Raw genomic sequence first — 144,179 nt, 5'->3', positions numbered from 1 at the left:
TTTGCAAAGTAACTGGACCATTGTGAATCATTACAGAATAAAATTCAAGTTTTACTCACCTATGTAACTTCACTATTCCTTCAGGATTTTGCGATGCTTTCTGTTCTATTGAATCCATTTTGTACCTTGAAAGAAAACAAAACAGCACACTGAAATTTGTCAGATATAAAGTTACATATATAAAGAAGCAAAAACAATCAAGTTGCTGCATATTATTTTTATAATCTATAAGGGTCTGAGGCAGAAGCCCACTGAAGTCACTGGGAACCTAATACTTAACTCCACTATTAAGTTAATATGGGAAAAATGATGAGAAAAAAATCTTTGAGCTATGCATCAAAGAAGCTTTTTTAATAATTGTACTCAATATTCATAAGATTAGAAACCATTTTAAACCCTTACCTTTCATATTTCAAGGCCTTTTTGACATGTCTCACAAAAAGTACACCTCTGCCTCGATATAACACGAATAAGCAGTGCTCCGGGGGAGGAGGGGGAGGGGGGGGTGCTGCGCATTCCAGTGGATCAAATTAAGTTTGATATAATGCAGTTTCACCAATAACGTGGTAAGATTTTTTTGGCTCCTGAGGACAGCGTTATATCGAGGTAGAAGTGTATGTATGTCATGAATGAGTCAATCCACCTCAAAGCAGTTACATTCATTTTATTTTGTGGAAAGAACATTTCAATAAAAATAAGCCTTTCTAGATACAAAGATGTTAATGCCAGAAGGGACCATCTGGTTTGACCTCCTGTGCAACAAAGGCCACAGAATTACACCCAGTTACCTTGTAATAAGCCCATTAACTTGCATTTAGTTAAAGCATAATTTCCAAAAAGGCATCTAGCCTTGATTTGAAGACATCAAGAAAGAATCCACCACTTCCTTCAGTAGTTTGCTCCAATGATTAAACACTTTCACTGTAAAAATGGTTGCCTAGTTTCTAATTTGAATTTGTCCAGCTTTAACTTCCAGCCACCGGCTGTTATGCCTTTCTTCACTTGATTAAAAAGTTTGTTAGTATCCACTATTTTGCCCCAGAACTAAGGGGAGGGGAAAGAAAGGTACAGAGAGGTAAAGCAACTTGCCTGAGATCACAAAGTAGATCACGGCCAAGCCAGGGATAAATCCCAGGCCCTGGTCAGCACCCCATTTATAGGACACCTCGGTTTTGGTTTTTTATTTTATTTTTAAACAGGAATTGATCAACGTTTATCACAACAGAAACAGGTGAAGATCAGTGGAAAAAACTAGTAACATTTTTTCTGGGTAAGTATCAGCATTTATTTTGGTGGACAGCAGGACAGGGAAAAAAGTATTCAGTAGATTAATGCTTTGATTAATGAAATTCAATGTGGTTTGCTACAGAACTAAAACAGAACTCAAAACACAAGGCCACCTCTGAATATAAGAAAACAATATATCTCTAATCCCCAAATAAAACTTTTCATTTGAATAAACAGCTTACTATTAAGTATCAGAGGGGTAGCCGTGTTAGTCTGGATCTGTAAAAAGCAACAATGAGTTCTGTGGCACCTTAAAGACTAACAGATGTATTGGAGCATAAGCTTGACACAGTGGGTATTCACCCACGAAAGCTCATGCTCCAATACATCTGTTAGTCTTTAAGGTGCCACAGGACTCATTGTTGCTTTTTACTGTTGTAGACTTAGAACTATTAGCCTATAAATATTTACATTTAATAATTTAGCCACACCATTTGAGAGCATACCCTCAACTTCATCCTTTTCTCCTTTTTAAAAAAAAAACAAAACTTTAATATATCCTTGTGTTCTGAAATGTATTCTGACCCATATATTTTTGTTTTCCTCCCATTTTCATGTGTCAGATCTTTAAACAGCATCTGCTAACAGCTTGAAATGTGTACGTGGTAGGTGTGAGATTTATCAGTACGTTCAGATGCACACGCACTTTGGTGCATGTGTGCACGCCTGTTTGTTTATTGTGTGCATCTTCTAGCCTAATACATAGCCTTACTTCAACAGGCAGCTTTGCATATACACACAGACTAATGTATTATCGTAATACATATATCTCATGCAATGTATTGTATTTTCCTAATAAAACAAGTTATTTTTATATATTTGAATGATACAAAAGTAGGGTGATAGTCGGGTGGCGTGCCAAGCTTAGCCAGTTACCTGTTAACCAAGGCTGATAGTAAAATATAATGGTATTTAGAAGATAACTTCCTAGATTCACTTGTTAAATTTGAATATCTCAATATAGAGATTGACTGTATAGAACAAAACTTAAACGAATAAGCATGTGAAGAATTTAACCACTACTAGTATGGTGAAAGAACTTCAAGATTTCACTAGTTTGATACTGAATACAAAATCTCATAACAGTTTCAATTTCTTAAACACCTCTCAGTTATACACTGTAGTGCCACCTAGTGTATGCATTTAACAGGAAAACTTAAGTGTATATTAGTTTAGCTCTACTGAAGTCAGTGGAGCTACACTAATTTACACTGAGGATCTAGCCCTTCATATTTCAATTGTCACATTTTTAAAGGTTTTTATTTCCTTTAGCAATTCAATTCAGTCTTTACTATTTTTGTTTAAATCGGAAATAAACACTGACCTGTTATGCTGAAACATTTCTAATGCCACTTTGGCTTCAACATGCAATGTTTCAAACGGCAGATCTTTGTGAATTAGATTGTATGCTTCTTTTGTAAGAGAACGGAAGTTGTCCTTAAAACAAAAAAGTAGACTGTTACCACTGTTCTTCAGCTGCTCTTTAATACACATTGTATGTATAAAACATATTGTAACAAGTAGTCAAAATGGTAAACAACAAGCTTTTAAGGATACTCCTAGTATATCTATAAATTCCTACAAAGATATCTATCAGCAATAGACTTGCTAATGATTACTGTTGGTAGGACATTACCAGTTACTCTAACTAGGAGTGGCCCCTGCCACTGAAATCAATGGGTGTGTTTTCACTGACTTCAATCGATATTGCATCAGGCCCAAAGAAAATGGGAATTCCTTATTACCCATGCACTCCCATTTCCAAATTTTTTGAGAGACTTCTAATTCATTGAAAGAGCTTCAACTAGCTCCTCCAAACATACTGTATGCATAGACATGATCCCGCCACTGCTGAACACTAATCTGGCTAATACCTGGCTAGTTTTCCAGTGATCAATCAAAATCCAACCTGGAAGTGCCCTCTTTGTTAACAAATTAAAAAAAAAAAGTGGACATTATTGATACATCAATAAATACAACACTGATTGCCACTCCAAAAAAAAAAATCAAACTTCAGTACTCAGAAGATATTAGCAACAATCAAAATGTTTACTGGATTGAGAAACTGAAGATGACTCACAACTACCTTAGAAAGTTTTTCAAAGTGGGCAAGTTAAACTACAGTTTGCACTAAAGTGAAATTCCATATTTTGTTAACATTGCCCCTTTAGCCATACATCTTTTTTTCCTCTCTTCTGGTGAACACGCATTATAAGAAGAAACACCTGCCCAGTGAAATATATTTGTTTTCACTTAACCTCACAGGAAGTCATGAGGCTTGATTAAAGGTCTAAACAGCTTTGGGCCCTCTGCTTAGACATGCCATGTAAGTGCAAACTATTAAGAAAATTACAATTTAATATTTAATACACTCATAATATTTCTAAGTAAGCATATATCACCTTCTCCATACTGGGAGAAAAAACTGTGCTAGCTATAGCTATCTTTAATTTAATGGGGCTCCACATGGGGGCAGAGGTTTGCCTGGGATAATCAGGTAATAGGGGTCTCTAAACTGTTGCCACTGTAAAGCAAGACTGTTCCCATTTTAAAAAAAAGAAAGGTCACCCAAACAAAGGAGGAGTAAATGATAATAATTACTTTTCAGAAGACAAATTGTACTTACTTCTGTTGGTTTCCATCCATCAAGCCTACTGTCCAAAACAATATCATAACAGAAAGCTCCAGAGATCACTGCAGAGCCAGAGAAAATGCTGTTATTTGTAACAAAGTATACATTTTATTTCATGGCCTCAACAGTTTTACAAAAGCATTATTAGTGTGAATAAATAAGGGCCAAAACAAGGCTGTTTCTGTTATAGAAATATAGCAAGGATCACAAGCTGAAATCTGCGGATTACAATCACAGCTGGACAGTGTGGGTTTTATAAAGTCAAATGACAGATTGTTTGTCTCTTAAATATTCACGCCAAAAATATGTTCAGGGTATTTACAATTTTTATAGGAGTATGGTAGTCTGTACCCACTCATCAAAAAAGAGTTTTTTTCTGGATAAGTATGATTGACCCTTCTCCTCTCTGGAATATTTCTGCACTTTTCATTTGTACAGAGGATTGTATTTTGCTCAGAGGTGCCAGACAGACAGACAGACTATAAGACTTAAGTCATTTATTTATCCAAAGAGGAGGTAACACAGGCAGCAGCAACATAATTTCAAATTCTGACAACATACTGAGGTAGGAGGAGACAGCATGGTCTCCATGCACATTCATTCAGTCCTTGGCCTCTCTGCCTAAAAGCCATTTGGAGTCATGGTATGGTATGTCAAACCTGATGGTCAGCCTACCAGCTTCACACATATCAAACACCTAGGGCTTGTCTACATGAAGACTTCGTGCATAACAAGCCAAGGTGCAACTGTACTGGGCACTAATCTGCCACACACAAAGTCACTGTGCGGACCCTGCTATGGCACTCTAAAATTTCCAGAGTGCACTTTGACATACTACCAGATAGCCAGCCAATTTCAGGCTTCGCTTAAGTAGCCCAAGGATGAAATGCTCTCTTCATATTTATTGTTAAAAAATATATTCAGACTGCTGGGAAAACCTTTTGCTTCTGTCAATTTAAAATCCTAAAAAAATTCAGACTACAGCAGCAGTGGGCAGCCTCTGGCACGCGGCTCGCCAGGGTAAGCACCCTGGCAGGCTGGGTCTAATTGTTTACCTACTGCGTCGGCAGGTTCGGCGGACTGCGGCTCCCACTGGCCAATGGGGGCAGCAGGAGGCAGCGTGGGCGAGGGATGTGCTGGCTGCGGCTTCCCGCCGCCCCCATTGGCCTGGGACAGCAAACCACGGCTAGTGGGAGCCACGATTGGTCAAGTCTGCCGACACAGCAGGTAAAACAAACCGGCCCGACCTGCCAGGGTGCTTACCCTGGCGAGCCGCATGCCAGAGGTTGCCAACCCCTCGACTAGAAATTAGCAGAAATTGTCAAGGATCTTTGCTATTATGCTTAACTATTGCAACAATCCCCCAGTATAACTTGCTAGTTTTCTAGTAAGCCCTCTGGCCATTTACATGAGTAAACAATATTAAAACAAATTTCAAAACAAACATCACTGCATCATATCCGACACTTTAGCTTGCCATACAAGGTATAATTTAAGATCCTGTTCCTCATCTTAAAAGCCCTAAATGGGCTTGGACCCAGTTACGTCAGAGACCACCTCTATTTCTGCACTGTGACAAAGCAGCTGTGATCAGCAAAGACACTTCAACTGAAAAAGGCAAGACTACACCTCATACTGGTCTGGGTCACTGTATCCTTAATGGAGGGTCCAAGATTGTAAAATTGGCTGCATCAGTCTTGCCACCTTCAGGACATGGTGCAAGACCACTTCTTCATGCAGGCATTCTGGGTGGGATTTCAAGTGTTCAGATGAGCAATTCTGAAATCCCAATTATTACAAACACATTAGTGAAGTCACTCCAACATCACTTGATGTCTGACCATTGAAATGATGATGGAGAGGGGAACAGAGAAGGTACAACTGTGTACTCTCTGAGTACATATTCCTTGGACATAAAATGAATGTCTAAAGCACCCAAACATTACAGTGACACATTTTAGAAATGGAAGAATAATAAATCCCTCATCAGTAGGAAAGAGAGCCCCTAAATGTGCTGTAAAACTAATTCTGAGACATGCACCTGAACTGGGTCTATGCAAGCTTAATCAACAATAAAACATTTATATTACCTGGCACTTCTGGAGCTCGGATCAGGGTGACTGCGTATTCATCTTTGAAAGCCTGCTTTAACACACATGCCATGATCATTGCACAGGAACGCCAATAGGCCTGTAATAAAGAGCATTTCAAATAAATTTACTATACTGAAGTTGCCAATTCATGCCAAACTAGTTCAGCTATTGATTCAAATAGTGAGTCTTCCTTTAAAACTGAATTCCTCATAAATTTGCTAGTTTCCATTGTGCATTAGTATTTTAATACAATGGGCATATTTTATCAATTATTTATACAGTGCTACAAACATAAGATTTACAAAACTGAACACCAGGTGCACCCTTCCGGGAGAAGCTTTGAATCAACAGTCCACCCATGTAGATTTAACTGCAGGAGCAGGTTCTAAGAGACAGACCAACTGATCAGGTAGAGAAAGGTGCAGGAAAATTACAGGTGAGAAAACAAGGTATAAAAGATTTCCAGAAAAAAGGTATTTCAAGGGAGGGATCTGAAAGAGGATGAAGAGAGTATCTTGCAGATTGCTGAAGTTGCAGGAGGCAGCATGAAAGAGAATGAAGAGAGCATGAGAAGGAGATAAAGGAAGAGGCAAGGAGGGAGGGATGCAAGCAGTATATCAAGTGAGAGAAGAATTAACAGCAAATGAAAAGAGAGGTGTAGCAAGGTGAGATTATAGAGGACGTTAAAGGTGAGGACAGGAAGTACTAGATACTGCGTATTTATATCTTCAGGCCTAGTGTAAATTCTAAAGTTTACAATATTTCAAGAAAGGGGTCAAACTGGAACAGTACATAGTGATTTTGCCCCAATGACTGCATTTTGTGGTCCAGAATCTAAATTTTCATTGAGAAATAATTAAGATACTAACCCCTTATGGATGTGAAGATAAACTTCAAAATGTGAACCAGATGTAAACTAATGTAACGTCTACTAATCAAGTGTCAACTTGAGTCTTTGGACAACCTGAAACAATAGCTCTGATGCCTGAACTGACAGTTTAATCATCAACATTATTACGTATATTATTCATGCCAACAGAATTCAAGGAAGCAGATGGACGTGGAACTTGAGTTGTGGGGTGGAGTTTAGGAGACTACCACTTATTTCTTCCAATGCAACCCTGTTTTAAAGCAGAGGGAACACTAACCCAGCTTATGCACTCTTCTGTCAAAATGATTTTTTACTGACGTTAAACATCACTGACTACAAATGTAAAGTATTTTTAGTGTGCAATATAAGTAATATTCCTCACATCATCTTTGAAAGGTATGTAGTAAGTACCATTTGACCCTTTTACATATGGGTTAACAGAAAGACAGAGTTTAAGTGACTTGGAAAAGATCACACAGTCAGGAACAGAATTTGGCAGTTCTGACTCTCAATCCTACAATATTCTTCTGTATCCATGTGTGGTCTCATGTTCTACACTTAGATTATAAGCAATTTGGGGCAGACTCTTTTTATTCTGTGTTTGTACAGTGGAGTTCTGATCAACAACTGGGATCCTAAGCGCTACTACAATAATACGTAACAAAAAACATTCCTACATTACAAACTAGGATTTTAGAACTGATGGATCAAATTTATAAATAAATATATTTGGTAAAAACAATAGATACTTACATGTGAGGTCCCTTCCAACCCTGACATTCTATGATTCTATGTAGTGACAAATCAACTCTTTACCATATCGGAGCCAGTATTAAGGGACTAAAGACATACTACAAATACAGCTACTTCTACTCCTCCTTCTCCCTGTCTGAAACTGGTTGTAGACCCTTTGTTCATTATATAGAGGAAAAATCTTTAGTGTAGAGTTATTAGCAGACTAAAAATTACAATGTTTAGGCTATACATTTTTAGTTGTTACAGAAATTTAGACTAAAAACTTATTTTATGCATCCTACTATACTTTCAGTAAAGCTTCTCAACAGGGTTATTACCAGCTACTGCAGTGTCTACCTTGTTCATATGGAGCTTGAAGGAAAAGGTTTCTTATATCTTAATGATTTTCCTGCATTAATACAACTCTTGATTTCTCTAAAGTGCACGCTAAGATTTTGCTTTCATATATATGTGCAAAAATTGGTGGAGATAGTAGACTGTCCAAACAGCAATAGAGATGAAGCCAACAAGAAATGTGTGATTTTAACAACTTGCATTTTCTCATGTAACCAAAAGAGCTAGAATTTCATTCAAACTACTACCTAAGGCCCTAACCTACTCACTGAAGTCAATAGAAAAAACTTCCATGGGAGTTGAATCAGGCCATAAGAGAGGAAAAATTGCATAAAGAAATAAGACGCTGATTTACCTTGTTCACTTCCTCTGGATTTTCGTCTTTGAAGGTAAGAAACTGAATTTCACATGATTTGGTCAAAGGCCGATACATGTCCCAAAGCTCTCCATCCACAAGTGCCAATACTGATTTCTTACAATGCCATTCACTTAAGTCTAAAAAAGAAGCAAAAGAATTCAAGGCAGTTATCAACATCCCTCTAAGATAGCTACATTTGCAATTCTACACTTATTATACCAAAATGGAAGTATCATTGCTTGAAAAACCTGTGTGTGGGAATGCTATCAGAATCCACAGAAATTAACTTTTTTTTTTTAAATCCCACTATCTGTATTTTATACATGCCAAACTGAAATACTATGTTTGTATTATTACCTGGACCACTATGTTTGTCTTTGTAATGACCATGATAGTAGTATGTGCCAGTTCGGATGGTAAATACATTTATCAGCAAAGTGATTTTGATAGACAATGGAACAAACAGTTTGAGATTCCATTTACTTACGCATGGCACAATTGTATGGAGTAGACAAAGCTTTGTTCATAACAAATAAAGTGCCAGGATGAGATTTGCCAACATATTTTACTTCAATCTTCTCAATTCGCGGATACAAAGACAACTGTCTCTTTTTCTCCTTAGTGAAGAGTTCATTGCGCATCTGAACAATCTCAGGTGTTGACAGTCGAGAAGCAGGAGCTGTTGAAATAAACCCTGGAAAAAGAAGTGATCTAACTAAGCAACATAGAGCTTCTCAAGATATTTCACAAACATATAAATAGACTAATTAGCATCTTCAATGAGCAGAAAAAAAGAACCACTAACTCAACCTTTAATTATAATATAACTGTATCCATATTGCAATGGCACTAACTTCCAGTTCACACTTAACATTTGTAATAATCACTCCTTATGAAAAAACCTGATCCTAAATATTCAAAAGTTAAACAACATGTTCTTTAAATAGAAAGGCTCAGCACAAACCGAAAATCTTACTTGTAATCTTTCAGACTCTGCATTTGACTTTATTACAAGCCATGATTGCATCTGTGTCCCTCTACTTTCTCCTCATGAATAAATAAGAGGAATTGTGGGATAATTCTCTCTCATAAGAACTTGCATTCTGATCCTGTATGGAAAATCTTTGCTGCATCATGTCCTGTACACTGTCCCCAACTGCAGAAGAATAACCTGATGCTTTAAAAGAACCCAAAAATCCAGGCATAATTAGTTTAACTATGCAATGGTGCCTAAGAGGAAACACTCCTTTCTGACTCCTACAACAATAGCCTTACATCCTGAAGTCTGAGATTTGATTACCCATACCTTAGCATGAATAACTACAAAAATTATTGTCCATATTTATCCAGAGCCATTTTAACTCAATGATTATAAATGATAAGCACCTCAGATCAAATACATTAGCTAAGTCCAAATAGAATAAGTTATAAAAAATTTACCAACTGACATCTCAGCCTTTACCATAATAATTTTCTTGCCTATTTAAAAAAGTTTATTTATCCCACATAAAATGAGAGGTTTGCAAAATTCAGTTATTTTAAAATGTAAATTTTATTATTTATACAAGTGAGTCTGCAGACCATGAGCACGTGCACGCATACACATACACCCTCCATGTGGTTTCCAAAATGTTTCACATTCTGTAGCCCACAGGAAAAGATCCATGGATCACTGGTGATGCACAACCAAACAAAACATTTTGGAAATTAGGTGTGTGGAGGGGGAGAGAATATTACAAAGAAACCTGCACAATACAAGAGCTGCTTCCAAAGTCATAAATTGTGCCTAGACAGATAAACCACTGACTTATAACTGAGGCCTGGTCCACACTAGGAATTTACCTTGGTATACCTACATCTCTCGGGGGTGTGAAAAAGCCACACCTGTGAAAAATGTAATTACACTGACCTAACCCCCAGTGTAGACTGTGCTAGGTCAGCACAAGAATTCTTTGGTCAAACCTGCTACTGCTTCTTGGGGGTGGATTAACTACAGCAACGAGAGCCAGGTGGGGAGCCAGGCTCCCGGCAGGAAGATTTGTGCCTCGTGTGTGGTCAGCTGCTCCATTCCCGGTGGCAAGTGGGGAGCCAAGAAGCCCAGTGCAGCTGCTCCAATCCCAGCAGGGAGCAGAGAAGCCCGGCTGGAGAGCCAGGATCTGGCTTTCTGGTCAATTTCACAGCTCCAGCATAGGTAGTGTCTATGGTCACTACATTACAGACCTATATCGCTTTAACTACACCACTCACGGATGTGAAAAATCTATATGCCTGAGCAATGTAGTCATACCAACCTAACACACACACACTTAGAGAGCACTAGGTTAGTGGGAGAGGTGAGCTAAAACCGCTCAGGGAGGTGGATTAACTATGCCAGGGAAGAGCTCTCTCCTGTTGGTGTAGAGCAAGGGCGGGCAAACTTTTTGGACTGAGAGCCGCATCAGATTTTGGAAATTGTATGGAGGACCAGTTAGAGGAGGCTACGCCTCCCCAAACAGCCAGATGTGGCCCAGCCCCAGATCCCCCGCAACCTGCTTCTTGCCCTGGCGCCCCGCCCAGGACCCCTGCCCCATCCACCACCCCCTGCTCCCTGTCCACCCCAGGAACTCCCACCCCTGACTGCCCCCGCTGCCACCCCATCCAACCCCAGGACCCCTGCCCCATCCACCACCCCTGCTCCTTGTCCACCCCAGGAACCCCACTCCTGACTGCCCCCCCACCACCGCCACCCCATCCAACCCCAGGACCCCTGCCCCATCCACCACCCCTGCTCCCTGTCCACCCCAGGAACCCCACCCCTGACTGCCCCCGCCGCCGCCGCCCCATCCAACCCCTCCTCTCATTCCTGATGGCCCGGGGACCCCTGCCCCATCCAACCACCCCTTCTGCCTGACCTCCCCGACCCCTATCCACACTCCTGCCCCCTGACCCCCGCACTCCCCTGCTCTCTATCCAGCCCCACACACACACACCCCGAGCCAGACACGCCACCGTGCAGCAGAGCACCGGGTCCAGCCGCGGCTCTGCAGCTGCGCTGGCGGCGGGGCGAGCTGAGGCCGCGGGGGAGGGGGAACAGCGGGCAGGGGCCGGGGGTCACCTCCCGGGCCAGGAGCTCAGGGTCCCGTGGGCCGCAGTTTGCCCGCCTCTGGGGCAGAGCATCTTCATTAAAGCGCTGCACCGGTGTAGCTGCAGATGTGCCCGGTGCTGAGGCGCTGCGGAGCCGCGTGCAGACAAAGCCTGGCTCTGCGCTGAGCTCGGCAGAGAGAGGGAAGCGGGTGTTCGCACCGACCACGCTGCTGGATGCAAACGGCGCCCCCCCACGGGCCGGGCCCTGCCCCGTCCCCGCCCCCAGTGCAGGGTCGGGGTCACTCACGGGCGTGGCGGCTCCGCAGGTGGCGGGTGGCCCAGCGCGCGGCCATGGCCCAGCGGCTGCTGCTCCCGGCGGCCTCCCCAAGCGCGCGCGCGCACCCGGCGCAGGGTCCCCCGGAAACACGGGCCGCGGCGCAGGGATCCGTCTGCCTCACCCGCTAGGGGCGGGGCCCGAATGAGTCTTCGGGAATCGTACACCGCCACCGCCGCGTGCGACCCTGAGCCGTATCCTTCCGCGGGGAGCGGGCCTCGTGCCAGTGCTTCTAGATCCTGGGAAATGTCCCCAAACCTGGGGATTTGTGAGTAAAATGTTTCAACTTGGGAAACTGGGAATTTTCATTCAAAACATTTTACTCACAAATTCCCAGATTTGGGGAAATCCCCCAGGATCTAGAAGCACTGTAAAAAAAACTTCATCTGGGGATGTTTCACCAGATTTGGGAATTTTTTAGCGCTGGGTTGGGAAAAGTTGGCATCACACAATATAGAAGCACTGGTCCCGTCTGCACGTTCGGGGCCAGAGTGACGCTCATGGTGTAAGGGGGCCCCCACATGAAATCCCATTTCATAAGCAGGTTGCTGCATTCTGCACTAGCTGCAATTTTTAAGTGGTTTTAAGCTGTGCCATTGCGTAGATGCATTGCAGTGTCCCGTTTCAAGTTGGATAAAATATAACTACGCAGCCATCAGGGATCCCCTCTCTACTATATCCCGGCTTTAAAGTACATAGACTGAGGAGATCTTGGAATTAAAAATGTTCCACCACAAACTGCCCAATAATTTTCCTCCCACAAAAGAAGATTTGAGTCTCGCTCAGGTCGATACCCAGACCCTGTCAACATAAAAAGATGATTTTGTGGACAAAGTAAACTTCCTAAATTCCTTAGAACAAGTTTGTTACAATTTTCTTGTGTGGACTCATGGCAGTGATTCAGCCAGATCACAACAGGAAAAATTGTTATACCTAAATTCACAATTTAAAAATGAATTTAGAAAACACTGACGGAGTTGCAATGAATCTGCATTCAGTTAAAGAGTTTTCCACCTTCAGAAGAAATATGAACCAGGATGTTAACATATAGGATTGGGAACCAGGACTTCTGGGGTGTATACTTGGCTCTATCACTGATTAAGGCCTGGGCTACACTACAGCATTAGATTAACAGCTTACTTCAACCTAATTACGTCAGTGTCCACACTACAGCCTTGTCCGGTCAATGTAAGTGCCCTATTACACTGACATAATTCCACTTCCACTAGAGCCATAGCGCTTATGTTGGTGTAGTTAGGGTGAGCCAGTGTTTGTGTAGACACTGCCTTACTTGTATCTGCTGTTGGCTGTCTTGTCAATTTCAGGGCTCCATGCTCCGTACCAGGTTTACATGGAGCTGGGCCCATGCTCAGAATGGGCCCCAGCCTGCTCTGCTTGCACTGTGCCCTGAGACCCCACCAGGCTGCTGGCTCCCCATTTCCCCCCACCCACAACTTGCTCCTCTTGGCCTGTCTGTCCTCTGGCCCCACCTGCCTTCTTCTCTCTGCCTCCTGGCTGGACCCCAGTGCACCTCCGGCTCCAGGCAGTCTCTGCTTCCCACCACCTGTGGGGCCCCACCTGTATTCCTGGAGCTGAGTCCCCTGGGACTGGTGCAGAAGTCTGGCCAATCTCAGACTGTGTGAAGGGGGCTTGGCTGGGCCCCTCCAGGCAAGTGGGTCCTGAGGGAGCCTGGCTGGGGCAGACCCTGGCCTGGCTTGTTGTGCCATTTCCGAGGGGCCGGAGCAATTCCCCACCCTGGGGCCAGCCCTGGCTGCTCTGGTGGCTCAGCCCAGCAGACACAGTCATCTCCCAGTGAGTGCGGCCAGGAGGCAGGGCATGGGGGAGTGGGTCTCTGAAGGGCCTAGGGTGGGAAGGGGTGCCGGGCTGTGAGGGGGCAAGGAAGATCTCTGTATGTTGGGGCACTAGGGAGTGGGGGATCTGTGTGGGGTGCTGGGCAGTTGTGGTAGGGCTGTGGGCAGGGGGGCACAGAGTAGGGGTGGTGTTGAGCCGGGTGCTGTGTATTTGTGGCAGGGCACTGGGCATAGCAGGTCCGGGGGGGCTCTAGCCTTAGGGAATTGTGGGGGTGTTCCGGTGTTGGGCGGGGAGGGCCATGTGGCATGTCATGGGCACACCCCCGAGGGGAAGGGGCCTGCTGGCAGCACAGGGCCAGGCGGGTCATTTTGCGTCTGGCAACTGTTGGTTTGTAAATAGTGCCCTCACACTGGGCTGGGCAGAGTGAGGCTGCCCCTGCCATGCCATGCCCCTGGCCAGCCTCTCGCTCCAGGGACCGACTCCCCCACACCATGCTCCATTGCCCCCATGACGGCCCACAAATATGTTTGGCAACAGGCCCACAAAAGATTAATCCAGCCCTGTCCATGCTGGAGCTGTGAAATTGACAAGAAAGCCAGCAGCTAAAGCTTGGCTGCCCCTGGTTTCCTGCTCCCAGTTTGGCTGAACCCACCTGGCTCCCCGCTCCCTGCTCAGGGAGCTGAGAAGCCTGGACTGCTGCCCCCTCCCCGATCCTGGGTCTTAGCTTCCCAGGAGGAGCACAGCAGCCAATCAGACTTTGGGTGTGTATTTCCTCACCAGGAGCCCGGCTGTCCCCCCAGGCTCTCCACTGCATGCTCTCTGCCAGGAACGGGCAGCTGCACTGGGCTTCTCACCTCCTCCTTCCCCTCTGACAACAGGACAGTCAACCAGACAACAGATGTGAATCTCCCTGCCTGGAGCTGGGGTTGCGGGGAGCTCCATGCTCAGAGTCCAGTCAGCTGCCCCATATTCCCAGCAGGAAGGGGGCAGCTGAGAAGCCCAGTGCGGCTGCACCATTCCCAGCCTGGAGCAAGAAGCTGAGGGAGGGTCCAGACAGGCTACCAGTGGGGATCTGTGCCTGAAGGCACCCACATACACTGCCCCTCTTAAGTCGGTGGAAGCACTTCTGGTGAGGATGTGCAGGGCCAGCCTTAGGGCAAAGGGTGCCCTGGGCAAACTTGTATTTTTGGTATTTCTGGCCCCCATGGATGTGGCGCCCCACCCCCATTGCCCTGACCCCAAAGTACTCCCCACCCTCTGTTCGTCCCTAATCCCTGCACTTTGCCCCCTTGTCCCCAACCCCTATCCCTCCCTCCTGCAGCCCAAACCCATGACCCTCCAGCACCTCTAAGCCTTACACTGTGCCCCCTTTACCCCCAACCCCAGCACCCCACTCCTGTGCCCCTAAACCCTGCACCCACCCTGCTGCACCCACATCTGGAAACTGACCTGAATGCACAGAGCAGCTGGCATTGCTGTTTGCTCCCCCTACTCCGCCCCCCGAACACTGCTCCACCCCACCCCTCTAGGTGACTGGGGGCTGGGGGAAACGATGTTAGGGTTCCCTGCATCCAGGTCCACTTTCCTCACCTGGCCTGCATAAGGGGCAGGCAGGAGAGCAGCAGCTCCTGATGCAGCACAGCACTGCACAGCCCAGGTGGGGAAAGTGACCTGGACGCAGGAAGCCATGGCATTCCTCGCTCTCCTCCTTACAGACTCTTAGGGGGACATGGAGGAATGTTGGGGGGGCGACAGCATCTATTCATCACCACTCTCTCCCCCCATCATGTTCCTCTGCCAGGAGGAAGCAGGGACCCGCCCAGGAGCAGTGTCTGACTCAACACCAGCAGTGCGCACCTCTGTGCTTCCACACAGCAGCCCCTTGATCATGGCGCCGCTGAGCAGTCGCCTGGGTGGCCCACCCCTAAGGTTGTCCTGGCAACACCAACAGATGAAGGGCAGTGTGGACATGAACAACCGCAGTAATTACTGCAGTGGCTGTAAGTTGACCTAACATAGGTCAACATACATTTATAGTGTAGACATGCTCTTACTATGTTTACTTGGGCCCTGATACCAGGGCTTTGGAGCGGAGCCTGCAGCTGGAGCGCGGAGCAGCTCCAGAGCAGTGCAGGTTTTTGCCTGGAGCTGGAGCGGAGCCGGAGCACAGCTCCAAAGCCCTGCCTGATACAGCAAAGCACTTAAGTATGTGAGCAATCCCACTGACTTAAATGGGACTATTTATACTTAAAGTTAAGCACATGCTTAAGGGTGCTCTGCTACACTGGGGCTTTGGGCAAGTCCTTTATCCTTCCTATGCCTCAATTTCTCTATTTGTAAAACTGAGTTGTTAATACCGTTATGAGCTGTGTGAACACTTGTTATGGATTGAGTTAAAACCTTGTTCAAACATATGTGTGAACATGCCTGTGACAGGTTAGGTCGCACCCCACCCCCAATCCAGGATGCCACCTGATGTGCTGGGGTCCCACTCAGCCCCCTGGCCCTGCCAGACTGGGTTTCCCTTGCACTGGGTTGCTATGCTAGGCTCTCAAGCTCCTTTCCAGCGCACACCCTGGTAAGACCACACCCAGCTGCAGACACAGACTGTGTGAGAGGATTCACCCAGCACTCATGTGCACATCACTATGGAGAGGTAAACCCCAGATAATACTGTCTTGCGCTGCACAGAAAGATCTGTACTGTGCAAGCTCATAACAATTTGCCCTCTCCCTCAATGTGGAGAGAGATATGCACAACTTCTTGCGCTCCCCCCCCCTTGTTAGAAATTGCACAAACTGGGTTTAATAATAAACAAAAACAAGTTTAACAACTATAAAAGGCAGATTTTAAGTGATTATAAGGGATAGCAAACAGAATAAGGCAGATGATTAAGCAAATAAAACAAAATACGCAAACTAAGCTTAAGATCTTAAAGAGACTGGTTTCAAGAAGTAATTTCTCACCCTAAATGCTGTTTCAGGCAAGTGCAGACTTTCTGTAGCTTAGAGTTCCAGTTATTTCTCTTTACAGACTAGATTCCTCTGTCTCAGTCTTGACTCAGCCCTTGCCTTTCCCTCAGCTTAGTTCCTTTGGGCTTGTCTACATTGATAAGTTTTGTCAATGAAACTAATGTCAACAAGAAAAAATCGACAGAAGCAAGGGCAAGTCTACATTTGCTCCCTCATTCAACAGATTGTGTCCACATTTGGGGCACCATTGTCAACAGCGCCTGGCGACACCATCAGTACCTACGTGTTGTGGGAAGGCGGAAACAGAGCACAGCGCATCCTCGGATATTCAAAATGTCCCGTCATGCACCGCTTTGCGTCCCAACTCTCCAATGGTTTCTGGCTTCTTTTCTTGCCATTCTAGCTTTCCTTTCACACCGTTTTTCCAACTGTCAGTCTTTGAAGTGCGCACCAGCATCTGCAGTGAAAGAGGATGGATCCCGCACGTCTCTCCTCTGCGCTGTTAACTGTCATGAGGACATTGCACATGGCAGTAGAGTTATTCGCGAAGTTACCGACAGAGGATGAATCGCAGGCACCCAAGTGTGATATGAACAGCAGCAACGTATCAGTGCTTTTGGCATTCACAGAGCAGCTGCATATGGTAGACCATCACTTTTGGGTTAGGGAAACAAGCACTGATTGGTGGGATCGCAGTGTCATGCAAGTGTGGGATGACAACCAGTGGGTACAGAACTTTAGGATGCATAAAGCAACCTTCATGGAGCTACATGCTTAGCTGGACCCCGACCTGCGGTGTAAGGACACCAGAATGAGAGCTGCCCTTTCGGTAGAGAAGCGTGTTGCAATCGCTGTGTGGAAGCTGGCAAATCCAGCTGGCGAATTTGTGGGCAGTTGCAAATCAATTTGGAGTGGAGAAGTCTACTGTTGGGGCTTTATTACTCCAAGTGTGCAGGGCAATAAATCGCAGACTGCTGCAGAGGACCGTGACTCTGGGAAATGAGCATGAAATAGTGGATGGCTTTGCAGAGATGGGTTTCCCTAATTGTGGCAGGGTGATTGACAGCACACACATTCCAATTTTAGCGCCAGACCACCTTGTCTCAGAATACATCAATAGGAAGGGATACTTCTCCATGGTGTTGCAGGCGCTTGTGGATCACCGGGGGTGTTTCATGGACATCAATGCAGGCTGGTCTGGAAAGGTGCATGACACACACATCTTCAGGAACAGTGTCTGTTCAAAAAGCTGCAGGCAGGGACTTTCTTTCCAGACCACAAGATCACAATAGGGGTGTGGAAATGCTCATAGTAATCCTGGGAGACCTGGCTTACCCCTTAGAGCCCTGGATCATGAAACCTTACACAGGGCACCTGGACAGTAGCAAGGAGCATTTTAACAACAGCCTGAGCAGGTGCCGCATGGTAGTTGAATGTGCTTTTGGTCGTTTGAAAGCTCGCTGAAGGTGTCTCAATGGCAAGCTAGACCTTACTGAGGATAATATTCCCATGGTCATAGCCATGTGCTGTACTTTGTATAATCTGTGCGAATCTAAGAGTGAAATGTTTGCTCGGGTATGGAACACTGAGGCAGAGCGATTGGCTGCACAGTTTGAACAGCCAGCTGCTAGGGCTGTCAGAGGAGCCCGGAGAGCTGCTATTAACATCAGAGAGGCTTTGAGGAACCACTTTGACAGTGAGGGGCACCTAATAAATGTCTGCTTTGGAGTTGCTTCCCTGGTGCATCTATGTACAATTTGGGGGCCCAAGATCCATGCAACAAAATGCTTTAGAAGCCTGTTCCTGAGAGTGAATTGATTGCTATACACTTTTATAGAACACAGAATAAAAACATTGTACCATTAAATGCCTGAGCCTTTATTTATTGTTAAAAAGGGTAAAACCTCACAACTGTGTGTAGCTCCAGCTATCATTGTCCAAGCTGTGAGAGGGGGTGGAGTGATGGGGAAACTCAGGAATGCTGTGAAGTGAAAAGGAATGTGTGGGCATAGAGTGGGGTGGGGTTGGCAAAGAATTGTATATGTGCATGTGCTGCAGTGGAGGTCGACCACGGATCTGCTCAGTTTGCAGCTCTATCAAAGACTTGAGCATCTCTGTCTGATCCCCCATAACTTTTATCATCCGCTCTATCACTTGCCTAGCAAATGCTGCATTGGCTTCCCAGCACTCTTTGTGTTCCCTGGTCTGTCTCTCATCGCGCTGCAGCACCTCCATGAACATGTCTTCTTTGCTATGTCTTGGCTTCTTCCTTATCTGCCGAAGCCGGTCAGCAGTGGTGCGTTGTGTTTTCCTCAAGGTCTCGGCTGCTGTGGGCAATGCACAGAAGAGGGATTGTTACATTCCAGCAAACGATTGAAACATTTCAGTAACAAGGGCCTTTTGCAACTAGTAACAATCACTTTCTCACTGACTCTAGACAGGCACACAGCTCCGTGAGCACCCCAATCATGGTGAGTGTCAGGAGTGGGGGAAAGGCGGTTGTATATACAGACCAAATGGTCCTGGCTTGCAGGATAGCTTTGCAGGGAACTCATTCTAAAATTATCACACACTTTTTCAGAGGCAGCCAACTTGCTTCCTGACATCTCACTGCTGCAGGTGAGGAAGGAAACCAGCACACAACTACTGCATGCTTGCGGCTTTCACCCCAGTCTATATGCAGCTCAACTATGTGCCGCTTTGGTCCCAGCTCCAGTGATTGTTAAATGGCATGGTACAGTTTCCTACAGTGGGGGAACTAACAAGGCTACAATCCCTTGGAATCTGCGGCAGAGGATAGCAAGTACCTCTTGGAAACTTTCCAGAGCCTCTCTCTGGAGGATTCCCTGCAGGTCTTGATGTCCATCGACACCCTGCTTGGCCATGCAGATTAACTACACAGGGCAATGTCCAACTCACATAAAACACTACCTGCCTCCCACTTTTCTCTCATCTGCTTCCTGCTACCCGTAGAGCACTTCTGGAGTGGAGTAAAGTTCCTGGCTGCCTGCCTCACTGGGCGACCCCACTGGGAGCTCCACATCCTCTTCTACCTCCACTTCTTCATCCAGAATTTCAGCTTCCGGGTTACCTCTTCCTTCTGCTGCCTCCAAAGTATCCACGGGGCTATCGGCGATGGAGGTGGGGTCACCACCGAGGATAGCATTCAGCTCCTTATAGAAGTGGCAGGTCTTAGGTGTACCACCAGAGTGATGGTTTGCCTCCCATGCCTTATGGTACGCCTGCCTCGGTTCCTTTATCCTACCTCTGCACTGCTGCGTGTCCTGATCATAGCCCTTTTCGCACAAGCCTTGAGAAATTTGCCCATATGTGTCCCGATTCCTACGGGTCAATCGCAGATGCAACTGAACAGACTCCTCTCCCCATATACAGATCAGATCCAACAGCTCAGCAGTGATCCAAGCGGGAGCGCGTTTGGTGCAATAGCCAGCCATGCTTACCTGGGAAGCTCACATGGGAAGCCAGCAAGCAGGAAATGAGATTTAAAATTCCCGGGGCTGCAAGGGGGAGGGGAGGGTTGGCTGCAGGGCCACAAAGTTCAAACTGCTGACCAGAGCAGCAGCATGGGAATTGTGGGAGGCCAATAAAACTTTCTGGAGGCCAATAAAATTGGGAAAAAAAGGTGTGGTGTCTACACTGGCTGTTTGTCGACAATAAAGGGAGAGGAAAAAACAAAAGTCTCTCACAGGAGTGGAAGTTTTTTGTTGCGAAAACTGGGCATTTTTTTTGACAAAAGTCCCATTGCAATGTGTACGCTATTGCTGTTTTGTTGCCAAAAGGCAGTTTTTGGCAACAAAATTGCCAGTGTAGACAATCTGTAAGTCTCTTCAGGTACTTTCAGCAGTCTTTCTTCTTGGGTAGGCAATGGAGGATAGCCTTCTTTGCCTTACTCCCCAGCCTTAAATAAGATTTACATAAGGCGGGAATCTTTTGTTTCCCAGTCTTGACCTCACCCTCCTTTTAATGGAAAATTACTAGAAGTCCAAGATAGTGTTTAGTACCAGGTGACAGGACCACCTGACCTAGCAGTGTCACAACCACATCCCAGGAGGCCTCTCAGGAAGGAGAGAGATTAATATCTTCAAAGTCTTATTGTTTCTTCCTAATGGCTCATCAAAGCTGATGCCCAGTTGTCTGGTGGGTGTCTCCCAAATACAAACACAGTTGTAATTGTTACATAGTCAATATTCCTAACTTTAGATACAGAAATGATACCTGCATACAAACTGGCTAATCACATTCAGTAAATCATAACCTTTGCAATGATACCTTACAAGACCCATCTTGCATAAAAACACTTAGGAGGCTTCACCTAAAATAAAGCCTAGTAGAGTCTGCCCAGAAACTAACACCATGTGGGCAGAGGGTTCCCTTGGGTATTGTTACCAGATGCAGGGGTGTGAGGGAAAAGAGAATATTCAGAAACTAAGAACAGACCAGATGAGAGAGAGAGGGGGAGGTGCAGAGGCAAAAATCAAGAAAGCTAAACAGTAGCAGCCTGTGAGCACTAAAGAGCTCTGTGTTGCTTGAAAGCTTTTTTAGCAACAGAAGTTGGTCCGATAAAACACATTACCTCATCCACCTTGTCTCCCTAATGTAGTAGGCTCTTTACACACTTATTTCTTTTATATTTGTAATGCACTTTGTGATCCTTAGATGAAAGGCTCACAAGAAAGTGAAAAGAGGTTATTATTAATTATTTATATTATTAGTTGTTGCTATTCTAACTGCATTAGATGTGGAGTTAATCTTTCTACTCAATGATTTGAGTTCATATCCAGTCGATGACCCACCCAAAAGTACAGACCTTTTATTATGTGTTAATTTCAATTTGAAAGTTAAAAGTTCACATTTGGGGATATATAGACTTTTTATATGGAACACACCGTTCAGTCTGGTAAGGAGAAGGCAAGCTCAGAAAAGGTTTAGAGAAGAATAGACAGAAATCTCTGAGAAGTCCACTTCTCTCCAATGCTCCAGAAATCCGGAATGACAAGTCTTATTAAATGTAGCACTTTTGCTTTTATTCATTAAAATTTCTCTCTTTTTAAATCTTGTCTTGATACATATATCTTCCTTTACACAGGTATGCAAAACTTTTTATTCAATTTATATCTCAGTTCTGGAACATTTGAGGATCAGATCCTAGCTCCTTCTTCCTCCTGCTTATGCCGCTCTGTCAGCACAAAGAAGATGAAAAGCCACCTAAGGATTAGTAGCATTGAGGACATATTGGAGTTCAAGCTCCAAGGGGACATGGTTGTGCCACTGCTGAACTTTGACAATCCCCAGCTGGTAGAATGACCTTTTGTGGAGACATTACCAGCCAGTACAACCTACAAGAGCCCTGAAGCTGCTGTAAATTTCACATAGGCTAAACTAGCACTTCAACAGCCCCTGGACTGGAGGAGGAATCAAGATGGCATAACGGTTGGCTGCAGCTGCAGATTCAACCCTTTAAATTTATTTTGATCCATGATACCACAACAGGCTCACAGTCAGCAGACTGTCTCCTTTAACATTCTCTACCACAGTTTATTTTCTTAAGGTTAGCATCAGAGAATAAAAATCTGGGTTCATTAGATCTCTGTGAATTGAGCCAAGGATCAGCTGGGGGGTATTTTTAGTTGTACAAATCTGGCATGTCAGCAGTATGCAGGGGACTTACTGGGTCACTTTAATCAACCTGTTGATCTAGGCCAAAACCCAAAGGACTTCTGATTGAAAAGCACTCTGAGAAGGATTTGGCTGCATTCCAATGGCTTTTTGTTAAATGAGAATCACAGCATATTAGGAGCTATGTGGTAGAGAAAGAAGATAGACACATAAGAACAGAAAGAAGGAAAAAGAGCCAAAAAATATTACAAGGATGAAGTCTCCAAATGCCCACTTGAAGTTCAGGAAGAATGTGATTTTCTTTTGTAGTGTGCATAAAGTGGGATATTGTCATTGGCATCCCCTTTACCTAAAACACTACTAGCCCCAACAAGGCTCTTACACCATAGGTGCTTTACCCCATCATGTAGAAGTGATAAACCATGACTACTATATCCTGATGGCTCCAAGCTCACCAATTAATGAACATATTCTCAAGACCAGTGGTTTTCAAACTTTTGTATTGGTGATCCCTTTCACCCAGCAAGCCTCTAAGTGCGACCCCCCCTTATAAATTAAAAAAACTTTTTTTTACATTTAACACTATTATAAATGCTGACAGCAAAGTGGGGTTTTGGGGTGGAGGCTGACAACTCACAACCCCCCCATGTAATAACCTCACGACCCCAGAGGGGTCACAACCCCTAGTTTGAGAACCCCATCTAGCAGCAAAGCATTTTAAGCATTGCCATGAGAATATTCCCAACATTAAGTGGAACCCCTTGCCCCATCTTCATTATCATGTTAACTTATTGTCCAGACATTTATCTAGTTGCATTGAGGAGCATCTAGAGTTCTATAGCTTTAGGGTGTGATGGGATGTGCACCCCACACAGGCTCTGAAGGTATTAATGTGTGAGGCCAGTTATGATATCTGTCTGCATCTGGAGGGAGAGCCAGGCTTAACTGAATGTGATGACCAGCTGGGTAGGAGCAGGCTGGTTAGTATAAAGGCAGGAAGTTGAGAGCAGAAAGAGGCTGCAGGGAGAGATTCTGCCATTACTTTTTAGGAGCAGAAAGGTGTGGAGGAGATAACCAAAGAGGGTGACTAAGACCTGGGATTATAGTTCAGTGGTTTGAGCATTGGCTTGCTAAACCTAGGGGGGTGAGTTCAATCCTTCAGGGAGCCACTTAGGGATCTGTAGCAAAATCAGTAGAGGGTCCTGCTAGTGAAGGAAGGGGGCTGGACTCAATGGCCTTTTGGGGTCCCTTCCAGCTCTATGAGAGAGGTATATCTCCACAAAATTGTCCAGAAAAAGCAAGCCAACACAAAGGAAAGAAAAAAGGGATTCTGATCTCTCACATTTGTAAATCAGTAGTAATTCTACTGAAGTCAGTGGAGCTACACTGGTATAAAACTTGTGTAAATTATATCAGAACTAAGCTCTAGATATGAGTTTATGTTTCTGGCAATTAGTATTGGAAGCCTACTACATTTGAGAGACAAAAATAGGTACTCTTCTCCCCATTGCCAGATGACTATACCATTATCCCAGTGACTAACTCCTTAATTCCCTTCTCCAGTCACTGTTTCTGAATCCTCCAAATTGCCACTTTGTCCCTTTATGGGGCTTAATCCCCATCACATTCAAGCCTAGTGAATATAGCCAATTAGTCATGCTCCATACCTAGCTAATTGGCTCCCAGCTAGAGGGGCAGAGCTGAGACATAATAAATAGACTGAAGGATGACAATTGCATGGAGGATGAGGAGACTTTCTTATCTTAAGGTATGTCTACACTGCACATTCCTTTTGGCTGTATGTAGGGTATATATACTACATGCCTTCCTTAGCATGGATATAAATAGCAGTGTAGATGGGGAGGCATTGCTTAGAGGGGTAAAGACACAGCTCAACCCTGTGGGTATGTAACCAGGGATATACCCTACACTGCTCTCTATGGGTATGTCTACACTACCCGCCGGATTGGCAGGTAGTGATCGATCTATCGGGGATCGATTTATCGCATCTATCGTAGATGCGATAAATCGATTCCCGATTGCTCTGCCGTCGACTCCTGTACTCCACCGCAGCGAGAGACGGGGGCGGAGTTGACAGGGGAGCAGCAGCAGTCGACCCCATGCCATGAGGATGTGAGGTAAGTCGACCTAAGATATGTCGACTTCAGCTACACTCTTCTCATAGCTGAAGTTGCGTATCTTAGGTTGATCCCTCCTCCTCCCCCAGTGTGGACTAGGCCTATGTGCCCAAGTAGTGCCTCCCCTGTCTATCCTGCTATTTTTTAGCAGTATAGTGTCCCATAGCTACCTCCCTGCTTCTGGAGCCTGCCCCTGCCATAGTGAAAGATTGGGCATTGGGGACAGCTCTGGTGGGAGGGAGGCAGTGGGGAAAGGCTCTGGCAAGAGACAGGCAGGGGGGAAAGGCTCCAGCAGCTCCCCACCGCTACACACAGCATGGATAGCTTGCTTTTCACTGCAGTGTGCAGCTACACATACCCTACATGCTTGCTGCAAGCGGTGTGCAAGCTTTCTGAAATTCACTGTAAAATTTTCATCTCAAATTTCATTCCATTACATCCCTTTATGCCACCCTAAATAATTCCTTTCCATCCTGGGTGGGTTAATCCTTAGAATACTTGTAAATGATCATCATGGCCTAATCCAAGCCAAATAAATCAAAATTTATTATTGTCACAGTTTAGTGCAGAAGCATCTCCTTGAACTTGTTCAAGATCTATTGTAAAAACAAAAAGAATGGAGATTTGCTGCGCAAAAGTAAAAGCTTCCAAATGTTTGATGGGATTTTATTGGTGGTGGAAGGAAGATAAGAGTAAATGCACAGAAAGTTGAGGCAGCTACTACAAGTCCTGCTGTGTCTGGATTTTTAACAGTGTGATTAAAAATGAGAAGAAAACAAATTAAAATGGACGGTTATAGCCAGTTAGGAAGTCACTGTCCTGGAAACCAAACATGCTGAAGTAAGGCATGTGAGAAAGCTCAGCCTCAAATGTCCTAGAGTTTACTGTTACAAAAATGGATAGACATTTACAAAATCAATGCAGTGATGATGGAGATGTTCAGCTACCATGAAGAAAAATAAATTAAAAGTGTTTTTCATGGATTTTTCAATGTTTGATTAATACATACATGCTTTACATCCCTCTCTAGTTCACCAGCTATTACTTACCAAGGGGAATGATAGCTTCATATGAGATTCCTAAAACTAGGAACATAAATGTTTTCCTTTCCTGATTCAATTCTCTTCACTAATGCATATATATGAAGAAGTAAGCACTTTTGGAGAAAAGTGACAATTAAATGAAATTTGAGAATAATGGACTTTACCTCCCTGGGATTTATTTTTCCCATTTGCAATCAGGGTTATGAAATTTATTCTATGATTTCTGTCAGTTTAAAAAAAATTATCACACACACAAAAATGAAATGAAGCCAGAACAGATTATGAAAAATATAATCCAAGATTTTTGACAGGACACATACTTCTATTTGGAATCCTTTCTGAATCCTTCCCATTTGCTTTTCATTTTCTCTACATACTTTCTGCCTGAAGTGCTCAACAGACTTAAAAAATATATTGAAATATAAAAAGTAACAGGTGTCACTGGGGATACAAACAAAACTGCTGTATGTTTAAATTGGATTTACAATTGTTTTAACAAATTAGTAGTGCATTTGTTTGATTCTTCTAAACATGAGTTTAGTTGGGGATTGGTCCTGCTTTGAGCAGGAGGTTGGACTAGATGACCTTCTGAGGTTCCTTCCAACCCTGATAGTCTATGATTCTATGAGAAGAGCATTTTAGGAATCACTGGTAGTTCTAATGATTGCAAGTGTGGAACTGATTCATAACTATTTGTAAAGACACTGAACATTAGTAGTGATTCAATAGTTATGTGTTTTACCTAGGAATATCTTTAAAATCTAAAAACTGCTTAGATCTCCCCCTTGTGGAGTCATTTACACTCTTTTGAAAATGCAATTTTATACACAGATTGACTTCACATGGTGCAGATCAGTGGAGGACAATCAGGCTCACTACGTGAAATTTCATAACTATTTGTCTGTTGTCTGAGTCCAATCTTGTACCACTGAGGACAATGATAGCTTTGCCAGTGACTTCAATGATCACACAAATCAATCCCTATACAATCTTTGGAGTAAGGATCCTGGCTCTTCTGAGCCCAGCATTGTGAGAGTACTACTGGAACATAAACAAATACAATAATAATAAAAAATTAATAACAATTAATAATATTTGAAACCTACCCTCGCATAGAACCGGAGATGTTTTATTTTTCTGTTCAAACTACGCTCAGTGCAAACTATTGTTCCGGGGCGTGGGGCAGCTGCGTAGGAAACTGGGATGGTTTCCGTGTTAGTGTAAAAGAAAAGTTACGTTTGCACTGTGCATGCCAAGAAGACCACGAGGAATTCATCAAAATTAACATGAATGTTCAAAGCTGCACGGAAGAAAACGGGGGCTGGCTGGAAGGTGGCTTGGTTTGGCTTAGTTATTGTAGCTGGGATTCCCGTTACAGCTGGAATGGACTCGCAGTTCATTTCAAGGTTGCCCCACCCTTCCCCACCGCCGGCTCTGCGTGGCTGTGTCTCACCTCACCTGCCTTGGCTGTATGAGGACAACACCGAGAGAAGTGGCCCCAGCCCTTTCCGCTCTTGGGACCGTCTTCCCCGAAGTGTGACGGGCAGTGCTAGGACCCGGCAGAAACCTTCACCCCCAGCCTGGGCAGCTGCGGAGACGCCTCCCCGCAACGCCCCGAGAAGCGGGAGAAGCCCCCGCCTGCAGGGCGCCGCGGGAGTCCCGCTAGCTGAGGCGCCCTGGGAGCTGCTCCAGCCGCCTCGCGGGAAGCCGCTGGGGCTGGAAGATGGCGAGCCGCTGCCTCCTGCCGCTTCTCCTCGGCACCCTGGGGGCTCTGTGCTGTAAGTGGCGCGTCTCCCCCCCCTCCGCCGCCGCCGGGCCCTGCTGGAGGGCAGGGCGCAGCCCCAGCCCCAGCCCCGCTGCTCGCGGCGCCCTTTGTTCGCCCGGCTGCTGGGCTCGCTCGTCCCGCACAGCCACGGGGAGCCAGCCACGGGGCGGGGTGTGAGCCCCTGGCTGGGCTGGGAGTCGGGACCCTGCCTCACTGCAAGGGGCAAGCAGGGACGGCCCGCTCCGCCAAGCGAGCTGCAGCCCGTGCAAAGGGATGCGGGGTTTGGAAAGGATGGAGCGGGGCTTAGCGCTTGTGGTGGCGGGATAGCTTCTGCGCTAGTCCGTAATGCTGTTGGTCGGGCCAGCTGGGGCGGGGGTGAGGAGCTGCTGACTCCTCCAGAAGGTGGCTGGGCTCCTTTCCTTCCAACCTGTTGCTTTAAGCTTCCCTTGGGAGCTCGGTGAAGACGATTTTGCAATGAGGGTGGGGGGATCCCCTTGTTGAATGGAGAGGTGCATCGCCCGAGAGGAAGGTTTAGCAGCAAATGGCATTTCACAGCCTCAAAGGATCCTAGGCATGCAGGGCTGGAAGGGACCAGGCCACAGGAAACCTCGACCATCTGTGCCAAGTGTTTTGTCCAGTCTGTTCTTAAAAAACCTCTAATGATAGGGATTCCACAACCACCTGTGGAAGCCTAGTTCAGAGTTTAACTACCTTTACTGTTTTTTAAAAAAGTTTTTCCTAATCTCTAACCTAAATCTCCCATGCTGCAGATCAAACCTGCTACTACTTGTACTACCTTTAGTGAACATGGACAACAATTGATCACTGTCCTCTTTATAAGGGCCCTTAACATATTTGAAGATTATTATCAGGCCCCTCCCAAGTCTTTTTTTCTCAAGACTAAACATACAACATTATTTTAATCTTTCCTTATACATCAGGTCTTCTAAACTTTTCATCACTTTTCTTGCTCTCAGCTGGACTTTTTCCTATTTGTCCACATTTTCACTAAAGTTTGATGCCCAGAATTGAACACAATACTCCAGCTGAGGTCTCACCACTGCTGAGTAGAGTGAGACACTTATCTCTTATATGTCTTATATGCACCTCGGAATGATATTAGCCTTCTTTGCAACTGCATCACATCCTTGACTCATTCTGTTTGTGGATCCACTATAACTCCTGGATTCTTTTCAAAACTGTTACTGCCTAGCCAGTTGTTCCCATTTTGTAGCTGTGCATTTATTTTTTTTCTTTCCAAAGTATAGTACTTTGTACTTCATTGAATTTCATTTTATGGACTTCAGACCAGTTCTCCAGTTTGTCATGGTGGTTTTTCATTCTAATTCTGTTCTCCAAAGTGCTTGCAACCCTTCCCAGTGTGGGATCATCCGCAAATTTTATAAGCATACTCTGTTATCTAAGTCATTAATGAAAATATTGAATAGTACTGAACCCCAGACAGACTTCTGTGAGACCTGACTAGATATGTCTTCCTAGTTTGACAGCGAACCATTGATAGCTACTCTTAGGGTACGTCCATACTACCCGCCCGGGTCGGCGGTAGCGATCAACTTCTCAGAGTTCGATATATCGCGTCTCATCTAGACGCGATATATCGAACTCCGAATGCGCTCCCGTCGACTCCGGAATTCCACCACTGCGAACGGCGGTGGCAGAGTCGACGGGGGAGCCGCGGACTTCGATCCCGCACCGTGAGGACGGGTAAGTACTTCGAACTAAGGTACGCAAGTTCAGCTATGCGAATAGCATAGCTGAACTCGATGCTATTCGCATAGCTGAACTTGCGTACCTTAGTTCAAACCCCCCCCCCCCCCCAGTGTAGACCAGGCCATAGAGTAGAATTTTTCATCCAGTTGTGGAGCCACCTTATAATAATTTAATTTAGATCACATTTCCCTAGTTTGCTTATGACAATGTCATGTGGGACTATGTCAAAAGCCTTACTACAATCAAACAATATCACATCTACAGCTTCCCCCTCCACTAGATAGTAATCCTGTCAAAGAAAGAAGTTAACTTGGGTGGTTGTTGTTTACCTGTATTTGTCAAGAATAAACAAAGTTCTATGAGGCAAGGACTGCCTTTTCTGTGTTTGTACATCACCTAGCACAATGTGGTCCTGGTCCTTGACTGGGGCTCCTAGGCACTACTGCAATAATAACAATTAATAATACCAAACCCTTGCCTGTAAAACCAACCTGTTTGCCTGCATGTTTAGGGTCTCATACTGCACCCATCAATGTGGTAGCTTAGCCCTGGTCTTTATTACAAAGTTAGCCTGGGAGAGAGGGGGGAGAAAGGGAGTTGTGGCGCGCTCGGGGGATGGCGGAGGTGGAGTTGAGGTGAGCTGGGGCAGGGAGTAGTTCCCTGCCTTCAACCCCCCCCCCCCCCAGAGTTACTCCCCACGCCCGCCAGCCCCAGCTCACCTCCGCCTCCTCCGAGCGCGCCGCTACTCGCTTCTCCTCCCTCCCTCCCAGCGCTTCCGCGTGGCAAGCCTGGGAGGGAGGTGGAAGGAGGGAAGTGCGGCGCGCCTGGGGGAGGAGGTGGGCTGGGGATTTGGGGGAGGGGCGGAATTGGGGAGGGGACGGTAGCAAATTTGCCACCCCTGCAAATTTGCTGGCCTAGGCGATAATACGCCACTGCATGGGTGGATCTCTGAATTCTTGTGGAGTCCTATTGACGTCAGTAGAGCTTTGGATCAGGCCTCAAGTGCACAAAACTATTATTGTTTTCTTTGAGCCCAGGAGCAAAAGCCAAAATATGTATCCACCATAGAAATAAAAACAAACAGCTTCAGTACTAATGGGGAGACTATGTACTGATTAAAAACATAGAGCATATTGAAACTATTGTATGTAAGCTGTTAAGTAGGCTTGTTTCAAAGAAAGTTGTTCATTTGCCTCAGTAAGGCAGTTTTCAAGGTGTTTTTTACAAAATAAAGAAGCGGTATTGGAGCTGAAATTTTTCTCTGTCTGCAGAACGTTTTAATTTATTATGTAAAACAAAGAAACCCCAAACTTTCCCTTGCAGTTTCAGAAACTTGCCACAGTTCTATTGACAGCATGGCTCAAAAGGTAACGCTTTTTTTTTTTTTAAAGCAAAACAGAAAAGAGATGTAAATTAGAAAAAAAAAAATTGCCCTGCCCAGAGGGTACACTGAACATAAACATGAGAAGTTGTAACACTGGAAAAGAAATCTTCAGATTAACAGTGGCTATGCAGCAAATTATGCCAAACATCTAATAAGAATGTATCATAGATAGAACATATTTTACTGAATACCCTGTATTTTTGTATCATACATTTAATTTGTTTTGATGCCTTCAACCTCTTCTCATTTTAGTGATTAGATCTGACATCTCTTTCTGAGGTTGTGTGTGGAAATAACATTTTGAACTGAAATGTGTGTGTAGCAGAATCTCACTAATTCACAACGGTGACCTAGAGTGTGAGAATCTAGCCAAGGGGTGAGCAAACGTTTTGGCCTGAGGGCCACATCTGGGTATGGAAATTGTATGGCAGGCCATAAATGCTCATGAAATTGGGGATTGGGGTGTGGGCTCTGGCTGGGGGTGCAGGCTTTGGGGTGGGGGTGCATGTTCCAGGGCGGGGCCAGAAATGAGGGGTTCAGGGTATGGGTTGGGGTATGGGGGAAGGGGTTCCGGGCAACGGGTTGGGGTGTGGGGGGGGAAGGGCTTCAGCTGGGGGTGCAGGCTCTGGGGTGGGGCTTGGGATGAGGGGTTTGGGGTGCAGGAGGGTGATCTCGGCTGGGCCTGAGGGATTCGGAGGGCAGGAGGAAGATCAGGGTTGGGGGCAGGGGGTTGGGGCACAGGAGGAGGTCAGGGGGCAGGCTTATCTCAAGCAGCTCCTAGAAGCAGTGGCATATCCCCCCTCCAGCGCCTATGTGGAGGCACATGCTGGCCAGGTGGCTCTCTGCGCTGCCCCATTCACAGGCGCCGCCCCTGCAGCTCCCATTGGCTGGGAGCTGCAGAGCCAGTGCTTGGGGTGGGGGCAGTGTGCAAAGCCCTGGGGCTGCCCCTATGTGTAGGAGCCAGAGAGGGGACATACCGCTGCTTCTGGGAGCTGCACTGAGCTACGACATGCGTGGAGTGGGGCAAGCCCCTGACCATGCTCCCTGGTGGGAGCTCGAGGACCAGATTAAAAGGCCTGACAGTTTGCCCATCCCTGATGTAACGTTTAGTAGCCTGAGTGAAGGTTCCCTTTGCATGGATTGGCCATCTCCTATATGAGAGCAGAGGAGGAGGAGGTCACTGCCTCTACAGTACCATCTTCCCGCTTCCCCTCCACCCCCACCCCCACCAGAATCTTCTTGATAGAGTGAGAGATTTGGTGCTGAGGAGAGGGTGGCCAGCCAGGGATAAGGAGGGAGGGCTGTGGTCGGCATCGGTGGGAAGTGCCTATTACTGGCTCTTCTTTTTCTTCTCTCCCTTACAGCTACCAGGCCTTGAGAAAAGGCTAGTTAATTTGGTTTGTTTGGCCTTTATGGGAGTGGGGACTTTTTGTATAAGTCCTTGTTTGATTTCTTGCCTTTCCAGTGTTTGGAGAGAGAAAGCTATTTGTGACTCTATTTGGTGATACACATTTACAGTTGTTCTTCCAGGTTAATACCCTGTCTTTTGTCTTCAGATTTCCCCCCCTTTTTGGCGGGGGGGAGGAGCAGACTCTGCTGATACAGCGGTGGGTGACAATTTACATCATGTACTCTGATGGGAACCATGTGAGCTTCCTAAGCTATGAGCTACCCATGGAGAATTTAAAAGGCCTGAAAGAATCCTTGAATGAGAATTAGCTGTGTTCATGGGGCAGATCCAGGGAATAAGTGCATTAATCTAGATGTGTAGTAGTGGTGATTTTGGAAAGATACCAATCAGGGCTTTACATTCAGCTGGTGCTGTCTGAAGCAGAGCTCTGGTAAATATTTTTAAACCCGTGGGTCTAAAGCCCTAAGCCTTGGTGTGCCTCACGGGGCTGTAGCCCAGAGCCCTGGATGGAGGTGAGAGGCTATGGGAAATACTGTATGAGAATTTAACCCTTCGTACCAATGAATCTAAAAGTGCATCAGACCTTTTATGAAGCTTCTAAAGTCCGATCAGTTTGATATTTTTTCCTTGTGCTGGTGTAAATCAGGATTAACTGTATTGAAGTGAATGGAATTTCATTGGTGAAAACTAGTGAAACTGACAGGACAATCAGGCCCCCTATGTCCCTATGAGGACTTTACAAAGGCAGTATAGTGTCTTTGGCAAATGTTACAATGCATCATTCTGACCCTCCTAATTCAATTCTGAGTACTTCAAAACACACATTCCCAGTTCTTGGAAAGCTCTAGTGCAGGGGTCTCAAACTCAGTTTATTTTAGGGCCAGTGCCAGTCCTCAAATCCTCCCAGTGAGCCAATAATGTCACTGAAAATGGTGTTCCAAAAAGAAAACGTTTATATTGTATTTTTTATTTCAGATTTCTTAGAAATAATAAAACTGTCATACAACTTTATACAATTCTTCACCTGCCAGAGAGTTTTTAGTCTTTGCCAGACACCTGGCAACGCTTCAATTTTGTCAGTTTGTCGATGTTTGGGCTCAGTGACTAAGGACTGCAGCAAGGTGTGCATCAGATAGTTTTGTCCGGTATTTTGACTTGTTTATATTCATTGGGGGAAAAAGTGATGCTGCCTCCATGGCTGACTTGGCCTGGTGACTAGTCCCTCTCCCCCAGCCAATGGAAGCTGTGGGGGGGCAGTGCCTGCAGCAAACATTGCAGGCAGCGTGGCTGCATGCCTCTCTCCTCTGCGGGCTGAAGTGGGGAGGTTCTCGGGCCACAGATGGCCTGCGGGCCAGGACTTTGAGATCCCTGCCCTAGCGCAAAGGACCATTTTCAAGAATCTTTGAATGAGCCATATATAGATTTTCTGTGCCAAAACACCTTGGAGATAAAATATGACACACAAGCATAAGAATTTATGAAAGATGATTTACACCTAGTTTCCAGTATCCATACCTCAAACAAATTGTTTCATTCGTCTAAAATTTGCCAAGAAATATCTCATAGGGTCACACATGCAAAACTTTGAATTATAAACAGCAATGGCATAGTACAGGGAACAGCAACATTTGGCGCGCTGCCCGCCAGCGTAAGCCCCCTGGTGGGGCAAGGCCAGTTTGTTTACCTGCCACTTTGGCAGGTTCAGCTGATCGCGGCTCCCACTGGCTGCGGCTCACCGCTCCAGGCCAATGGAGGCTGCGGAGGTGGCGCGGGCTGAGGGATGTGCTGGCCGCAGCTTCCCGCAGCCCCCATTGGCTTAGAGTGCCGAATCGCGGCCAGTGGGAGTAGCAATGGGCTGAACCTGTGGACGCGGCAAGTAAACAAACCGGCCCAGCCCACGAGGGGGCTTACCCTGGTGGGCTGCGTGACAAAGGTTGCCGATCCCTGGCATAGTATTTACCAGAGGTGGTTTTATCAGGTAAAATCATAGTTTTTTACCAACCTGGGAAATAAATAGTTAGTCCCAGTGTAAGGCATTCTCTATTTTTAAAATTGTTTAATGTACACCATATTACACTTAGTTGTAATTACGTGTCCGAATTGCAGTTACATAAGGCAGTAGACTTGAAGATTAATTTAGGGTTGTACAAATAAAAAGTAAAACTGTTGTGGGCATAATACTAATATGTGTAACTATAATACTGAATGTCGGAATGTCTGAATACCCTTTGGTTTGATATTTTCTCAAGGAAGTTGTACGTGTCATGACTCATGTTTTAGTTTTCGGTATTATATGAGCAAAAGTTGAAAACATCTGATAATATGAAAACAACAATACAGAAAGGTAGGCTAGAAGCATTAAGCAATCAAAAGCATGCAGAGCTGCAGACTACCTACCAGTTCTGGTCCATTTGGCCATGCAGCATTCTGTATCAGAAAACCAACTTTGATTTAGTGGATAGACTGCGCCCATTTCTCATTTTGAATTGATTCATTCTGTGCTTGCTGAACATTGATGCAATTGCACCCTGATTTCTATGAAGTCAGATAGAATATCAGCATTGGAATATCAGATTTTTTTACCATGTTACAGGAGAAGCAATTGCCTTAACAGTGAATGAAAAATTGATCTTTGGTATGGAGCTCCTTCTGCTAGAAAGGCAATTAAATATATCAGAAAGTCAGGATTTTTGCTGAGCAACCACTGCTCTTCTTGTTTCTTCTTGTTCAGCTGACAATTCCTTTCTTGCATACTTTGGATGAGGGAAGTTGACCAACATGTGTACAGGAGTAATTCCCTCATGAAATCTTTTGTACTTTTGCTTTGTGTGGTGCAAGATGTTCACTTACCAAGAGATATATATACAACATCAACTATTGATGTGTCCCTTTGGAGTATGTCAAGTGCCACAACAACCAGTTTCAATTGACTGATCAAGTTCTTTGCTTCTCAGTAAATCCTTGATTATTAATTATATTGACCACTGAATATATGGTACCTCATGATGGCTCACAATCCTGAAACAATGCGGCTGACTTTTAACATACGTTTCCAGGCATGTTGTTTGAATGTTCCCAAATCCTTGTTGATACACGATGGGTTTTACAGATTCTTAGGGTTATTTTAACCAGGCTCCAGGCTGATGGTGAATATGGAAATACTTTTGTAAATCTACATATTTCATCAAAGGACTTGGTGTAAGGTCTTGCCAAGTGAAATTAGCCAACGTGATGCACATCTATATGTAACCAAATTGTTGACATCTTGTTCCAACTCACTTCTCACACTTTGCATCTTTTTCCCATTGTCTGTCAGGTAATGCTTAACAACACAACTGTACGGGTCATTTGCTAATGCCTTGACTTCCCCTGACACTGTAACACAGTACTTTCCAGTCTTATTGCTTCCAGTGTCAACCGCTGATACATAAACCTCAGTTTTCTCTAACTGCACACAGTTCATTGGAGTAATGTGCACAGCCATCTTGTGTTAACGTAACTGCTTTTCCGTGTAATTTGTTGCATGCAACTATCCTCAAGCTATCAGTAACTGCATCTAACAGTTCATCAGCTATCTGCTTTTGATTGGGTGCTTTGTAATCTCACCTTAGGCAACTAATCAGCAGCCCTCACAGTGGATTTTCCAACTGCAAGATGACTTTCCACTGCCTAGTAGCAGCTTGGAGTTGCAAGTTTCCACAGTGCGATCACCACTCATGCCTCCACTGTCAGTGCAGCTCTCATGCTGGTGTTCCTGCGCCGGGTGGCTAGGGTGAGCTCAGCACACAGATTCAGGAATGTGGCCTTGCGCATCCAAAAGTTCTGCAGCCCCTGCTTGTTATCCCACACCTGCATTGTGATGTGATCCCCTCAGGCAGTGTTTGTTTCTCAGACCCAGAAGCAGCACTCTACTGTTTGCAGCTGCCCCACGAATGCCATCGTCAATCTTTAATTGTGTTCCACAACAATCTGACCTCGAGGAGATCGTCTTGTTCCCTTCTGCTCTTCTTGTGGCTCTGCAAATACCAGAGGTCTGTGCGTCCCATGTTTGAAAGGCACATGACAGTAAGGCAGAGCTGTACAAACTCCATGCTTCTGTCAGAGATGACAAACAAGAAGTCCCATGCAGGTTTGTGGGATTTTCAAAATAGTCATGGATAGAGATAGCAGTATGGGGTGGAGAAAGTTGCATGGTAGGAACTTAACCTCACAGTCCCAGGGTTGACTCATGTGTGACTCTTTGGCCCCATTGTGCATTGTCATAACTTACCAAAAGATAGTGTACAGGACTGTGGTAAGTTGCACATCGGGATACCTACCCATGGTGCACCATATTGGGCATAGAAACAAGCTCTCTTGGTGAGTACGCAGAGCACTGATGCAAGGAGCCAAGTATGCAAGCGCATAAGCGATATACTAAATGTGGCAGCTTCCTGCTAACGTAACTTGTGTCACCAAAAGTTCGTAGCATAGATATGCCCTCATTCTCTTTCCTGTGCAGGTATTGACATCCTACTAAGGATCTGGCGCACACATTCTGTGACCTGGCTTGGATGACGCAATGTATGAGTGTAGCAAACTCGAGACTCACCAGTGTGGCGCCTCCTGCTGGTCATCTTGGGAATTAGCTCTTTTCCAGCATACAGAGCGCCCTCTGCTGGCCGGTGTCTCGCCTGCTGCTGGCCCCATGTCCCTCCTGGACCCCAGTGCCCTTTACCTCAGGGTTCTTCCCCAGCAGTACCCCCACGCTCTGGGTTTCCCTTCCCAGGGGAACCCCCAACCCTCTAAACCAACCTGGCCTCAGTGGCTACTGCCAGTCGTCATCTACCCGCCACTCACTGGGGCAGATTGCAGTCTGTAACTGCCACTCATCATTGGCAAGGGGTTAGGACCTGCTGCCTTTACCTATTCCCAGGCTATATCTCTGCAGCTCCAGTACCTCTGTAGGCTGCCCCACTACAGTGAGAAAAATCTATGAGCAACCGAAGAAACTCTTTATTTACTGGAATAATTCTATCAGGGGTTTTTTTTCCCCCACAAAATTTTGAGAATGTTTTGAATAAACTACTGGTTTTTTTTTTTCTTCAGCAGGATGATACAAAGGGTTTCCTAGAAGCAAAGCTCACCTCTTTATGGCAGGGGAAAAAAGTTTTAAAATCATTAGTATTTTACTCTGAACTCATTCCTCCCAGAAATGTTGCAAGTTTAGCATGTAAGAATAAATGTCTTCCCTCTTTTTTCATTTTAGTTTTTGCTTTAATAATTATTCCCCAACAAGACGCATTTGTTGATTTCACACACATCCAGTAGAAAATTTATTATAACTGCTTTCGTTCACATCCTTTCAGTTTGGATGCACTGGCCAACCTGAAAGGGTAGTAGAAATTCTAGTTTGTATTTTCATTATGTATTACAGTCCTGTCACCTTAATTTCATGTCCTGAAAGGGATATCTTGCCTGGCAGGAGGAATTCTGTTGAATAAAATTGCATTCCTGTTTGCAACCACTGACCAAAGCATGTTCTTCCTTCTAGACAGGAAGAATTTTAAAGCTATAAGAGTTATAATGAGTGAATTATAATGCGCCATATTTGGGGTCGGGAAGGAATTTTCCTCCAGGGAAGATTGGCAGTGGCCCTGGAGGTTTTTCGCCTTCCTCCGAAGCATGGGGCAGGGGTCGCTTGCTAAAGGAGTGGGTGGAGCGGCTTATGTGGCCTGCATCTTGCAGGAGGTCAGACTAGATGATCATAATGGTCCCTTCTGATCTTGAATTCTATGATTCTATGAAATAGTTTTGTAAAGTGAGACTGCTGGCCAGGTTACCCTGTTCTGGGGGAAAAACCTACAAGAGAAATCTCTGTGAGGATCCCTCAGTTTTGCTGGAGGAGCATAGTTTCCTTTCTCCCCTCTGTGCCTTACAGTATAGACTGCAAGACCATGCCCCACACCTCCATCCCCCAAAACCTCCACTGAACTCCAGGGATCTGAGAGTATCCTAGTGCATTGTCTGGAAGTCAGGGCCAATGGACTGCTCAGGATAGAGGACTGCTCAAATTCTGTGCCCCCACCATGACCTGTCCTGCTCCCTAGCCCAAGGAAATCGCTGCCCTGAAAGAGGGTTCAGCAGAAAAGGTAACAACACAGCTCCTAACTATGTTATCTCAGTAAGCTATCCCCTGTACAGAAGAGGGATGATGTGCGTGTCCTACTGGTCCCAGGCCAACGTCTGCCTTCTCCCTGCTCAGATCTTTGGCCCTATAGAGGTGGCAGACCCCATTGCCTACTGTGCATAGATCTGGAGATGGTAGAGCCACACATAGAGGGAACCCTCTGCATGCAAATCTCTGGAGTACAGTTTCACCTCCAGCCCCCTTGCTTCTGAGGTATAGGCACAAGGGGACAGAATTAAGGCTGAATATTCAACCTTCACTTTTGCAGTTTCCTTACCCAAAGAGCTTGTTTGTTTTTTTCCCCCAGTTTTAATGTTGCAATAACGCATGCATTTTGTTGGTGCAAGGAATATGTATTATGTTAATTCTGGCTGTTTTCTTCCAGACTCTTCAACTTACTTATGTCAAATCTACTAAAGAATATTTTTTTTTAAATCTTTTTAAAATATACAAAAAAAACAGGAGTACTTGTGGCACCTTAAAGACTAACAAATGTATTTAAGCATGAGCTTTCGTGAGCTACAGCTAAATTTGTTAGTCTTTAAGGTGCCACAAGTACTCCTGGTTTTTTGCGGATACAGACTAACATGGCTGCTACTCTGAAACTTAAAATATACAGTATGTTTTTATATATGGCTTCCTCTGTGGATCCTACTGAGAATTAGCTTCTTGGTATGCCCCAGTTCAGTGAGGCAGGATCCTCTGCAGTGTGTGAGATATTCTAGTTCTAGAAACCATACACAATCCCCTTTCAGAACTAATTTTAAAATTGCCTTTCATTTCATAGAACTATATCTTATCTTTAGGATCAGATATATCTGCATAACTTTGTATGCTAACATGCTTCTTGTTGACAAATACCCTCTCTTCAGTGGTAATGTAGATTGAATTTTCCTTGTGAGAGATGAATTTTGAGACCAGTTCTTTAGCTCTGAGCTAGGCTGTCTATTTAGTGTGACTGACTGACTGACTGACCGGCCGAAAGATGTAGCATGATGGAATTTCAGGGCATGTTATATAAAATAAGTAAATCTCAACCCTAATCTAATAACCTTTCATCTCTCTTTCAAACCAAAATAATATCCACTAAACAATAGCCTGTCCATCCACTTCCAGCAGACTCTCTCTCTCTCTCAAATCAGTGAGCCATTTTAGAAACTCCTTTTTTTTAACATGATGGGGGGAGGTTTTATTTGGCCCGGTTCCCTAACAAACAGATAAGTCCTGTTTAACATGCTTATCTAAAGGAAAACAAAAATACATTCAGAATGGCAACTGTTCACACAGTCCATGAAGCAGTTTTTTACTGCCAGCAACTGACACATCATTTATGTCTGTTATGGGAGACCATCTGTATATGCCAAGGCTGTATGGAATGCTTAGTGAAGATCTATTCTGAAAAGTTACGATAGCAGAAATAGAATCTTCTTTAATGAGTAGATCTGCGACTCATCTAAAATCTGCTTAATGTAGTGAAAGAATTAAATTTTTTTCCCCTCCCTGACGATCTTGTGGAACAGACACAGATTTGGGAGAGATGACTTATGCATCAACAAAATTAATAACAAAGTTCCAGTGTCATGTCTTCATGATTAATTGTGTTTAATTTTGTTAACTGATCAAATTTGATATGTAAATTGGAAGACAATAAATGCATCTTTTTTTTTTCAAATTCATTTTTCAGAGGGAATCTGAACTTTTAAGGTTTACTTCCTGATTCAGAGTTCTGCCTTTTGGAATTTCATTTCCATCCTATTTACCAAGAAACTTTTAGTTCTAGCAATGTAATTCTGCAAAAGAGGCTGCTTTGTCTCCCTCCTGGTTAGCAATGCAGACCTCCTTTTGTGGTAATCTTCATCACAGAAAGCTTTGTTCAGAAATCATGGACTTTATAATCAAGCTAGTTAAAAAATTCTCTTCGTCTTACACTCTTGTACACCTGCTGGGTTTTATTTGAAACAAGAGAAGGCTAATTGACAGGTTTCAGAGTAGCAGCCGTGTTAGTCTGTATCCGCAAAAAAAACAGGAGTACTTGTGGCACCTTAAAGACTAACAAATTTATTGTAGCACGAAAGCTCATGCTATAAGAGAAGGCTAAGTCAGTTTACCCAGTTAACTTTACAATCAGTGGTCCAGTTCATTTGGTTTCAGTTTATACAATAGTTGCTTTGAGGGCAGAGAGGGACGAAATAACACTCAAGGCAATTCAAGGTAATATAGTAACCACAGTAGTTGCTGAACTATTAGTGAGGTTATATGTTAAGTAGAACTTTAAAAAAAAAAAAAAGTGTGTGGGGAGGTTCCATTTTTCCCCACTTGCATCAATTTGTTGACTAGCTCAAAGATTAAGAAACATAGATCATCCTATATTCCCCTCTCTTGTCCATTCCATTTGTTTTTCTTTACCTGTTGTCTCTCCTCATATGCTTGATCCTCACAGTTTTTACAATCTGCCTTTTTATTCCATGTTTGTACAGTGCCTACCACAATAGGCCGCCATCCCTAACTGGAGCTTCTACCTGCTCCTTTGACACAAATTATTAATAATAATAATAGCAGTAAGTCATCTGAGGCTGGCGTGTGAAAAGGAATGTGGTTTTAACAAATGAACAGCACAAAAGAAATAAACATTAGGCTCTGGACTAAAGCATGAGGTAATCCTCCAATTGCTAACTTAAGTTTAACCCTTGAACTACTAACACCCATATATCAGAGGGGTAGCCGTGTTAGTCTGGATCTGTAAAAGCAGCAAAGAATCCTGTGGCACCTTATAGACTAACAGACGTTTTGGAGCATGAGCTTTCGTGGGTGAATACCCACTTCGTCGGATGCAAGTAGTGGAAATTTCCAGGGGCAGGTATATATATGCAAGCAAGAAGCAAGCTAGAGATAACGAGGTTAGTTCAATCAGGGAGGATGAGGCCCTGTTCTAGCAGTTGAGGTGTGAAAAACAAGGGAGGAGAAACTGGTTCTGTAGTTGGCAAGCCATTCACAGTCTTTGTTTAATCCTGAGCTGATGGTGTCAAATTTGCAGATGAACTGAAGCTCAGCAGTTTCTCTTTGAAGTCTGGTCCTGCAGTTTTTTTGCTGCAGGATGGCCACCTTAAGATCTGCTATTGGTGGCCAGGGAGGTTGAAGTGTTCTCCTACAGGTTTTTGTATATTGCCACCATCAACCTCAGCCTGGACCAATCTACACGAGAGGTCCACTTCCTAGACACCACGGTGCAAATAAGTGATGGTCACATTAACACCCTATACCGAAAACCTACCGACCGCTATGCCTACCTTCATGCCTCCAGCTTCCATCCTGGGCACACCGCAAGATCCATTGTCTACAGCCAAGCACTGAGGTACAACCGCTGAGCTTCAATTCATCTGCAAATTTGACACCATCAGCTCAGGATTAAACAAAGACTGTGAATGGCTTGCCAACTACAGAACCAGTTTCTCCTCCCTTGGTTTTCACACCTCAACTGCTAGAACAGGGCCTCATCCTCCCTGATTGAACTAACCTCATTATCTCTAGCTTGCTTCTTGCTTGCATATATATACCTGCCCCTGGAAATTTCCACTACTTGCATCCGACGAAGTGGGTATTCACCCACGAAAGCTCATTCTCCAAAACGTCTGTTAGTCTATAAGGTGCCACAGGATTCTTTGCTGCTTTAACACCTATATGTGGATACTCCAGTTATACCAGAACACATACTTTTCTGAGACTTGCAATGTGGATACTGGGCCAGGGAAAAAAGATCAGACAGCTTTGGAACTGCAGGCCAGACAAAAAATTTCCTGCCATGTCAGATTTTTCACTGTCTTAACTCTTATTTATTTTAACTTCAATTTAGTGCCAGGCTAGCAGTGCTCTGTAAAATTGCCCATAACACATGATTTAAATTAAAACTACCTGAACTGTATTAGGAGCAGCAGTATGGCTAAACCCAAGCCCTCAAAAATCATGAGGTTGGCAGAAAAGCATGAGATTTTTATACAATAATAAACATACTGGGCTCTTTTTCTTTACCTTCTGACTTATAAGCATTTAGGCTTCACTTGCTTCATGTTTTCAAGCATTTCTCTACAACTATGAGAGCTAAAAACTGAAAAAGAAAGTGAGAAAGAACTGAGATTTTCATGCAATCTCTTGCTTCCAAGAGCCTAGGGCTTTAGGGTAAACACCAAATATCAGGAGTGTGCCAACAAAATTTTGAGAGTTGGCAACACGTCTGAAAGAGAACCTAAGCTCTGGGGAAGCAGAGTCAGGGGTACACAATGGCATGAGGGCAAGCTCCTGTATATAACAGAGCTGCAGTTTTCTTCCCCAGTTTATATGAAAGGAAGACTAACAAGAGTCATAGTGAGCCAAGAGAGAGTCAGAGAGTGTGAAATGTACAAAGCCCTGCTGCAGGCATTCTAATGGGCAGAAAGAGATGTTCTTTTGTAACTTATGTAATGTGATTACTTAAAGCCCTTCCTGAGTGCCTTTTAAAATATTACCACATTAAAAGGACATCATCAAGTAAGTTGAAATCCTCCTCCTCTTCCCTGGCTCCGGAAACTATGGAGCTCCTTGGCTGATCTCACAATTTGCTCCCTCCCTCCTCTTTCTGTCAAGTGCATACTTTTTCCATTGATGATAATTCACATTAAGAGCTATTAGGTCTTGCTCAATCTTATCACTCCACCTTTTCCTTGGTCGGCTGCAAGGTGGATACCATAAGGATGTCCTTCCAAGACTCACTTAGCTGGTCTATCTTCTGCCATCCTAACTTCATGTCCTGTCCACTGAAGTTGTTGGGATTTCACTACATTTACTTAATCTCCTTCAGTTCCCTATTAAATTTTCTGCACTCATCCCTCACTGTTACTGGCCCAAAACTTCATCTCAACACTTCATCTCAAAGGTATTTAGCTGTACCCAGGTCTCACATCCATATAAAGCAAAAGGCCTTGTAAGTGGTCTTGAATATCTGAAGCTTGGTCTTTCTCAGGTTTTTTTTGGAGCTGAAAATTCTCGGCAGAGAAAAGTAAACAGGTATTTCTGCTCTGTAACCATGCCATCAAATCTAGTCAAATTGAAAAGGGAAAAGAAGAGTTAAAAACAACTTTAAGTAGTATAAACCTGCTTCTCTCTCTCCTGCTGTCAGGTTTTGTGGTTTTACAGTCATTTCAGTTTAAGAATAGCATATTTTAATTTATCTTAATCCTGTTCTAATCAATTTAAACTAAACCCAAATAAACCTCTCTTAAGATGAAATAAGCATGTCCACCCAGCCATTTGCACAAATTTAACTAAATCAGTTTTAAATGCCACCTTCAGGTAAACTGCAAAACTTTGCATATTGAAAAGCCCTGACTGTTCAAGGGAAACAGTACTATACAAAGTGCTGTCAAATGTTCACAGAAGACAAGCTAGGAAAAATAATATTAGGTGGTATGTTTAAAAATAGTAAGCAAATCATTTTCAGATAGAAGTGGGCAGCTTTATTTAGTTATTTAAATTGACAGTGCCCCTTTAACTTGTACATATCTGGTTGTCAGTACCTTGTTTAAGAACCAAGTGCTGTTCACCTCCATATTCAGTACATGCTGCCTCTCTTTCCCTCCCCTTCCTCCTCCCCGCTTAGTTTCTTGCCATGTCATTGCTATGTAACATAGCTATTCAACTAAGGTCTATTACATGGGTCCCAAGCCTGCAAACACTCACTGGAGCGAAGTTCCTTGTGTGCATGAATATTTGCAGGATTGGGCCCTTTTTAGTAATATACAGTATGTTATGTGAATTAGGCTCCAATTCAACAACTACAAAGTCAGTAACTTTACACATGTGTGTAGTCCCATTGAGTTTAACAGGACTGGTCATGTGCGTAAAGTGGAGCGAATGAATAGGTAGTTGCAGCACTGGGACCATAATCATTTTGCCAGTACAGTACGATCTCATTCTCATTTTTCAGAATCCTCTTTGTTTACATGGGTAGGCCATAAAACTGAAATGAGAGGGGCTTGCACTTCATTTGTAAGTGTGAGGTGGTCACACTTAAGGTTCCATTTATAAATGATTTATAATGGTTAATAATTGATTAATAGATGTTATCATTGTTACAGACATAAGTAGTATATGTCATAGATGGTGTTTTATAGATGATTATAAGCCACTTATTGATCTGTTGGATTCTATGACAATCTATAACAATTAACAGTTTATTAAAACATCTATTAACCATTTATCATTTATAAATAGTTATTATACCTTAATATAAAATGTGACCCATGAGGTACTCCAGAGACAGCAATTTTAAGTACTTGACTTCCTTGCAGTATAAAATGTGTACTCAAGAAGAGAGGCTTAACTCATCACAAATATGAATGGTAAAAGTAATCTTATAAAATATTTTGATTATTTAAAAAGAAAGAGTTTATTCCTGCCCCCCCAACCCACCCTTCCTAGTAGTGTGCCTGGCTCCAAATTTCTCCTCGTCAGTACCAATCTCTCCCTAGCTCCTGGATTTGTCTTTCAGAATTCAAGAAAAAAAGTTCTCAGCATTTTTTTGTCTTGTTAGGTTCCCCTGCTCAAACTAATCTGCTATTTTGCTGCTGCTTTCTTAGTCTGAATGCCTGCTGGCAAGACCACACAATTCACTGGCCTGCAGTTTCACAGAACTGAATGAGTCATGAATGTCAGTCCAGTTTTTGAGGTTTTCTCCCTCTGTACGTGCAAAAGTGAAGAGTTACAGGGTAAAAAGTAAAAAAAAACAAAACAGGAGTACTTGTGGCACCTTAAAGACTAACAAATTTATTTAAGCATGAGCTTTCGTGAGCTACAGCTCACTTCTTCGGATGCATAGACTTCGGATGCATAGGGTAAAAAGTGATTCCTAAATGTTTTAAGAGCTGCAAAAGCTGTGAAGTGAAGATTGTGCTGTTAGTATTTGAACTTGACAAAAATACAAAACAAAGCATACAACCCAAACTAAAATGACTATACTCTGTTGATTCCTGTTTCCCATGATATTGTTCTATGTAGCATTCCTGTAATGTATATTGATCTGAATTACATGTTATTTCACTTATGTGTGCCTAAGGGCTCGTAACCTGTGACTGTCCACTTGATTTTAGAGAGCCTGATCATAAACCAAGTTTTCCCCACTTCCAAGGACGTTTTTAAAAACTAGGACATGTTTTAGTATTAAATAATAAATCTTTTCGTTGACTTTTTTCTGTTTATTTATGAACATGAACATGGCTGTGCTGTCTTGAAGAACATCTACCATGTTTGCCAACAGTAAACACAGTCTAGTCAGTTTCAGTGAACAAGACCAAAGAACCAAGTCTCTCAGGAGATCTCAGAAGTCCGCCTAAGGCCTGATCTACACTAAAAAGTTAGGTCGAAGGAAGCTGCTTAAGTCGACTTGTTTAATGTATGTGTGTACACTACCGGGTCCTTTACACCAACCAAAGTCAGCGTAAAATGTCGACTTCTGTAATCCACCTCTGCGAGAGGCATAGCGCTTAATTAGATTTTCAGAGTGCAGATGCAGCGTTGTGTAATTCGACTTAATTGGCCTCCAGGTGGAATCCCACAATGCTCATCCGTGACCGCTCCGGAAATCATTCTCAACTCTGCTGCACTGCACCCAGGTACACAGGAAACAGCCCCTCCCCTCCTAAAGCCACGGGAATTTTTGATTTCCCATTTCCTGTTTGATCAGCATTGGGAGCATGCCAGCTTGAGCTAAACTGATCATGGAGGCTACACACCCCAAATGCACTCCAGCCTGGTCTTCACAGGAGATGGTGGATCTCATCACTGTGTGGGGAGGAGCATCTGTGCAGGCAGAGCTCCGATACAGCAGAAGAAACACTGACATCTATGCAAAGATCGCTTGGGCGGGGCGGGAAAGAAGGGCTACACAAGGGACACACAGCAGTTCCATGTGAAAATAAAAGAACTTTGCCAAGCGTACCAGAAGGCAAGGGAGGCGAACAGTCGTTCTGGTGCTAAACCTCACAGATGCCGGTTCTACAACGAGCTGCATGCAATTCTCGGGGGTGACCCTACCAGCACCCCCACAAGCAACGTTGACACTTCACAAGTGTGTGAGTCTAGGGACAACAAGGAGGACGATATGGTGGATGAAGAAGAGAAAGAGGAGGAGGATGGGAGACAGGCGAGCGATGGATCCATTCTCCCCATGAGCCAGGAAATATTTTTAACCCTGAAGCCCTGTGAGTCGCAGGACATCACGGTGGCCGACCGTGATGCCGGGGAGGGCACCTCTGGTGAGTATACAGTTACAAAGTCCAGTTAAACTTTAGTGGGCACACACATTCGGTGGTATTGCATGTTTACTGTAAAGTAAAAGTGAGGTGCTGTGGCTCTCTGCTTACAAGAGGCCACTCCAGCTACGCAGAGGGTGGCCCCCGGAATAGACTGCTTATGTGGACTGGGACAGCCCAGAAATCCTCCATGGATATCTCTAGGAAACTTTCATGGAGGTACTCTGTAACTCTTTGCAGAAGGTTTCTGGGCAAGGCAGTCTTATTTCTTCCACCGTGGTAGGACACTTTCCTGTGCAACTCCTGAATTAATTCTGCTGGCATCATTGTGGTACACAGCAGAGCAGCATAATGACCAGGTCTATACCCAGATGCTTGCAGCATCTCCTTCCTTTCCGCCTCTGTTACCCTCAGGAGACTGGTATCACATAGGGTTGCCCAGGGGATGCGGGGGAAGTTCTCATTAAAAGTGCTCTTACAAGAAAAAAAAGGGCATGTAGACCCCCCACCCCATATTCTGGATCGCCAAACCACACAGCTGCTAATGTGCCTTTACTGTTCTTGGCTTCGGTCGGCAAGTAGTTTACAGTGGCTGATAGAGGACTGGGGCCCCACATGAAAGATTCTGCAATTTGGGAGTGAAAACATTCACCCCCACGCCCCCTGCCCCCAGCTGCCCTGTTCGTAAACAGCTTCCTGGGGAAGGGCCATTGTTCAACTATCTACCTCTGCTCCTGACATGAGTCTGCCATAAACTTCATTAAAAATGCAGTGACCCAAGGAGGACTATTCAACATGGCTGGAGCAGCAAAACGGTACAGTGAACGGTTATGGATTCTGATTGTTATGGCTTGCACCTAGTGTAATAAAGGTGGGTTTTTTATGAAAATGGCCTTGCTATGGAAACATTTTATTCATGTACAATGGCTCCTTTTATTTTTTCCCATGACTGACAGCTGGAAATGTTGATGACATGCCGAATGACACACCTGTGTGGGTGAAAAGTCCATTATCCCTTTCACTTAATTCATGGGGGGAGGGTACAAGGAACAGAAGCTGCCCATTCACAGACCTTTGATGGTCTGGAATGCGGTATTATGTTACACAGCTGAAAATGTTTCCCCCATTCCAACTTTACAACCCCTTTTGCCCTAGGTTACTTTTTTCTCTTCTCCCTCTTTTTACTTATGTTTGTTAAATAAAGTGAATGGATTCAAGAAATAAATGTTTTCTATTGAGTAGAAGCAATGGGCTTGGGTCGGGGGTTGGCTTTACAGGGACAGTTATACAAGGCAGGTGAAGGTTTGGGAAAGCACAATGCAGATAAGCAGCTCACATTACTGTGACTCATTATTGCCCTGGTGTCTGACTGCTCAAAAATGGCTGCCATGTGATCTGTCTCAACTGCCCACCCCTATGGAAAATTTCCCCCCTTTTCTTCACAGATACTATGGAGCACACTGCAGGCAGCTATAACCATGGGGATGTTCTCTTCACTAAGGTCCAACCTTGTATGTAAACTTCTTCAGCACCCTTTCAAACAACCAGAAAAAATTCAACCACCATTCTGTACTTGCTGAGCCTATAATTGAGCCATTCCTATTGCTGTTCAGATGGCCAGTGTATGGCTTCATAAGCCATGGGAGCAAGGGGTAGGCTGCATCCCCCAGGATGACTGTAGGCATCTCAACATCATCAATGTTCATTTTGTGGTCTGGAAAGTAAGTCCCGGATTGCAACTTTTTGAACAGACCCGAGTTCCTAAAGATGCGCGCGTCATGAACCTTTCCCAACCATCCTACGTTGATGTTGGTGAAATGCCCCCTGTGATCCACCAGTGCTTGCAACACCATTGAGAAGTATCCCTTTCGCTTTATGTACTCTTTGGCAAAGTGGTCTGGTGCCAAGATGGGGATATGCGTGCCAGCTATCAACCCACCACAATTAGGAAACCCCATTCAGGCAAAACCATCCACTATGTCCTGCATATTTCCCAGATTCACTACCCTTTGTAGCAGAAATTGTTTAATGGCCCTGGACATTTAGAGGACAGTAGCTTCCACAGTTGATTGACCTATTCCAAATTGATTCCCCACTGACCGGTAACTGTCTGGCTTTGCAAGCTTCCAAATAGCGATCACCACTTGCTTCTCCACTGTCAGAACAGCTCTGATTTTTGTGTTGCTGAACTGCAAGGCAGGGGAAAGCTCTGCACAAAGTTCCTGGTAGGTGGCCTTCCACATTTGAAAGTTCTGCAGCCACTGCTCGTCATCCCATACCTGCAAAATGATGCACTGCTTTGTGCACCGATGCAGGCACTGCTAGTGAGGATGCACTCCATCGAGACATGAGCATGGTGTAGCCACGCAATTAATTCGGAGGCTCAAGGTTTAATTAAAGTCAACTTAATTTTGTAGTGTAGACAAGCCAAAAATTTGGCTTTATAAAGCAACAAAGGGAATATATTAAAGTAAATAACAATAGCTCTGGATATAGCTTCTAAACAAGCTTCCAGTTCCTCTTAATTTTAGTTGGTGAAACATTTGATCTGTTCTTGAATCCTCTTCATGATTGTCAAATGTATTTGTGGTTTTGTAATGTGAACAAAATAGAAACCAATACATCTTTAATGTAGCCCAGGGATCGGCACCTTTGGCCCGCGGCCCGCCAGAATAAGTCCCCTGGCAGGCCGGGCCAGTTTGTTTACCTGCCATGTCTGCAGGTTCAGCTGATCACGGCTCTCACTGGCTGCGGTTCGCCACTCCAGGCAAATGGGGATGGCGGGAAGCAGTGGCCAGCACATCCCTCAGCTCGCGCCGCTTCCCACAGCCCCCATTGGCCTGGAGCAGTGAACTGTGGCCAGTGGGAGCTGCAATCAGCCGAACCTGCGGACGCGGCAGGTAAACAAACCGGCTCAGCCTGCCAGAGTGCTTATCCTGGCGGGCCACGTGCCAAAAGTTGCTGATCCCTGATGTAGCCTAACCTTTATTTAATACTAAAGAGCCAGATTATCTGCTGGTGAAATCTAACACAATTCCATTGAAGTAAATGGAGCAGTTTACAACAGCAGAGAATTTAATCCAAGATTTTAGTGCTAAAAAGCTAAAGTATATCATTAAACCCAATGCGCCACCTGAACCTTGGTAGGATACAGTCTTCAAGTGCATCTTTAGAGTGAAATGTTCCAAGTACTAAATTATGGAAATGTCTGCTTAAAAATTCCTGAATTCCCAAAACACTGAACAGGGCTCTAGCTGTGATGTCTATTGAAGACCTCCTGTTGTTATCTATGAAAATCTGCCATTGATTTACAATGGGAGTACTATATTAAATGAAGTAAGGGATGTCATAAAGTTAGTGGGAATTTAATGCGTAAAAGCCTGTTCGATGCTTTGAAAATTTACCCCCCAGAGTCTGCCAAGATTTCTGTTGTTGTTTTGTTTTCAGAACTTTATCACTTAAACATAAACTATTTTACTCTAGATCAAAGTTTTGTATAAAAGATGCCATCTCTGGAGCAATTTAAATATTTTTTTCCTCATACAGATTTAAAAAGTAAAATCTATGCAGTTGGTTAGTTCCGGTACTTGTAAACCTCTGCTGATTGCCAGTGCTGCTGTGATTGATTCTAAATTGACATTTAAATGGAAGGTCTCAGTATATCTGGTATATTCAGCAGCCATCGCCTAGTTAAAATTTGCTTGCACTGCACAGCTCTGTCTAGTCAGACACTTTTTTGGCATTCTAAGTCAGAACTTGCTCCTCAGTGCGAAAATCTCCTAAAATAAGCCCATACAGATCTAGTATGGGTAGGGAGGACCAAGTGGGGGAACAATTGCCATATAATAGGGGTGGTGTATTTTTTGTTTGTTAAATAGGCTGGAATAGCTTTCAAAGTGGTACAAAGCAGTACCCTAGGGCAGCAGTTCTCAAATTTCATTGCATTGTGACCTCCCTCTGACAACAAAAATTACTACACGACCCAAGGAGGGGGGACCGAAGACTGAGCCCTGCCTCCTGAGTCCCACCGCTATGTGTGCGCGTGCGTGCGTGCGAGGGGAGCCCAAAGCTGAAGCCCAAGGGCTTCTATCCTGGGCCGGGGCATGTAACCTTAGCCCTGGGCAGTGGGGCTTTGGCTTCAGACTTGCTGGGGCCCAGTGGCGAACACCAGCCTTGGCAACCCCATTAAAATGGGGTCGCGACTCTAGAAATGTCGTACACACTACAACTATTTTTTTTCTACTTAACTCTCAAATTTGGTCTGGGACTCACATCCCTATCCTGGGACAGCCCCACAGCCCAGCAGTACATTAAAGGGTAACCTATGACTGTCCACTGATTTACAGAGAAGCTGAACCTGAGCCTGTTTCAGTGACTGACTTTGAGATGCAGGCTCTGGGCTGGGGTTGGGGCGCGGAAGGGGGTGGGGGTGTGGTGGGGGGGTGAGTATGTGTCCGTGGATGGAGGCTCTCTGGGGCCTGACCCTGGTGCCTAGTGACTGCAGTCTGTGTGTGTCCTGCTGTTTCCTGGCCCCCCTTCACACAAAGTCTTCTGACAAGAAAAAAATGGGAAACAACAGTGATAAACAACAAACTACTTTTAATACTCAACTACACAGGGGATGAAACTTGGATTTAGGACTGGTGATCCAGGAAGGGGGAAGCTTCTCAAAAAAAATTTATCAGATCAGGCTGTGGATGAGAGCTCTGCTGCTGGGGGTGGAGTGTTTCCTTTTCCACGCCTCCTTCTCCTTCTTTTTGTTTGGGTGGGGGGGGGGGGGACAGGACTTTGTTGCAGATGCAGAGCAGTGCAGCAGGCTCCTCTCTCCCTGCCTGCGGTGCTGCAGAACATCTAGCGCGCGTGTGGCGCGGCTCCCATTCACAATAGTAACAGTACACTAATTGCCCTACTTAGATGCAGCAGTCGACGACGACATTACCTGGCAGGTCAGGAGAGAGAGAGAGAGAAGAGAGAGAATCCATCCAGATCAGACAGACCACGTATGCAGCCATGCTGTGGGTGGAATGATTCCGAGCGCCACGTGAGGGGATGGCCGAGCGCGCTGTGCTGTGCTTCCACAGGCACCACACCTCTCCCTTAGGAACCTCTCTCTTTGGAGAGCACCTCTCTTGAGCACCTCCGAGAGAAGTGAAAGAGAAGATCTATTCTTCTATTCAATGTGTGGACCTTTTTTTTATTATTTTTTTTATGGACATTTTTTAGTTTTTTTTTTTAGATATTTAGAGTTTTTTTTTTTTAATAAATTACAGATCCAGGACTTCACGGTCTGTCCATGCTGGGGACCTTCTATTCTAGGATTGCATGGACTCCTCTCTGGAACCAGGCCTCAGTCTGAGAACCCCTGCCCTGGGGGTATTTAACATGTCTTTTGTCCTAGAACCTGAATGCTTCCCCTAGACTCTAAAGGCCTGATCCTATAATGAGATATGCATGGGTAGATTTCTGGGCCTGCAGAGCGCCCCACTGACTTCATGTATCTCATTTCAGAATTGGGACTACAATTTTTAAATGGTCTTTAAGACGCCTGTAGCAACTACAGACTTCAGGAGTCTGTTGCATTTTAAAAATCTACAGCAGTTGAAGCAATAGCATTTGCAACTTTAGGCTTTTATTACACTTACACGCTTTCTGACAACGTAGCTGCTGCTTTGTTGCTATGGAAACCAACTTTGTGCAGAACTATTAGAATGCTGTAAAATAGGCTTTTTTTCTTCTTCTTTGTTTTGTTTTTTTGTGAGGCCCTGTCTCGTTTAAACCATTGCCCCCCATTTTCAGTGGGTTCCTATTTGTTACCATGGGAACAGGTTCCATGGCAGAGTTGTCAGAAGGCTTGTAAAATTGAGAGCTCTGTGCTACAACTTAGCAGATTACCCAAAAACTCCTTCACGTCTGCACCACATGTTAATTTTGGAAGGTTACAATATATAATTTAAACAGTTTTGTGGAGAAAAAAGCTTTCATTTTTATGCTGAAAGAAATTGCAGTTCTAATTTTTTAAACTTTTTTTTATTTTCAAATCTAATAATTATATATCATAAAATATACACATCTCCTAAAATAGTGTTCTTGAAATAACTCACATACTTAATTCAAATAATCCTGTATTGTTTGGATGGCTGAAATTGCTTGGTCTGTAGATTTGCAAGGTACCCAGGAACATATGTGATAACACTCCCTGAACTCAAGTGTGGGGCTAGGATAGCTCAGTGGTTTGAGCATTGGCCTGCTAAACCCAGCGTTGTAAATTTAATCCTTGAGGAGGCCATTTAGGGAACTGGGGTAAAAATCTGTCTGGTGATTGTGCACGCACACGTGTGTGTACAGAGGCCAATTAAGTAAGAGAAAAAAAACTTTTGAAGTGATAATCAGGATAGAGTTGGTAAGACAACTCCCACCTTTTCATGCTCTCTGTATGTGTATATCAAACTGTCTGTACTGGGCTATCTTGATTATCACTTCAAAAGTTTTTTTTTCTCTTACTTAATTGGCCTCTCAGAGTTGGTAAGACAACTCCCACCATTTCATGCTCTCTGTATGTGTATATATATCTCCTCAATATATGTTCCATTCTATGCATCCGAAGAAGTGGGCTGTAGCCCATGAAAGCTTATGCTCAAATAAATTTGTTAATCTCTAAGGTGCCGCAAGTACTTCTGTTCTTTTTGTGGATACAGACTAACATGGCTTTAACTCTGAAACCTGTTATTTGTCTTAGCGATTGGCTGAACAAGAAGTAGGACTGAGTGGACTTGTAGGCTCTGAAGTTTTACATTGTTTTGTTTTTGAGTACAGTTATGTAACAGAAAAAAATCTACATTTGAAAGTTGCAGTTTCACAACAAAGAGATTGCGCTACAGTACTTGTATGAGGTGAATTTAAAAATACTATTTTTTTATTTATCATTTTTACAGTGCAAAAATTTGTAAACAAAAATAATATACACTTTGATTTCAGTTACAACACAATACAATATATATGAAAATATAGAAAAACATCCAAAATATTTAATAAATTTCAATTGGTATTTTAATGTTTAACCAAAAAAGCCCTGCAATTAATTTTTTTGAGTTAATCGCGAGTTAATGGCGATTAATCGACAGCCCTAATTCTAAGCACTACTTTCATGTGATTCATGGCTTTATTAAGCAAATACTTGATTAGGCCAGTTGTACAAAATAAACTACTGGCCTTGTGGGGAAGGACACGTGACCTAATCCATCTTTCAAAACTTCTGTCTACAGTGGTCATTTATTTATTTACTTTTTAATATTTATTGTTATTTATTGCTGTGGTAAGTAGTCTGTCCTACTGACTTCTGAAGGCAGATCAGAATAGATGTAAACACAGAGGTACACAGCAAACCACTTTTCTGAAAACAAGTATCTTTTTTGTTTGGGGTTATTTTGGGGTATTTCAAAAGGGCTTGCTTTGCAAAATCTGGACAACGTATTTAAAACTAGTGCCCTCCACCCCTTGTTCTTGCAGATATGAGATTCTTTAAATTTCACACCAGAAAAAATACATTTTGACCAGCTCTAGTTTGAAAAATGTTAGACCACCATTTCAAACTTGAGTGGTCTGACCTTCAGAGGTTCTGTCCATCCGTGGCTCAACTGACGTTAGTGGCTCAGTGCCTCTGGAAATTAGACTTCTCAGTAGTCGCTAATTTTAGGCAATCAAGTTTGAAGTTTAAATCTATTTTGTTTAACTTGATAAATAAAAAACTGCCTTAAACTAAACGTGAAGACCGCATCAGAAGATTTTGCCAGTACTACAGTTTATACTGAACATCATGGAACACTTGTGAGGGAAAACTTTTTGGCATTATGAACTCATATTTATTTATTTTTCTGTGTTAGCCAAGGCATTAACAACTGAATTCCTTTTCTCTCTCACTTTTTAAAACATGATTTTCCCCTAGGACTAAATGCTCTCTCAGGTCCTCCACTGCAAGTCTGTAGCAACATTCAAATTCCTATTCTTCAGCTTAGTTGCTGCTCAACAAAACCACTTCTCTCTCTCTCTCCTCTCTCTTTTTTTTAAACTCATGACAAGTTGCACAGATACACTGAGCTGTCCATTCTTCTTGTCCATTCCATTGCTGTGAGCATGCAGAGTTCTGAAACTGACAAGAATCTGCTCTCTGAAATACTTGGAGAAGAAGATTATTTAATTTTATTTAGATTTAAATAATGAAAAAAGATCCTTATGCAAGGTTAGAGGCGTTCTAACAATAATAATACAGTCAGATCCCAGAAGCGTTAAAGTAATCATTTCAAACAGGAACTCAGCCAGCCCAGCTGCCAACAAAAATCTGCTTTCCACGTCTTCATCATTCTGGGAAACATATCCTCAGTCCTCTTCAAAAACAATCAGCTTTTCAGCTTCATTTATTATCTTTTTTAGTCTGAAAAACCCACTGCAAAACTCCATGTTGCAGTGACTCTCCCTCTGCGCAGAGAGAATTGGCCATGGGCTCCTGGTGGAGGGAAGATTAATGCTACATGGGGACTCTTAACTGGCAAAAAAACAAAAACAAAAAAACCTGATGAGATTTCTCCATTGAAGCATTTGGATAGTGTAGAATTATCCTATCTGTTCACTTATATAGCATCAGTCACCATGGCATCTAAATACTGTCTTGTGATCCACTTTCAGATTCTTGTCTGCTTAGAGGGATTGAGCAAGCAGGAAGAATAGAGGATTAGCCCATTGTTTGTGGCTCTGGCCCTCGGGCAAGGGGGAAAACAGTGTCTTGGATATGATAGGTTACCCAGCTGAGGAACTGGAATTTTAACGCAATTATAGCAGCTGTCTTGAAAGGCAGATGGTCTCAGCAGGCCAAAACAGAAATGCTGGCTCTTGGCAACCACAACTCCTGACTTTGTGTGTGGGGGGGGAGGGAGGAGGGAGGAAGCAAGGAAGGAAGGAAGGGGGTTCCCTCTTAACATTATAACTTTTTCTCCTAGGATGAGGATTTTCTGAAAAACACTAAACACAGAGCTTGAAAAAAATTACTGGACACCTACTAGCCAAGAGGCCAATTTAAGAAGAATAAGAAAGATTTAAGAAGGCAGTCCCACCAGCAAGGTGCATTAATCGATGTGCTAGTGAGAAGCCTTGCCCACTGTGCTAACTTCCTGCTGACAGAATTGGGAGGATGCTGAGATTTCTCCATGATGTTGACCCTGCTTCTTTTTAATTAAGTATTGGACAAATTTGAACACCTCCCCACATCTCTCTGGTTCTTCCCTTCCCTCCCGCCCAAGTCTGCTTCAGAGTAGTCTTCGCTCCTCTCTCTGTTTGATTTCTCTACCACCCTAAACTTCTGCCAGCCATTGCTTGAGGGATCCTCCCACCTATATGGTTACAATAAGTCTGCTGCTACTCCTCACATTTGTCCCAAGTATAGTGACATGGAAATTGACATATTTCTTGTCACTTTCACGGATGCCACATGATCCTTCAAAAGTTATCCCATTACAGATACTCAATTCAAAGGCATTTGTCTATGACCTCACTTGGCTTGGCCAACACCACCAGGATTTGCATACATATCCAATTCCCCTTGCTGATAAATATACAGCTCCAACAGTTTTAGTGTCTGAGTCTTGAAAGGATCAACTCTTAATTCAGTTTCAGGCTATCTTGAGGCTTCCAATTCCTTAAATTTCTAAATCTTGCAGCAGTTATTTTCAGCATCAAATCCTGAACGTTTTAATGCCTGTATGCAAATAAATGGCTGCTGAACAGTTTTTATTTCCTTTTCTCTGTTTATACTCTATGCCAGTATCAAATTTCATAGAACATAATTCACTTCATATTATTGTATAAACTTTCAAGAGTGGAAAAAATTGAAACTCATACCATTTTTGGTTAGCAAATCTAAAACTAATACCACATACCATAAAGTGAACCATGGGCTGGGTCTCATGTTCTTGACTTGAATAAACTCTCGTACCTTGCAAAAAAGTATCAGTATGCTTCCTTATTCCTATTTGTAGCTAGGAATATGTAGTTACCTTCTGTGACTTGAGTATGCTCTGTTTATGTAGTCTCACTGACTTTTGGTGACTTTTAGTCTTTCCTTTCTTTCTAATTAGTTTTCTCATATTTATTTAATTCCCTTTCCTAATGTTTGGTGCCACCATATCATGTTTATGCTAAGATCCATCCCACTGGGATATTGAACTTAATTATATTATGGTTACTAAACCACAGTTACTTCAGACTAAGTTTTAATATATCCATCACAGTATTGTCTAGGGAACAGTTCAAGTAAGATTCACAGCAAATGCTGCCCAAAATGGGATCAACACCTTATGCCTTCCCTTTTGTTAACTTTGGTGTCAATAGAATGTAGTGGTTGTCCTGTTAATTCTGTGCTTGGGAAGGTCTGAGCACAGAACTGTCTTTTGTACAGCTTAAATGTGGCAGAGCTTATCCTGATCTGTGGTGGCAAGGAGTTAAACAGTCTCAGCTGTGTGTGATGGGACATGAAACTGTCCCTGACAATTTAGCCCAGGGTACATGGAGTTTTAGCTCACTTCATACATGCCCCAGAGATGCTATTTTCCCACCCACATTTGGGGTTTATTGCAGGCAACTCTCATTCAGGACAGATGAATTCCTAAACCTACAATATACTTAAATACTTAACCTTTGTTATAAGCAACATGTGGTCTGGAACTTAGCAAAACAAATGTCACATGACTGTTTTCTTTTATATCATAACAATGTTTTGATTCTATTCCCATCTAGTTTCCTGCAATCAAATGAAAGGAAATGCAGTTTGATAATACCTAATGTGCTTTACTTTAGCATTCAAATTACCTAAGGAAATTTCCTGTTGCAGTAGAGTATTTCTAATGGCAAACGTGTGACCTTTGTAGAATTGGCTGTAAACAAGTGAAGTTCAGGTTGCTGCAATGTGAAAACTGTTTTCCATATAGATATATATAAAACATATGGTGAGAGAGATTAGTTGACAAGAGCCAGTTATCCTGCCATGTAGTATCTTTCCATTACTCTTCTTTAGATGTAGGTTAAAGGGTCCAAAATTATCAACATTTTGAATTTTGAGTAGCTGCCAACATCTTGTTCCTCAAGTGACTATTTAGGGAATTTGTTATCAGAACTTTAGAGATGTCTTTTTGTTTGGCTAATTGATCAAAATCATTAAGTGGCTTCTTGTTGTTAACCAGCCATATGTCTGTGCCATCTTTCTCCTACTTAAATTCCCATTGGACATGTACAAAAGACCTTTCAGGGAAGAAAAGGTCATATGTGCTGATCATAATGTATTGCTCGCTCACATCTTCCTGCACTTTTTAATTGTCTAACTCCCTCAGTGTATTAGGGAGAATATGCAGTTCTCCCGCAAAAGCAGTTTCCTGATAAGAGTTTGCTCTGTAAAATGTAATTGATATCATGACGTTGTCCAAAGTGTGAATCAAGGAAGGTACCATATTTTTATGTCTTCATCTGTTAAATGTAGTCTTTCTTGTTGTGGTTCTACTTACATTTCTTAGTATCTAGGTTTTTAGAATTATACTATTTATGAGAACTGGAAAGGGGGAAGAAATAGACTTTTTTTTATTCCCCCTTTGAAAAAAAACGTATTTTCAAGTCTCTAGGAAAATGCATTTAATATGGCTGTGAGTCACATGCATTTGAGTTGATGACTGTATTGGAAATAATGCTCTTTTTAGTAATATTTTATAAACACTCTACCCAATCATTTGGAACACATCTATGATTCTGAAAGATGTTTGCTAACCAACTAAAAACAAACATTAACCAGAGCCAAAGGGTTTGAATAAAACACTGTTGTTTGTTGTTTTTCCTCTCTAGAAATGTGAAGCAGGAGATTATTTCCAGGGGAAATATGTAATGTTTGTGAACAGAAATTATAATAACAGTAAGAGAAAAATAGCTGAGACTGGAAAAACACAGAGATATTTGGCGATATTCCCCCTCCCCTTTGTGTTCTTCCCCATCCCAGAAATATTAACATTAATTAAATGAGGGGGAAAGATATGATTCAGGTGGAAGTAAAACTACAAATTATATTTAAAAGTGTAAATGGGTAGCAGGGATCAACAGACATAAAAGGAAATAAGGGGAAAAATGGAATAAGCATGAAGGAAAGCTTTAAAAGGTTTGAGAGAAAACAAAGAGAGGCTCCGTACCTCTGCAGGAGAAATAGTTACCTAGAAAAAAATAATGTGCTTCTGAGAAATGAAATAATGTTGTAAGATGTTGGTGGTTGATGTTTAAAGACAATTAATGTTTCCTTGATCTTAAGAAAAATAATAATCCAAGTGCTGTTTGTTTGGGAGGGAACTGTGTTTACTACTTCAGTATTTTAATATAACCTAATTCAAGTAGAGTTTATTTAGCACAGTGATGAATCCACATCCGAGGTTTCCTTGGCCATCATCCACTATCCAAGTGCTATAAACTTGTTCACAGAGTCATACTAGAAACAAAACTTATATTTCAAGCAAAGGTGGTAATGTTTTTTTGGCCACTGTCAATGTGGTAGAAAAACATGAGTAAAGTTTTCAAAAGCACATAAGACTCATTGTCAAAAGTGACCAGCATTTAGGCGTCTATGTCAGCTAGGTATTTTTTGAAAATTTCACCCTATGTCTGCATAATGCAAACAACTGTAGTTATAATAACTCTGCCTTAAACCACAATCACATTTAAATGTTGTTTAAATAGGTTTGTTAATAGGCATGATCTGGCCAGGATGGCTATTATAAATTATGTGTACTGCAGTAAGGCCTCCAGTCAGGGATCAGGGCCCCATTATTCTAGCCACTGTACACACACGTGTGCACGCACACCCTCACTCTCAGCAGACAGCCCTTGCCCCAAACAGCATGATGAACCCAAACCATGTTGTAACCATTTAGGCCACAACCATATTTACACTATGCTTGAGTACAGTGATTAAATTAAGTTGTTTGCCATGTGTAGATGGGATTAAAGAGAAACCTGGAATGAGAAATCCATTAAGGGAGGTGGGAACTAGGGGATCTGAAATAGAATGGGTCCAAGATGCACAGATGAGGAAGTTGTGGCAAAGTATAGCTTGTTAGAAACACTTCCAGCTTCATTTGGAAATCCACTGTTGGTTAATGCAGGTGCTCCTGATAGGAAATACTACATAACAAGTGGCACATTCTGTACCAGCTGTAACTTCTGGATTGTCTCCATGTGTAAACCCAGGTAGAGCACACTAGGCATCCACCTTGATGTGTCAAAGGCAAGTGTGAGGATGGCATAAGTCCTGCACTTCTAAGGGCCCAGTCCCCTCCTCCATCTTACCTGTCACCCCTCCCCTCGTGCGCGCGCACACACACACGCTCTGCTGATCTGTTAGCAAAAGCATCACCCCCAATTCCTTGTCTATGCTTCTATCTGACATTGGTGCTAGATGGCTGCTGCATATATAGAATTCCCTAAATACCTTCCCATCATCACCCCAATTTGGGATGTTGAGCTTCAGGATGTTGAGCTTCAGCACACTTCTTGTTTCTGAGGGAGTGAGTTATTTGATGTCTTGAAGCTTCAAAAAAGTGAGATATGGAGGCTGGTGGTAACCACAGCTGAAATGGAGATCACGAGGCACCTACAGAAAAATAAACTGAAAACCCCTTTATTAGAATAACAGCCAATACAGTTAATAGGAGGCTGGGATGCTCTCTCCAGGGGAATTATACCATTCCAGGATAGAACAAGATGGTGATGTTGTCACCATTTTTGTAAGAAGTATTGTCAGCATGGGCAAGCCTGGTTTTGTGGGATTAGATTAGTAGTAATTGTACATTGAGATTTTATGTCATGTGATGGTAGGTGCTGCCACAAAAGTGATGGTTACTGTGTTTTAGGGTATGTCTATGTTACAGCTACTACAGTGGCACAGCTGCGGTGCTGCAACGCTGTACTGTAAACGCTTCTTACATCGACAGGTTTTCTCCATCAATGTAGTTAATCCACCTCTCTGAGAGGTGATAACTAGGTTGACAGAATAATCCCTCCCATGACCTAGCTGTGTTTACACCAGGGATTAGGTCAACCCAACTCTGTCACCCAGAAGGTGAAATTTTTCATAGCCCTGAGCAACAAAGCTAGGTTGATCTAATTTTCAGGTGTAGACCAGGCCTTCATGGCTGATCTATTAAAGTTGCAGAGAGAATAGAAGAGGTCCAAGAAGAAAGGGAATGTATGAGAAAATGGAGATGCTCACTGTTGAGATGTGGGGAGGGAAAAGATGAGAACCCTTTATTCAGGTAACTTTTAACACCCATGCACTAACAGGTATAATCCAGCAGTAGACGTGTGTGTTCAGGAGCAGCTGTGATTACAGCAGAGGGAATACACTTGCAGATTAATGCAAGTTCTCCACCTATGCCCTATTGAAAATAGCAGATTTTGAAGGAAAATGTACGGATGCATGTTTAAAAGCTTATTCTTGTCCTTGTTATATAATAATATCCAGCTGTTCTGTCACGCTTCTCGTCAGTAGCTCTCTGAACTGTTTATAAATGAGGTCAGTATTATTATCCCCATTTTACAGATGGGGAAACTACAGCACAGAATGTTAAAGTAACTTCCTCAAGGTCACCCAGTTGGCTGATAGCTAAGCCAGGAATAGAGCCCAGGTCTCCCAAGTCCCAATCATGTCCAATCACCAAAGAGCCTCATTTAGCATATGGAGGTTTATAACTAAGCCTGGAAGCACTGTTCTCTAAAATTGGCTGAAGCACGTGTGCAATGGAAATATCTGTTGTCTGAATTAGTTTGTTTTTGTTTTTCCCTCTTGCAGATCATAAAACATATGGAATCTCTGTCAAAACGGACAATCAGCATGTTACAGCAAAGGAGTTTCATGGTACAGTATGTGCATGGGCATCATTGCATTTATATATAAATATATAATATATATATAACACAAGAAACTGTTTAAAGAACATTATTAAGGTTGCAAAGTCAAGCACTCAAAAGTGAGGAAATTAAAGTTGTGTTCAATCTTAATTCATCCCTGTTGTGTGTATGCATTATGATATAGCATTTAATTACATAATCACATACTATTCTGCCCGGAAACCCTGCCAGCACAGGATGAAGAGAGGTCAATTAATGAGCAGCTTGCTCCTGGTTGCCCTATGTGGCCCTATGCCTTACTGACTATCCATTGTTCAAACCTTGCTCTGAAGACATAATTATAAATTTCCTCATGGTCTGTTCAGCGGCACTCATCACTATTTTATCTGAATGCTTCAAACACTAACTAATTTAATCTGTCAACACCCTGGTGACATGAGATGTGCTTATTATCCACATTTTACAGACTGAGAACTGAGGCACAGAGAGAGGAGGGTCAAAAGTGTCCACTAATTTTAGGGGTCCAAATTGAGACATATAGGACCTGATTTTTCAGAATATTTAGTATTATATAGAACTTTATATGTTCAAAGTGCAACTCCTATTGACTTGCAATTGTCGGTGCTCAGCACTTCTGCAATTGAGTCCCCAGGGTCTCAAGTCTAGCACCCAGAAAATGAGGAACAGGCAGTTGATGACCATCTGTGAAAAGTTTGGCTTAAGTGACTAGTCCAACATCACACAGATTGTGGTAGAGGCAGGGATAGAATCCAGTTCTCCTGGGCAGCATTCAACTGTTTTAACCCTGAGACCTTTCCTTCTGTTCCTGCAGTCCCCTGCATCATCCACGACAAACCTTTCAACAACTGCTACAACTGAGGCAGGGGTCTTACAGACAATAGCCTCCTTCACTACATGTCATTGATTCATCCTCAGAGCAGGTCCATTCTGTACACTGAATGAGTCAGGGGTCCTTTGGAAAAAAAGTCATCCTTTAATTTATATGCATAAAGGGGGGCTGAATTAAGGCAACTTACTTGTGTCATTTCCTAACATTTGAGTGCTTGACTTTGCAACCTAAAGGTTCTTTGAACATAGTTTGGTTTGGCTTTCTAATTTCCTAGGTCTTTTAAAAAAAAATCCCAGTAGGGTCAGGTTAGTGGGTGACACTTACATTGGTAGGTAGTTCCATGCGGTTGGGGGTTATGTTGGTCTTAATTCCATGTGTTGAGTTTATTTATTTATTTATTTTATTTGTTGCATAAACTATCCCAGCTGCCCTTCTGCCTACTGATTCCTTGTTTGCAAGTTTCATGTAGGATTCATGGCAGAATTGGATCTTCTGGAGGGACTTGAATAAGAGGGGAATGGTCTGGTGTAGTAGTAGCTTGGGAAGGTGACCCATGTGTAGGGAGTCACATAAAGCATAAAGACAGCTAGGGAAGAATCGGAAGAACAGGGCAACAAGACCGGCATCATTTGACAGAGTGGAGGGAGCAAAGGAGTGGCGGGGGAGGGAGAGACAAGATTTGGTAATAGGGAAGAGCAGCATTCTATAGGGACTTGAAGGTGGTGACAAGAAGTGTGAATTTAGTGAGGAGGGAGGCACCAGTGAAGCCTCAAAGGGTTTGGTGATGTGTACAGATTGGCCAGTTCAGAAGGTGATCCTAGTAGCTGTATTTTGCATTTTTCTGGGAGAGGCTGGCATAGGTGTAGGCAAATAAACAAACATGCTGATGGAAATGCCGTAATGTCAGAGGTGGTCCCTCTGAGGCGGGGTTGAAATATATTGGTGAGGAAAGCTTGTATTTCCAGTGTCTCTGCAGACTCATTCTGTAGATGAAAAAGACTTGGATCTCTAGGGTTGTCAACCTGGCATCTCTCACAAACAATAATGTCACTTCTTAAAAAATGAACACAGAAAAATATTAAATAAGATTTCAGCGCTCAGAAAGGATGAGAGAATGGGAACAGTTGGCTACCATGGTTATTGGGGCTTCTTTATGAAGGCTTGGCTGATTTTTGTCTCATTGTATGCCTCACCACCTACTCTTCTTTTCTGCAGTGCACATGCTGGAGGAGGACTTGTTTGTTAATACTTAGCATAGGTAGTTTCTGATCACACCCATACTCTTACCTAATCGCAAAGCAGGAACGCTAGAGCCCACTCAGATGTCTATTATGTGCAGCTGATTTGAACTGCGCTCCGGAGGACCAGGTCGGGAAGTAAGCTATGACAGTAATTCAGTGGGGTAGAGATGTATGCACACTGGGCATAGGCACACTACTCCCTCACCACTGCTCACAGCTGGTGAGTTGCTCCAATGACTGGTAACTCTTTTATATTTCCTCTTTTTGCTTCATTTTCAACCTACTGTTCTTTTTCCTGTCCTATGTGTCTTTCCACCTGCTCTGTCCCTGGGTTCTGTCTGTATCCCATCTCTTAGCACATTCCCACTAATTCCTATATCTCTATTCCTTTTCTCTCTGCTCTCCTGACTTTGGTTGGCTTTATCTTGTGCTTACTATGGAGAGGCAAGGAAGCATAATTTGGCATCCTCTCTGCTGTACTCCTACTCAGCAGCATTTCCCTTAGCAGCATCAGTGCCAGAATAAAATGGAAACTGAGAAGTGTGCCAGCTTTATCAAGCTGCATCCTGTGGAAAGGAGCTACTCTGAAAGGGTATGATGTGCTACTGTGCAGGCATCTATAATACTAACAGTGAATTTCATAAGGTCCTTCCACCTGCAAGATTTAAATGCATGGCAAAAACCATGCAGGGGCTCAGCTCCCTTCCCTTCAATCTCCAAGCCCCGCATCAGTATTTGATCACTATGCCCTGGTCTACACTATGAGTTTAGGTCGAATTTAGCAGTGTTAGATCAATTTAACCCTGCACCCGTCCACACGACAAAGCCATTTTTGTCAACTTAAAGGGCTCTTAAAACCGATTTCTACACTCCTCCCTGACAAGGGGATTAGCGCTGAAATCAACCCTGCTGGGTCGAATTTGAGATAGTGTGGACACAATTCAACGGTATTGGCCTCCGCGAGCTATCCCAGAGTGCTCCATTGTGACCACTCTGGACAGCATTCTCAACTTGGATGCACTGGCCAGATAGACAGGCAGCAGTGCCACGTGAAACTTAAGGAGCTCAGGCAAGCCTACCAAAGAACCAGAGAGGGAAACGGCTGCTCCAGGTCAGAGTCCCAGACATGCCGCATCTATGATGAGCTGCATGCCATTCTAGGGGGTGCCCCTTCTACCCCACCCCTGTGCTTCCCTCCTCCTCCACCTCTCCCAGGCTACCTTGGCAGTTATCCCTCCATTTGTGTGACGAATTAATAAAGAATGCATGAATTTGAAACAATAATGACTTTATTGCCTCTGCAAGCAGAGATCGAAGTGGGGAGGGGAAGGCGGTTGGTTTACAGGGAAGTAGAGTGAACCAAGGGGGCAGTAAAAGCAGCAAAGAGTCCTGTGGCACCTTATAGACTAACAGACGTATTGGAGCATGAGCTTTCGTGGGTGAATACCCACTTTGTCGGATGCAGTGGGTATTCACCCACGAAAGCTCATGCTCCAATACGTCTGTTAGTCTATAAGGTGCCACAGGATTCTTTGCTGCATTTACAGATCCAGACTAACACGGCTACCCCTCTGATACTTGACACCATGCAAGGGGGCAGGTTTTCATCAAGGAGAAACAAACAGAACTTTCATACCGTACCTTGGCCAGTCATGAAACTGGTTTTCAAAGCTTCTTTGATGCACAGCACGTCCTGCTGTGCTCTTCTAACCTCCCTGGTGTCCAGCTACGTGTAATCAGCGGCCAGGCGATTTGCTTCAACTTCCCATCCCACCATAAACGTCTCCCTCTTACTCTCATAGATATTGTGGAGCACACAGCAAGCAGCAATAACAATGGGAATATTGGTTTTGCTGAGGTCTAACCAAGTCCATAAACTCGCCAACAAGCTTTTAAATGTCCAGAGACACATTCTACCACCATTCTGCACTTGCTCAGCCTATAGTTGAACTGCTCCTTACTACTGTCATGAGCCATGGGAGCAAGGGGTAGACTGGGGTAGGTGCGACCGTGCGGTGTTGCTGACTGGGAGAGCAGCCTGAGGCAGAAGCCTCCAGCTGGCATGATATTCAAGGCAGGGATGAATCTCCATTAGATGAAACTTAAAGAAGAGAATGACCTGGAGTCATTCCCATTTTTGTCCAGGTGCCCCTGACCGACCTCACCGAGGTCAGCCAGGAGCACCCACGGGACGACGACGACAGTTAGCAGTCGTATTGCACCATCTGCGGTAGGCAAGGCAAACGGATGCTGCTGTGTAGCACTGCAGTATCGTGTCTGCCAACGGTACCCAGGAGACATACGGTGACAGTGAGCTGAGCGGGCTCCATGCTTGCCGTGGTATGTCGTCTGCATGGGTAACCCAGGAAAAAAGGCGAGAAACCATTTTTTGCCATTGCTTTCACAGAGGGAGGGAGGGAGGGGGGCCTGATGACATGTACCCAGAACCACCCGCGACAATGTTTTTGCCCCATCAGGCATTGGGGCTCAACCCAGAATTCCAATGGGCAGAGGAGACTGCGGGAACTCTGGGATAGCTACCACAGTGCAACGCTCCAAAAGTCGATGCTAGCCTCGGTACTGTGGACGCACACCGCCGACTTAATGCGCTTAGTGGGGACACACACAATCTAAAAAATCGACTTCTATTAAATCGACCTAATTTTGTATTGTAGACATACCCTAAGAGTGTATAACTTTGCATTTGTGTTGTATTAATAAAGTCATGGAGGTGGAAAGCAATGGATATTTCAGTACATGCCCAAGTGTTTGAGGCTGAGAATAAGGAATATGAAGAAATTAATTTCCAAATCTAACTCTACGTCAGTCATGTATTACCAAATTTGAAATACGTTTATCTTGGTAATTTAAATTTAATTACCATTTCTCAATGTCGGTGAATGGATTTTCCTATCTTCCACTTAGCAGTCAAACACCGCCAAAACATATGTTAGTGACTTTTCCTTCATGTAATAAGTTGCATACTAGTAATCAGTTTTCCATTCACCCTTCTTTGTGCTTACCCAACCTTGGTTTTCCCCCTGGACCATTCATTTTTCTCTCCCAATTCTCTCACCTTCCCACCAATTGCCTTTCCTTTCTCTTCCTTAGAGTTCTGTGTTCTTAGTTCAGCCTCTCCTTAAAAATACCTTAAATAGAATTCTTCTACCTCTCCATCTCTGATACTGTCTCCTCAATTCTTCCTGTCCCTCTCTTCCTTCTTTGTCCAGTCTTTCTCCTCACTGCCTCCCACTCCGCTTAGTCTCCCCACTCCTCACACTACATAACAGCACCTCTCTTCCTGGTTTATTTGGGCATAAGCTTTCGTGGGTACCCACAAAAGCTTATGCCCAAATAAATCTGTTAGTTTTTTAGGTGTCACCAGTCTCCTTGTTTTTGTGGATACAGACTAACACAGCTACTCCCTGATACTCTCTTCCTGGTGACTCTCCTCCCCTGTTGCTGAGTACAATGAAGCTAGGGAACTAAGGTTGAGGGGATCTGCACCACACTTTCTCCCCTCCATTTAACCCTTCCCACCCCAGCAGGAGAGGAGGAGGAGGAAGTGCTTACATCGTGTGAACTAAGCACTGGGCTTCCTCTGTTCTCTCCCTCCTCACAGGCAAGAGTCAGAGTGACCTCAGTATTGCCCCTCTATGTTTTCTCCTTCCCTCTCCCAGCTCTGAAATGAAAGAGTCTGGGCAATAGAGAGAGAGAGACAATGCAAGTCTCATCCCCAGAGTGTAGGTGAATTATAGGCTTGCAACACTGAAACTCAGCTGCCTTCACTTCAGTTAGATGCAAATAAAGTTAGGCACTCCTGGGCTCAGCCAGCAATCGCAAAGGCCAGCAGTGAAAGACCCAGAGCGTAGGCGGGAATTGACTAATGTTTTTCATTGTTAGAATGGCAACAAAACAAAAACAAAAAGGAAAGGAAACTTGAATAAATCTTAAAGTACAGGAAGGCCACCGCCTATCCCACTCCACCTGCAGTCAGGAACTTCTGACTTCCTCAGCTAAGTACAGAACACACATTTTGTAAAGCATTGTGTATTTGTCTTTGGAACAGGATGCCCTCCTGTCACTGGATTTTTCTTTAAAGTTGGGTTGCTTCTTTAATGTCTTGTCTCATTTTGTGTGTGATCTTATTGCTCATGACAAATGCCAGACTGGTAGCGTTGGGGCTCTGAAGCCTCAGCTCTGGTCTGGAAGGACAAATAGTAGGGGTGAATAAGTAACTCTGTCTCCATCATTTACTCGGTCCTCAGTTTCCTCGGCTGAGATTGGTAACAAGAGTGCAAATTAAAGCAGGCTGTTGTGTATGCTTTTGAGATGTGGACACTTGTTCACTGGAAATCGGATACACCCCATCAAAGGTGCAAAAGTCTTTGGTCCCTATTAATATGACCTGTATATGAAGGGCTTAGCATATAGGTGAAAGGCTCTGTATTGCATTGCCAACCTCCTAAGCCATCTGCTCTACCCCTTCCCTTTGAAAAAGAAATTAAAGATTGAGGCTTTCCACTGGAGATTATAAACTATAGAGAGATTGGAGGTAGTCAAAGATTTTTCATAATAATACTAGTGTTCTTTTCCTCCTTAGGCCAATCTGTACTAGAAAAGGTATGCCAGTAGAGCTGTACCAGCAAACCCACCTAGTAGACACACACTTTCTATTGCCAAAAAAGTGCTTTTGCCTATATAACCTATACCAGTTCTCTTTAAAGCTCTACCGACTTTACATTCTCTCTCTAAATTCTGTTCTCCATTACACTTGTTTATATTTGGAGTAAATACAATAGCGTCAATTTTAAGAGCAGTATTTGATTGTCATTGAAGACTGAAGCCCTTTAATAGGAAGAATATTATGATCAGTACTTGTAATTATACCAAGCACGGAGCTAAAACACTGATCATCTGTCTTGTTTTCCCTAGAGGCTATGCTTAGCTGTAAGTACTCAGCTGGAAAGGGTATTATTCCAAGAGTAGAATGGAAGAAACTCACAACCCGCGATGTCTCATTTGTGTACTACAAAGGTGACTTAGTAGGTAAGAAGCTGCAAACATGTAGACTGATGGATTAAAATGAAATTGCTAAAATGCAGTTTGGTTTCTTTTCTGAAGAGAATAACAACGACAAAAGGACTTCCCAGAATTGGTTTTTGAAGAGCATATTCTTGAATAGCTTTCCATGCTAATAGCTACTATATCTTTGATGGTATTAAATATTTTAACTTGGAGATGTAGATGAGTCTTTTGTACTGTTCCATTTAGACTTCAAAAATGGCATTGCAGGTTCCCCGAATCCTTCCATAACCTGAGCGCATTAAATAAAATTATCTGTCCTTATTGAAAACTTTATGATCCTCAGAACAAGCTTCTGAAAGATTATTTAAAATAAAGCTGAAGACTTGAACATAAATGTCATAGTAATATATACAGTGTAGCAGCATATTTTAAATACACCCCCATTCTTTTTAGGACTAGAACATAAGAATAAGTGTTCTTTCTTAAAATGACTTATTTCAGCTTTACATTTTGAGTGAAAAGTGCATCTCAGTGGTACCGTATATGTCAGCTATTTTTATTGTAGCCTTGTTCAAAAAGCTGTAGCTATTTTTTTCTCTTTTCAATGGGAAGTTAGTTTTGCCCTCATAATACACAGACTCCCATAACTCAAATGTCCTGAAAGAATTTTGTTCCAACTTAAAAAAAAAAATCACCTTTAACCAGAGACCAAGTATAGAAAAAAAAAATCAGCCCACAAGGTGAAAGGTATGTGATAATGGGACTGTAATGGAGTCTGGATTTTTTGAAAGCTTAACTAGAGAGCTTTTGGCCAACATTCTCTGTCTATAATAAATGTCACTTTTAAGTTTCTTAGATGATGCAGATTTCACCAAGCAACTCAAGAGCATTGGGGAAATGCATGTGCTGCCAAATTCAAGATGGGTCTTGGGATTCCAACTCTATAGGCTGTTGGAAACTGGCTGTGTTTCATAAGAGATGCCTTTGGTTTGTGAACAAAGGGTGTAGGGTTTGGGCTTAAAGTATCGCCTTGTTGCCCCTAAAACTTCTAGAGTGGAAGTGATAGTATCTTTGGAGAAAAGTGCTCATATTTATTGTCCTTCAGTGGAAAATGAGGCACAAAGATGATCAAGATTGAAGAAGTGAGCAATGATTGATCACTAGATGCATTGTGAGGTTTGAAGATGAGCCAATGATGCACAGTGATATTTTATTTTTATAACAGGCTTGAACTGCAAGGAATACTTTTCTAACTGTCATATTCTCTTTTAAAGGTGATCTGAAAGGCCGAGCAGAGATGATAGATTCAAGCATACGAATTAGAAATGTGACCAGAAAAGATTCTGCGAGATACCGTTGTGAAGTTAGTGCGCCGACTGAACGGGGACAAAATCTGGCAGAGACCATTATTACTCTCACAGTGTTGGGTAGAAACCTAACTTTGACTATGGGTTTTTGTTGAGGTCAATCCTAAAGGCAGGGGGATAGGGGAAATTCAGTGTGGATATTTTTCCTCATGCACTCTTTTATTCATAACATTGTTTGCCAAATGAATTATTTGATTTCCGGCTTCTATTTAATGTTTTCACAAACTGCATTTACCTTCTTTTGACCAGCTCTAAAAAATAATAAATAATAGGGAACAAATCTACCCTCACAGAATCATTTCTGAAAGTTTGGCCTTTATATTAAGGCTTGGATTTTCAAATGGGCCTAAGGGAGTTGGGTACACAGCTCTTATTGACTTTTAGTGAAAGTGGGTACCTAATTCTTAGGCTCCATTGAATTTCCCAACACCAAAGCAACTATGACAGCTTAAAGTGCGTTGATAATCACTCTGTTGATAGAAATAAATCCAAAACACACAACTGTGAAGAGGCCAGTACTAGCTCCAAATTCTGATTAGGTTACAAGTAAAACTCAGAGGTCTTCTCCTTGTCCACCTAACAAAATTGCACATAGAAATACCGGCCTCTCTTCTGGAGAAACTCATGTCTGGGCTGGCAGAAATGTTATCTGGATCGAGGCACGCTGGCACACCTCTATATGGAAAAGGCTTCACTGGATCTTTTTCAGCAACTGCCAGTATGAAGACTGGTTGACGTTCCTCATTCATAAGTGCTGGAACTGCCTTGAAGTGGTTTCTGTTATATAATACTCCTGGGGGAATTCTGTGCCAAAAAATTAAAAATTCTGCGCACAATATTTTGAAATTCTGCAAAATTCTGCATATTTTATATGTCAAAATAACACAATATGATCACACCAGTTTCAATTTTTTGGGTTATTTATTTCAAAATACCTGTCAGCAAGTATGTCTGTAACAATGCAGACAATAAAAAAGATTCAAGGAATGTTTTTTGACAGATTCCTTATCGGCATATCAATACAGAACACAAAGCAAAGTGGGTATTTTTTTCATTTTTAAAAAAAGCCACAGTTCGGTGATTCTTGGCCTTTGGTGGTGACTCAGCAAATGTTTGAAGTATCATACTGTGACTAGAGCAGTTCAAAAAATTTTAATGAAAAAGTTTTTCCACCATAAATTACTTCTCAAACTACATGAATTTTTTTTTCTGTGAAAACATGTAATTTGAAACTTTTTTGAAACAAAAGGAAATTCTTTTCTTTTCTTTCCTTTTCCCCCTCTTCACTAGTTCAGGGGGAAAGAGGGAGTTGAGGGGAAGATGCTCAAAAAAGGGGGGGGATTGTTTCAAATAAGTGGAAACAACAAGAACAAAATATTTCAACCAAAAAAAAAAATCCATGGAAAGTTTTACCTGACTCCACATCCCCTTGAGTCCGTGGAACTAAGTGCTTTGTTGGCAGGATGGAGGTGGGGAGGGAGGGTTGAGAAGTTGATCTTGGATTGGATGGTAGTGACAGGGAGCAGAACAAGGAAGAGGCAGCACCAGGTTGAAGGGACTGGGAGCAAGGTGCTCCTTCCCTTTCCAGGGTCCTAGCAAGCCAGGGATTTTTCTGCGTTCTCATTTAGTGGGGTGTGACCCACTGGTCACCCCTGGTGATCTCTTTCTTGGCCATGCCCCACCAGTCCATCCTGTTAATTAATACGTTGTGGGTTTCTTTGGATTGTCTCTGATGCCTAAGCAAATGTTGAAATAGAAATGTGAATGTTAATTTAAAACACTTTAACTGTCAAATAACAAATATGTTTTCATTGTTCAGTGGCCTCGGCAGCTCCATCGTGTGAAGTGCCCAGCTCAGCAATGAGTGGAACAGTAGTACAACTGAGTTGTAAAGAAAATGAAGGGTCTCCTGCTTCTGAGTACAAGTGGTATAGGAATGGTGTTGCTTTACTGGAAAATACAGGAACAGGCAGTGCTAAAAGAGGAAACATTTCTTACACCATGAATAAAAAGACTGGAACATTGGTAAGATCTTGTTCAACTCCTTCTTTCAGACACAAAAGTCAAAAGAAAACTAAATGTATTATTCATGTTACACTATGACCAATGATCAGGGCCTCATTGTGCTAGGCATTGTGCAGATGAGAAACAAACAAAAAAAAGTCCATGCCCCAGAGAGCTCACAACCTACATGTCAGACAGGATACAACAGATGGATGAAATACACAAACTGGGTGGGAGTGGAGTGAAAGGATGAGGTAAAATAATTTAGCAGAGTTTTACAAAATAAACAGAAGTTACAGCTTGCCACGTGCGTAACCAGTGCCAGATCTGGCATCACAGTACTAAGTTTTTTAAAAGAAAATAAAGTGGGCATCTTTACAAATTTCCATGGGGAGTTATTCCCAGGCATAGAGGGCAACATCGGAGAAACAGATGTTTAGGAAATGTAAAAGTAACTTTCCAGATATACTTAGAGGGCCCAATCCTGCACCAGTAAAGACTGGGAGCAGGAGCCAGCCCCCAAATCAGTATAGACATCTTTTCCAGAACTATACACCTCTTTTGAAGAAGCTTCCATGGATGCTTTTCAATTATTATTAATACATTTTAGTTCAAGACTTTCCAAAGTGACTAGTAATTTTGGGCACCTCACTTTTATGAACGATCAAAGTCAGATACCTTAGAGGAGTCTGATTTTCAGGTGGTGAATGATCAGCGCATTCTTAAAATCCCACCCCTTTAAGGTGTGTCAAACTGAGCACCCAAAATCACTAGTCACCTCTGAAAATCTTGGCCTTGATGTATAGTTGTGGCTCTCAGAGAACGAGCCTAATTTCAAAGCCCACTGAAGTCACTGGAAAGACACCCGCTGACTTTGATGAGTTTGGGAAAGTCCCCACCTCTCCCTTTCTTGTTGTTTATGTGAAATAGTCATCAGTTTCATCATACATCATTTTGTAAAAAAAGAAAAAAATAACCCATAGTTCAAAGAACTACTTGTCTAAATGGTATCAGTGCAGTGTCCATTGTCCCTCAACCTCCTAACTTTAAATCACCTGGTGATAGTATTTGATAACTAGAGCTGGTTGGGAGTTTTTTATCTGAATGATTTTCTAACAGAAATGCAGTTTCCACAAAATTGAAATTTTCCACAGGGAAATTTTGAGTTTGCTGAAAAAATTCAATTTTCCACCACAAAAATCAAAATAAAATATTTAATTTTGGGTCAAATTCAATGAAACAAAATGAAACATTTCAGTTTCAGAAATGTTGAAATGTTTTGTTTTGATTAAAAAAATGTTGAAACAAAATGTTTCTGAATCAAAAAATTTTGAAATTTCTGTTTTGTTAAATTTCAACTTTTCATCCAAATTTGGGACAAAAACAAAAATGTCAGAATTTCCATGGGATGGAAATTGTAAATTTCACTCAGCTTTACTGGTGACTTTTTTTTTTAAAATTTAACAGCTATTTAACACAGTTTCAAAGAAGGACACTGGAGAGTATTACTGTGAAGCCTCTAATGGAATTGGACTTCCTCAAAAATGCTCTGTGAAGCGAATGCAAGTTGGTAAGTGTCAAAAGCAAATAAGGCAAAAAAAATCTGTAGATGAAAATGACTTTATTGCATGGCACATGTAAGAAACTAAGACTAGGTTCAAATTATACTATCTTATTCCTCCCCCCAGAGTGCTGGAATCAAATGCAATTACATGTTTGTTATGAATGCTATTTATGTAGACATTTTGGCAGCTTAAGTCACTCCTCTTCTAAAAAGAAGCAGTAGAGATTACTATATCTTACATAAGGTTGCTTAGCTCAGAGTGCTTTAGAATGATCAAATGTCCAGCTTTCAGAAGATTACTATGCATTAAATTGCACTGAACAATAGTGTACACATAAGATATTAATATTTCAGAACTTCTTGTGGAGGCTGTAAAGTATGATCTGCAAGTAGGGTGACCATATGTCCTGATTTTATAGGGACAGTCCCGATTTTGGGGTGTTTTTCTTATATAGGCTCCTATTACCCCCCATCTCTGTCCCAATTTTTCACACTTGCTGTCTGGTCACCCTATCTGCAAATCTTGTTTCACAGATATTTTCCTTGAGTCAATTTCATGTGGGACTTTAATGCAGCAACTCAGAAAACTCTTTCTGATCTTCATTTTCTTATCTGGAAAAACAGTAATAAATGTGACATTTATATCTGGTTAAAGGGACACTGTCCAGGTTGATAGGCCTAATGTTTGTTTTGTTTTCTGCTCCTTTTCTGTTTGCAACATCCATGTAACTTGTTAGATATAGAATTTGTTTTGTAAACAAGTCCATCTGTGATTTTTTTCCATAAAGAAAAAAAATATATTCCAGCAGCCCAGCATTCTTGAGTAGCTCTGCAAAATCCCACAGCAGTGCATGCACAAGTGATGGAGAGAAGTTGGTAAGGAAATATTTCAAGCTTCTAGAAGGTTTTAATCAACAGTGAAGGGGAAAATGCTTCTAATGGATGGAGTCTACAAAATACCTTGGCAGTGACCTTTTAAACAGAGCTCTAATATTTCTTACTCTCGCAGGACCTGGTTCAAAGCCTGCTGAAGTCAATAGGAAGACTTTGGATCAGGCCTTTTAATGCATTCATGTTGTATTTGAGTAACTACATGCTATCAAGGCAGAATTCCTCTAATGGGGAAACATTAATCCACGTAATAAATTGGTACTTATCGACACAAATAAGAAGTTTTTTGGACCAACGTTTTCAAATCTGTGTGCCTGTAGTTAGGCAACCAAATATGTATTTGGACATGTAAGTAGAAGTGGCCTAATCTCTCCCCCCACGAGGTGCACACTTACAGCTCTCATTGATTATAATGGGAATGGGGATTGCTCATCACCACAGAAAAATCAGGCCACTTCTAATTTAGGTGCCCAAATCTGGATTAAGGAGTCTAATTTTAGGCAGCCAGGTTTGAATACATTGGCCTTGGTGGTTTAGTTTTTAAAAAGCCTCACTTGCATTCACGTCAGAAGCCATTAAGTTATACATATGATTCAACAGCATGAAAATTCTTGGTGCCACAAATATCATTCTGGGTCAACAATTTCATCAGCTGTTATATTACTACTATTTTAATCAAACTAATTTAAAACAAATATTCTCTAACAGCTGTTTCTATTTACAGGCTTCAGGGTATATTCTCCCTTTGACATGTGTAACTTGAATGATGCCAGGGGTTAGGCGCTCATCTAGATGAGAAAATACCCCCTTGTCTCTATCCAGTTTTTTGACTTTTTGGATCATATTAAGAATTTGAGGTGTGTTAAAAAGCCTTGTGCTAACGAGGGTATTATTTGGTGGGTAGTAGAAGTGAATGGAATAAACATTTTGAGAACCTTTCTGGTTGCTAGCAACTTACATTCACAATCATTTACATATTGCATTCTATAGTTATCATTGCCACTGCTCTCTGGAATTTTTATAGTGGAAAACTGTTACAATAGCAAGTTTTTGTTTTGGGTTTTTTTTAACATTGGATTTATTTTGTTTTCATTTACAGATGACCTTAATATAAGCGGAATCATAGCTGCTGTAGTAGTTGTGGCTCTGGTAATGGCATTATGTGGCCTTGGGGTATTTTATGCACAAAAAAAAGGTTACTTTTCAAGTAAGTCAAGTTAAATCTTGCCTGCCTTATAGACCTCAGGAAACTTGCTATGACTAAATATTTCTATTGTCTGTAGAGTATACTCCTTTTTCATGTAGGGTCTGATTCTGCACTATTGAAGCCAATGGAAGTATTGCATCTTTCTTCAATAAGTGTAGGATCTGGCCCATAGTTATTTGTTCTGCCTGCTCCTTTTGATCATACCCAGTTTATTTTTTGCAGTAGAAAATGAGATAGAAATAGCAGCCTAGTCACAAATTGCTGCTGAAAGGGAATTTAGGCAAATCCAGAGGGTCTAAGTAAGCTCCACAGAGTTATTTCTTATACAAAGTTAAGATACTTCTGAAAATATTAGAAAAAAGGCTAAATATTTTCTCTTGCCTATAATTCTGTTTTCCACAAATGTTCATGAATTGAGTCTGAGCATTGCTAGCTCAGTCACTGACAGATACCTTGAAGAAAATGAACTCTAAGCTCAGGGGAGGCAGAGCCCAGGATAAGTAACTGCTTGGGTACAAAGTCTAGCTGATGAAAGAAGTTACAAATTTCTTCCCCAAAGTGTGTCATAACAGGGCTAGTTAGGCACATTGTGGATATGAGAATAACCAAAAAGTACCTGAAAGACATTAGATATAAATTTATTTCTGGCCAGAATTCTGACATGTTTACCCATGTTTAGTATCTTGCTACACAAGTGTTCCCATTTATTTAGCAGGGTACCAAATAACATAAAAGAAAAACAACAAAATTACTCCGATGTGTTGTATGATAGAATATTCACGCGCACATATCAAATATGTGTGTGTGCATATGTACATTAAAGTGACATTATTGGTGGTTTTGGTTTCTAAAATCTGTCTGTTCCAGTAAAAAGAAACAATGTAAACAGTCATTTGTAATTTAAGATGTAAGCAGTACTAAATCTTGCATCCTAGTGGAAATGGACTTGCTGACTCCATCTGCTGGACAATAATGAAAGTACATGTCAGGAAAACATGCTTTTATTAGATTTCATAATAGCTGGGCAACTTCCCCAGGGTATTTACAATAGGGGCCATGGAATCTAATACAGTGAACAGGCAGTGATGCAGAAAAATGTTTTGGCATGTGTCTGAAAGAGGACACACAGCTTTTTGGGGTGTAGGGGGGAGTGAGGGCTGAAGATTGATTTGAGAGCAGTTTCACGAGAGCAGGTAGCTGAACACTTTCAGAAGTAGACTATTAACTCCAGAGGAGAGGGGGCTTGGGCAGCTTTCCTGCTAGCTTATCCAGACAGACTGCTGCCAAGGGAATCACTTGTTCATCCTCCAGTGAGAAACATAGTGCAGATGGTACTGTCCGAAATTAAAGGGATGAAGGAGGACAAGAGTTAAATGTTATCCACATGAGATATTTCAAAGGATGGTTATTAGGCAGGGAAATTACTGTGTGCTAAATATGTTTTTTCTTTTACTTTTCCAGAAGAAAGCTCTTCTCAGTAAGTATATCACTTTTGGGTAGTTAATTTCATTTGTGCTTCTGATGATGTAAGAAATGTGATTCTTGTGCAGGGCTTTCCACATCATTATTATACATGGGGGTGTTTTGTGTCCTTAACCTTATTTTTGGATAACCTGTTCTGAAATATTCTTTAGGCTGCTACTTTGGTGGCTGGATTTTCTCACTATGCTTACTAAGCTGCATACTAACACCAAGCCACTAGTAATAAATGAACCAACCAATACTTTTGTTAAACAAACAGAGGTAAATTTTCAGATGGCTGTGTCCCCTCCCCGTTTTGGTTATCATTCAAACCCCTAATTCAGCCGCAGACATAAATCTTGCTTGGCCAACTCCCTGGTTGTGAATGCAAAATAGCTAGGTAGAAGATTTTACCCAAATCTGTGTCTGCAAATCATTTTGGAAACTGGTCATCAGCCAGGATGAAAGTATACACCTCAGTCTTGCACTAAAAGATGGAAGTGTGCTAGTTCTGTGAAATCAGCAACTGTACGTACAGTACATGCAAGCTGATTTTACAAGATAGGCTGAGATACATGCTCACATATGAGACTAATATTGAGTCCTTAAAGTGGAGGCTGGCATTTCTTCTGTCTAGCTAAGCTCAGCATTAATAACTCTCATTCTTGAGTGAGGACAATGGCAGAAAAAAGCAAGTAACTTATTAAAAGAAGATATCGCCAAGTACTTCTTAAAAATACTTTCTGATACTTGTTTTATAATGGTCATGAATATAATGTACATCACTATATGAGCCATAACCAGATATGCTTCACATCTTGGAGCCTTAAGGCAACAAGCCAGGGAAGCTAGTTTGGCAGAGGCTGATGATGCAAGGATTTGTTGTCTAGAAGCTCCCCAAGGAATTGTCACAGGTATCATAATGGACAGAAGACAATGGACATGCCTCTACTGTAAAATGTTGCTGTCTGTGCCTCTGGAGAGGAGGAAATTTTATGAAAGAGCTATTTCTATTACATAGTATTTTCACACATCCGCTACAGATCTTGGTAATTGCAAGCTGTGAAATGGTGATAACTTTTTTTACTTGGTCAAGATATTCTCATAAAGTAATCTGGCTTTAGTCAGATAGGAATGCCTTTCAAATAGCACATTGCAAAACATTGCTTTACCTCCTGAAAATCAGTGAGCCCCACAGACTCAATCTTCCCTTCATGTATAGATGCTTTTTTGGCATACCTTGCGAAGCCATTTATTGTGCCTGTTGATTGCACAATATTGTTTCTGGTCTTTTATAAGATAAGAGCTAAGATGAAACCAGGATGGTGTCTAAAGTGGGAAAATTTGTGTATAAATATGCTTCTCCAAGAACTAAAGTACAAGCAGATAAAAATAAAACAGTTAATCTGTCTTCTTTGTTTATTACACTAACAGGAAGAAGAGTTCTGACTATAAATATACCCCAAGTGAAAAGGTGAGTGTATTCAGCAATCAGCCAGGGCATTTGTGTGAGCTGCCCATCATGAACCAATTAAGTTTCCATTTTCTGTGACTGCTCAGTTCATTGGCCCTGAAATGAATAAAGATTATACATTTCCTATATTTTGAAAGAACAGCGGTTAGTCTCAGTACTTTTTGTCTGAAGAACAGTTCATGGTTTTGCTTCTAAGAAAACACTTGGACTAAGTGAGGGAAAATTACAGCTTTAATTAAACACGTGGCATCCAGTCTAATGTGAATTGGAACCATCCTTGCCTTATCTTACCATATCTTACTGAAATATTTTACATGTGTACCATGGTATAATAATCCCAGAAATTACAAAATCATCATTTGTTTTTTCCTGTGTGTGGAACAATCGACTTCCAAAGATCAAATTTGAGATCTATGAGCACAGTTTCTACCACTCTTTCCCTCTTGCTACAGGGAGGTATGGAAGGCAAAGGGACCCCTTGGAGCCTTTTCCATCCCCTCTCCCCCACATCCTCTTAAGCAGAGAGAGAGCAGATCAGAAAGGTGGAACCTAAAGCATTGCCTCTCTTCTCCTCCACACCCTGTCTGGCAGCACTGGAGGGTAAGGCAGCAAGCTCCTTACTGTGTGCAGTGCCTGCCAGCAGGTGATATAGCCATGTAAGGAATTCTGCAATGTAACCAAGAATATCTTGATTTTTCTGCACTAAACATGTATACACTGCAATGATCCACTATGGGCAAGGTAGCCAAAGTGCCCGCTCTGGCCACCATTTTAACTGAAAAACTGAGGCTGTATAAGTGGATAGATATATATATATAGAGAGATAGATATAATATGAACTTGTGTGAGTATATTATAAAGCTACTGGCATTAGCCATCAAGTGGAATGAACAGGTACTGAAAAACCACTAGAGCAGAGGTTCTCAGACTCTGGTCCACAGAGCACTTGCTGCTGGTCTGTTGAGAGCTGGCTAGTCACAGGGCACTGGCAGCTCTATCTCCTCCTTATATCTACCTGCTAAATCAAAATTTATTTAAAAAAAAGTTAAAATCACTGTCCATGTAAAAAGAACAGGAGTACTTGTGGCACCTTAGAGACTAACAAATAAGTTACTCCTGTTCTTTTTGCGGATACAGACTAACACGGCTGCTACTCTGAAACTTTTCCATGTAAAGCAAGTGCTGCAGTTAGGCACACAATGTTACACAACTGTGTGTGTGTGTGTGTGTCTGAGAGAGAGGTGTACATAAGACAATCAAGATGATGCACACTATGAAAGAGTGAGATCTCCTACACTAGAGAAGACCCAATGGCTAGGTTTGCTTAGAGAAACACTGGATCTGTAATATTAGCTCAGCTTTGCAACATATGTCAAGAAAACTTAACAGCACCTGCAAACACTTCCTACTCCACCTTCACTACAAACACCATCATCTGCAACTTCCTTCCCCACACCGATGCACTCAGAAGTAGTCCCTGTGTCCTCAAACCTATATTTTACATTGCTCTGCTCTACCTCTTTCACTTCACAACTGTTTCTCACACATCGGGCAACCACAGCACACACCTGATTTACCCAGCTCAACCCTACCACCTACATTATTCAAATCCTCCCAACAAACTCAGTCACACACCTGATTTTTTTACCCAGCTCATCTCACCCTCCAGTCCTCCTCCTATTCACCCAGTCTCAGTTCTTTCCTATTCTATCAACTTCATCCATTTACTTCCCTTCCTCACTAAAACCCAACCCACAATTACTATGTTTTCTTCAGTGTACCTCAACAATAGTGCCAAAACTAGAGCAGATGTCTCAGACATCAGCCCCTGAGTCACTGGCTGCTCCACTTTCAGCATTACTTGACTCCACTAAGGGGCTGGATATTCTGCTTTAACCTTGCTCCAGTGGCCCCTTCCCTGAGCTGCTGGGATCTCTGGCTAGAGGCAGTGCATGGAGCTATGTACTCCTGTTTGCTTTCCTAGGCTTGAGGAGGGGACCAAAGAAGCTGGGCAATGGGAGGCTGCAAGGTGGCAGAGTAGGACTGGCTTTGGGCCTGGCCCTAGCTTCCTATGGGGAGGATTAGGATCAGTAGGCAACAAGGCTGACCAGAACAGAGGTAACTCCAAAACACCAGCTAATTTTAATGCTCACAACTCATGGTAGAGGAGGGTCTCCAAAAATTTCATTGATCCAATGCAGCTTCTGCTGTTAAACTGATGCAGTGAGTGATGCTCCACGTACAGGTGTAGCTATGAAATAGCAACAGCTGCTCTCAGGGCCTACCAGATGGCAGTCACTATTGGTTATACCCGCCACCGTAAGTGCTCTATGAAAGCTACCCTCTGTCCTTAAATCTGAACACCAAGGAACTGAAGCAGTGGTTTTTTATTTCCTCCTTTGGTGGTGAAAATTTCTTGGTGTGTCTGTCTCTCTTCACTGAAATACTGGTAAACTCTAGTTGTGGGGTGCATTCATCAACTGCAGTATAATTGCACATCAGCAGCAGCTATAATTCGAGTATTCAAAAGGAAAGAAACACAGCAGTTTTACCTTTTCCCCCTTGATCTTTAATTCCTCCCAGTGGGACACTTTTTGAACTGTAGTAGGTATATCATGTACAAATGTGTTTTGTGGGCTTCACTCCTCAAAGGAGTTACATTTTTTGTTGCTGTATGCTTGGTGTTTGCTTCCTCTCTCTTGCCAACCTGGAGACACAAGTGAAGTTCTACAGATGTTTAAGTGTAATGGATACTGAAAGCATTTGAACTATAACTTGTCACATTACCCTTTTCTTTTTTTCATTTAGGATTTCAAGCACACCAAGTCCTTTGTTATTTAGAAGATTTCAGCCTCTTTGAGGGACACACACTGACTACTTGTTATACAGAATAAAGGGATTTTTTTTTAACTTCTGCAAATATTTGGATTTGTTTTGAGATGGCATACACTGAAAGCAGAGTTTATTGAAATGTCTAGGATCCGATGTTACAAACCTAATCACAGACTGAACTGTTCATATTGTTAATACCATTATTTCTGTAATTTAAGGATAGTAGTATGTAGATAATATAATTTGTATGAAGGTTTCATCTCATCCTGTTTATGTATATACACAGCAAGGGGACTTATTACTAAGCAAATTCATGCTCATGATCTTTACAGATTAGCATTAGAAGTTTTTTGGCCACTCTAACCGAGTGCTTTGTAGTGTCTACATCTAAAAGACAACAGAAAGGGCTCTAACTTTTGCCGTTTTTCAGTTTTATTAGTGCCATGACTTCTCTAATAATGTCAGACCATGCAGTCAAGTGAACAATTATTCTGATATTGTACAAGTATAAACTTGAGTTATGTTAACTGTGGTTCATCCTCTCTATAATAGAGAACCTCCAAACAGTGATCTGCTGTAGATGAGTGCTTTTCAATCTTTTTTCATTTGTCGATCCCTACAAAATTTCAAATGGCGGTCCAGACTCTTTTAGAAATCTTAGACATAGTTTGCAGACCTCAGATTGAAAACCACCGCTGTAGATCAAATGTTCAAATCCCAATGCTAAAGTGTGTAGCTTTTTTCCTTCTAGGAAGTATATTTAAGATCTGTGAAAGTTTCTTTGCTAAAGATTGTATGTGTGAAGGAAAACAGTGCAGCAAAACTGATGCAGTATTAGTGCCTTGATTTTTCTGTTAAAGTTCAGTTTTACAAATAAATGACGCCTAATGTCTGATGTGCTGTCTACTGTGAACTTGCTTTCGGAGGTCTGCAACTATCATTAGATTAATGTGTTGCTGAAATATGGTACTCATGGTGGTGTTGAACAGTCTGCCTGATATTATCTTCAATTACATGTTCCTTTAGTTACAAAAATTTTACTCTCAGATTTCAACTCTAAAATGAAAGCCATAGTAATTAGAAGGGGAATTTTTCTTGTTTTAGCGAGTATGCTGTAGCTGGAACATGCACTTTGCCTGTCAAAGTTTAACTAGGCAGACAGTGTAAATGCAGGAAGGCATCTGTATTCTGGATAGCCCATAAGCATTTGCTGGATTGTCACTGACTTCAGTTGGTCATAAATCAGCATCCAGTTTTGTTACTCTGTGCTGTATGTTCTTTCAAATGCTGGTGTGGCAGTGCAAAAACGCCACAGGAGCTTTATTTGAGGTAGTAAGATTTAAATGAATACAACTGCTACCTGTGGCCCTGAACTGCTTTAATATTACAGCCCATTTATTTCACTGTCCCCACTCCTTATATACTACAGGTATCTGGATCAACATGCAAATTTTTTCAGAGAAGCTGTGTGAAAAGTTTAGGAGCCAGATTCTTTGGCACCAAAATAGGCCGTATGGGATTCTAGGAGAAGCAGAAACTGGACGTTGCTGCTCAAAGTGAGCAGCGACGTCGACATTTAAGATGCCCTGTTTCTCACTCTATGGGGATTAATAGTTCATTTAGTGAACTATCATTCAGGCTGTCTGACCATTATTTGTCTGATTAGCTCATGTCTAGCAAAACAAGCTACAAGTTTTAAATTAATGCTTAGATTATACAATAATTCTCAAGAGGGACTGATTGAAGAGCAGAATATCGTGAACTTTCCCTATACAAATGTAGCTGCTAAAAACAGTGGGCTACAAGGGCAGGAGTAAGCTAATATTTCTTAAAAGAATTCACACCAAATACTGAGAAATTCACTTAAAGGAACAATCCTACTTTTTAATCTTAGCTAAGTGTGCATACATCTAACAATACTATAAATGAGAATATTTTGCAGTTTCATGGGCATGTGAGTGAAACTTTCTATAAAGTCTTAATCTTAGCCCTGAAAAGTTTCCCTGACATAAGCAAAATAAAAAAGCAATAGGAAAACAATCTTTAAACTACCGTGACAGAGGAGGGCAAAGGGTAGGTATAGTACTCTGCATTTTGGAGTAATAGTAGGTAAAGATGAAACTCTACACTTTGACCTTACTGACTGCCTTTGATATATCACAGTAGTCCTGTACTCCCACCAAGGGTTGAATTGGGGAAAAAAAGTGTAATGGATCTGCACCAGGTACCAAAATGAGATGTTACCGAGCTTGCAAAATGCTCAAAGTTTGTCTTGTTTCCTTGGGATCAAATGCCATTCAGATAAGTCAGCTCACTGTGATCATTTCTCTCACTGTATTTTGAGCAGCAGTAAAATGAGCAATATTGAGAGGTAGTTCAAACCTCTGCTGGTGTTTTGGGTAGACAGGACTGAACTTAAATAAGTTTTTCTTATTTTGATGGGGTCTTCAGGAACAAACTAGAAACTTTAGTACTTAACTCTCCCCCAAAACCTCAAATTTTTCATTTAAAAGAACAAGATAGCCTCTGCAAGAATGTCCTGGTGCACCAAAATTATATAAAAGTCAGTCCACTTCAGCTCACGGGCTTTGCACAACTGGAGGATGTGGCATGAGCTGTAATGTTTGAGTTCCTGGATGTCTAAATAAAATTTTACTATTGCAATAATGTAGCATAGCATGATCACATGCATACAATAATGCCACACTTGCAGGCTTTATTGTATTATAAGATTTCAGTGACATGATTAAAATTTAGGGAAGTGCAGTTCTTTTCAAAAGGAAAGCTATTAACTTTAACTGTATTTTGCACTTAAGTGGTCATTTGGTTTTATCTGGATACTGAAATGTCATCTCAGTAAATAGTGTTTAAACACTGGATAAAAGACTAAGCACTTTAGATTTGATTTCCAAAAGTGAATTTTATGAATATGGCAGTTCACAAGGATCATGTTGTACTTGTTTGACTTCTGAACTCAATACAGTACAAGTATTTGAAAGTGAAACTCCACATTAAATTACAACTGCTGGCCTATTTAACAACCCCATGAAAAAGATGACACCAGTGCTTGGAATGCAGACATCAACCACATCATTTTTGAGGCTCTTCAAAGTTGGGCTCTAGGAAGAAAAAATGTTGTATTAGTTTCATGTTAAGATGCTCAAGTTCCAAATACTGCTCAGAGATCAACTTCAGGTTCTAGAAGAATATAAACCATGGACCCATTTACTACTTTTAGTGATCTGCAGCTAATTTTGCAAACATGCCATAAATGGGTGGGGGAAACAAAGGGACATTTAGCACAAGTTTTTTAAAAGAGTTTCTTCATGAATATGCAATATTTCCTTAGAATCAGCGATCATGTATCTCCTCTTATATGCATTTGATGTTTACCTATGGCCAAGGTAACTTACTGCTAATTAGTTTGCAACTAGTTCATTAATGGGGTACTACCAGTTTTACCAGCAAAGAGAGAGAAATCTTGCTACCTACCATTGACTCTCATAAAAAAACACAATGAGCAGTAAAGTTAAGATATGAGACTTTAAAATAGTACACAGACTAGGTGAACGAGAAAAAATAGTTCTTTCCTGGAGAAAAGACTCCACATTATGATATAGTATAATTTAAGCCACAAGGGAAAATTAATCCTAAATGACTCAAAACTGGAAGAGACTGCCTTATGCTAAAGACATTTTGATTACTTTGTCTGTACTAAGAAAATGAGTCAGCAGGTAAGAAAGTTACTCACTTGACTGTATGAGGAAGGGATAGTTCAGAAAATAGCAACTCTCACAGCAGTATTTCATGTAACTAAGGGGGAACTCCTGAACTAATTAATTGTCTGGGTCCACCCCATGCAGTACCTGCCCGCCAAACAACTGGCAGAATGAAGTTCCAGGCACAGGGGACCTATCCCCTTAGATCACTGTGGAGTCCATGGAGGATGGCAGATGACAGAGAAGTCTTCTGGTGGATTTGGCAGTGACTTCACTACTCACCTTTATCCTTTAAAGTAGCTGTTGTGTGACACTAGTTACAACACCTCTGCTGTTGGTGCCTCTCTGGTGGAATTTTCAGACTGAACCCTCACAGCCACAATCCTCTGAAGTTAATTAACGTGCAGATGTCTGTGCCAAACCACCCAGGTCTCAAGATTGTCCAGTGACAGCTCTTCGCAAACAGCAATGTTGTGCCACATGGTGCCTGGCAGCAGGCACACACTGTGCACTTGACCAAGGCTCAGTTCAGGTCTCAGGAATGGAAAGTGTGGCCAAATATGTCCTCGACAGCAGGAACAATCGTTGCAGGAGCCTTAAGTGATACCAAGCATACGCTGCTGCCACAAAGTTCCTATTTGCCGACCAGACTGCACATATACCATCCCGAAGAGCAACAGAGTCCTGCTCTCTCCCTGGACCACATGGCTGATTTACCTCCAGGTCACTGGTCACAAAGGTTCTATATTCCACTATTCATCCTCTCACTTTCACACTTATAATGCAAGAATAAACAAACAAAGGCTAGGGACTCACCCTCAAATTTGAAGTCTGGAAATTTGGTCAGGTCTCCCCCACCATACAACCGCTGAATTTTGGCAATTTCTTCAGCCATGTCTTTCTGGTATTCAGGGCTGACATCAGCTGGACCACCAGCTTTCCTAAATGCAGAAAATGTCCAATGAAAATTGATTCTAAACATTTTACACAGCAATTTTATCATTTAAGGGCCTAATCTAAAGAGTAAGATAAATGGCTATACACCCCCCAAATAAGTAAAGCAATTTAAATATTTTGAAAAACCAGAGGTAGAGAGCATACCAGGGGGTACATTTTTCCCTTCTGGCATTTGAAATCAGACATTTTAGCTTAACTAAAGCTAAAGGAGGGTTTAAAATGGAAAAATAAGAAGCATATTGCTACAAATATTAGCCAATGTTCCTTTAATCGTGTAAATTCTACAATCCAATTATCAAGTTGCATTTTTTCTAAGTGACTGTGAATGGAGACTTGGCAACAAGGCATAATTCTGTTCTTAAGCCTTTAAAATACCTAGACAAAACTTCCTTGAAACATGCTACTATTATTTTTTAGGCTAATTTGCTGAAAGCGAAGATTAACTTCAAACCAAGTTCTGTAAGAACATTAATACCAGCAGAACAAGGTGAAGAAGTGCCTAGTATACAGGTAACTTGCCACAATCAGGGATGTACTTCCTAGTCTACAAAACTGCGCACAAGAGCAGCCCTACAGACTACTTAATGGAAAACAATGTTTAATACCAAAGTGAAGCATCAATTATGGGTGTTATGTTACAAACACATTCTTATAACCAACAACTAGTTTCTCAATTTGAAAATCCATGTTTTCCCCCAGTGCAATACCAACGCTCTCAGATTTAAGATTTATGTATAGTGACAATACTAAATATATGTAGTTTAGTCATTACACATGAACTCACGTTATAATAATTTTAAATAGGAGTAAAATCCCTCAGTTAAAACATTCATTTTATAATATTTACCAAAAACAATTTCTTTTTAGCAGATCTTAAACTATTTTCTAAGTTTTAAAAGGGGCTTAGAGGTATTAGGAATCCAATTTCAGTGACTTTCAACTAGAGTTGGGTGACTAACTCCCTTAAGTCCCCTTGAAAAACCCAGTCTAAAGAATGATTACATAAAGAAACAAGTTCACTCATTCCTTTGCATTTTCTAAAAAGGATAGTTATTTGTAGATAGAAAAATAATTGAATTCTGCCAGGCCTAATTGTGAAAAATTTTATTTAAGATTTTTTTCAATTAACTTTTTATTTTTACAGTTGTGGGACACTAAGAAGAGGTAGGGCTAGAGTAGCACTGACAGCAAGGCTGCAGGGGGCACCTTTGACAGTGGGGCCAGTGACACCAGATCCCTGCAGGCACACAGACTGTTACTGTTATATTTCTGCATCTGTTTCAGTATGTCAGCTGCAATTGACATTTACTGACCGTTATATCATTTAAAATTGAGTCCTGTACGTATGAGTGTCACATTTCTACAACTCTTTGTCCACACGTTCTGTGTTTCATAGCTAACAATTCATGTTTTAGCAAAAACAATGAGTACTTGTGGCACCTTAGACACTAACAAATGTATTTAGGTATAAGCTTTCGTAACACGGCTACCACTCTGAAACCTGAAGTCATGTTTGAGACATCTAAACATGGAAATATTGACGCTTTTCCACCAGCTTCAATACAGATTTGATACCCTTTGTTACAAAACTTGATAATTTCCCACCCATATGTAAGAACCATTAGGAGAAAAATACTATGAAATTTAGTGGTAGTGTTAATACAAACCAGATCAATGAATTCCATTAACCTTATTCTGCCCTTAAATATTGCTTTAGTGCAGATGCTGTCCTCACTACAGTAAAGAGAATGAGGAAATTGTTGCTGCACTGATCAGTTTACAGTCTAAAAACCACAAGAGTATTCCCAGATAGAATAGTTAGAAAGATTGTACGAATGCAAAGAGCTCTTCAATCCAGTAAGAATCAAAAACTACCTACAGACAGTAAGAATAGCTACACCTAAGTTTTAATTTTAGTAGACAAACATGAAAAGAACACAAATTTACCTAATGCAATACTTATCTGGTGCCAACTGTAGCTAAATCAGTTGTGGACAATTTCTCTTAATTCTCCAAGAACAACTTCCTCCATCATAGTATTCCGCCCCCCCACAAGGTTTCTCATTTTAGTTATTTCTCTAAGCCCACCCCTAGAGAATCCCCTATGGCATGACTCATCCTCCATATGGAGGAATTTCTATTTTAAAAGGATATTTTCCTTTCCCCATCTCAAAGCTAGGACAACTGATAGTTTGGTACAGATATGCTCTTTTTTTATTCCCCTCTTTTCACCATCACCACCAAAGAGGAGACAGGGGGAAAAAAAGGCAGGTGGTTTGGACATTTTTTTCCCTACTGATATTTTGGCTGGGAGGGGCTAACAATAGGAGTGCAGTAGCAATGTTCTTTCACTTGTATCTCCATGATCATCTTTCTTTTGAAAAAGTCTAATCTGTGAAATGGATTCTTACTTCCAGCTCTGCCTCACATTTCACTCCTAATGTTTCACTAAGCAATTCTGCAATAAAAAGGTCTTCAAGCTGACTTTGATACATTTGAGGCTAGAGTCTGTTTTAAATGAAACTGTAACTTCAGAACACCAGTTCCCAAACGGTGGGTCCAACCCTTGATGGATGGGAGGCACAGTGACCTTTCCTGCCAATCTTCCAACCCTGGCCCCCAACCAGCCCCTCTCTCCCCATGGCCAGGCCACAATCACTATGAGGCTGCTGTCTGTCCACTCACTGGCTGCAGCCACTTCCTCTAGATTTCAACTGCCTGGATCCCGCTCCACATGCTGCTGCCTGCAATCCAGGTGAAATGAAAGCAGAATCCAGACAGCAGCCTGGTAACAATCCTGGCTTGCCCAGTTGCAGGGAGAACGGGGACAGCTGGGGCTGCAGACAGGGGCAGAGCTGAAAGAGTGAGAGCTGGACAGGGGGCTTGGATGGCAAGCCAAGCTGGAAGTAGTTGGTGGGACACCTTAGCAAAAAGTTTGTGAATCACTGCTACAAAACGTACTACAGAAGTAGCAGAATCAGTACTGATAAGTTTGAGAGATTTTATACAAAATGCTAGCATTACAGCATTTATTAAATTGAATGGGTTTCGTCACAGACTAGGAAAATGTTATTAAATCTAAAAACAATCCAAAGTCTATTGCCAGTGAGATTCTAACCAGTTAGCTCTTTAGCTTGACTGCAACCAGCCCTCTTTTAAACATACTGATAATCTCTTACACCATTAAACAGCTTTTGTTTTGCTAAATACTTCTTAATAAAAATTGAAATTTGTTGTTTAAGAATTTTTTGTTAATGCAAAATCTTCCTACAGGTAACATGAATAAAAGAGTTTCTTGATAGGTGAGTAACTGGAGACACTTAAATCACAGAGATTCTCTCAAAATGTTGATATTCAAATATAAAATTTTATTTTTATATTATATGATTTTATGGCCCACTATTTCTAGGTGAATTTATTCAATTCTTACATTTAGTTTTTGGAAAGAATAAATGTAATTATTTGAGGTCAGTAAAAAAAAAAAAGGAAAAGCAATCAGTGTTTGCAAAGGACCCGTTATCTGTTCACATTTTGGATAACTAAGCCAACCCTCAAAGTTTTATGGCTACTGTTCAATACTCCCTTACCCTCATATACAGCTATATAAAAGTAGTAATATGGACAAAGTCAATTGTAATAATAAACAAAGTAACTAGTAAAGACTTAAGTCTGAACTTTCTTTTTATTGAGGTGTTCTAGATAATTTTTTCTTGCAAATTATGTATCAAGTGTTAGTCCTCAAGGACTGCATTTCTGTGTGTAATTCTAACATTTCGTGAAAGAATATTTTTGTAACATTCCTCCGTGAAGCACAGATACACCCTTTAACACCTGGGATTGCAGTTGCAAAATAAGGAATTATTTCCTAGCCCACCTTCCTCTGGGCTTCAGAAGTGGAAGAATCATTGACTAGAATTTGTGCTAGGTCAGTTCTTGGGGCCTTTCCATGCTGAAGCTACAGGCTCTGCACTCAGAGTGCAGACCTAAAAGGCCTAATTATGAGGAATAATCCCATATTAATGTCTGCTAAAAGTTTCATATTAAACTTTTTTACTCAATACACTGAATTACATTCCAATAACTTACTGGCTCTTCATGTTGTATTCTCTGATCTTGTCTATAAAGAGCTTCTGAACTGGATCAAGTTCCTTCGCCTTATTAAACACTATAGCAGAAAGGCCAATGTTCCTACGCAAGTGTATTGAGATGGCAGAGCGGAAAATGGAGGAAAACCTGAATAGCTGTTGGAGAATCATGATGAATTCGCAGAGGGTTTCAGCTAGAAACAAACAGAATGCATTAAGTTAGCAGTTTCTTGCATTTTTTTCTGTACTTTACATTTGCAAAAAGAAAAAAAAGTAGATCAGTTAAAAATGTGAACATTATTAAATGCAAGGAAACAACAAGAGATATAAATAGTCCAAAATTTTTAAATGAGTGACAATTTTGCTATACCCAAGAAATATACTTTTGGTAGAACGTATCCTCATTTAACCTACGATTCACATTTCTTCCACATTAATTGTCTGAATAAAAAAGTATAACAAAATGCTAAAAAAATGAACTGGTCATTTTTACTTGTAGTGCTTAGCAAAGATAACTGCATCTAAGTATTCATTTGGCACAAGGCATACTAATTCAGAGACAAAAATAAAGCTGATTAGAAAGTAGGTAGTTTTCACTGAGAATACAACAGGGATGAAAAGTAAGCTAGCAAATCTGTATTATTTGTTTTCATAAAAATACTGTGCTATACTAAGTCAGACACGTGTGATCTTTAAACCAATCAATGAACCTTTTAAGAAAATCTGACAATACTGACATTTACATGGATCATATTCATATGACTACAAGCCAAGTTTTGTGTTTGTATTTGTAAGTGAATTAGTAATAAAAAGGAAAGATTTTCAATGACCTTCTCAACCATCTCAAAGTTAAAAGGCAGAGTTTGCAGGGAAAGCCCTGAAGAAGGAGTTTTGTACTTGGCCCAACAGGTAACTACCCCCAACCCCGGCTCCCTGTGGGGCGCCGCCTGTCTAGACGCGAACCGGTAGTTTAAACCCGTCGCCGATCCCGGTTACCCCGGGGAACCGGCTACTGCGCCCACGCAGCCGAGCGGGCGCAGGGCGGAGGGCCGAGCAGGCCGGGCCCAGCCCCGCTCGGGGCGAGGGATCTGCCGCTGCCGGGGAGACCCGGGGTGCCCCAGCCCCGGGAAGGGCCGGGGGTGGCGGGGCCGGAGGCCGCCGGAGGCCGAGGCGAGCCCGTCCCGTCGCGCAGCCCGTGGCCCGGCCGCAGGGAATTTCGTCCCCGAGCGGCCAGACCCGGCGCCGGGCGGGGGTGCGGGGGGAGCCTCCGGGAGCCCCCTGCCCCGCACGGGGGTCGCCGCGGCATCCGCTCCCTGCCCGGCCGCAGCCCCCTCCCCCCGACCCAGCGGCGGCCGCGGCGGCGCGTTACAGGGGGCGGCGGGGTCCCTCTGCCTGGCTCCGGCTCCGGTCACCTTGGGGGGGGGGGGGTCACGGCACCGAGCCCAGCGCGCGGTGCACCCTGGGAAGCCCGGCCCGGGGGCAGAGAACTCTGGGGCCCGCGCTCCTCGCGTGCCCGCCCCGCCAGTCAGACACGGACCTAGAGCCGCCGCCGCGCGCCGACAGAACGAGCCAATAACAAGCCCGAGCCGCCCCCCACCAGCAGCAGCAGCACCGCTCAGCACTCACCACCGGAAATGAGCAGATCTACTTCCGAGCCGGAGAAAGCTAGGCCATTAACCCGGCCGTTAGGTCTCCGCGAAGTCCCGCCTCCTGCGCCCGCTGATTGGCGGGAGGCAGGTGGCGCCGCGGGGGCTGCCGGGAGTTGTAGTCCTTGCCCTTGTCAGGGGTGGGGGGGTGGTTGTGTTCGCGCTCCCGCCTCGCCTGGGCCCTGCACAGGCCTCGCCGCCCAATCCTCGGCGCGTTCCGCTCCCTTCAGCGCGGCGCTCGGGAGGCGGCGCAAGGACCCTGCAGAGCCGCCGCTAGCGAGCGGGGCGCGGGGGACTCGTGCGGGCCGCTCCGGTCGGGGCGGGAGTTTCTGCGGCGGGTGAGTGAGGCGAGCGGGCCGGGGGGCCCGGGGCGCCCGAGGGAGGGGCGGGTGGACGGGAAGCGCCGCTCTCCGTATCCGGGGGAGGGGGGCTCGGGCCTGGCTGCGGCTCGTGTTTTGTTTCCGTTTCTCCCCGGCGCAGCGAGTCTCATTTCCGTTTCGGGTTCAAACAACAAGGAGGGAGGCGGCGGGGACAGGGGCGAGGGGCCGGGAGCAGCCTCCCCTCGCGGGCTCTGTGCAGTCCCGGGGGGGCGAGGGCATCCCCAGGGCGCAGCGTTGCCCGCTGCCGCAGGCCCGTCACATGGCGGCTATGGGGCGCCGGGGGAGGCCTGATGCTCCCAGCCAATTGCCCGGGAAACCCGCCCGCCTTGTCCTCCTCCCCCCAGAACAGACAGGGGGAGGCCTGGCTGCTGTCGCAGCTACTGGGCCTGGCTGGCGGGCCCGCTGCCCCCCGGGAGCCCATTGTCCAGTCCCCACCCCGAGCTCTCGCTGGCTCCCTCCCAGCTACATCAAAGGCCCGAGCCCGCCGGCGGGCGCCCCGCAGCTCTCCGCCCCGCGCGGTGTCAGTTCAGTCGTAAAGGGGAAAGTGTGGCGATTGCCCGTGGTGGTGGTTGTTTTGGGCGCAGCGTGCGCAGCATACGCAGTTGTGTCCGCCGTGGACGCTGCTGTAAATCTCATAGTTCTACTTAGTAAGATGCCTGTTTTCTGGGACGGCCTCTTAAAATATTTTGTTCTGACTTTAGTTACAAGTGAATCATAAGATCAGTGTAACGGAACAAATGCAAAATGTTGTTTCTTGGTTTCTCTTTTGCTTCATTCTTGTGTGCTTTAACCAGTACTTCGTTTTATAGTCAATTTCCACTGGTATGCACTAGGTAGTCACCTTTCCCCATTCACACTTGTTTTTTTTGTGTGCCAGTACTAGAAGAGGAAAAATTTTAAAGCGCAGTAAAATATGACAGCAAGACCACAAAGACTGGCCCAGGCAATCAAAGGCACAGAGTTAATGTTAACTAAAAAATTACTTGGATTTCAGTTTGATTGTACCCTTTCACATCCATTGTTTCCAATTTATGTAAATATTTAAGGTAATGTGCTGCTAGAGATTCATGGTCTATATAGTAGAGGGAATCAATTGGTTACTTTGTTCTCTGCTCACAGTTATTAGGCACAGAAACATTCACACTAGTCTGTTTCACAATTACTTGTTTGTATTTGTATCCTTATTTCAATACTTATATTCAAATAGCACTAAGAGGCTCTAGTTATGATTGGAGCACCATTTGGTCTGATTTTTTTTATTATAAACAGAAGCGCACCTAATGCCAAGCCTTGGGGCCCTTGACAGTTTCTTAAAGTATACTTCACTAACACAGACAGACTACAGCAATTACCCATTGATCACAATAAGTGGGTCGCAGCATAAGACAAATGCAATCCCCCACGCCTCAAATTACTGGTCATCTTCCTGTCACTACCCAGCCATGCCCATCTCTGTAAATCTTTATGTTCTGTGGAAAAAAAGAGAGGCCTTGAAGTGTGTCCTGGAGGTTAACTAAGCGGTTACAGGACACCCTGCTAGCAGCCTCCTCTCTCTTGTACCAGTGGACGGTGGGGGCATTGTCTAGCTTAGGAGCCTCTGCTTTCCACAACTCTGGCAATGGATCACAGTGACAGAAGAAGTCTCTTGGATAGCTAGGTCCCAGGCCATTTAGGGTTTTACAGGTCAAACAAAATCTTAAAAATGAAGAAGCCAATGGACTATGATCTAGGCAGGTTGAGTTCACGTTTGATGTGCTCACAAAAAGAAATGCTGCTTAACAAGCCAGCTGCTGAATTCTGCAGCTCTTAGATGGATTTAAGGTAAAGATAAAAATAAGTTTTAAATTCTTTGGCCATTAATCTAATGCTGTCCTCATTTTGGAGAAAGATTAAAAATGATAAATAAGAAAAACTGCCCAAAAGAATAGTTTGACACTAACATACTGCACAAATTAAGTGACCGTACCAGATGCATTTTCATCTACATGCATTGATCATTGAACTTGGTGAGAAATAAGAGACCTCAGATGTAAAATTTTTGGTTTATTAGGTGTTTTGTAGAGTAATACTGAATACATTCACCTATAAGATGCAACGTGATTTTAAAAAATAACAGAAATAGATAACATATTTAATACAATATATTTTTAGGAAAAGTTTTATAGCTGTCAACAGCTTTCATATTTCTTCAGAGGACAGTATGTAATATAAATGGGACAGCAAAATCTCTCAACTATTTTTAAAACAATTTGAAATTTAAATGTTATCATCCAATGAAAGGTAAACCTGACCAGTTCATACAGCATCCAGTAAGTGTAGAAGCCTCCAAAGGAAGAGAACAAAAGCTACCTCAGGATGTATGATTTCTGCACCTATATGTCTGTTTAAATTCCTGAATTTGCCTCCTCCCAGAAAAAAACAAAACCATCAACTTACTACTTCCATTTGCCAGAACAAGCATTGTCAACTGCTTCATGGTTTCTGCAGCACCCTTCCATTTTAGAGCTGTGTAATTGGCTTTAGAGTTTGCAGCTGAAAACATTTTTGATAAAAAATATATGGAATTAACAAATTATTTTTATGTGAAACTATAATGCTCAAATTTTGCTTCCCTATCATTCATGAAACTACTTTAACAATTTTTCTTTTGCAGACCTGTTTTTGAGACTTTTTAGCCATGACTAAAAGAGATGCAGAGGAGCTGATAGAAATAGAAATTGATGGGACTGAGAAACAGGAGTGCACTGAAGAAAGGTATGTGCTTATGATCAATCAGTATTGCTTACTACTTGTGTCGCTTGAGCTGAAAATAGTTTACAGTTTTTATCAGATTTAGTATTTAGGTCCTGCTCCTATAGAAATCAGTCTGTCTTGTCATTGTATTCAGTGGGGAAAAGACTGAGCTCTTATTTAAGAACATAAGAATGGCCATATTGAGTCAGACCAATAGTCCATCTAGCCCAACAATAGCCAATGCCAATTGCTTCAGAAGGAATGAACAGACCAGGGCAATTATCAAGTGATCCATCCCCAGTTGTTCAGTCCAATCTTCTACCATTCAGATTTATAGACACCCAGAGCATGAGGTTGTCCCTGACCATCCTGGCTACTAGTCTTTGATGGATCCGTCCTCCACGAACTTATCTAATTCTTTTTTGAACCCCTATTTTTTGACTTTACCACATCTTGTGGCAATGAGTTCCACATGTTGACTGCATTGCATGAAGAAGTACTCCTTTTTGTTTATTTTAAACCTGCTGCCTATTAATTTCATTCAGTGACCCCCTGGTTCTTGTGTTAAGTGAAGGGGTAAAAAAACACTTCCCTATTGACTTTCTCCACAGTATTCATAATTTTATAGACCTCTATCATATCCCCACTTAGTCATCTCTTTTTCTAAGCTGTACAATCCCAGTCTTTTTAACCTCTCCTCAGATGGAAGCTATTCCATACTCTTAATCATTTTTGTTGCCTTTCTCTGTCCTTTTTTCCAGTTCTAATATATCTTTTTTGATATGGGTCAACCAGAATTGCATGCTGTATTCAAAGTCTGGGTGTATCATGGGTTTATTTAGTGGCATTATGATATTTCCTATCTTACTATTATCCCTTTTCTAATGGTTCCTAACATTGTAAGCTTTTTTGACCGTTGCTTCACATTGGGCAGATGTTTTCAAATAACTGTCCACGATGACTCCAAGTTCCATTTTTTGAGTGGTAACAGCTAATATAGACCATCATTTTGTATGTATAGTTGGGCTTATGTTTTCCCTTGTTATTACTTTGCATTTATCAACATTGAGTTTCATATGTCATTTTGTTGCCCAGTCACCCAGTTTACTGAGATCCTGTTGTAACTCTTCTTAGTCAGCTTTGGACTTAACTATCTTGAGTGATTTTTTGTATCGTCTGCAAACTTTGCCATCTCACTCTTCACCCCTTTTCCCAGATCAGTTACGAAAATGTTGAACAGGACTGATCCCATTATAGTTTGGTGAACCCCCCTGATATTTACCTCTCTACACTGTGAAAACTGACAGTTTATTCCTACCTTTTGTTTCCTATCTTTTAACCATTTACTGATCCATGAGAGGACCTTCCCTCTTATCTCATGACTGTTTACTTTGCTTAAGAGCCCCAGGTGAGGGACCTTGTCAAGGGCTTTCTGAAAATCCAAATACACAATATTCACTGGATCATCTTTGTCCACGTTTGTTGACACCCTCAAAGGGTTCTTCTAATAGAACGGTGAGGCATGATTTCCCTTTACCAGTGTTGACTCTTCCCCAACATACCATGTTCATCTGTGTGTCCGATAATTCTGTTCTTCATTATAGTTTCAACCAATTTGCCAGTTAATTAAGTTGGGTTTACCAGCTTGTAATTGTCAGGGTTGCATATGGAGCCTTTTTTAAAAAATTGGTGTTGCATTAGCTATCCTGCAGACATCTGGTACAGAGGCTGATTCATATACTGCAATTGGTAGTTTTACTATTTCATATTTGAGTTCCTTCAGAACCATCTGGTCCTGGTGACTTATTACTGTTTATCAGTTCGTTCCAAAACCATCTCTATTGACCCCTCAATCTGGGACAGTTCCTCAGCTGTGTCATCTAAAAAGAATGGCTCAGGTGTGGGACTCTCCCTCGAATTCTCTACAGGGAAGACCAGTGCAAAGAATTCATTTATGTTCTCTGCAGTCGCCTTGTCTTTCTTGAGTGTTCCTTGAGCACTTTGAGTATCCAGTGTCCCCACTGATTGTTTGGCAGGCTTCCTACTTCTGAGGTTCCTATTTTGCTGTTAGTTTTTGTGTCTTTTGCTAGTTGCTGTTCAAATTCTTTGGCTTGTATTCATAGACTCTAGGACTGGAAGGGACCTCAAGAGGTCATCAAGTCCAGTCCCCTGCCCTCGTGGCAGGACCAAATACTGTCTAGACTATCCCGGATAGACATTTATCTAACCTACTCTTAAATATCTCCAGAGATGGAGATTCCACAACCTCCCTAGGCAATTTATTCCAGTGTTTAACCAACCTGACAGTTAGGAACTTTTTCCTAATGTCCAACCTAAATCTCCCTTGCTGCAGTTTAAGTCCATTGTTTCTTGTTCTGTCATTAGAGGCTAAGGTAAACAAGTTTTCTCCCTCCTCCTGATGACACCCTTTTAGATACCTGAAAACTGCTATCATGTCCCCTCTCAGTCTTCTCTTTTCCAAACTAAACAAACCCAATTCTTTCAGCCTTCCTTCGTAGGTCATGTTCTCAAGACCTTTAATCATTCTTGTTGCTCTTCTCTGGACCCTCTCCAGTTTCTCCACATCTTTCTTGAAATGTGGTGCCCAGAACTGGACACAATACTCCAGTTGAGGCCTAACCAGTGCAGAGTAGAGCGGAAGAATGACTTCTCGTGTCTTGCTCACAACACACCTGTTAATGCATCCCAGAATCACGTTTGCTTTTTTTGCAACAGCATCACACTGTTGACTCATATTTAGCTTGTGGTCCACTATAAGCCCTAGATCCCTTTCTGCCGTACTCCTTCCTAGACAGTCTCTTCCCATTCTGTATGTGTGAAACTGATTGTTTCTTCCTAAGTGGAGCACTTTGCATTTGTCTTTATTAAACTTCATCCGGTTTACCTCAGACCATTTCTCCAATTTGTCCAGATCATTTTGAATTATGACCCTGTCCTCCAAAGCAGTTGCAATCCCTCCCAGTTTGGTATCATCTGCAAACTTAATAAGCATACTTTCTATGCCAACGTCTGAGTCATTGATGAAGATATTGAACAGAGCCGGTCCCAAAACAGACCCCTGCGGAACCCCACTTGTTATACCTTTCCAGCAGGATTGGGAACCATTAATAACTACTCTCTGAGTACGGTTATCCAACCAGTTATGCACCCACCTTATAGTAGCCCCATCTAAGTTATATTTGCCTAGTTTATCGGTAAGAATATCATGCGAGACTGTATCAAATGCCTTACTAAAGTCTAGGTATACCACATCCACCGCTTCTCCCTTATCCACAAGACTCGTTATCCTATCAAAGAAAGCTATCAGATTGGTTTGACATGATTTGTTCTTTACAAATCCATGCTGGCTATTCCCTATCACCTTACCACCTTCCAAGTGTTTGCAGATGATTTCCTTAATTACTTGCTCCATTATCCTCCCTGGCACAGAAGTTAAACTAACTGGTCTGTAGTTTCCTGGGTTGTTTTTATTTCCCTTTTTATAGATGGGCACTATATTTGCCCTTTTCCAGTCTTCTGGAATCTCTCTCGTCTCCCATGATTTTCCAAAGATAATAGCTAGAGGCTCAGATACCTCCTCTATTAGCTCCTTGAGTATTCTAGGATGCATTTCATCAGGCCCTGGTGACTTGCAGGCATCTAACTTTTCTAGTGATTTTTAGCTTGTTCTTTTTTTATTTTATCTTCTAAACCTACCCTCTTCCCATAAGCATTCACTATGTTAGGCATTCTCAGTGAAGACTGAAACAAAGAAGTCATTAAGCATCTCTGCCATTTCCAAGTTTCCCGTTACTGTTTCTCCCTCCTCACTGAGCAGTCCTGTGCTTGGTCTTCCTCTTGCTTCTAATGTATTGATAAAAAGTCTTCTTGTTTCCCTTTATTCCCATAGCTAGTTTGAGCTCATTTTGTGCCTTTGCCTTTCTAATCTTGCCCCTGCATTCCTGTGTTGTTTGCCTATATTCATCCTTAGTAATCTGACCTAGTTTCCATTTTTTATGACTTTATTTTTATTTTTTAGATCATGCTTTTACACTTGACTTGCCAGAGTTTATGCCCCTTTCTGTTTTCCTCAGTGTGATTTGACTTCCAATTTTTAAATCATGTCTTTTTGTTTCTAACCTCCTCTTTTACTCTGTTATTTAGGCATGGTTGCATTTTGGGTTGTTTTTTTTTGTTTTGTTTTTTGTTTTTTTTTGGTTCTCTTACTGTTTTTGTTTTTGTTTCTGGGGTGGGTAGGGGGATACATTTAGTTTGAATCCCTATTATGGTGTTTTTAAATAGTTTCCATGCAGTTTGCAGGCATTTCATTCTTGACCTTTCCTTTTTAATTTCTGTTTAACTTTCTCATATTTGTGTATTTCCTCTTTTTAAAGTTATATGCTGCTGTGGTACATTTCTTTGGTATTTTCCCCTCTATAAGGATGTTGAATTGAATTACACTATGGCTGCTGTTAACCAAGCAGTTCAGCTATATTTGCTTCTTGGACTCAGATCCTGTGCGCCACTTAGGACTAAATCAACCATTGTCTCTCCCCTTGTAGGTTCCAAGACTAGCTGCTCCAAGAAGCAGTCATTAATGGTGTGTAGAAATTTTAGCTCTATATTCCCAACCTGAGGTGATGTGCCCAATCAATATGGGGATAGTTGAAATCTCCCATTATTATTGAGTTTTCTGGTTTTGTAGCCTTTCTAATCTCCCTGAGTATTTCACAGTCACCGTTACCATCCTGGTCAAGTGGTTGGTAGTATATTTCTACTGCTATGCTTTTATTTTTTTAAGCATGGAATTTCTATCCATAAAGATCTAGTGCTTTTGGCCTGGACATAGGAAAATCAGACTAATGGAAAAAAGTTGTTTTACTATGCCGAAAGGAAGCCGTAACACAAAAGATGTAACTTGCTTAGGATGACCCATAGTATCCTGTTGTTAATTGTTGGGACTGCCATTTCTAATCCTTTTAGCACATTCTGTAAATATTTCTTCTATGCTATTTTCCTTTAGGTCATTTACTCTTTGTCAAACTAAATGATTGTAGTAAAAACAAACTTATTGTAGAAATGGAAATCACTTTTAGAACTAAACAAATCGTCAAGCAGCAATTAAGACTTTCAATACCCTGACTACAGTGTATGATGGGTCTGCATTGTTTGTGTTTTCTCAGTCATTTTTTTCTTTGTCTGCTACTTTTACTCTGGTTCTGTTAGTTTCTTCTCTTCCTTTCCTTTCCTTTCCTTTCTTCACTTCACTCTCACTACCTTGACAACTCCCTAGGAGCATGTTTGTGAATTCTGCAGCATGTGTACAGCCATTAAATCAGGGCTTGGCTACACTTGAAAGTTGCAGTGCTGGGAGTTACAGCGCTGGTCATGCAGCTGTGCAGGAACAGCGCTGGTGTGTGGCCACACTCACAGCTACCAGCGCTGGTGTGTGGCCACATTTGCAGCATTTGCAGCGCTGTTGGGAGTGCTGCATTATGGGCAGCTATCCCAGCATTCAAGTGGCAACAACGTGCTTTTCAAAAGAGGGGGGGTGGAGGGTGGTGTACTGTGACAGGGAGCGGGGAAGATAGAGAGAGTGGATTTTTGGAGCCAACACTGTGTGTTAGCTTCCTGGATTGAAAAATCAGAAAATGTTCGCGACCCCTTAGTCTTAATTGCAAACAGCCTGCATCCAACGCTGTTTCTCTGTCAAGCAAACATTCATTCCCTGCCTGCCTCTCATTTGATCGTTCACAGCCAGGTACAGATAGCTCCTGTTTGCTGTGATCAGTGTTTGTTTTTTAGATAAGCAGTTCAAGGGAGCTCCGATCAGAGTTCACAACAAAACAAAGAGAGGCTGCATAACAAAACAAAGAGAGTAATTTAGTTAAAAGCATTCTGGGATATCTCCTTATTCCCTGGAGGCCAATAAAAGCACTGGTGTGTGTCCACACTTGATGAGCAGCGCTGGATCACCAGCGCTGCAATCGCTACACTCCAACCTGACCAGGTGTACAGCCAGTGCTGCAGCCAGGGAGTTGCAGCGCTGGATGTGCCTTGCAGGTGTGGATGGTTACTAATTGCAGCGCTGGAAAGCCTCTACCAGCGCTGCAACTTGCAAGTGTAGCCAAGCCCAAAGTATGTTCTTCTCTAGCTGCCATTCCCAAGTGCTATAGAAACTTCTGATTCCAACTTTCTGCCATCACTTTTCCCATCAAAGGAATGTAAACCAAAGCAGTTTGTAACTAGAAACGAGGGGGAAGATAATATCCATGACATTAACAGCGCAGCCACCATTGCTGCAAATACCGGAGATTAAAAGCCTTTTTCTCTACATGAGTTACCTTACTTAATTGTCACTGTCTGCCAGTTCGGGGCCCCAGCACCCTGTCTTGTTGAGCCAAACACTCCCGTCTGCTCCAACAAAGACCCAAGGTCTGAATTACTTGCCCCAAAGCTGCAGGTTTACCTGAAAGCAGCTAACAGAAGTGTTCCTGTCTTTAACACTCAAATGCCCAATTCCCAATGGGGTCCTTAACCCAAATAAATCCATTTTACCCTGTATAAAACTTATGCAGGGTAAACCCATAAATTGTTCGCCCTCTGTAACACTGATAGAGAGATATGCACGGCTGTTTGCTCCCCAAGGTATTAATACATACTCTGGGTCAATTAATAAGTAAAAAGTGATTTTATTAAATACAGAAAGTAGGATTTCAGTGGTTCCAAGTAGTAACAGATAGAACAAAGTAAGTCACCAAGCAAAATAAAATAAAATGTGCAAATCTATGTCTAATCAAACTAAATACAGATAAGATCCTCACCAGTTCCAGAATGTTTCCTTTTACAGACTAATCCAGGGGTCGGCAACCTTTCAGAAGAGGTGTGCCGAGTCTTCATTTATTCACTCTAATTTAAGGTTTCGCATGCCAGTCATACATTTTAACGTTTTTAGAAGGTCTCTTTCTATAAGTATATAATATATAGCTAAACTATTGTTCTATGTAAAGTAAATAACATTGTTTTAAATGTTTAAGAAGCTTCATTTAAAATTAAATTAAAATGTAGAGCCCCCCGGGCCGGTGACCAGGACCCGGGCAGTGCGAGTGCCACTGAAAATCAGCTCGCATGCCGCCTTAGGCACATGTGCCATAGGTTGCCTACCCCTGGACTAATCTCCTTTTAGCCTGGGTTTAGCAATCACTCACACCCCTTGCACACTGTCCTTTGTTCCAGTTTCTTTCAAGTATCCTGGGAGGTGGAGAGGCTCTTTCTTTAGCCAGCTGAAGACAAAGTGGAGGGGTCTCCCAGAGGTTTAAATAGGCTTTCTCTTGTGGGTGGAGACCCCCTCCTCACTTGTATGCAAAGTCCAGCTCCAAGATGGAGTTTAGGAGTCACCTGGGCAAGTCACATGTCCATGCATGACTCACTGGTTTTTACAGGTAGCATCCATTGTTTACATGCTATCTTGAACTTCCTCAAGTAGACTTCTTATGTGGATTGGAGCATTCCAAGATCCATTGTACTTTAAATGTTTCTTAAGTAGGTACTTAATTTCAACATTCCTTTCTCCGGAACTGACCAAATGCTGTACTACGGTTATTTAGAAATCAAGCCCGTATGCAGCCAACATTCATAACATTCATAACTTTGAATACAAAAACGATACATGCATACAAATAGGATTAATACATTCAGTAGATCATAACCTTTATAGAGATATGTTACATGGCATATGTAGCATAAAACACATTCTAAGCATATTTCCATAAAGCCTTATGGGAGGCACTATCACAGCTTCCTCTGTGTATAAGCCAGCCCTTCAAAGCTCTCCTTAGGATTGGAACTCCATACCATTTAATGAGGTATCTGGGTCAACATAGCTTTAAAAGTAGATGACAAAACCAAGGTCACTCTTCAGGTTTCTCCTTGTAGCATGCAAACTTCTGTATCCTTTTATATTATCTGCAGTGTGCATGGAGTTTGACCCATTCTTAATATGAAAACGTAGAGTGAAATTTCTCTACCTGCTCTGTACTATAATCGTTTTCTTTCCTTCATTGACTAATATTCCTAGCTAAGTGCCTGCTTTATCCTGCTGTCTGTCCTTACTATATGCTAAATTTTAGACTTGCACCACAATGAGGCTGGATACGCATGTGTGCCCTGCTCTGGAAGCTGTGGCTGCCAGTGAGTCACTGCAGTGCTCTATATAAATGCCTGAATGCTATTGCACTGAACCCCATTTATCCCTCCCAGGACTAATTATTTCCTCCCAGATTTCTTGGAGAATCAAAGAGAAAAAATTATTTAACAAAAGATAGCAACAATTCAACTCCTTCCCCAGTTCCAGGTGATGCCAGAGTCATTCCTACCTGCCGGGTGGATTTCACAGCTCTTTCTGTTTCCCTAGTCTGTCAGTTTCTTCCCTTTCTCCAGTTCACCATCACTTCCCTGGTGCTGTATTGCTGTTGTGCTCTGCCCAGCTCCTGTTAACACTTCATCCCCTCGCTCTCCCATGACCAGGAAGGTGTGTGTGTGTGTTGGGGGCGGGGAGGGTCCACTTTCTCTTTATTTTCCAACTGCCACGGAATCTTCTGATTCCAACATTCCATCCCTTTTCTGTTTAAAGGGGAGTCACCAGAGCATTCTGCTTGCTGTTGTGAGTAGAGTAGAGAGAAGGAATCTCGTTATGGGCATACATTTTCATTACGTTAACTGCAGTGTCACCATCACAACAAATACCCAAGTTTGTTAATATTCTACAGGAGTTCCTTGGATACCAAAAGGGTTTTCAAAGTCAAACAAGATGCTAATAATTTCAAATTGTCAGGTAATTATATAGTCCTGGGTAACCATTGATTACACATCCTTGTGATAATCTATTTACCTGGATTGTCCAGACCTTGGATATAAAGAAATACCTAATTTATCACAATGTAACAGTCTTAACTCTAGCACATGAAATGATTTTTGATGTATTCTAAGATAAAAATATGTATGTATGTGGACTTTTATATGTGGCTGATCATAGTGCCATCTAAACATAAAACTTGTTTTAGGAAAGATTTTGTGTTGTTTATTACTGATAAAAGAGCAGTATTTAAAATTGGAATAAAGTTTGTTTTGTGATAAAATCTGCATTTTTATGAAGAAAGTGAAATGTTGACATGGGCAGTGTAAGATTTATGTCATTAACTATTTCACTTCCTTGCTTTTAAGTACTTGGGTTTTGTAAATGGTGATATTTAGAGTGAGAATCCTTTAAGTGGGTTTTTGAACAAAGAGATTTTTTGGTATTTCTTAGTGTCTTGACTTTTGCCCCCTAAGTCTGTTCGTTTTCCTTTTGTTTGTCTGGAAATATACATATAAACATTTTTAAAAAATCAAATAAAAGGATAGGGGCTGTTTGTGGGTGCAGCGATCTACCTACACAGAGCGGCCTTCAGGATGGGTCCTGTGTTAGCCCATCTGAAAAATGTTGGCATTTCCAAACGCATTACCTAGTTTCTTTGCACTCATCTAGTTCTTTTTCATTTGGGGGAATGAATACATAAGTGAGCAAGCATTATCCTCATTTTAAATTTTTTCTAACTAATTAGAGATTTGGAAAATAAATTCAGTCAGTGAGTTGTATTATCCTAGCATTTCTGAGATCAGGGTTCTGTTCCCGTGATTTCCCCAAATCTCCTACTTAACTATTGACAAGTCATTTAAATTCTGTTCCTCACTTAGTTATGCTGTTTGGTGACCTTTGGAGAGTGCAGGAAGTGACTATTTCTATTCCTTTTGACTTGTGTACATGATTTTTTTTAGTCACCATGTTTGGGGTTTGGTTTGGTTTGGTTTTTCCCATTTTTATTGGCAGAATTATTGTTTTCAGAAATGGCAGATTTTTATTTAAACATTTTACTATTTTTGCCTCTAACAGTTGCATCTTGCACCTGCCAATTTTAATGTTTGTTTCAGATTTTAATTGTGATGGGATACATTTGGACAAATAGAAGAACACAGACATTCGATAAGTGGCACAATTTAAAAAAAAATCCTTTTAAAATTCTTATCTCAAAAATCACGTATTCAGAAACATTGCAGTTGACTAAGTACTATTCACAAAAAGATATCGGTAGCTTAAAAACTGCTTAATTATGATTTTTTAAAATTCAAAAATAGCTGGTGCCCAGTTTTAAGGAATAGCAACAAGCTGTTTGAGATGGAATATAAATGTAAGACAAGTCCAAACGTGCAAATCAGAGTGTCTTTTAAATGACTTGTAGTTCTAACTATTCACACATTGCTGGATTTAAATTAAACGGAACCACTTGGGAAAAAAAGACCAGAGTGTCATCGAGTAAAAACATCTGATCACCCCACCCTCTCTATCCCTAGTCTTCAGAGTCAGAGCTCTAGCCCCAGCTGCAACTTCAAAGAGCTGTCTACAGCTGTTTTTAGAGCCCTTAACTTGAGTGCTGCAAGCTTGAGTCTGTTGACCCAAGCTTGCTGCTGCGGGCTGTGTAGGCATACCCTCAGTAGGGCTTTCAATAAACTTAAAATTCAATAAACTTAAAATTTCTGGCATCAACATTCACTTTTGCATAGCTTATCTCCAATTTGTTTTAACCTAGCTATAGCTTTTATTACCATAGGAGAACACACAGCTAGTGCATTTTCAAAGCTGTTTTGTTAACATTCGGTTAATGATCAATTCTTTGATCCTTTGGTGTTTAAGCATCGTTGAGCAGACGTACACCACAGCAGAATTTGTGAGTCAGGCTATTGACATCAATGAACCAGTTGGAAATCTTAAGAAGTTGTTGGAACCAAGACTTCAGTGTTCCTTGGATGCACATGAAATCTGCCTGCAAGATATCCAGGTAAATCAAGGAGGGTTGAAAAACTTCTTCTGAGGGTTCAAACTGTACTCTGGGACTAGTTCCGTATATTCAGTCCCTTTCCTCCACTCTGATCTTTATATAGGGGGTCTCACTCTTCAGTTTGCTAAATTGTTTACAGTTTACAAATGCCAGCCTCATCAACTTCAAACTGTTTATAATATGTGCCCACTAATTACTGATTTACTGCAAATAAAACTGGGAAACTTCTAGGGTTCATATCAGAAATGTATCTCAGTAGCAGAATGTCTTGTCAATTTTTTGGGGGGGAAATAAACATAATTTGGAAGTACAGATCGTACCTTGGAACATAATTCTTAGTGTACCTTAGGTCAGGTGTATTGACTGTTCTCTGAAGCCCTGGCTACTTGCTGGTTCCAGAAGAGCTTTACACAGCATTGTTTTGTGTTTTCTGATATTTACAGGTCTAGTTGTAAAGATTGTTCTGCAGTTATACAAAAACATTTTTAAAAAAATCACAATATGTATGTTTTTTTAAATAGATGGTTACTGCAGGGTTTCCTGGATGATGATTTTTTATTTCAATACAATTTGATTTCATTATAATTTTTATAAAGCTTAAATAATACAGCCATTAAATAAAGACTTGGTAACCTTTCTAATTTCCTTCCACTCTTGTTAATACTTAAAGATTCTCTAGAGTGCCAGAAAGGTTATTGGCATACATTGAAATCACTTTATTTCAACCCTGGTTAGGTAGTAACAGGGAGATTTAAAAGAAAGTATGTACGATATTTGTTGGCCCTGATGTATGGTTACTGTTCACCATACATGAGAACTTATGTTCTGGAACTTCCACTGCCAGAAGCTGGGAGTGGGCAACAGGAGATGGATCACTTGATGATTACCTGTTCTGTTCATTCCCTCTGGGGCACCTGGCATTGGCCACTGTCGGAAGACAGGATACTGGGCTAGATGGACCTTTGGTCTGACCCAGTATGGCCATTCTTATGTTATTACAGTATGTGTATATATTTCTTTATCTGTAGAATAGGAGCTGCTAACAAACTCTGTAGTAGTGACATTCCTAGTGATGAGAAGTTACGTCCCTATTTTCCCAGAAAGAAAACATGGATTTTGTATCTGTCCATACACAAAGTAAAACTATTTCCCCATGCTAATTTTTCCCCGTACTGTTACTCACACCTTCTTGTCAACTGTTGGAAATGGGATATCCTGATTACCACTACAAAAGTTTTTTTTTCCTCCTGCTGATAATAGCCCACCTTAACTGATTAGTCTCGTTATAATTGGTATGGCAACACCTGTTTTTTCATGTTCTCTGTATGTCTGTCTATCTTCCTACTGTATTTTCCACTGCATGCATCTGATGAAGTGGGTTTTAGCCCATGAAAGCTTATGCCCAAATAAATTTGTTAGTCTCTAAGGTGCCACAAGTACTCCTCATTCTTTTTCCTGATACAGACTAACACGGCTACCACTCTGAAACTTATCCTTGTTGTTGATCAAAAATGCTGTAGGCAACAGTTGTAGGTGAAGTTGTAGTTTTTCAGAGTTTCTTTGTGAGATAGGTCACTTTTTTTATTTTTTCTAAAGTTTACAGAAGAATGAGTATAGTTTTTCAAAAGACAAAATACAGGAATTGAATAGCAAATATTAAATTCTATCCATTTTTTTCCTTATTCAGATCCTACAAATACACAAAAATGAACAGTTATCTAATTTTTTCCTATAGCTATCTTCTAGCTAGAGTTGTTGCCAAAGAGTGTAACATAGAGATTCTTTGCATAATAAAAAATCAAATTTAGAAATATCTGTTAGAAAAATTATCACAAGATATTATATTCAGGACACAAAGATGTATCAGATATTGACATCTGAATTAGATTCTTCAGTGACTAGTATTTTTTTTATTATGAAGCTGAGGTAGTAAAAAAAGGCTTCGTTGTCATAGTCAAAAATATATATGTAGTTTATTTTTCAAGTAAATTAATTTTAGCAGGAAATATTGCCAAGGTCTAAAGGCCCAAAGGATAGAACTCAGATTATAAAGCTGACTTTCTGTAGCTACTCAGAGCTCAGGAAATACTGAAAAGTTACATTTGCTAAAACTGCAGATTACATTTTTGTTTCAGACCTCCCTCGTTATGCTATTATTGACCTATTGTTATGTGAAAATGACTAGTCACTGAGTTACAGTTTGTTTGACAAAGTGTATTTTTAAAAGATTACAGTAGACTTTCAGTATATCTAAAGTACCAATTAATGAAGCTGAAAAGGATGCAGTTTATCTGATAGATCCTTAATAAGGATCTATTTGCAAATCTCTCAAACTTCAATATTTGATCACTATAATTAACCATGGAGGATTTTATTAGGCTTACAATCATTATATTTGTCATCCTGTTAACGCTCTTGCTGTCACTCCCTGCATAGAAATCTGTAATTTTTTTTTTTTTATTAAACCTCTGTAGTATGTTGTTTGAAGCAGAGTCTAGCTTACTGCAGAGATTCACTTGTAGTAAAGTGTTGGGAGTGGAATATGGTGAAGATCTGGAATAGTATTTATGTTCTGCTAATGTAATTGCTTCTAAAGCAGACGTAACCGAAAGCAGTCATGGAGGACACTGAATGAAAAGAATGTATCTTCTCCCAGCCTCATTTGGGGTTTTGATTAGCTCAGTGGTGAAAAACCAACTCCCTCTTTCCCTTTCTGTCTCTTTGGCCAGGTATACACTAAAAATTAGGTTGAGATAGGTGTGTTGCTCAGGGGGTTGAGAAATTCACACCCCTGAGCAACATAGTGAAGCCGATCTAGCACCTGATGTAGACATCACCAGGTGGATGGAAGATGACCTACCTACTACCTTTTCGGGGAAGTGGATTAACTACAGTGGCAGGAAGACCTCTCCCATCACTGTTGGCGCAGCTGCCACAGTTCTAGTGCAGACATGCCCTTATTTGATATAATGATGAAAAGAGGAAGGGAAAGATAAGGCTCTCAAGAGCCAAAAACATAGTTAATGACTCCCTTACGTAGAAATGCTTCTTTGTAGTGGGCCTCACAATGTTATGTCCCAGAATATAAAAAAAATTTACCAACACCTAAAAATGGAAGTTGGGGGAAGAGCAAATTTTTTGCCTCTGCGAGAAATAAAGAGGTGAAAACAGAAATGAAGGTAGTCTCGTTGATGTCTATGATTGTGGCCTGATAGAAACAGCCTCTATCTGGTTCCCAGTACCAATTATAACTGATTAGTGATTGGGGCTGTTACCCAGAGGACACAGAGGGTAGGGCTATCTGATGGAAATAGCTCCCAGCTGGTTCCACACAGTGGCTGGGGAGTGAAATGTCACTTTGAATTCTGTTGTACTGAACAGATCAATAACACACTGCTTTTTTTTATATACTGTTGAGTGAAATAAATGACTTTCTGTAGAAAGTTTGTGTACAAGAGAGGAAGATAGTACTGTAACAATAAAAGTATTAAAGTCCATGTAAAAGATGCATTAAAGAATTAATCAGAATCACAGCCAATGTGGCATGATGTAGTATTTCAGAGGCATAAAGCAAAGACTGTCTAGACAACTATCTTTGATTGATGTCGTGAGCGACTATTAAATAGTATTAAGTATCTGTGTTAAAGGGATACTGTCAACTTAAAAAAAAAAATCACACTTTTGTGCATAGTTGCAGTTACCACCTAAGATTAGAGAGAGAAGTGTTTTTCTTTTTTACTTTGTGCATTTTGACAGTACATTGTTTATAGTTGGCGTCGCTGTTTCTCCTGTGGCGTTTTTTGGGGTCTCTTGCACAGCAGCAAACTGCTTTTAACTAATTTCTTTTAAAACTGACCAGATTGGAGGTTGACAAGTTCCTTTAAAATTTTTGTAATTGGAGATACTGTTAATCAGAATGGAGTAATTTTTCCTCTTTAGATTTGAAATTTCTCTGGATAAAGAGCATGTATACTATGACTGTATACAGTGTTGCATACGCTGTTGGTGATTAAGACTAAAAATATTTGATAGCTGCAGTTAGGAACTCAAGTATTCTGATGCCCTGATATATATGTACAGAGTTTTGAACTGAATATACAAGATAACTTTATAAAAGCATTTAATTATAAGTCTAGTAATTTAAAAAAATTTCCTCCTTGTATAAAGCTGGACCCAGATCGCAGTCTCTTTGATCAAGGAGTAAAGACAGATGGAACAGTACAGCTTAGTGTACAAGTAATATCCAGACAAGGTAAGCAGTTAAGCATTTTATTTGCTATCATACAAGGTGAGCCATATTGTAAGTGTATTTATGTTCATGCAGTACCATTTTTAACTGTAGCATTCAAAATATAACTGCATTATTCATGCTTCTATAGGCTGATTTTTCCATTGTACACCATAGGTTTTTAGAGTGACAGTTAAAATTTGTCATGGACTGATGTTTCTGCAGCCCAAAATGTGTCTCTCTATATAAATCTCAAACTAGGAAAACTGATGGGATGGGAACAAGGTGGAACTCGCCCATACGCTGCATGTGAGAGCTTTCAATGAGGACAAGCAGTTGTTTGTCTCATGCTGGACAAAGTATCTGGTCAAATGAAGCAGAATTGCCACCCACTAATTGAGACACACATTAGTATAACGTGAACTTACTGCTTCATGAATAATTAATTTATGGTGGCATTGTCAACTGACCACATACTAAAGATTCAGAAGCAAAAGCCTAAGGTAGTCATTTCTTTGCTGGTACCTGTGTTTCTGGGATATATTGGACTAAATCATAGGGACACATAACCAATGTTTCTTCTTCTAGTGCGGGTTCCTGTGTGTATTCCACACATGGGTACGCATGTGCTTGTGTTCCTGAGACCAGAGATTTCTAGCTAGTATTGTCCGTTGGTTTGTGCCCGTGCAGTTGTTCCTTTCATGCTCCATACCAGGACCATAAGGGCTACTGTGGATAGACACCTCTCCAATTCCTTCTTACTGCTACATGTCCTGAGTGGTAATCCTCTGTATTAAAAGCTATCTTCACATAGTCTTCAAAACCTGTAAATATGATTGTATGTAGTTAGTATTCTTAGTGTTTTAGTGATTTTTATATTCTGGTTAGTATAGTTTTAGTTTCTCCCTTCCTTGGAGAGCCTCTTCTTGCAGAGAAGGACTATGCCCAAAGTCCCCAGGTTTAAGAACTGTCTCCTGTCCTGTCTCAGTTAGTGATGAATGCCAGCTCTGTCTTTACTGCTTTGAGGAGGGTCATGTCTCTGCCACATACAGTTCTGCTGCTCCTTATCTCTTCAAACCCATGAGGGAAAGGAACTTTGACTAAGCAAGGACCTCATGGAGAAGGACAATAGACCCCAGTCAGCTACAGGCCAGGGAGAAACCCTTCCCTGCCCCGGTATATTGGCCTCAGTCTGTAAGCTGCACCCCCCTGAGCATGCGCTCTGGAGCAGAGGCCAGAGCTGTTAAGCCCAAGGAATCGCTGCTTCAGGCCTCTCATTACAGTAAGGGGCACTTTTGCAAACACATGAACAGATCCCCTTCTAGATGTGTTCTTGAAAGTCCCATCAGCAGTGCTGCCCAACTAAAGCAAGCTAGTGCCTACCTGTTTCAACACTGCGCTACTCCCCGGAAGGAGCCAGCTGTGGGTCCAGCTTCTAGGCAGGGGGGCCACGGGACTCCGTGTGCTGCCCGAGCACCAGCTCCACACACCATTGGCTGGAAACCGGTGGACACAGTTGATGCTGCATCTAGAGCTATAGCTATGCTGATAATTCTGAGGCATGAATCTTGACTCTGCTCTTCAGGGGTTTCCCCGGGAGGTCCAGAACACCATTTGGACTTGCTCTTCGAATGTAATCTCTTCAGTGAAAAGACTGCAGGACAGCCCTCCACTCCTTGGGTATTTATACCCTGGTCCCAAAGATAAGATACCGCAAACAGGTGTATAAGCCAAGACCTCTCCCTCAGCAGTTCTACCAGCAATACCCTTATGAACCACTATGCAAATGCCAGAGGATAGAAAGACCTAGGTGTGCAGCTTCTTCCACATCTGCTCAACCCCACCCACCAACCAGGATTTACTTTTGATAGGATACTTGAGAACCACATAACTTTATTGATGCCATTCCTTATGGCTCCTCAAACCTTTGGTGTGGCGGTCTTGCCCTTTTTGCCACAAGTGGAGGGCAATAACAATGGATAAGTGGGTACTAGAGATCATTCACGTCAACTTGCATCATCAAGATTCTCCCACACGCCCAATCCTCGTCAGAGATGTGGAGCACACCTGGACCGTGTCACTGCACAAGGCACGTGGATGACTCAGCAGGGCAGGATGCATATTAATCTCATAGAATTAAGGGCCATCTACCTAGCCTGTGATGCATTCTTCCCACTTATGCTGTCCCATCATATCCAGGTAACATCAGACAACACAATGACTGTCTTCTACATAAACAAACAAAGTGGAGTGAAATATCTTCCTCTTTGTATAGAGGCAGTCAGTTTATAGAATGGGTGCATCAGGAACCACAGCTCACACTTGGTAACATATGTATCAGGTGCACAGAACTCTTTGGTGGATAATCTCAGCAGGCACTTCTCCACAGACCATGTAGTGGGAGGTAAACAGTTCCATCCTGAATGAAATCCTCACTCACTGGGGAAGGCCATTCTGGGACCCGTTCACCCTCCCAGATGAACAAGAAGTTCAATATGTACTGCTCCAGAACAGCAGTGAGCTGTGACCACAGGGGTGATGCCCTTCTGTTATCCTGGGCAGACCACCTGAGCTATGGCTTTCCTCCCATCTGACTGCTACCACAAGTTCTGCAAAAGATTCATCGTGATGAAGTTCAAGTCATTCTCAGCACACCCAACTGACCCAGACAATATATAATGGAAGTTTGAGGAATAAAAATCCTAAATGTGTATATCCTCTTACCAGGGCTTTGGAGCTGTGCTCTGGCTCCACTCCAGCTCCAGGCAAGCAACAGCATATCTCTCAATCTTCAAGCCTGTCAGTGTATGACAGAAGTAACTGATCGAATGGAACATTTTACTTATCCATTTTTACTTATCCATCTTGGAGGGGTCAGCTTACTCAATCATAAGCCAGTTCGTTTATAAGCAGGAATTAACTGAAATGTGCGACAAATTACCACAATGTGGAATATCTGTAGGTTTTTTGTCATCCGTGCATTGTGATCATTCAAAATGCTGCTAGTATGTTACATTTTTTTGGCCGCCTAACTGGTCACATCCCTCTGTTGGCTTTCCTTTCTCCTCCAGATCAGGCACAAGTTTCTTGTCTTCACCTGTAAGATCTTTTATCAGTTAGTTCTTCCCTACCTTTACTATCACTGTCAACCATGCCAGCCTTCATCTGCTTTACTCTGCTTATCTGTCAAAGCACCTTTGTGTTTTTTCCCATGATACCCCTTTTATGTTTGTAAAAGTCTGTGAATCCCCCACTTTCTCCTCCTTCAAATAGCTCTATAGTACTTATTGATGTGAATCTTATGGACCACCTTGTCACGCTGCCTGGCATGGGTCACGGCTGAGTGCCAAATTCAGGACAGACTGAGAAATAGGGCAGACACCCTCTTTTCCCCCCACCTCCCCCCAAAAAAACCAAAAAACAAAACTGGTGGTTTATTCTACCATTAGAGGTCACAAAGCCAGTAACAAAAATGAGCTCCTGTATCACAAGAAGCCAAAATATAGTCCCCCTTAGGCATTCAAGCTCCTGGCTTACCACCCACATCTGGACTTCTGTGATAAATGATTATTAAAATCAGAAATCACATATTATAGGTTCTTCCAATTCCAAGGAGATGGCCACTCACCCCAAGTGAATATGTGCTTTCAGGATCTCACCAAATGCCAATCTTTAGTAAACTAACTAAAGATTTATTTAAAATGAAAAGAAGAAAAGGAAAGTTTATTAAATGCTTAAAGGAATCGTATTCATTACAGTTGATTTCAGAGTCTATCGGTCAGGATAATAGCTAGCAGACTTACCATCACTGCTTACAATAAGTTTCTCTGGATCACTCCAAAGATTGGGGGGGATCATCAGTTCTTTGTTCAAAGCTTCCTTGATTTTAGAAATTACAGTCCAGAGAAGTGGAGCAGGAGTAAAGACCAAGAAATGATGTCACTATCTCATTTATAGTTTCAGTCCAAGTGCATGGAAAGATACTGGCAAAAGATGGAGTCTTAGGTCACATGTCTTTACATGCCTTGCTGAACCATTGAGCAGCCATTGCCTCACTGCTCTCTGAAACATCTCCAAGAGGAGCTCACTGGGTGAATTGAGTCTACTCAATCGCCCATTAACATGTGCGTAGTTCGTCAACACATGGATGGCCCAACACAGGGGTGGCTAGTCTGGATGTAAATTTGCCATGTGGGTGCCACTCAAGAACAAAACATATTTTATATACAAATGCATAGCCAATATTTATAACCTCAGATACAATGGCGATAAATTTATTTAAACAGGTAATCATACTTAACAGATTATAACTTTTCCATAGATCCCTTACATGACATACTTTATACAAGATTTACTTCAACTTTGTAACAGTGGTGACTAAACTAGTGCAACTAGTTATCTTCCATTTTATACAGCATCACACACCTCTCCTGACCATGAATAGGCAGTAGTGATCTGAGACTAGTGCTTGATCAGATAATCTCTGTACTTTTACCTCGTTCTTTCAACCCTTGTTTTCTGTTTCATCTACATGTTGTCTCTTGTCTGGGAAGGTGTTGTCCTTGTTTGTACAGCGCCTAGTACAGTGGAACACTGATCTGTGTTTGCAGCCCCTTTGTGCTATTGTAACACAAATAATTAGTTCAGGCCTTCTGTATACATCTTAAGGAAATGTAAAAGGGTGCACACCCTTTCATATATATATATATTTATTTATGAAGAGATAAAAAAATGAAAGGATATGTCTAATATAAAATGAAAGAGGTGTGTGTGTGTGTGTATAAAATATAAAAGTGTCACAAGTCATGTTTAGGTGAGCAATCAGTTACTGAAAGGTTTTATTGATATCTAAAATGTCTAATTCCCCAAAGACTCTTAAGACAGTTTCCAACAGCAATTCTCATTATCTCACAGATAAACAAAATAAGAACCATTACATCCTTTTTTGGATTACTGGCTAAACAAACATAAATGGTATACAGTTCACTTTTGACTTGTTTAGTTACTAATATTTATTAACCCCAGTAGCTTCAACATGCTATTTATGTACAATGTGGTGCAAGATTAGATACATAGTTCTTGTTACAAAAAAGTGGATGTTTATTGGCTTGTATAGTAGGTCAGATTCTGCCATCGTTTACTCCTGTATGTTCCTTTTGGGTTCAGATAGGTTGCATGGATGTAACAGGACAAAGTTTGCCCCTCTGTGCTTAAAATGGGTTCCTGGAAATCAAAAAGTTAAATATAGTTTCTTTCAAATGGGTTGCAGTTGTCATTGTGACTGACTTCATTGTTTTGTTAGTTAAAGGTGCTCTTCAATTGTTTTTTAAATAGAATCCTTTCTGAAATTTCTTTGTCACTGAAATGGCGTCTTTACTACAAAGGATAACACTTTTATTCAGCATTTCTCCTGTGCCTTAAGGAAACTTTTGATAAAGGAAGAAAGAATAAAAATTTCCTCTGAATTAGAAAGTCTAAAGTTCAGATGTTTTGTAATTGATGTTTTCTCACTTTCAGCTAATTTAAACCTGAAAAAACTTATTGAGCGAGAAATACAGTTCTCTAATATTCATGACAAGAATGAAATACTAACAGATAACACTTAATAGTAGTCAGCAAAACAGTTCACCAAGTGTTGTAGCATCAAAACTGTTTTTGTCCCATGTCTCTTTATGGGTTTGTGCAGAAGGCTTTGTACAATGAATAAAATGTACTTGTTCTTCTTCAAGTACTTGCTCATATCGATTCTAATTAGGTGTGCGTGCACAGCGTGCACGATCATCGGAGAATTTTTACCCTAGCAACACTCAGTGGGTCGGCTGTAGTGGCCCCCTGGAGTGGCGCCTTATGGCGCTGGATATTACCCCAGCCGACCCAGCACCCCCTCAGTTCCTTCTTACTGCCCGTGACGGTCATTGGAACTGTGGAGCATGACTTAGCTGTCCTCCACTCTCCCTAGCTTTTGCTTCCCAGTTTTAGATAGATGTTCCAGTTGTTATAGTTGTATAGTTAGTATAGTGCGGTAGTTGTTTTAGTTATAGTGTTAGGTTTGTGATTAAATTTAGAGGGTTGGAAGGGGTCCTTCCCCTTCCCCTCTCCCCCCCCAGCCTGCCGGGCTCATGCCTAAGGCTCCGGATTTTAAACCGTGTTTAGCCTGTTCAAAGCCTATGACAGCGGGAGACCCCCACGACTCTTGTTTGAAGTGTCTCGGGGAATCTCACCAGGCCGACAAGTGTAGGATCTGTAAGGCATTCAGACCTCGAACCAAAAAGGAGAGGGACTTTTGGCTCAAGCAGCTCCTTATGGAGGTGGCCCTTAGCCCGGATCCCCTATCAGCACGCCAAGTTTCGGCGTCGGTGCACAGTGCCCCAGCGGCGGCTTCAGGTCCTGCACCACAGGGAGACTTGGATAGAGGCCTGCAGCACCAGACCTCTCCAGCACAATCCAGTACAAGTAACTTGGCACCGTTCTCTGTCGCCGGGCCCGAAGAGACAGCGTAAGCTGGAGGTGACTGCCTCTCAGCAACAGGCACTGGCACCGCCTTTGCCAATCTCAGAGTTGCATCGGCACCAGAGCAACCGAGAGTACAAGCGCCGATATTGGCACCATTGACTCCAGCACCGAGGGAGGAACCATTGAGTCCAGCGCACACTGGCTCCCCGACCTGAACCGTGGTTGAGCCCCGCCGTCCGTCGACGCCGGAGACATTTGCAACAGCAAGAGACCTCATTGCCCTCACAGAGCCGGCACCAGCACAGGCTACAGCACTGCCTCCAACTCGTGCAGTACAGTCTAGGGGCAAGCCAATCGCAAACACTACCAATTTGATGTCCTTCCCTTCAGCCTGTCGATGGCTCCCAGAGTGTTCACCAAATGTATGGCTGTCATGGCAGCCTACCTTCGTTGACAGTGGGTCCAAGTGTTTCCGTATCTCAACGACTGGCTCATTCAAGGCCACACCAGGGACCAAGTACAATCCCACGTTCGACTCACCCTAAGCACGTTCCGCCAGCTGGGCCTCCTGCTCAACAACGAAAAGTTAACTCTGGAACCAACCCAGAGAATAGAGTTAATCGGGGCAGTCTTAGACTCCAGACTCGCCTGAGCCCTCCTGCCAGACACACGCTTTCAGTCAATGGCTAACATCATCCTCAGCCTTCAAAACTTCCCGACTTCCATGGTAAAGATGTGCCTCAGCCTTCTGGGGCACATGGCTTCGTGCACGTACATAACCAGGGATGCCAGACTTCAGCTTTGCCCGCTTCAGGCCTGGTTATCAACAGTATATCGACCAGGTCGAGACAGCCTGAGCATGGTGGTCGCTGTCCTGGAATTGGTTTTGACCTCCCTCTGGTGGTTGGACCCCACGTCAGTGTGCGAAAGGTTACCATTTCACGCCCCGCAACCTTCCTTGTACCTAGTCACAAACACATCATCTCTGAGATGGGGCGCCCACCTCAGCGAACTCCAAATGCAGGGCCTTTGGACCACGTCCGAACTAACTCTGCACATCGATATACGAGAACTGATGGCAGTTCGCGTAGCATGTCAGGTATTTCGCGGAAACCTACATGGCCATTGTGTGGCAGTCCTCACAGACAACACCACAGCCATGTTCTACATCAACAAGGAAGGGGGAGCCCAGTCGTCCCTCCTATGCCAGGAGACCATTCGCCTGTGGGAGTTCTGCATAGTCCACTCAATACATCTGGTGGCGTCGTTTCTCCCGGGGGTCCAGAACACGCTGGCAGACCGCCTCAGCAGATCCTTCCAGCCTCACGAGTGGTCGATTCGCCCAGACGTCATCCACTCCATCATCCTGAGGTGGGGGTTTCTCCAGGTCGACCTATTCGCCTCGCGCAACAATTGGAAGTGCCAAGTGTTCTGTTCTCTCCAGGGACATCCCTAACAGATGCTTTCCTACTTCTGTGGAAAGACCACCTGTTCTACACTTTCCCTCCATTCCCACTAGTTCACAGGGTCCTGCTCAAGTTACACAGGGACAGGGCACGTATGATTCTGGTCGCCCCAGCATGGCCCAGGCAGTACTGGTATACCACGCTCCTGGAGTTGTCGATAGAGCCTCCGATCACACTCCCGCTGTGGCCGAACCTGATCTCACGACCACGGGCGCCTTTGTCATCCCGACCTGCAATCACTCCACCTTACAGCATGGATGCTACTTGGCTAACTCAGTTGGAATTACTCTGCTCACAATCAGTGCAGCAGGTTCTGTTAGGCAGCAGAAAGCCCTCCACTCAAGCCACGTACCTAGCCAAATGTTTCTCCTGTTGGTGTGAGCAGCGCGCCATGCCCCCCCTTGCAGGCATCGATACCGCTTATACTAGACTATCTCCCATCCCTCAAGCATAAGGGCCTGGCGGTATCATCTTTCAGGGTGCACCTGGCAGCCATCTTGGCTTTCCATCCAGGAGAACATGCTTCCTCCATCTTCTCCAATCCGATGGTCGTTAGATTTCTGAAGGGCTTAGATTGCCTCTATCCTCAAGTACAACAACCAGTTCCGGCGTTGGACCTTAACCTGGTCCTTTCCAGACTCACAGGGCCCCCGTTCGAGCCGATGACCACCTGCTCACTTCTTTACCTATCTTGGAAGACAGCCTTCCTTGTAGCCATCACTTCTGTGAGACGCGTGTCTGAGATCAGAGCCCTCATGTCTGAGCTGCCGTATACAGTTTTCCACAAAGACCAGGTGCAGCTTGGCCCCCACCCTGCCTTTCTCCCCAAGGCAGTATCAGCTTTTCATGTGAACCAGGACATTTTCCCCCGGTCTTTTATCCGAAGCCACACGCTATGCGGCAGGATCAACGTATGCACTCCCTTGACGTTCATAGGGCTCTAGCCTCTTATATCAAGCGTACTAAACCGTTCAGGAAAACGACCCAACTTTTCGTTGCAGTGGCCAACCGGATGAAAGGCCTACCGGTCTCCTCGCAACGCATCTCCTCATGGATCACAGCCTGTATCCGTGCTTGCTACTACTTAGCCGGTGACCTGACCCCACGCCTCACCGCCCACTCCACGAGGGCTCAAGCCTCATCGGCCGCTTTCTTGGCCCGGGTCCCAATACAGGAGATCTGTAGAACTGCTGTTTGGTCATCGGTACATACCTTTGCCGCTCATTACGCGTTAATTCAGCAGTCTAGAGACGATGCCAGATTTTGTTCAGCAGTTCTGCACTCAGCGATGTCTCACTCTGACCCCACCGCCTAGGTAAGGCTTGGGAGTCACCTAATTGGAATCAATATGAGCAAACACTCGAAGAAGAAAAGATGGCTACTCACCTTTGTAACTGTTGTTCTTTGAGATGTGTTGCTCTTATCCATTCCAAACCCGCCCTCCTTCCCCTCTGTTGTAGTAGCCAGCAAGAAGGAGCTGAGGGGGCACTGGGTCGGCTAGGGTATATATCCAGCGCCATTAAGGTGCCACTCCAGGGGGCTCCACAGCCGACCCACCACATGTTGCTAGGGTAAAAATTCTCCAATCATGCATGCAGCACATGCACACCTAATTGGAATGGATATGAGCAACACATCTCGAAGAACAACAGTTACAAAGGTGAGTAACCGTCTTTTCCTAATTCTGTCATCTTTTCTCAGGTAGAGCTTAATACTCTTAAGAAAGAAAAGCAAGAATGAACTTGTTTTAATAGCACTAATTTACAAAGAAAAATGCAAAAAAATTATGTGGGTAGATGATATTAACTTCTGTGGCAGTAACACCTAAAGACCCAGCCACATTGTGCTAAGCACTGTACATACTGTGACAAAGCTCTGTCCTTATCTCCGTGGGTCCCATGTTTCCTGGTGGATTTTGCTAGCCTCAGAGGCTTGCTGTAACCCTCTGTGTAGCCCTTCTCTCTCTAGAGGCAAGGGTCACAGCTTACTGAGCCATTTTTATCATAAGCCAGAAAGGGAGGTGAGGAGAAGCAACCCTCCCTCGCACAGTCTCTGTTGTCTCCCAGTTTCAGTGATTAATCAGGGAGGGAAGAGCCCAGGCCCGCCTTCTGCTCTGGGCTCCAGCCCAGGGACCCAAAAAGTAGCAGGTATGGTAGCTGACTTTTTGGAAATAGGACATGTACAATTCCCTGGGCCACTTCCCCACAGCAGCCCCCACTCAATATCTCCTTCACCATTACCTCAGGGCCTCCTTCCTTGCACCTGATATGGATTTGTACTGCTTCGTTCCTCCTATAGCTCCTAACACACATGCCTCGCTGACTAACTGGGAGGCTTTTAACTAGTTCCAGCCAGCCCTTGATTGGCTTTGGGTGTCCCAATCAACCTAGCTATCTCCACTGCCTTCTAGAAGGATCTTAATTGGCCCCAGGTGTCTTGATTAACCTGGAGCAACTGCCATTTGGTTACCATGGGACCAGGGATTTGTTTAGCGTGGGCCTAACATACCTGTTCCTCACTACTTTACAGTAGCCGTCTGGCCTTGCCCTGTCACAATACATAACAAAGAGGCAGTTGCTGCCTCAAGGAGCTTAATATAGATGATCCAGCAGGTTTATACAGTAAACAGTACAGGTGTAAGGTGAAGGATAGAGTAATGGTTCTCATCGGCATGATAAGCAGTAATCACGGCATGCTACCTACCCAACCGTGGTGAAGTGTGTTTGTAGACATCATAGCAGAAGTCAATTTGAAGGAGAACAAAGGTTTTGTGGATTTTTACTTTAAATTCTAGAAGAGGTACTGTGGCAGAGAGCGCATAGGTGCTTGTTGCAGAACTTGAAAAATGTGCAGCCAAGACTGGCATAATTGGTGCAGAGGAGATGGGTGTCATCGTCTTATTGAAATATCAGAGATGATGGTTAAAGTGGTGATAGACCAGGGGTCAGCAGCCTTTCAGAAGTGGTGTGCCGAGTCTTCATTTGTTCACTCTAATTTAAGGTTTCACGTGCCGTAATACATTTTAACGTTTTTAGAAGGTCTCTTTCTATAAGTCTATAATATATAAGTAAACTGTTGTATGTAAAGTAAATAAGGTTTTTAAAATGTTTAAGAAGCTTCATTTAAAATTAAATTAAAATGCAGAGCCCCCCAGACCAGTGGCCAGGACCTGGGCAGTGTGAGTGCCACTGGAAATCAGCTCGCATGCCACCTTCGGCACAGGTGCCATAGGTTGCCTACCCCTGTGATAGACTATGAAAGGCCTTTTAAAATAAAGATAAGTAGTTTGTGTTCAATGCGTGAAGAAGGGAGAGTCAATGGAGCGGGACATAGGGAGTGCGGGTGACCAGTCAAATTATGAGCTAGGAAAATTATTTGTATCTGCATTTGAATGGATATAAATTGGGCAAGATAGCATTTAGGCCACATAGGAGGTTGAGTAGTCAATATGAAATGAGGGGCTAGATTAACCTTTTAGGTGTGTGGTCAGAGAGAACAAACCAGGTCTCAAGGTGTCCCACGGAAAGTAGCAGCAGGATTTTAGACACTGCCTAAGTGTGTGTATCTAGAGAGAAAGGTCGAATAGTAGTAGATATGTTGTTAAAATAGGATAGTAGAGTGACTTCATGGAGAATTTAGAAGATGAGGGTAGAAATTTTGAGTGGATTTGCAGTTTGATGGAAAACAGGTTGTATGACCTAGCTTCATGGTCTGGTTTTGAATTGTTGACCCTTAAAAATGTAAACTTAAGATGACACATAATGATAATGTTGGAGAAGGGTAACGAATGAAATCTGGCAGTATCCAGGAGGTATTGATAGGTAGGCTTACTTACAAGGGAGACAAATGAGAGCAGAAGTTTGGAGTGAAGAATGACTATAAGATTTCTTGGAGAGAAGTAAAGGCCTGAGTTATTTTATAATAATCATACTATCATCATGATTTATATAGCACTTCAAACTGCTTTATAAACATAAATCTTCATAACACCCCTGCAGAATACATAAATACTACTTAACACATTTTACAGATAGAGAAGTTCAGGTGGAGAAGCTAGGGTCTGACCCCGAGCCACAGAACAAATTGCTGGTAAAGCTGGATTTAGAACTTCAGCATTCTGATTTCCAGCATTCTGATCCATGAGATCACATTGCCTCTTTAAGAGTATGTCTATGCTGCAATAAAAAAACAAGTCTCAGAGCCAGGGTCAATTGATTTGGGCTTGCAAGGCTTGGCTGGAGCCTGGGCTCTGAGACCCACCCCCCTCTCAGGATTTGGGCTCCAGACTGAGCTTGAACAGCTGCACTGCAATTTTTAGCCCCATAGCCTGAGCCCCGTGCCCAAGTCATCTGACCCAGGTCAGCTGCAGCAATGCTGCAGGTGTTTTATTGCAATTTAGGTGTACCTTATGGGATATCTTAAAGTGATGCTAACCAAAGTGTGTGTAATAATTTCAAAGACAATTTAAAAGTAACCACTTTTAAAGACTGAAAGTGGTACCTATTTTTGAGCCTACTATATTTCCTTCATAGGACAAGTGTAATAGTTCCTTAGGTATGCATACAGAGCTGCCAGTTGAATATGTGTGTGGGGGTATATATAAAAACTGAATTTAAAACGCATGGGATTGTGGGGTGAAGGGACATAGTTATTTGTTTGTTCACTTTACTAAATTATAAGTGTGTGCTTAAGTGAAGGGTAAGAAGAAATATTACATTGGGTTTGTTATCCTTGATAGTGTTGAGTCATATGAATTGTTCTGAAAATATGATGCTAACTGTGAATGCATCTGGTGTTTTCCGTATCTGATTCTTGGCGTGTAGTAACAGTAAGTTTGGCGAGATTTAAATGAAACGGGTAATGCTTTTGCAGTGCTCAAAGATACGATAAGGTAAAATATGTTATTTTCATCCATATCTAGGAATAGAGCCCAAGTTAAACATCCTTGAAATTGTAAAGCCTGTGGAAACTGTGGAGGTAGTTATCGATCCGGATGCCCACCATGCTGAAGCTGAAGCTCACCTTGTTGAGGAAGCCCAAGTGATAACCCTAGATGGCACAAAACACATTACAACCATTTCAGATGAGACCTCTGAGCAAGTGACCCGATGGGCTGCAGCGCTGGAAGGCTACAGAAAGGAGCAAGAACGCCTTGGAATACCCTATGGTAATAAAACATGATGTCGAGTAGCTTGTATGTTTTTAATAATTGAGAATTATTTGATATTAGGTATGTTATAAGAGACATCATTTATTAAAGTGCTCAGATACCATGATGAGATTTCATATGCTATGGTGAGGAGTGCAGTACAAATAGCTTGATAGAGTAAGTAAAGTGGAGGTGGAACTATGGCTTATAATTCCTTGGTAGAAGAGGGTAAGTTTCCTCCACAGCTTACTTAAAAATGTGTTTTCTCCCTGGTCTAGTGCATAAAGTAGTTTAAAATATGTGTACTAGCAGATAAACTTTCTGTGTATGAATTTGACTTTGGGTCCAGTTCTCTGGGGTTCCTGACTCTCTTTGGGCTCATTAAAGACTGTAGTAGTGGAGGATGCGGAGCACCTGGCAGTATCAGATTTGTATGAAAAGCCACACTTAGATTCAAGTACTTAATGTACCTAATTTTTAAACTTCAATAATCTTTTCAAAAGAGGGTCACCATGGAAGAGACTAATTGTTCTAACATTATAGCATATGTAATGTCTGTAAATGTGTTCTGGAAGCTAAATTGAAACATTTCTTTTGAGACCTATACCACACTTGAACCCTGGACTCTGCAGGTGAAAATTAGCTGTGTTAAAACATTGTAATGTACTCTCCAGTGATATTCACTAAATCAACCTGTAATATGTAAACTCCCAGAAACTTTCCCTTTTTTATACTTTCCCTTTGACATACAAGCATTTCTGAATTCACTTTAATTATGCTAGATACCTTGTTAATTGAGGGTTTGATACTAAAAGCTTAGGGATATTCGTGTGAATATCTTCTGAAATTTCACAGCTTGCCATCCTATAATGCAAGAAGATAAGTTACACTCTTCAACATAATATTAAAAACATTTAGTGTTAAGTTGATTTACAACAGTTTATTTAATAGATTTGTTAGTATTAAAACTTTGCTTTCTCAAAGAAGAAAATCAGCATTGTGAATGTGACACCTTTGTAATTTCAAAGGTTTGCAATTGTTTTCCATTACGTAGGTGAGAATTTTCTAGAAAACAAAAATTGGCCTCTTTTATGACAAAACCCAAGTATAGACATTTTGGAATTTTTCTCTTGGTAGTAGAAATGTCTTAATCAAGTGAATGCCAAAAAGGATAGCTTTTACACACCATATCAGGTTTTCCTGACTTCGAAGGATTAGAGAAAGGAGGCACTTGAGGACCTTTTGTATTCTGAATGTATTGTTGGTGCTTTATAATAATATATGCCTCTGTAGTTTTTTGTAAATGAATTTTTGTATGATTCCTCAAAGATGAGATTTCATTTTGCCTGACCCTTCTATAAATGTGTGTAAATTGCATTTCTGCTAGGAGTTGAGAGTTTTTCAACGACATCAAGGCTTTCTGAAATCACTTGCCTCTTTTGAGAATCCAGAACGCTTTGCAACAGACAGACAGAGTTGTAGCTCGGAGTAAAATCAAACCCTGTTTTGTAGTGATACTGTACACTCTATTCCTTCCCATTATTTGCTCTGACTTGTAAGCTAACAACTAACCACCATCCAGGAATTTTCCACCCTTTAACATCTCTCTTCTGTTTCTCCAGTTTCATTCTTGTGTCAGAGAAACATATAAGGTGTACTCCACAGCTGTTTCTAGCTGTCATTTTCTCCTTCAGCTTATTTTTTCTGGAAGCCTGGAACAATCAGAAAATGCTAAATCAAAGGAATAATGCCCCCAACTGCTTTTTGGAGCCGCAGTTTACCAAGAGGGACCTTAAGTGCATTGGCTTCTCAGAGTGAAAATACAAAGTTCTTTCAGGAGACAAGGCAGCAACCGAAGTAGATAATTTTTGGTGTTGTGGCAGACAGCTTACTTAGCTCTTTTAAGAAACAAGAAGCTCACTGTCTGGAGAAGAGGAGGTTCTTTGTGACGTCCAGGAGCTATGATGAGAACTCTTACTACCAGCAGCAGCACCATTCCTTGCTGTCTTCTGCCCGCTCGCTTTAGAATATTTCTTGGGAGCTAAGTCTTAACCAGGAATGTTCTCATATTTCCTTTACTATTTCTGGGGACTAGAGTGCTGCAAATGCAAAGTTAGCTCTTTAAAACGTGATTTTTAAAAAACTCTGGCACTGCCCGTTCTTCTTGCATTTTGGTGGATGTGCCAGCAGTCCCAGGTTCAGAACTGTTGAAGTGAGAGGTTTCTGCTGACCATGTACAAGATCCAGACTCTGTCGGGGAGAGTTTCATGACCAGTGGGAGTGACTGCTAAAGCATGTTTGTCTCAGCCATGAAACTCAAAAACCTCTCAAGAAACCATATAAGATACAGCTCTTGCTTTTTCCTAGGTGAGGGAATGATAGAACTTTCCTGATCAATTCTGTTCAGAAAATCACAGAAACTATATCTGTGCCTATCCATGATGCCAAGTTGCTTTTTGTTAGGGCTTCCCAGAGCTCTTTTGGGATTTGGAGGCCGAAGGTAGATTCCAGAGTTATGCTGTGCTCACAGAAGCATTATTATGCAGTATAGTGTTAGCCTAAAGAACCTACAGGCTATGACAATAGTAACAGGAAAAAAAATTGACCCTACATGTGAAACAGTTTTTGACAGCCGTCTGTTCTAACTGTTCACCCAGTTGGCCTAGTTACAACAAGGCACAAAAAAAAAAAAAAAAATCTTCATCCTTCTCCCAAAAGGGTTAGGAAGCTTAATGATGTTGCTTAGAGCTCTCACTAGCCACCAATATCCTCAGCTACTCCCTGGTTGCACACAGTGTTACTGACCTAGATCGTGGTTGGGAAAGGGTATCCCATCCCAGCATAGGGAAGGCTAGTGTTTCATATTGGAAGAAATGAAACAAGAAAATTGGTAGAGAGAGCAATAGAGGGCTCAGAAATTTTCGTAGATGGCGAGAAGAAATGGTCATCCAAGTCAGAGGCTTGCATTGTACTCCAGATACTGCACTGTCTCAGGCAAAGCCATAGAAAGCAAATTAGCAAGGCCATAGGAATAGTTTTGTAGTGGCATCTTGAGAATCAAAATTTCATTTGTGTTGTGGCTTTCCACACCTTCTACTGTCTTCCCTTTTTGTTTCTCTATGCAAAGAATGTTTGTGGTGTAATCAGGCTTTGTTACTAAAACTTAAGAATTAGTGTTTTTTTTTTTTTAAATTTAACTCATTCATATGACTTTTCAGTCATATTTGTTTCAATCATATGGGACAGTGTTTTTTCTCTGGTTCTTTTTATTGCTAGTGACTATAGGGAATAGTTCTGTAGTGTCTAAAATGGGCAGGGTGACGCACCTTTTACAGCTTTTATCAGTTGTTTAATATATTTTTCTTCTTTTTTCCTAGACCCTGTACAGTGGTCAACAGACCAAGTACTCCACTGGGTGGTATGGGTGATGAAGGAGTTCAGCATGACTGACATAGACCTCAATACTCTTAGTATTCCAGGCCGAGAGTTATGTAGCCTCAATCAAGAGGACTTCTTCCAGAGGGTCCCTCGGGGAGAAATCCTTTGGAGCCACCTGGAGCTTCTTCGAAAATGTATGTGAGCTTTTTCAATGACTGATTTAGTTACTATTTTTTTCTGTGGAAAGATAAAGACAGCTGTGAACAGTCCAAATTATTTTCCCACTTTCCATTAGCAGTGAAAGGGAGGGTGTCAAGTACAAGATAAGGGAACATGTTAGAATGAGAGTATTTGCTGTTACAAAAGAAATGTCCCATCTTTCCTCAAATTTTATTCCTGTTAATCTAATACAAGAAGTACGGTACAAGAGGTATGGCTCTTACAACATACCTGAGAATTCCTGATTTATGTTTTTATTATTAGCTTTAGTTCATCTTCTGATTTGACAGATTATTTATATTTAAAATTTTATATATTATATTTATAATTAAATATTAAGTGCTATTTAATATACATTGCAGTTTCACAATGTAAATGTGAATGTTACTAAGCTAATTCTTTAGCTCATATACACTGCAGCAAATCTGTTGTGCATTCATGTGTATTCAATGTTTGGATACAATTAGGTAGGCTGATTTTCTGTCTGTGACATTTGTAAAAAGTACATCATCTAAGCAAAATGGAAAGCTTGTATGGGTAAAGAATTTAAAAAAGTGTGTGTAATATTCTAAAAATACATTAGTGAAAATAAAGCTTCATCCCAGATTCCTATAAGGACATAAAAAAGGTTGTGCGTACTTCTTCCACATGGTATTAAATATTTACTCTTAAAAATCATCATCTTTATATACTCTGCAACCTTTATGTTGTTTCTCTGCATTCCTTTCTTGTTTTCTCAGTTATAAAATCCATTTGGCATTCAGTTGACTTATGAGGGTAAGGATTTGAATAAAGATTTAAATATTTTTCTTTTACTTGGCAGATGTATTGGCTAGCCAAGAACACTCTGGAGAAATAGCAACAGTTACTATTGATCAGCGTGAGTAGTCATGCCAGTAAATTATTAAGACAGGTGTTTGTCAACAAGAAATGTGGGTTCAGCACTTATGCTACCAAAAAGTGAGAAAAGCCACAGAGAAACTTTTGCATGTTTTTCAACTTGAAAGCAAAGCTTTAATTTTTTAGCCAATGTAAGAGTTTAATCAGAATTATGAATGTTTCTAACTTTCTTCTTATTATGATCAATAGACTTTCATTATTCTATACCATAATGTGACACGAGTGAAATATTTGTAATATCAGCTGTTCAGAACTGCATTCTTGGTGAACATATATCAGAAATAAGTTCTATACTGCATTGCTAACACAAATTCCATTTTAAATGGTAGCAACAATTTATATTATTCTTAAGGTGAAGGTTTGTGAATATCTGAGTAGCTGTCTGGAGGGAAAAAATTTTGCACACACACACACACGTTACGAACTGACCAGTCAACAACACGCCTCATTTGGAACCAGAAGTACCCAGTCAGGCAGTAGAGACCAAAAAACAGCAAATACCGTACTGTAATGTGTTAAATGTAAACTACTAAAAAGGGGGGGGATTTATTTAAAAAAAAAAAAAAAAGACTTGACAAGGTAAGGAAACTGTTTTTGTGTTTGTTTCATTTAAATTAAGATAGTTAAAAGCAGAGTTTCTTTTTTGGATAACAAAATTTCAAAGCTGTATTAAGTCAGTGTTCAGCTGCAAAATTTTGAAAGAACAACCAGAACGTTTTGTTCAGAGTTCTGAACAACCTCCGTTCCCAAGTATTTATAGCACTAGTTTCTAAAGTTCTACACTGTGTGTGAGTGTGTGTGTGTGCGCGCGCGCGCTTGTCAGGTTTTTGTACCAATAAGTTATAATTATTGTTCTCCAATGTTTGCTGTTTCACAGCTGTGCAAATTATTCCAGCATCTGTACAGCCTGCTACCCCGACCACCATTAAAGTAATAAACAGCAGTGCAAAGGCAGCTAAAGTACAAAGAGCACCAAGAATCTCAGGAGAAGACCGAAGTTCACCTGGGAACAGAACAGGTATTTTCTCAATTTTATTTTAATGTAAATGCTATAAATATTTAACAGTTAAATCACATGGTGAATTTGTAGAATACAGCCACATCCCTTACAGATATGATTTTGCCAAATTTTCTAAGTGCTGCTTGCTTGGTTATGAGGCCTGTAGGGAAAATCCAGATGCGACAGGAAGTGCTGATGCAGTATGTAGCCCTCAGACCTTTTGAGTTAGTACTGAATCAGTGCCCAGCCTGGTGCTAAAGAGCACTACCTTGATGGAAGTGCTATCTTGTAGATGAGACAAACCCAAGATTGACCATTGCCTTAAATGTGCCCCCCTTCCTCCCACTCAATGCCATTTGCTCAATTGCCATTTATCTTCTCTTTAGTGGATCATTCAGGAAGGAAGCAGCGATTGGCAAATATGTTCCAGAATTCTAACCTGGTGTCATGGAGTGTGGGGGGGACACAAGGCTCTGCACCCCCGGCTTCCTGCGATTCACCATGACTTTCAGCCAGCCAGTAAAGCAGAAGGTTTATTTAGACGACAGGAACACAGACCAAGACAGGTCTTGCAGGCACAGACAACAGGATCCTCCCCAATTAGGTCCATCTTGGTGTCCCAGGGGCAGCACAGCCCCATTGGGGGATCAGAGCCCGGTTTGGGCTTTCCTCCATTACACCAGCCAGCTCCTGAAACTCTCTCTCCCCCAGCGTCTCCTCCCCCACCTTTGTTCAGCTTCCCGGGGCAAAGGTGTCACCTAGCCTCTAATTCCTTCCTGGGTTTTCACGTTACATGCTCAGGTATGCTCCCTCAAGGCCAGTCTCCCATCCCCCCCAATGCAGACCATCCTCCCAGGCCAACACTTGCCACTCAGCATTCAAAGACCACATTAGTCAGACCTGGCATTTTGCATACTGTTTTAGTTTTCCTTCTTACACTGCTGGTAACACTGCTAATCCCTATGAAGTAAAGGCACTTTTAGGAAAACTGCACTTTAGCTATGTACTTTAATTTCAGAATTCTCCTTCGATTTTCTTATCCAAACTCTTTGTATCTTTAATATTGTATCAGCTTCACCGTTACATTGCTTCTGTCCTCCAATATTTCTTTCCTTTCTGTCCCTTTCCCTCTGTTAGGAGTTGCTACTTCATCTGTCTCCCTAAAAAAAATAAAAAATCTTCCCTCTAAACCATGTTTAAGTTTTGCTTGATTGACACACTCTGCAAAGTATCTTGTGACACTAGCCAAGATTTTCAAAAATAGGATCATAGAACTAGGCTTCTAGGCCAAGATTTCAGTGAGAGCTACTGGGTGGGTTGCACTTTTGAAAGATCAGGCCAACTATTTAATTTCTAAATGCATGTTTAAGCACTTAACTTACTGTCTGATTTAAAAAAAAAAAAAAAATCTTGGCCACTGTATAACACCGATATTGAACTGTCCTAAACTGAAGCTTATGAAATCTTAAAATAACTTTAGCGCTGTAGAAAATAACTTTTGTTTCGTTTTAATGACTTTTTATCTCCATAGGAAACAATGGCCAGATTCAGCTATGGCAGTTTTTACTAGAACTTCTTACTGACAAAGATGCTCGAGACTGTATTTCTTGGGTTGGCGATGAAGGGGAGTTTAAACTGAATCAACCTGAGCTCGTTGCACAGAAATGGGGACAACGTAAAAATAAACCCACCATGAACTATGAGAAGCTTAGTCGTGCTCTACGGTAAGCAGATCTACAACTAAATTATTTCATGAAATGGTTGTATACTTCCCTCTAACTGTAGTATGCTGCCAGTTACATAAGATCTTTTGTGATTGCACATCAGTTAAAAAACAGACAGTTACAGACCACCATGCCACCTTCTGCTGCCGTTCTCATCAGCTGAGCAGGGTGGGTCGTTACTTAGATGTGTGAGGGGTTGCCTTTAGAAAACAAATGGAAAATACTATGATCGATAATCTTTGGATAATATGTTTAACAATTTCTTGGGGAAATAGTCATGGAAACAACTTTAGTTACAGAATTTAAGATGTATGTCTACACTGCATCCCACTGGCAGCGGCGTGTAGGGTATGTGTAATGCTCTCGCCATTTTTTCCACATGCTAAGCCGCTTCATCATTTCTTGGGCCGGAGAGAACTTGCCCATTAAAAATCTGATACATTGTCATTTTGGAGCTTTGACCAATAAACACCATATTAAGGTGTTGAAGTTAACTTGCACGTTAAAAATACAAAACAAAAAAACTGTAGTTATGTTGCAGTATTTCTGGAGTTATGCAAAAAATGACATCTATCTCATTTTGAGTATCATTGTTTCACCTCACCTACAGGCCTAAAGCACCACTTGACAGCTCCACATCATACTTCAACTAATTGCACATAAAATAAGCTTTCAAATCATATATGATGTGGGTGTGTGTAGCATGGGTACATTAAACTCCCAAATTATGGCCCTTTTTGGAGATTTGCCGCATGCCAAACTGTTATAGAATTTCAGATTTTACATAGTTTTTTTTTCTACTAAGTATCATTCTTAAAATGCTCGTGTGTGCTGAAAAAGACAGGTCCAGGACCTCATTAGCATCCTTACTGTGAGAACAACACAAACCAAAACACACAATTGATAAACAAATAGCTCCTGCTCTGTTTCCAGCCAAGTATCACCATCTGATATATTGAACTTTCACAAGTCAAGAAAACTGAAATGCCTCAACTAAGCTATTTTCCTTCATCTGGGTTTTGTAGTTTTGAAGTCAGTGGGAATTGTGCTCCCAAATCATGTTCATGTTAAGGGTCACATTTACAAAAACATTTAGGTACCTAAATATATGGCCTTAGGACCATAACTTTAGACTCCCATTTTAGCAAATTTTGTCCTGTGTGTATTTAAAAGAAAGTGCACAATAACTTTTCATTAAACCAATTTTTTTTCAGAGTTAACAAAGTAATAGATTTTATGCCACTTAAAAACATTGTCAATAGAATAGATTAGGCACATTTTCTATAAAATAAGATATAGGAGGCATTTTTGGGAAAGGCAGATGAACAAGATATCTTTCATGATTTAAATGTGCTGAGTCTGTTTAAAACAAAAAATTACTACGCTGAACTTTGAATATTTCACCTTCTAAATTGGAGTACAACATTTAAGTAAAATTTGAAAAATTAGTAAATATCGATCTTTTAAATCCACTATAAACAGTTACTGTATGTCCCTGCACATTGTTTAAACAGGTATAATTTAACAGGTCTTATATGTATCAACACACCCCTTGCATTAACAGGCCCAGTGCATGCCATTGTGGCATTTCTGCAGCTCCAGTGTTGTGATAGGCACCGTTTGACACATCCATAGATAGATTCTGCACAGTTATGGGGGATTGGCTCTAGTGACATTAGCTTGGGTACCAGTTCTCTATTGTGTTTGTCCCAACTCATGTTGTCTCATAAGGGCAGTGTGGGATTGTAGCAGTTTGCCTGCCTCCACACCGTGGCTTGAAAGTGAGTTTTTTGGATGTGGTAGCACAGTGCACCATTTGTTGGGATCAGTGCCTCTAGTGATCGACACTTGGAGAACTTGTTGCAGCTCTACTCTTTAAGTAAATTGTACATGTTGCAGATGAACTTTTTCTGCTGAAATGATTTTCATTCTATAGATCATCCTTCCCTAGGTTTCTTAGGAATCCATGTTTCTCCATAAATATTGTCCAAGCCATTTTCTTGCTGTGCCCAGCAATATGGGAAATAGTATCAAAACCTGTCAGTGCCTGGAAGGAAAGGGAGATGACAGAATTGACAGGCACTAATAGTATTTTTCTCTCCAAAGCAGATTCTTCATGTAAGACAATGAACTTGTAAGCACCATCACAGTGTAGAATAAGGTTTTCTTTGAAGGTTTCCATATGACTTAAAAATATATGTGGGACATCTCCACCAGCTTCATTTGAGAAAAAACAGTAATGTCCATACCCGTGAAAGTTCCAAAACACAGCCCTTTTTTGCAATGTTTTCTCTCATTGCTAAAACAGACCATTGCCAAGTCAGTACCACTCTGAGTGGTTTCATAGTTAGTGGTGGTGTTGTCTCAAGAAATGTTTATAGCAGTTACGGTGGTATTTCAATTCTGAAACTATTAGGTCACTTACACCAGCTATATGTATACTAAGCTCATATTTATACTCTGCTGTCTCTAGTATTTGTTTGTTCATTTTGAATGTTGTTACAGAAGAAAGTTGTTTGTTTGGAAACTTCCATCCTGGCAGAAATGCAGAGACTCCAGTTCACTAGGGGGACCTTGCTCTGAAGCACTGTTGAGGTTTTGGAGATTGTAATGCAAGATGGGATTTTCAGTTCAGCCTTACTGGTTGATGAAGTAGCTTCATTGGATTTTAACAACTGCTAATTTTACTTTTATCTGCATATGTTGCATAACAGTTTTATGCCAAAGTAATTACTGCCTGCATTTAGATTGAAGAGCTGTTAGAATTCTGTTGGTTGCATCTGTATTTAGAAATCTGGGTTTCTGTCTTGTGTTGGTTTCCCCTTGTATTGTAGTCAATCCCTGTTCACTAGAAGCAAAAACTGTCCTTTTTCACTTGTTGGCAAGATATTGTTGAGGAATGCTTCAGGTTCAAGACTGCCTCTGTGTTTCATCTATGGAATACCTGACAATAATAATAAAATGTAATTAAACACTACCTCATGAATATTGAATAAATATTTACCAGAATGTAGTTTATGCCAAGGCATAGGTATCCAAATCAATACTCAACTCACTTACACTGTAAGTAAAAGTCAGCTTTAGGTTGGATTAGTGCTTAGGGCTAATAGTAATATAATTTATATTTTTGAAAGAGAAGAACTTACGGAAATAAACTATATCATACTATGTTGTGTATGATACTTAGTGTAAAGCATAGCAGGGCATTTAATTCCCAAGATGTCTGAAAAGTACTTACTTAAGTATTTACTTAATCTTAAATGTCATCCTTAATGCAAAACAAACAAAATTCAAGTGCATATCATCACATAACCAGAGGAAACAGAAAGTATGATCTTCAACAGAGATCGCACCCTGCATTTTTTGTTAGCACAGGATTCCAAACTAGGAACATAGTCTATATTTAGTACCTCTCCTTCACTTTTTTTTTTTTTTATTTATTTTTTTTTTTGGGTAAGTTACAAATGATAACAATTTTTTGTTTTTACTTACCTTAAAGTTCAAAATTCAGTTTGGTAAACATCATTTTCAAATTCAGCACATTCAAATTATCAAATAAAACATGTTTACCAACTTTCTCCAGAAATGCTTTTTTTCAATTTATCTGGTAATTTGGCCTACTCTAAAATACAAGGTTGATGCTGCAAATGCTTATGTGATTTTTTAAGCACTGTTCATGTGAGTAAAGTTACATACAAGCATAAATGATTGCAGGATCAGGGCCTAATTTTTCAATATCTTGATATTTTTGCCCATAGCGAGTTTGTAAGATTCAGATAAGAGACACAGTAGCTTGAGATATTTAAAGTTTATTTTGAAGTAAATGCAGTTTTTATTTTCAATCTGAAGCGATATAGCACAAATTTCCAAAGAGGATGGATCTAGACTGTTCTCAGTGGTACCAGATGACAGAACAAGGAGTAATGGTCTCAAGTTGCAGTGGGGAAAGTTTAGGTTGGATATTAGGAAAAACATTTTCACTAGGAGGGTGGTGAAGCACTGGAATGGGTTACCTAGGGGGAGGTGGTGGAATCTCCTTCCTTAGAGGTTTTTAAGGTCAGACTTGACAAAACCCTGGCTGGGATGATTTAGTTGGGGATTGGCCCTGCTTTGAGCAGGGGGTTGGATTAGATGACCTCCTGAGGTCCCTTCCAACCCTGATATTCTATATCCATTTGCGGTTGATTCTATATCCATTTGCGGTTGTAAGGTATACATGAAAAAATTTCTTGCAATACCAAAATCACACTAGTGGTTTTAAAGGTTTTATTTTTCTTTTATAAGCAAACTAAGTGAAAGCAGCAGAAGAACTCAAGAATCACTTTCTCATCACCAGGATGTTTTCATAGTAGTTTACGTAAACTGAAAAATTAAATTAAATAGATTAATTAAATAATTAAATAGATACTTCTTCTGGCAATTCACTGAAAAAATATATATATATATAAAAATATATATATATTTATGTTTTGTTTCTCAAAGTATTTTTCTTTTGGCAGCTGCATCAGTACTAACATGTTATCTAACATTTAGATGTCTGTGGCAATATTAAATGCCTCCTGCCACTGGGAAAATTTTGCTGACAACTTGAATTTTTGTTTAAAAAACAAACTTGTGACTTAAGTTTTGTTTACTAATTTATTAAAACTACTGTGTAAATTTGTGATTAATACAGTAAATGATGGTGATGATGCTGGTGAAGGTGGTAGATATTCTACCCAGTTATCAGAAGAATAAGCAGATTAAAAGTAGTTCATGTAATGCTCCATGAATACAAAGAACAGAAAGCAATTGGTCTGTATTTTGGTATGTATTCTTGACTGTGCCATCAGTGAATTGCCAGAAGAAGTATCTATTCAATTATTGATAGAAACGTGACATTGCTCATTTTTAATCTTGTGCTTTGCAAACATCCATAACTTTTGTTTCAGCATAATCTGAAACATACCAACAGATTAAGAATTCCTAAACATTCATTAATTTTCTGTATTTGTTTGTTTTACTCTCTGTATTGTGCATTGCATCTATAACAAAATTATGTAAAAACTGATATAAATATTTCTCTGTAGTTACTATACTGACTAGATTCCAGCTCTTGTGTCTCTTCTAGTATGAGATATGAGACAGCTGCACTATCAGTTCTCAAAGATACCCTCACTTTTGACCTTTTGATATGTATAGACCAGGAGTCGGCAACCTTTCAGAAGTGGTGTGCCGACTCTTCATTTATTCACTCTAATTTAAGGTTTTGCGTTCCAGTAATACATTTTAATGTTTTTAGAAGGTCTCTTTCTATGTCTATAATATATAACTAAACTATTGTTGTATGTAAAGTAAATAAGGTTTTTAAAATGTTTTAAAAGCTTCATTTAAAATTAAATTAAAATGCAGAGCTTCCCGGGCCAGTGGCCAGGACCCGGGCAGTGTGAGTGCCACTGAAAATCAGCTTGCGTGCCGCCTTCAGCACACGTGCCATAGGTTGCCTACCCCGGTATAGACAAACTCTTAATTCTCAAGACCCTCTAGTATGTTCTACTTTAGTTCTTAATGACTACAGTCACAAGTGCATCTAATCAGACTTCATTCCACTTACAAGAAGTCTTCACCAGTCTCTGTGGTTTGCCAAACCAACTTGGGTATTTCTCATTCTGAAAGTTCCAGTTTTTGTTTTAGGGCATGTCTACACTACCCATGTTACAGTGCAGCTGTGGCAGCGCTGTGACGTGGGCAGTGTAGTCAAGCTTTATCGCCGGGGCAGAACTCTCCCAGTGATTTAAAAAAAAAAAAAAAACCACCCGAATGAGCTTTATCACTAGGAGCCACAGCCCTGTCTACACTGGTGCTTTTCGGTGCTAAAACTTTTGTCACTCGGGTGTGTTTTTTCACACCCCTGAACGACTAAAGTTTTAGCACTGAAAGTGGCAGTGTAGACACGGCTTTAGTCTGAAGTGTGTCATCTGCAAAATTTGGTGTCTCCAAAGAGATTTGACTGGGAGGCAAAAGCTACTTCAGTCATTTACTCAGTTTTGCTTGGAGATTAGAGACCCTCTTTATTCCTTGCTTATCAAGGACTAAAGAACATCTCAGAAGTACAGATGACCTGGCATTTGTTTTGTACACAAGCATGCCTTTCAAAGGATTGAAAATCTGAGAGCCAAGGGAGTTTCCAGCTATCTGATGCTAGAAGCATGAGGGTAATCCAGTCAAATGATATTTTCAGAGAAACTGAACCATAGCTGGGTAATTTTCTTTCATTATATTTGTGCCTTGCACAAATTTATCACAATCCCACTAAACCTCAGAAGTCCAAATTCATTAATGCCTGAGGCGAGGAGAGCACAAAATACAACTGCAAAAAGTTTAATTTGTCTCTGGAGTACTATAGATCATGTATAGAGTTTTATGTTGTCTTAACTGCATTCTGTTTGGTGTGGTCTATGGTGGTAACTCTGTTGTGATAAAACATGAAAAATGTTGACCATAAAAGGGTAATTAATTCATAATTAATTGTAAACATAGATAATGGATGTGCTTCTGACTTTGAGTTTTAGTAGGTCCTGCATTTAAGTTATACAAAGGAAAGAGTGAAACTCCAGTGCTCGCTATTGAAAAGTATCCTGTAGTTTTAGATGGGCTATATTAATATACAGTCCCACTCTTTCCATAATCATGAATACAATGTGACCCACAGCATTCAGTTTGAAATTAGCTGCTTTTTCCGCGAAGGGAGTAAGCAAGAGGCAAGGTTATGGGACCTACAGGGTCAGTACATGAGGGTGCATACTGAAACTGACCTCCTGCAACAGTCTGGTCAATTGTCCTTGTAGCTGAAATTGCCAAGAGTCTCTCTGCCGCTCAGTCAAAAATAATCAGCGAAATCTTGCAAAAATCTGGCCATTCTGGTGTACTGTCACCCCAGTGATGCTCAGTCTTCAAGCAGCCTGCATCCCTGTGGGATTTGTGATGGCGATGATGAATTGATTTAGTAACATTGCTCTCCCAATAGCTCAGCCAGATAACTCAAGAAAGAATTCATATTCCACTGCGTTCGTTTCCTCTTTACATTTATGTTGAAAACAAAACAACTCTAGCACAAGACCATTGAAGTCTAGTTTTATGTTGGTGGATAAAATAAATCTTTATCAAGATCTTACAATGAGAAAAAGAACCTACCTTTTAGCGCTACAGCATCTTTAAAGGTGATCATTTGTGGGGGTGCGTGGGTTTCGTACACTGAATATTGCTCTGTTACTTTGCACTGATTTTGCTTTTTCTCATTTAAGGTATTACTATGATGGGGATATGATCTGCAAAGTACAAGGCAAGAGGTTTGTGTACAAATTTGTCTGTGACTTGAAAACTCTCATTGGCTATAGCGCAGCAGAGCTGAACCGGTTGGTCACAGAGTGTGAGCAAAAGAAACTGGCAAAGATGCAACTCCATGGCATTGCACAGCCAGTCACAGCAGTAGCACTAGCTACAGCATCCCTGCAAACCGAGAAAGACAATTAAGCACTAGGACCTGAAAGTGGGAGCCTGAGGCCTTTCTTATATACCCAGAGCAGTTATCTTTATCAGAATGGGAAGCTTCTTTTTATTCCTTGACAGTACAATATGATGCATGATTTTCTACAAAGAACTGAGATTCCCATAAATTTGGATCTTTAACAGCATATATTTCAGTGTATGTTAAGGGATCACCACAACTTCTTCAATGTGAAGAATGGCACACTGTGTCATGTAGTCTGCTGAAATTGGTGAGGAAAGCTGAACTGATTCATGTTGTATGTCCAGCCCTACAAAATACTTGTTCCAGCATTTTAAGAAAAGTGAAGCATCTATAGAAAATAGACTGGTCAATAGTTTGAATTCAACCCTTTCTGCTGTTTTTTTTCTCTATTGAACTACAAAATGGAATTGGATGTGTACACAGTTAAAGCAGGAGCTGCCCTTAAACATGCCTGTTAATCTCATCTAATCAAGCAGAGCAGGAAGAACAGACACATTAAAAAATAATACAAAGCATCAAGTCCTTAAGATAATTTCTCTGTTTATAAGCAAAGAAAACTAAGAATAGACTAAACTGAAGATCAGTGCTGAAGAAAGAGATCCAGGTTTAAGTCTGGCTTACATCAAAAGCCAATTATGAGTATTTCATTGAATGTGTAGCTAACATGCATATACGAGGGCAAATTCTTAACTTTTGAAAAATGTTATGCTGGCTACTCAGCAAAAGAAAATGAATAAAGATTTCCATGTTTTTCCTGTCAGGTGATTAAAAACTCGAAAAGATATCCCTCACCCAAAAATAAGTTTTTATTACTCTATGCTGCAGAGTATATTACCCAATACTCCTTATACCTGCACTATAGTTGATCTTGATGAACTGAAGACTTAAGTTAATCACATTCAGCAATTCTTTCCTGTTTAGAATCAAAATGAGTTGCAAATAAGTTTATAAAAATCTAAAGTTTGACTTCCAGATTATTGTATAGTCTGCCCTGTTAAAATATGAAAAAATATAGTTTCTTATTAAAAATTCCTTTTTTCCAAACTTCAAATAATGTTTTAAGGCCTCAGAAACAAAACTACACATTCCTGAGGCCTAAGCAGGGCACAGTTAAGGGTTTGGATACATTTTTCAAAATATATATAATTGGAATGTATCCTGAATCCAGAGATTGGTATAAATACTACTTCATTCAGGCATATACATGTTAATATGTACAAAACTGTGTCTCCATGATTTTTGAGCGTCTCCATTAATGACTTGCTAGACTTCTTCTGTTAGTCTGAATAGAGTATCTTTTACTTTTTGCCCCTTTGTTTAAACAGTATGAATATTGTGTTACCATGCATTTTTGCTGTTCTTGCAAGCAGATTTTTTTTAAATAAGGAACCATCAGCAGAATCTGTGGTGTCACTTGACAAATAGTAAAAATATAATTGCATAAGAGAAAATCTTTAGTACCATGTTGAAAGGTCAAGTTACTCTTAAAACTTTTAAGTCAAGAATCTCGCTACACTGACAGACGCTTAATGTAAAATGTACTTAAACTGAGTGGTGGAAGCACTATGTTATTGCTGTTGACAAGCAAAGAGAAACTGGCTTTCGAGGAATTGGAAATATGTGAGACTTGTATATTTTTAGGGTTTATTTTTTCAGGGTACATCTGGGAGCTGAGGTGTTTTTTCTTAGTGGAGGTGCATCTCCATGCCTCTGCTGTAGGCCTGAGGATCTCTCTCATGCCATCTATCATTTAAGTCTCTTTAGCTGCCATCACCACCATTGTAGCTTTCTCTTGTCAGATTCCTCCAGTGACTTTAAATTTACCATTCTTGAATTACTGAAGCACTCCTTCATTTGCCAAAAGGCTGAGCATTCTGCTTCTGAAAGATGTATTAGCTTTATAAGAAGCTACACAAATCCTTTTTAGTCCATTACAAGTCCTTTTTTACAGATATGGGTAAATCAGTCAGAAGTCAAGTCAAATGTCTAGCTTGTATGACTGTTATAGTACAGTTGTAGCCCATTTTCACTATCAAGCATTTGAAATCTCTTATGTAAATAACTGAGGTCACTATCTTGCTTATGAAAGGAGAAAATTAGTCTGCAAGTTGCATGGCTAACAACTTTTTTCTGTGTCCAGAATTCCATTTGTGCAAGACAAGGATGGGCACTGTAAATACAAGCCACAATTCAAGTAGCTAATTAAGAAATGTGATACAACTGCCCCTTAGAACACTGCTCAGTCTTTCTAGCTGAGGTCTAAAATACTGCAAGTGGGCAGAGAAAGGAAGGGTTTAAAATGTTGACTGACCAAATCAGTCTAACGGAGGATGAATTAATATTAAAGCTAATAAGTAAAATTGATGCTTTACCCTTGAATATACATAGTCTTATTCCATTCTGTTAGGAAAGATGGCATCAAAACTTCCCATGTAAATACATCTGATTATTATTTTGAAGCCCTTTAATTTAGTAAATATGATTATCTCTTTTGGGTTTGTCTATGTGCATTTTCTTTCCTGGTAGGATCTGCTGCTCTTCCACCATGTTCTTTTCATTAAAAAAGGACCAATGCATTTTCCAAACAGCATAAAGCTGTTGTCAAATTTCCTGTAGCTAAGAGAGAAATCTGACTAACTTGATGTCTTCAATTAAATAAAGGATGTAGAATATTATATGTCTATATAATTGTTTTGTTGCTGCCAGAAAAAAAAAAGTGTAATCCCAATTTTTTTGTAAAACGGGTTTTGCATACATTTTTACTCTTTAAATAAAGACACTTATACTCTGCTAATAATTATGTATTACTTTTGTTTTGAATTTTTTTGGTAATTTTACATGAAACAATTATTTTCTATTTTTATTCTGATAAAATATTTGTGCATAAAATGTCAATATAGTAAAATAAAAAAACTGTTACACAGCTAATGTTTTGGTGATGATTCATTTGTTTTTCAGAATAGCTTCCACGGCTTTTTGGTTTTTTTGAGTGGCAGCTAGTTTTAAAGATTAGTATGCACAGTTTCATTTTCAACAACTAAAGAGCACAAGAAAAGAGGCAAAAATTAACTTCAAGCTTTCTTCAAAACAGATTTTCTTCACCTTAATATTAAAACATCTTTATCTTTTTGTACTTGGTCTAGAACTACAGAGTTTGTCTTCAGACAGGTTTGGTTTTGTGATACATTTCCTGTTGTTTGTGCTACAACACAAACAACAAAACTACAAGAGCATGAGGTGGATTCAGTATACATCCATGATGGAATTAATTAGAATGTGACCACGGAACCTTTTCTAGAAATCTTTCCTGTAAGGATGTTCTATATATGTGTGCAGATTAATGTGAAAAGGGCCAGTTTCATTTTAGTTTGAGTTAACATACATGTAAAATATGCTACTTATGCAAATATTACATGTCACATTTTTGTTGTTGCATGTAGGCCGTATTACTGGTTGGTGATACACGAGCCAGAAAGAACACAGCTTGACTTTTAAATTCCAGGAGTTTCTGTGCAGATGATAGTAGCTAAATATATTTTACTTTTAAACTGAGCAAAGCTGCTATGGGATTTTCTGAGACACAAGTATAGAACTTGGCAATGCCCATTTTTTAATGCACTCACTTTTTGGAGTTCAACCACACTTTAAATATGTAACCCTTTTTTAAAATGTGGCTCTTTCTGTGCCCGAATTGTTCTCTTTATACTTTTGTTTTGTAAATATGTGGAACGTGTTGGATCTGATTTCTATATTACCTCAGAGGTGTAAAAGGCCTTGTTAAAGAGGATGCTCATCAATGATTTCATATATTACGGCACACGTCACCTACATGCTGTATAGCTTTGTATGGTCTGGAGAAAAATCTATATCCTAATTAAAACATACCTCCAGATCTTCTAAATCGGTATAGTACCAATGCAACCAACAAAACTATGCCGATTTACACCAGCTGAGGATCGGGCCTGTATTAGCTAGGGTTTAATTTTTTAATAATATTACAAACAGTTCTCATCTTCCTGTTAAAAGAAAAAAAAAGTGTCAAGAGTTTTTTGTCCTTTTAGAGCAGGGATTCTTAACCTTTTTCTTTCTAAGCCCTTCCTCCCACTCCCTGCACCTGGCACCCTACTTAGGTGTATTTTGACTTCTATTTTGGGGGACCAGCTCTGCATGGCAGGGCTTGGGGAGGGAGCACCACCTCCAACCCAACTCACAGCATGCCACCCAGTCTGTCTGGGTTGGGGGTGGAGGGTAGCTAGGGACTGTGTGCAGGTAGCTCAGGGTGCAGGGGGGGGGGGTAGCTAGGGGCTGTGTTCTGGGGGAGGGGCCCCCTGTGGTCACTGCTCCCTGAGGGAGATGGGTCCCCCCCCAGCCAGGCAGCTTTTACCAGCTTTGTAAGCAGTCAAAGGGGGCTGGGAGCTGAGAAGCAGCAGACAGGGTAGCACTGTGGCTGACCGCTCCATAGTAACAGCCAGAGCAGTACCCACACTACCTGGCTCTGGCTTCCAGTCTCTGACCTGGGCAAGGCCTTGGTGGGAGTGAGGTGAAGCTGCTTCTGGGACTGCCCCACTCTGGTTAAGGCACTGCAAATTGGGGCACAATGCCCCTTGTGCCCCCTTCCAACTCTGCCCACGGTCTCCAGGCTCACAGTCCCCCTGAAACTGGCTGGCAGCCTCCCTGGACCTCCAATTGAGAACCACTGCTTTAGAGAAAAGGACCAAATCCCCAGTGTGTCCATGTCAGGGGCTTAATTCAGCCTGGCGAGAGACATCTGTGACTCATTAGGTCATTGCTAGTTGCAGCTGGGGTGGACTGGGAGTGTTGGTCAAGAGGAGGAGGAATGCGTAGGGAGAAGAGTTTTACAGGCACCTCTGGCTGGGAGTGGCAACTGAAAAGGGATTGTGTGAGGTAGGCCTGTCTGAAAAGAGTTTTAGTCAGGGTGACCAAAAAGGTTGCACCGAAACCAGAACAGCCTAGTAAATTATCTCAGGTTGGAGAGGGTTCTGAGGAGTGTGCTCCTGGCTGAGAGATCGGGAAGGGAAGTATGATGCTTGAGAAATGGAGGCGGCCAGGACTTGGTAGTATGTGAGTCTGTTTTGCTTGTTTTGTTTTAAGTCCTTTCTATTGGATTGTGTTTTGGGGCCCAGAAGACCCACGTTATCCTGGTAACACTTTACTCAAGTATCTTTGTGTGTGTGTGTGTGTGTGTGTGTGTGCGCATGTGCACACTTGAGAGGCTGGATCTATCAACATAACACTGAAGGGCAGCAGGGAAGGAACTTCTCCCCTGACATAAAGCGGAGTACTGTTACAGTGAGACTTCACTGAGGGAAGTGAGTCAAAGGGTTGTCTGTCATGAGTGTCAATTTGCATGTTTCTGTTTTCCAGTCGCTCTGTAAGTAGACACTAGTGGTATTGTAAGAAACAAAGCAAACCTAAATCCAAGGTTAGAAACTGTATTTTAATGATCTATGGCCATATACACACACGTGATTATTCTTGCTGTTTGGCTGATCATATACATGAAACCTTTATGCCAGTTAATTAATGGGTTCAATATATCTAGGGTCTCTCTTGATAAACAACTAAACCAGCTGGAGCCACCACCATGAAACCTGAGAAAACTAAATGCACCCTCCCTGGTCATCCTTAACAGGCAAAACTGCCTCTCTCACAAGCACTCCAAGACTGTACAGACTAAGGAAATTCTTTTGAGGGGAAAGGGAACACAGCCATAAACATGGGAGAAAGCAGCAACAGAATATATGCAAATAGAGTGTAAAACACCCACCTACCCCTTTCAGTAACTGTGGTAGCAGTGTGTCTCACGCCCTTCTCACCTGCCAGTAAAAACATCCCACAGGTGACTGCACCATGGCACCCTTCCACCAAACCCTCCTCACAGCTGGATTACTGCTGCTTGCTGATCCCCAGTATCCCTTTCCAGGTCTGTCTCCAGTCCCAAGGGAGTGGCACCACTGCTTAACCCAGTTTACTAATTCAGCTTTATTAAGTTGACAGGGGAGTGTCTGAATTTTGATGGAATATATGGGCCCAAAGAGTCAAAGGTGACCGTGTTACTATACAACATTAAACTGTGGTAAATAGTGTTCAGCCTACTTAGTACCATAGCAAACAGCATTACAAATCCTTTCAACCTTTTATTTAAGATACAGAAAAATATGAAAAATCACAGCATTTGAAATGGATTTTTATTTTCACAATAGTTCTTGTTCCTTTTAGCTGTAGAAAGTTCTAGAAAAAACAACCCCAGTCTGACAGTCTCTTAGAAGGTATTAAAGATGTTACTTTGAAGGAACTTGTCCTTCGGGAAAGAGAGAAGTTCATTGAGATGGGCTGGAGCTGTTAAAGTACTATCCCATTTTCTAGAAGACCAAACAAGACAACCCCACACTCAAAAGGGAACGAGAATAACAGCAAAGATAGAAAATGCAGCTTCTGTCTATGGTGTTAACTTTCTCTTGCAGCTCACTGCTGGAGAAACAAGCATGGCACACAATCTTTCTAGCTACTTTGAGACCTGGCAAACTTGTACAGCATCAGGCTGTTTAAGACATGGCTTTTAACGGCCTCTTTGGTCATGGGCTCACAGTAGTGTTGCAAGATAAACAGTCTTAGCTGGCTAAGCCAGGCTGTGCTGCTAAAGCCGTGCCGCTAAAAGGGCACGCTGTGTCGATGCTGTTTATTGGCAGGAGAGAGCTTTCCTGCTGACAAAAGACTTTCACCTCCAAGGAGTGGTGTTAGTGGTGCCAGTGTAGACAGAGTCTTATTAAACAGAAGGCAAAAGAAAAGGGATAGGAAAGAAAATGGGTAATGTGGCAGGGAAAGGACACA

The 144,179-nt window shown here is 41.8% G+C and overlaps 4 protein-coding genes across 18 annotated transcripts in view; 2 read left to right on the top strand and 2 right to left on the bottom strand.

Annotated features, from left to right (window-relative positions):
• Positions 1–11,882, bottom strand: part of MRPL39 (mitochondrial ribosomal protein L39) — a 22,886-nt gene extending 11,004 nt beyond the window's left edge. Inside the window, exons 1-8 of one of the 4 annotated variants that reach the window (XM_039520750.1) lie at positions 10,551–10,563; positions 9,941–10,002; positions 8,818–9,024; positions 8,328–8,467; positions 6,010–6,109; positions 3,914–3,981; positions 2,612–2,724; positions 60–125 (exon numbers count right to left, since the gene is read on the bottom strand). In XM_039520750.1, the coding sequence (XP_039376684.1) occupies positions 60–125; positions 2,612–2,724; positions 3,914–3,981; positions 6,010–6,109; positions 8,328–8,467; positions 8,818–9,024; positions 9,941–9,947 (701 nt within the window). In that variant the 5' untranslated portion in view covers positions 9,948–10,002; positions 10,551–10,563. The other 3 variants (XM_039520752.1, XM_039520749.1, XM_039520751.1) reach the window with 3 other exon arrangements.
• Positions 11,883–26,912: 15,030 nt separating this feature from the next.
• On the top strand, positions 26,913–81,801 carry JAM2 (junctional adhesion molecule 2). 4 transcript variants are annotated; one of them, XM_039520103.1, is made up of 11 exons: positions 55,079–55,179; positions 60,929–60,994; positions 63,053–63,213; positions 68,014–68,127; positions 69,381–69,533; positions 71,293–71,498; positions 72,945–73,047; positions 75,032–75,139; positions 76,601–76,616; positions 78,035–78,074; positions 80,883–81,801. In XM_039520103.1, the coding sequence occupies exons 4-11, from the start codon at positions 68,019–68,021 to the stop codon at positions 80,913–80,915; spliced, it is 768 nt and encodes a 255-aa protein (XP_039376037.1). In that variant the 5' UTR covers positions 55,079–55,179; positions 60,929–60,994; positions 63,053–63,213; positions 68,014–68,018; the 3' UTR covers positions 80,916–81,801. The 4 variants fall into 4 exon arrangements, with proteins under 4 accessions (XP_039376035.1, XP_039376038.1, XP_039376037.1 ...); XM_039520101.1 differs by lacking the exons at positions 55,079–55,179; positions 63,053–63,213 and adding an exon at positions 26,913–27,107; XM_039520102.1 differs by lacking the exon at positions 63,053–63,213 and having other exon boundaries at positions 55,081–55,179.
• Positions 81,802–83,806: 2,005 nt separating this feature from the next.
• ATP5PF (ATP synthase peripheral stalk subunit F6) lies at positions 83,807–103,012 on the bottom strand. Of its 4 annotated transcripts, none has more exons than XM_039520105.1 (4): positions 102,802–103,012; positions 89,669–89,861; positions 85,442–85,566; positions 83,807–84,025 (listed from the first exon to the last, which is right to left on the bottom strand). In XM_039520105.1, exons 2-4 carry the CDS (start codon positions 89,836–89,838, stop codon positions 83,997–83,999), a joined length of 324 nt encoding a protein of 107 aa, XP_039376039.1. In that variant the 5' UTR covers positions 89,839–89,861; positions 102,802–103,012; the 3' UTR covers positions 83,807–83,996. The 4 variants fall into 4 exon arrangements, with proteins under 4 accessions (XP_039376039.1, XP_039376040.1, XP_039376041.1 ...); XM_039520106.1 differs by lacking the exon at positions 102,802–103,012 and adding an exon at positions 91,294–91,423; XM_039520107.1 differs by lacking the exon at positions 102,802–103,012 and adding an exon at positions 91,205–91,301.
• On the top strand, positions 91,428–138,077 carry GABPA (GA binding protein transcription factor subunit alpha). Of its 6 annotated transcripts, none has more exons than XM_039520098.1 (10): positions 91,428–91,651; positions 94,347–94,447; positions 105,156–105,300; positions 109,468–109,552; positions 122,369–122,614; positions 125,974–126,168; positions 127,017–127,073; positions 127,971–128,111; positions 129,625–129,817; positions 132,323–132,794. In XM_039520098.1, exons 2-10 carry the CDS (start codon positions 94,371–94,373, stop codon positions 132,426–132,428), a joined length of 1,245 nt encoding a protein of 414 aa, XP_039376032.1. In that variant the 5' UTR covers positions 91,428–91,651; positions 94,347–94,370; the 3' UTR covers positions 132,429–132,794. The 6 variants fall into 6 exon arrangements, with proteins under 6 accessions (XP_039376032.1, XP_039376034.1, XP_039376028.1 ...); XM_039520094.1 differs by lacking the exon at positions 132,323–132,794 and adding an exon at positions 137,101–138,077 and having other exon boundaries at positions 91,437–91,651; XM_039520096.1 differs by lacking the exons at positions 91,428–91,651; positions 132,323–132,794 and adding exons at positions 92,345–92,739; positions 137,101–138,077.
• The last annotated feature ends 6,102 nt before the right edge of the window (positions 138,078–144,179 follow it).

The sequence above is a fragment of the Mauremys reevesii genome, linkage group 1 (assembly GCF_016161935.1).
Source record: "Mauremys reevesii isolate NIE-2019 linkage group 1, ASM1616193v1, whole genome shotgun sequence".
Taxonomy (NCBI): Eukaryota; Metazoa; Chordata; order Testudines; family Geoemydidae; genus Mauremys; species Mauremys reevesii.
Note: the sequence above shows the minus strand (reverse complement) of the source record. Positions and strands in the feature narration are given on the sequence as shown.

Coding starts and splice junctions, on each gene's coding strand:
- ATP5PF (XM_039520105.1), bottom strand. CDS start 89,838: ATGATTCTCCAACAGCTATTCAGGTTTTCCTCCATTTTCCGCTCTGCC. Junction 85,567..89,668: donor GAATACAACATGAAGAGCCA/GTAAGTTATTGG, acceptor TTCTGCATTTAG/GAAAGCTGGTGGTCCAGCTG. Junction 84,026..85,441: donor TCCAGACTTCAAATTTGAGG/GTGAGTCCCTAG, acceptor TTTTCTTCCTAG/AGCCCAACTTTGAAGAGCCT.
- GABPA (XM_039520094.1), top strand. CDS start 94,371: ATGACTAAAAGAGATGCAGAGGAGCTGATAGAAATAGAAATTGATGGG. Junction 105,301..109,467: donor TCTGCCTGCAAGATATCCAG/GTAAATCAAGGA, acceptor CCTTGTATAAAG/CTGGACCCAGATCGCAGTCT. Junction 127,074..127,970: donor AACAGTTACTATTGATCAGC/GTGAGTAGTCAT, acceptor GCTGTTTCACAG/CTGTGCAAATTATTCCAGCA.
- JAM2 (XM_039520101.1), top strand. CDS start 27,053: ATGGCGAGCCGCTGCCTCCTGCCGCTTCTCCTCGGCACCCTGGGGGCT. Junction 27,108..60,928: donor CACCCTGGGGGCTCTGTGCT/GTAAGTGGCGCG, acceptor TCCCTCTTGCAG/ATCATAAAACATATGGAATC. Junction 68,128..69,380: donor CTACAAAGGTGACTTAGTAG/GTAAGAAGCTGC, acceptor TCTCTTTTAAAG/GTGATCTGAAAGGCCGAGCA.